Source organism: Leptodactylus fuscus, chromosome 10 (assembly GCF_031893055.1).
Source record: "Leptodactylus fuscus isolate aLepFus1 chromosome 10, aLepFus1.hap2, whole genome shotgun sequence".
Taxonomy (NCBI): domain Eukaryota; kingdom Metazoa; phylum Chordata; class Amphibia; order Anura; family Leptodactylidae; genus Leptodactylus; species Leptodactylus fuscus.
This window is the reverse complement of record NC_134274.1, coordinates 41,334,012-41,458,045: the sequence shown is the minus strand read 5'-3', so window position 1 is coordinate 41,458,045 and position 124,034 is coordinate 41,334,012. Positions and strand designations below refer to the sequence as shown.

The 124,034-nt window shown below is 43.8% G+C and overlaps 3 protein-coding genes across 4 annotated transcripts; all 3 read right to left on the bottom strand.

Annotated features, from left to right (window-relative positions):
* Positions 1–6,162: 6,162 nt before the first annotated feature.
* On the bottom strand, positions 6,163–33,943 carry C10H10orf53 (chromosome 10 C10orf53 homolog). The gene is made up of 3 exons (XM_075257612.1): positions 33,837–33,943; positions 8,016–8,135; positions 6,163–6,238 (listed from the first exon to the last, which is right to left on the bottom strand). Exons 1-3 carry the CDS (start codon positions 33,931–33,933, stop codon positions 6,174–6,176), a joined length of 282 nt encoding a protein of 93 aa, XP_075113713.1. The 5' UTR covers positions 33,934–33,943; the 3' UTR covers positions 6,163–6,173.
* Positions 33,944–45,054: 11,111 nt separating this feature from the next.
* On the bottom strand, positions 45,055–93,992 carry CHAT (choline O-acetyltransferase). Its single transcript, XM_075257842.1, has 15 exons — positions 93,738–93,992; positions 87,112–87,214; positions 77,489–77,680; positions 76,325–76,443; positions 74,858–74,911; positions 70,292–70,472; positions 68,955–69,132; positions 63,280–63,449; positions 58,955–59,055; positions 55,566–55,694; positions 55,181–55,303; positions 53,177–53,318; positions 49,527–49,589; positions 47,458–47,595; positions 45,055–45,418 (listed from the first exon to the last, which is right to left on the bottom strand). Exons 2-15 carry the CDS (start codon positions 87,172–87,174, stop codon positions 45,155–45,157), a joined length of 1,917 nt encoding a protein of 638 aa, XP_075113943.1. The 5' UTR covers positions 87,175–87,214; positions 93,738–93,992; the 3' UTR covers positions 45,055–45,154.
* Positions 93,993–95,034: 1,042 nt separating this feature from the next.
* On the bottom strand, positions 95,035–97,665 carry SLC18A3 (solute carrier family 18 member A3). 2 transcript variants are annotated; one of them, XR_012717544.1, is made up of 3 exons: positions 97,408–97,665; positions 95,235–97,114; positions 95,035–95,201 (listed from the first exon to the last, which is right to left on the bottom strand). XR_012717544.1 is itself a non-coding variant. In XM_075288249.1 (2 exons), exon 2 carries the CDS (start codon positions 96,960–96,962, stop codon positions 95,391–95,393), a length of 1,572 nt encoding a protein of 523 aa, XP_075144350.1. In that variant the 5' UTR covers positions 96,963–97,114; positions 97,408–97,665; the 3' UTR covers positions 95,035–95,390. The 2 variants fall into 2 exon arrangements, 1 of the variants encoding a protein (XP_075144350.1); XM_075288249.1 differs by having other exon boundaries at positions 95,035–97,114.
* Positions 97,666–124,034: the final 26,369 nt, after the last annotated feature.

The following is a 124,034-nucleotide window of genomic DNA, read 5'->3' as shown; positions in this document are numbered from 1 at the left end:
GCAGGAAAGCCAATGAGTTTCACTGCAGATTTAAAGGGGCTTTTCTGGATTCTCCTATTGAATTTCTATCTATAAAATAGATTGATGGGTCAGCTGTTCGAGCTGTATATTTGGGATGAGTGCAGTTTCCTGTTCACTACTGGCTGCATCCATTGTCATGCTTGCTTTAGTTCACACTATATGGTTTCTGACTCTCCCTGCTAACGTGAGGTCCTTTCTGTTGCTGCACTTGGTCCAAGTCTAAGGAGTCCACGTGTGACCTCTCCTCCCCATCTATCTGAGCCTGACCTAGATGAGCGAGTATTTTCGAAACGGCCGTTTCAAATAGCACGCACCCATAGAAATGAATGGAAGCGGCCGGCACGCTGACTTTGCCGGCGGTCGTCCGCTTAACCCCCCTGCATGCAGGCTACGTCCATTCATTCCTATGGGTGCGTGCTATTCAAAACTGGAGTTTCGAATAGTACTCGTTCATCTCTATTACAGATTCTTTGAGTGCTTCATATTACTATATTGCTGTTGCGTTATCATTTATTGACCCTGGTCTGTTTTTATTGACTACACTATTGATCCTGATCCTGTTTTGCTGCTTAACCGTGTATGACCTCTGTCCCTACTGAACCTGAGTTACCCGCCTTGAACCTTTGAATTGTTCACAACTAGAGATGGTCAAACCTCCCAGGATTTGTTTGGTTTGGCTGGTTTGTGTCCAATATTTGTTTTAGGTCGAACAAGTTTGATACGAACCAAACCTTAAATTGGCTTAAAATACAGTGTAGAACAATCTAAAGGCTCCTAGGAACCCATCTGTTCAGTTTCTATTTCTTGAAGACAAATACAGCGAAGTTGGGGCAACGCGCTGGCTCAGTGGTTAGCACTGCAGCTTTGCAGCACTGGAGTCCTGGGTTCGAATCTTGCCAGGAACTAAATCTGCAAGGAGTTTGTATGTTCTCCCCGCGTGGATTTCCTCCCATACTCCAAAGAAGTACATTGTGATCCCTATAAGGGGTTCACAATCTGCATTAAAAAAATAAATAAATACAGCGAACTTATGTCACTCACACTCCGCCTACTCTGATGTCATGCACCCAGGGTTACTGCTGAGTCTTGTGATTGGGCCTCAGCAGTGACATGGGCAGGGTAAGCGTCACGACTTTTTTTTTTTTTTTTTTTTTGTGTCCTATCAGGATGTCTCTGTAGAATGGGACGAAATCCACATAGACACGGGAAGAACATACAAACTCCTTGCAGATGTTGTTCCTGGTGGTTTTCAAACCCAGGACTCCAGCGCTGCAAGGCTGCAGTGCTGACCACTGAGCCACTGTGTTGCACCATAGCGTCATGACATTTGGTGCGCCCATGTGACTGACCAAGTCATAGGCCGCAGCAGTGATTCCAGGCACATGACGTCAATTGGAGACCCCAGAGTATAATGGGTTAGCCATTTTTAGTTTCTTGGAGACGAAACTGCATTTTTCGGATTTGTTACTAAACAAATAATTTGGAATATTCGGGACAAACCCAACTCGGTAAGAGTTGATTCACCCATTTCTATTCACAACCTTGTTTGTCTGCTGCTGCGCCACTGACCTTCTGCCTGTACGCCTTAGTGCCTCGCAACACAGTCTTTCTAGTCCCTGGAGAGCAGCCACCTGTATCGGGACCACTCCAAGCAGTGACAACCTAGTAGTCTTCCAAAGGTGAAGACCAAGTTCCTGCACGGGGGTTAACGGGTGAAGATCAGGGGGACGATTTAGATCACGCCCTTAGAAATGGCCCAATGCCAAACCAGTTGGGTAGCACAGCGGGTCCATGATCTGGTGCCTGGGAAAACAGGCTGACTTTTATTAACATCGGTACTATGACCGTAAGAACAAGTGTAGTATATAGTACATACTACTTTTATGGTGTATTATTTTGAGTCTTCAAAAGCATTATTGCCTGTCTGTATTACACTGAAAGGCAAACTTTTAGACCATGCCTTGTGGGGAAGGGGTAGGATAGGGTGGGAAACCCACCAACGGAATTCCATATTTTAGCTATCTATAGCACATGGCTGTAGTGGGGAAACCCCTTTAGGCACTTTAAGGTAATGTTTTTTTGAAAACCACATTTCTTAAAGAATTAAGGCGTGAAAGTGGTGTATAATGGCGAATAAATCACAATACAGTGCATTATGTGCAGGCAATGAGTTTACAGTCTAATGGAAAGCTTACATTTCTGTACAAAAAAAAACAAAAAAGATTGGCCCTTAATGGTGACTGATCCGTCTGACATCATCACTACGGCTGGTTAGACCTCTTACGTTTTGCATAAAGCAATTATCTGCCGGCTGAAATCGGATTATTAGTTGTAATGTTGATCTAGAGATGTGTAATGGGTCTAATGTACTGGTGCATGGCGGTAATTAGTACAATTGTTTTTGTTTTTCCCTTTCTAATTACATCTGCGTATTAACATTGTCTTAAAATGATGCGTAGCTTTATACTGTGTGTTTATGTGACGCCATTATATTTCAGGTTAAAATTTTAGCTGCTTTTCTCTTTAAAGGGATCCTATCATTCAGATGGAATTTTTTGTGACTAAATGATAGGATCCCTTTAAGGCTATTCCAATGTGTTAAACACTTTTTTTTCTAGCTGACACGTTGGAATAGCCTTAAAGGCTATTCATCTCCTACCTTTATCAGCTGCTTTCGTCACGCCGTTCCGTAGAAATACCGTTTTGTTTTTTTTTACTAGTATACAAATGAGTTTTCGCGGCGCTGGGAGCGGGCCCCAGCACTCAGACAGCATTCCATACTTCTATGGAGAACAGGAGCATACTGCACATGCGCATGTAGCGGCCTCCAAAACAATGGCTGCCGGCCGGCCTGTGCACTCGACTAAGGCTAAGTTCATACAGAGTTTTTTGAGTCATGATTTTGAGGCGGATACGGCCTCAAAATCCTGACAAAAAAACCTCAGTGTGAACTTACCCTCACAGTGTTACCTCTCCTGGACTCTAGCACTGGTCTTTAAGCCTGTTGAGCAAGATCAGAGACCACTGAGGTCTGTAATTGTCATTCAACAGGCCTGGAGGTCTAAAGAGACCCTGGAGTATAATAATAGTTTGTGGGTGGCAACCCCCAAAAATCGCAGTTTTGCAAAATGCGTAACAAACTCCGTAGATGCTACTGTATTTTGTGGAGAGGTCACTGTGGGACATTATACTGTAGGGAGGCCTGCTTTGGCACAATATACTATATAGAGGCCACTATGGGACATTCTACTGTGGGATATTATGTGGACTATAGGACATTATTATTAAAGGGGTTGTCTAGGTATCGGAAAAACTATGTGGGTACCTGGGGAAGATGGCAAACTAAAGTCACCAAAGGGGGAATGTACAGCATGAGTACCAATAAAGGAGCATTATATTGTGTGGAGGGGCAAGGAGGTAGCAAACTGTATTAGGGAGAATAAGGAGGCCATATACAGTGTGAGTGGGTAAAGGGGGCTTTATACTATGAGGGGCCAGAAAAGGGGACACTATATTGTGGGGGGGGGGGCAGTAAATGGGGCATTATACCGTGTGTCTGCCAATAAAGTAACTGTTTTAGCCTTTTGGAGGCCAGTAAAGAGAGCATTTTAGTTGTAGGAGGCTTGTAAAGGGGGTGTTATACCATGTGAGCACCAGGAACGGGGGTGCAGTGCAGGGTCCGACTGGGGAACCAGTGAATCCCCCGACATCGTATGGCTGAGCAGCATGGCTGTTGCTATGTTATTACCTTTAGCTGTCCTGTCTCGGTATCGTTGGTCTGCAGGGGTCCTGATGGTGGGCCCTAGACACCCCAGTCCGACCCTGGTGCAGAGCCATGTAAGGGCAGGGGGCCCAGTCTTTGCTAGCCCCTCATCCAAGTACATTATGCATTAACCTTTTGCTTCTTATGTAGTCTCCTTCTAGATATTCCACCATCAACTGTGAAATAATTTTGTGGAGTGAGGGAATACACTTTACTATACGGCAGACTGGTCGATAAGTCTGGCTTTGGTAAATGCAAGTCGCTAACCAGCAGCAGCGGACCTAGTTCTTTAGACACGGCGTCATCTCGACCTCTTTCTGTAACACCAGTGTTTGTTTTGCTTTGTAAGGAAAAGTTTTTTGTGCAGTTCTTTGCTATGTACTGCTGTTTAATGAATGTGTAATACATGGTAGGAGAAGCCTTGTCACATCAACACGTTTTTATAGGGTAATTACTTTGGGGAGGCTTTAAATAATCACCGGCAAGAAAAATTACATGAAAGTTACATTTTCTTGCTGGGAAAAAAAAGAAATGTGAAGAATATCTTTAATAATACTTTGTGTTACTTGCTGACAAATTGTAAATTACTCTGAAGAAAATGTGCTTTATATTGTGCCGAGCGGCTGAGACAATGTTAATTATGCCCTTACCCCGGAATCAGGACAGCTTGGATTTCAGAAGCAAAAGGCGTAGTAAATCTTGTTGTGTCTTGATACATTTTCTTGTGTGGAGGCAAGATTTACATCATGTGCACTGCTGAACACTGCAATAAGGTGTTATACTCCTACCAAATATTTATATCTACCCTCCAATTTACACCCTTTACACCCACCCTCCAATGAGATTGGACTGAAATATCCTCCTAAATTGTTACAGCACAATGTGTTTATTCTTTTCCATCTGTTCCTCTATGCGAGACCTTTGGACAATCTTGTCTAATGGGGATCCAGGAAGAATAATTGATATACTTTTGTTGGAAATTTAGTAGATTTTTAATTTTAAAGGGTTTGTCTAGTTTTACAAATACATGTTATAGTTTGTATATTAAAGGGATTCTACCATTAAAATCTAATTTAAAGAAAGGCTATTCTTCTTCCTTTTAGATGTCTTCTCCGCACCGCCGTTTGGTATAAATCCTGTTTTTCACCAGTATGCAAATGATTCTCTTGCAGCACTGGAGGTGTCCCCAATGCTGCGAGCGAACTTTCCAGTGCCGCCTCCATCTTCTTCAGGAACGGCCTCTTCATGTGTCTTCTTCCGGCATTGGGGGTCAAACTTCTAGGCTTCGGGACTAGGGCAGAGCGCATGCCCACAGGCCACAAGAAAATGGACACTTACTGTGTGCAGTCTGCTCTGCCTTAGGCCTAGACGTTCGACCACCCGCGCTGGAAGAAGAGGTGTGAAGAGGCCGTTTCTGAAGAAGATGGAGGTGGTGCTGGAGAGTTCTGTCGCAGCATTGGGGACACCTCCAGTGCTGTTTGAGCGCTGGGGCCTGCTCCCAGTGCTGCGAGAGAATTCATTTGCATACCGACGAAAACCGGGATTTATACTGAACGGCGGCGCGGAGAAGACATCTAAAGGTAGGAGAAGAATAGCCTTTCTTACGTGTCAACGAGAAAAAAAAAATTAATTTTAATGGTAGAATCTCTTTTAAAAAGTTATATTTTCCAATACAATTTCTATATTAAATCAGGGTTTTCTAGGTCCTCTTCTTTTATCCATTCTGTTTACTTCTAGTGAATAAAAATCACTTCTCCAACACTCATGCTCATCTTGTGCATCAACCACTAGCTTCCTCCTGACTATATTGCAAGGAAGTCAGCCGCCAAGTAGAAGCAACTTTAAGGGACCCTTCACACGGCATAAGTGCGGCGCTCATTTAGACACATATACACGTGTCCGAGTGCAGCGCTTCAAAACCAAGCCCATTGATTTCAATGGGAAGCGCGCGTATATGCCGATATACGCGCACTTCCCATTGAAATCAATGGGCCGTGTGAAGGGGCCCTTAGACTCCGAACCAGACCCGGACTGTTCCACTGGGACTACATGCCATGTTTGGTCCTGCAGCCAGTCACAACTAATGGTAGTAAAATCAGCCATGGGGAAGTCCATCATCTGCCCCAGGCAAACAATCAAGTGGTTAAAACAGATTATCTGAGTTGGTAAAGCTAATCATATGCAATACATAAATGTCAGCCAAACCTACCGATTTTGTTAGGACTGAACTCCCAACCTTCTCCAGATGGATGAACCAAAGAAAGTAAGGACAGTATGGAACAGCGCCTCACCAAAGATCAATATCCCAAAGACCAACTTTATTTACCAACACTATGCGTTTTGGGGTTCATACCCCTTTATCAAGTGTACAAGTAACAATTAACATTTGTTAATAAGCCTTTAGCACAGCAAGTCTTGCTTCTTCACAAAGTGGGTCCAACTTGCCATCACCTCCTACAAGACAAAAATAACGTTATGGATCAACCATAAAGCTGTTTTTCCATTTCTTTAAGCGTGCTTCTCATTTATTTACACGCAGGCAGGATCACTGATACGTTTTCCAGGTAAATACTATACTCAAGCTTGGGCGGGTACACGCCTGCGCCCGTCTCCGCTTTCAGGTTTCCGTCTTCTGCCCGAGGAACTGGACAGGAGACAGATACCGGCAGTCAGTTTTCAAACTCATTCATTATGAATGGGTTTGCAAAGTATGCACGTGTGAGCGTCTTCTGGTCTCCGTGGCAAAAGGGTTTTTTTGTGTTTTTTTTTTTTTTTTTTAACTGGACACAAAGTCGGACATGCAGGACTTTGTGTCCGGTTAAAAAAAAAAAAAAAAACTTTTGCCGCGGAGACCAGAAGATGCTCACGGGTGGACAATGACTGCCAGGTTTGTCTCCTGTCAGCAGAAGATGGAAACCTACAAAGTGGGGAGCGGGCTCAGATATGAACCCGCCCTTAGATGTTCCTCTTAGGCTCACACGGTGCTGTTCTCAAAACAAATACTTTCATATATTAAAAATGCTGCTTTTTTAAAAAAACCATGTATTTCAGAAACACATGAGTTTTTAATGTAAAAGCATGTTTATGTGGTGAAAACACTTTGTAAATGTACCCTCTCTGACCTGACAACAAATGGTAATTTCTCCAGGGATAGTCTTTACATTACATGAAACTGGTGGCTGGAGATTATCCACTGACTTCTGACAGTTTCTAGACAAATGTTTTGTGACCTCTGCGGAAAGGTCACGTTGCAGGAAGTGGGAGGAGCTGAGCTGCGGTCATGACCCATTGCTAAATGGATGTGATCCTGTGTTATTTATTTCTAGGTGTTACATTTCATTGTAATTCTTTCTGCAGTAATAATATGATGCCTATTGAAAAGTTATCTCTACAGAACAGGAAATGTCAGGCCAGTAGCTAGTTTGAAAATTAGAAGATCTCAGAATTATTTTAAGTATAGTTAATGTTATTGCAAATTAGCAACAATTTTATACCAGTCTAATTTTTATTTTTTTAATAGAACGTGTGATTCTGGACAAAGTAACAATGTATTTAAAGTTGTTTTACTGCCTACAAACTTCTCTAAAGTTACTGCCACTGGGTGTCTTCCTTCTGGCCGCTATGCGGTTCACCACCTGTTACTAGGGAAGGTCTGTCCATACATACTATTAAATAAGCAAAACGCCTTCACAGTCAGTAGAGGAGGGGGAAGGTCTGTTCTCTTTCACACAGTGAATGAAGAAGGGATGAGCTCGTTTTCTTCACAGCCTCCACCTACAGCTTTCACTGTGCACTGGACTGAACATTCTGTACAACTCAAGAAAGGTCTTTCTGTGTCAGGGATCTGTTTAGCTGTCTTGGATTTGCTATCCCCAATCTCTTATATTATATTCTGTTGTTTTTTCTTTTTTTAGCTATACCTGTTTGCAATACTACAGTTACTCCTGGCAGAATTGCACATGAAACCAGTAATGGATATGAGAGGGAGGCAAACTGATCCTTATTGTACACGTCCCCAGCCTGAAGCAAATATGTAAAATGTACTGCCACATTATATTAAATAGTCTTCCATTACTTTTCCTTGTGAAGCATAACCCCAGACGCACACCTTGAGGGGGACTTGTGCCTTGTTTTATTGTTCACCAGTTATGGCGGTGTAAATTATACTTCATGAAAAAACTTTAAAAAAAAATTTGAAAATAATTACTAGGAAATATTCCTCTTTTCTTACCAAAGTCAAGTTCTTTCATGTTACACTGAAATACAGTCTCTCCATTTACAATAAGTTCCACAGTGTCCCTGTCGAGTATTTCTTCGAAGACAACTTTGTGTCCATTGGAACGAAGAACAGCTAGAAGATAGACATTGTGAAAACAAATTAGGTACAAACTACATTGACAAAATGCTTGGCAATCCCATATCTTAAGGCCTTCACAAACAGAAGAGATGTGTATCCGGGGATTGGAGGGAAAAAGCTATGGGTTGAGTGATCATGTAGCAACAGATACTGAAGGTTTATGCTGACCTTTACATTGTATGTGCAACTGGTACAAGATGGCATCCATGTCCAAAGACTGTTACGAAAAATCAAATTCTACTGCACTCTCAAAAAAAGTCTTATTTGCTTATTATTAGTAACAAATGTTAATTTTCGCATGGCAATACAGCACAAGCATCAATTATGTCATAAGCTAGTCGCCCACTCAGACATGTCGGTTACAATCAGACCTTCACTGATCAGCGGTGACAGTAGTAATGGTCGGATGAACTTCACAACTCCGGTCCAAGAGTGGTGGAAGTAGTAAGTGGTGACGGCATGGGATGAGGAGTGGATAAATCTTTGACCAATCACGGAAGAAGGTCTGACTGTAATCGAAATGTCCGGATGAGTGACCAACTTATACACAGTCCAGTCACATTACTGTGACCACCTGTCAAAATCCAGAATAACCACCTTTGGCAGAGCGGACCGCTGCGAGACGTGCAGAAAGAGAGGGGATGTTGTGATGATGATCACTGGGATGTTGAGCCATGCCGACTCCAGTGCCGTGGCCAGCTGCACTAGGTTACGCGGTTGAGCATCCATGCCACGAACAACCCGATAGAGGTGGTCCCACAGATTCTCAATTGGGTTCAAGTCCGGGGAATTCGCTGGCCAAGGGAGTACGGTAAACTCATCCTGGTGCTCCTTGAACCACACATACACTGCGAGCTTTATGACACGTTGCATTGTCCTGCTGGTAGATGCCATAATCCTGAGGAAAAACATACTTGTGTTGATCCATCATGCCTTCCACAATGATGAGTGCACCCAGATGGCTGGTGACACGTACCTTTTGCGATTGGTTATTTAACGTTGACGTCAAAAGTAGGCGGTGGTCACATTAATAGGACTGAACTGTGTAACGTGTAATTGATATTTGTGTTGTATTGCCATCTGATAATCAACGTTTGTTACTAATATTTAATAATCCGGAAATAAGACTTTTTGAGAGCACAAATGATGTAAGTTATTGGTTTTGCGACACCCCCCCCCCCAACCATCTCGACTTGTTAGTTTGTGCGCCTCGCGTATATTTATTTTGGACTGTCACAGTGAACCCCAAATTATCACCTAATGCTCTGATGTATCAATAGTTATAATAATAGCTTCTTTTTTTGGCACTAAGTAAGGATTTTTGGGCTCTGATAAGCGCTGTAAAGCAAATTCTAGAGGACCCGTAACCACTGAATACCGCAGGAGTGTGTACAGGTCCTTCTTTACCATAATAATGTGCTTCTTGTTTCATAACTAGGAAAATTTGTTGAAGTGGAAATAAATCGGCAAATGATATGCAAACAATTTCATCAGTCAATGTGGAAGCCAACATGTAATAAAGATCCTCACTGACTGCATTAGGACACGAACAATTGACAATCCATTTGTTTAAAGTATACTTCGGATACTTCTCAATTTGACACACAGACATTAAAAGCAATCCTTTTAGATCGAACGCGGCTACCTTTTGGCTTATGGTTCACCTACTGTTTAAGGCCGGGGCCCCATGGGCCAGAAACGCCGTGATTTGTCCACGGGAAAAATTGCAGCGCTTTACAGTAACTGCAAAGTGGATGGGATTCTTGCAAATCCACTTTGCGTTAAAAACTGGAGCGCAGACATGCTGTAATTTCCAAAACTGGTGCGGTTTTGGAAATCGCAGCATGTCAATTATATCTATGGAAACACTGGCAACTTGCGAACTTTCTGTTTAAAGTGCTGCCACCGTGGTTTTTCCCACAGCGCTTTATAGCTACGGGTTGTCCCGTGGGGCTGAAGCCTAAAACTAAGTTTGTTGGGGCAACACGGTGGCTCAGTGGTTAGCACTGCAGCCTTGCAGTCCTGGGTTCGAATCCCACCATGAACAACATCTGCAAGGAGTTTGTATGTTCTTCCCGTGTTTGCATGAATTTCCACCCATTCTACAAAGACATACTGATAGGGAAAAAAAATGTACATTGTGATCCCTATATGGGGCCTACAATCTACATTTAAAAAAAAAAAAAAAAAAAACCCTGAGGATACATCAATGAGTTAAAAAGCCTCCCATTGATTTTAATGTGTTATGCGCGTTATACGGAACCCATTGAAGTCAATGGGATTCTGTTTTGCAGCGCTGATTCTTACGCGAGTTTCATGCAAGAATCAGCGCCGCGTTACATCGTGTAAATGGCCCCTATAGCTGTCAAGTGAACTCATTCCGCTGACAGCTTTTCCTTCGGACTCTCTTGCTCACATGCATGCTCCACTTGTTAGGCATGCAGGTATTCTCAGTAGAGAGAGGGGAGTAAGTCAATGGACGACAGTTCTGAGTGCAACTTATTGCCCAGAAAAATAAAGGATTGTGTTGCCAGATCTCTCCTTGCCTTGGCCCCAGTTTTTATGGGACATTTAGGAAGACCCCATACATGTTATACAGTCAGCTGGTCCTGCCATAATTGACAGGTTTGTCTGACTTTTTCCTATTATGTATGAGTGGGGGAAGGGGGGCTATGTTGGATTTAATAGACCGTTCTTTTTCCCAATACCTTGTTTTGTCCCTTCCATGTGAAGCAGAACCCTTCCCCGAGCCACAGTACATGCAGCATAAGCATCTGATAAGACAATTCCATATTATAATGAAGTTCCCAGACTCTGATGATGGACTACCATGCTTTGCTATTGTTACAAGTTGCTGCTTTCACCAATATCACAGCTTGTTAGAATATAACAATCCTCCACACAACTATATACTGCGTCGGTGTAAATAAATCTTAGTAATAACTAGGCCAGTGGTGACAAATGAATAATAAGGAGGAAGGAATAGCGGCGCTGTCTTAGAGTTTTGCCCGACATGTTGGCATGTGTCCACTCCTCGCCGATTAATTAGCTCTTCAAAGTGATCGCAAACTGTGAGATTCTGATTGCAGGATTCTTAGTATCACTTGTGAAGTAAATTGTGCAGGCCGCGTCGCAGCAAGTCTTCTCATTAATGTAATTTTCCATATGTTTCCAGAAAACTTTACCATCATAAGAAAACTTCCCTATTAGATCAAATTCATTACCGTAGACCGAAACGGACTCTGGTTCTGTCCACTTACCATGGTGGCTTATACGACTCTGACAATATCCAAATATGACGTTTTAGATGCTGGTTAAAAGAAGGTAGAAAAGAGAACCCTAACCCCTCTATCTGATGATGCCCCTCACTGACCATAAGTGGCATAACTAGGAATGGTGGGGCTCCGTGGCGAACTTTTGACATGCCCCCCCCCCCCCCCCCCACACGGATGCCGAAGACCTCGACCGACCCCTCCCTGCATTCCTGCACACTCTATTATGCCCCATAGTGGCCCCTGCACACCATATTATGCCCCACTGTGGACACCCATGAACAATTATTATACTCTGGGGTCTTTTCAGACCTCAGAATATAATAATTAGAGATGAGCGAACAGTGTTCTATCGAACTCATGTTCGATCGGATATTAGGCTGTTCGGCATGTTCGAATCGAATCGAACACCGCGTGGTAAAGTGCGCCATTACTCGATTCCCCTCCCACCTTCCCTGGCGCCTTTTTTGCTCCAATAACAGCGCAGGGTAGGTGGGACAGGAACTACGACACCGGTGACGTTGAAAAAAGTAGGCAAAACCCATTGGCTGCCGAAAACATGTGACCTCTAATTTAAAAGAACAGCGCCGCCCAGCTTCGCGTCATTCTGAGCTTGCAATTCACCGGGGACGGAGGTTTCCGTCCAGCTAGCTAGGGCTTAGATTCTGGGTAGGCAGGGACAGGCTAGGATAGGAAGGAGAAGACAACCAACAGCTCTTATAAGAGCTAAATTCCAGGGAGAAGCTTGTCAGTGTAACGTGGCACTGACGGGCTCAATCGCCGCAACCCAGCTTTCCCAGGATCCTGAATGGAATACACTGTCAGTGTATTCCCGTATACCCGATATATACCCCGATACCCGTTCCAACGGTGTGCCCCCCCACCTTCACCCCAGAAATACCCTGCAAGTCCCCTAGCAATAGAATTGGGGCTATATACACCCACAATTTTTACTACTGGTATACAGTGCCATTGTCTGACTGGGAATTCAAAGAATATATTGGGAATACAAATACCCTCATTTCTTGCTACTGCCATATAGTGCCAGTTTCTGACTGGGAATTCAAAGAATATATTGGGGTTACGTGCACCCCCAATTTTTACTACTGGTATACAGTGCCATTGTCTGACTGGGAATTCAAAGAATATATTGGGGTTATAAATACCCTCATTTCTTGCTACTGCCATATAGTGCCAGTTTCTGACTGGTAATTCAAAGAATATATTGGGGTTACGTGCACCCACAATTTTTACTACTGGTATACAGTGCCATTGTCTGACTGGGAATTCAAAGAGTATATTGGGAATACAAATACCCTCATTTCTTGCTACTGCCATATAGTGCCAGTTTCTGACTGGTAATTCAAAGAATATATTGGGGTTACGTGCACCCACAATTTTTACTACTGGTATACAGTGCCATTGTCTGACTGGGAATTCAAAGAGTATATTGGGAATACAAATACCCTCATTTCTTGCTACTGCCATATAGTGCCAGTTTCTGACTGGGAATTCAAAGAATATATTGGGGTTACGTGCACCCACAATTTTTACTACTGGTATACAGTGCCATTGTCTGACTGGGAATTCAAAGAATATATTGGGAATACAAATACCCTCATTTCTTGCTACTGCCATATAGTGCCAGTGTCTGACTGGTAATTCAAAGAATATATTGGGGTTACGTGCACCCACAATTTTTACTACTGGTATACAGTGCCATTGTCTGACTGGGAATTCAAAGAGTATATTGGGAATACAAATACCCTCATTTCTTGCTACTGCCATATAGTGCCAGTGTCTGACTGGTAATTCAAAGAATATATTGGGGTTACGTGCACCCACAATTTTTACTACTGGTATACAGTGCCATTGTCTGACTGGGAATTCAAAGAGTATATTGGGAATACAAATACCCTCATTTCTTGCTACTGCCATATAGTGCCAGTTTCTGACTGGTAATTCAAAGAATATATTGGGGTTACGTGCACCCACAATTTTTACTACTGGTATACAGTGCCATTGTCTGACTGGGAATTCAAAGAGTATATTGGGAATACAAATACCCTCATTTCTTGCTACTGCCATATAGTGCCAGTGTCTGACTGGTAATTCAAAGAATATATTGGGGTTACGTGCACCCACAATTTTTACTACTGGTATACAGTGCCATTGTCTGACTGGGAATTCAAAGAGTATATTGGGAATACAAATACCCTCATTTCTTGCTACTGCCATATAGTGCCAGTTTCTGACTGGTAATTCAAAGAATATATTGGGGTTACGTGCACCCACAATTTTTACTACTGGTATACAGTGCCATTGTCTGACTGGGAATTCAAAGAGTATATTGGGAATACAAATACCCTCATTTCTTGCTACTGCCATATAGTGCCAGTTTCTGACTGGGAATTCAAAGAATATATTGGGGTTACGTGCACCCACAATTTTTACTACTGGTATACAGTGCCATTGTCTGACTGGGAATTCAAAGAATATATTGGGGTTATAAATACCCTCATTTCTTGCTACTGCCATATAGTGCCAGTTTCTGACTGGTAATTCAAAGAATATATTGGGGTTACGTGCACCCACAATTTTTACTACTGGTATACAGTGCCATTGTCTGACTGGGAATTCAAAGAGTATATTGGGAATACAAATACCCTCATTTCTTGCTACTGCCATATAGTGCCAGTTTCTGACTGGGAATTCAAAGAATATATTGGGGTTACGTGCACCCCCAATTTTTACTACTGGTATACAGTGCCATTGTCTGACTGGGAATTCAAAGAATATATTGGGGTTATAAATACCCTCATTTCTTGCTACTGCCATATAGTGCCAGTTTCTGACTGGTAATTCAAAGAATATATTGGGGTTACGTGCACCCACAATTTTTACTACTGGTATACAGTGCCATTGTCTGACTGGGAATTCAAAGAGTATATTGGGAATACAAATACCCTCATTTCTTGCTACTGCCATATAGTGCCAGTTTCTGACTGGGAATTCAAAGAATATATTGGGGTTACGTGCACCCACAATTTTTACTACTGGTATACAGTGCCATTGTCTGACTGGGAATTCAAAGAATATATTGGGGTTATAAATACCCTCATTTCTTGCTACTGCCATATAGTGCCAGTTTCTGACTGGTAATTCAAAGAATATATTGGGGTTACGTGCACCCACAATTTTTACTACTGGTATACAGTGCCATTGTCTGACTGGGAATTCAAAGAATATATTGGGGTTATAAATACCCTCATTTCTTGCTACTGCCATATAGTGCCAGTTTCTGACTGGTAATTCAAAGAATATATTGGGGTTACGTGCACCCACAATTTTTACTACTGGTATACAGTGCCATTGTCTGACTGGGAATTCAAAGAGTATATTGGGAATACAAATACCCTCATTTCTTGCTACTGCCATATAGTGCCAGTTTCTGACTGGGAATTCAAAGAATATATTGGGGTTACGTGCACCCACAATTTTTACTACTGGTATACAGTGCCATTGTCTGACTGGGAATTCAAAGAATATATTGGGAATACAAATACCCTCATTTCTTGCTACTGCCATATAGTGCCAGTGTCTGACTGGTAATTCAAAGAATATATTGGGGTTACGTGCACCCACAATTTTTACTACTGGTATACAGTGCCATTGTCTGACTGGGAATTCAAAGAGTATATTGGGAATACAAATACCCTCATTTCTTGCTACTGCCATATAGTGCCAGTTTCTGACTGGGAATTCAAAGAATATATTGGGGTTACGTGCACCCACAATTTTTACTACTGGTATACAGTGCCAATTTCTAACTAGGAATTCAAAATGCGCAAGGCTCCCGGAAAGGGACGTGGACGAGGCCGTGGGCGAGGTCGGGGGAATGGTTCTGGGGAGCAAGGTAGCAGTGAAGCCACAGGGCGTCCCGTGCCTACTCCTGTGGGGCAGCAAGCATTGCGCCACTCCACAGTGCCAGGGTTGCTTGCCACATTAACTAAACTGCAGGGTACAAACCTTAGTAGGCCCGAGAACCAGGAACAGGTCTTGCAATGGCTGTCAGAGAACGCTTACAGCACATTGTCCAGCAGCCAGTCAGACTCTGCCTCCTCTCCTCCTATTATCCAACAGTCTTGTCTTCCTTCCTCCCAAAATTCCGAAGCTTTACAGAACAATAACCCAAACTGTCCCTGCTCCCCAGAGCTGTTCTCCGCTCCTTTCATTGTCCCTCAACCTGCCTCTCCACGTCACGATTCCACGAACCTAACAGAGGAGCATCTGTGTCCAGATGCTCAAACACTAGAGTCTCCTCCATCTCCGTTCGATTTGGTGGTGGATGACCAGCAACCCACCCTCATCGACGATGATGTGACGCAGTTGCCGTCAGGGCATCCAGTTGACCGGCGCATTGTGCGGGAGGAGGAGATGAGACAGGAGTTGGAAGAGGAAGTGGTGGATGATGAGGACACTGACCCGACCTGGACAGGGGGGATGTCAAGCGGGGAAAGTAGTGTGGATGTTGAGGCAGGTGCAGCACCAAAAAGGGTAGCTAGAGGCAGAGGCAGAGGTCAGCAGCTTAGGCGAAGCCAGGCCACACCCAGAATCTCCCAAGATGTTCCAGTTCGTACCCAGCCCCGAAAAACTCCCACCTCGAGGGCACGTTTCTCGAAGGTGTGGAGTTTTTTCAAGGAATGCGCCGAGGACAGATATAGTGTTGTCTGCACAATTTGCCTCTCGAAATTGATTAGGGGCTCTGAGAAGAGCAACCTGTCCACCACTTCAATGCGCCGTCATTTGGAATCCAAGCACTGGAATCAGTGGCAGGCAGCAACGGCAGGACAAAGGCCGCCTGCCGTTCACGCCACTGCCACTGCCTCTGCCTCTGCCTCTGCCACTGCCACTGCTGACTGTGCTGGCGATGCACTCCAGAGGACGAGCCAGGACACCACTTCATCTGCCTCCGCCACTTTGTTGACTTCTACCTCATCCTCCCCTGGTCCTGTCTTATCTCCTTCTCCTGCACCATCAAAGGCACCATCAGGCGTTTCTTTACAACAACCCACCATCTCTCAGACATTGGAGCGGCGGCAGAAATACACTGCTAACCACCCACACGCGCAAGCCTTGAACGCCAACATCGCTAAACTGCTGGCCCAGGAGATGTTGGCGTTCCGGCTTGTTGAAACTCCCGCCTTCCTGGACCTGATGGCAACTGCGGCACCTCGCTATGCCGTCCCTAGCCGTCACTACTTCTCCCGGTGTGCCGTCCCCGCCTTGCACCAGCACGTGTCACTCAACATCAGGCGGGCCCTTAGTTCCGCGCTTTGCACAAAGGTCCACTTGACCACCGACGCGTGGACAAGTGCATGCGGACAGGGACGCTACATTTCACTGACGGCACACTGGGTGAATGTAGTTGAGGCTGGGACTGCTTCCCAAACTGGCCCGGTGTACCTCGTCTCCCCGCCTAACATTCCTGGCAGGGACACGAGAAGAACACCCCCCTCCTCCTCCTCCTCTACCGCCTCCTCCTCCGCCACCGCCTCCTCCTCCGCCACCGCCTCCTCCTCCGCTGTTAGATTGACCCCAGCTACGAGTTGGAAACGTTGCAGCACTGGCGTTGGTAGACGTCAGCAGGCTGTGCTGAAGCTGATCAGCTTGGGGGACAGACAGCACACTGCCTCCGAGGTGAGGGATGCCCTCCTCGATGAGACGGCAATATGGTTTGAGCCGCTGCACCTGGGCCCAGGCATGGTCGTTTGTGATAACGGCCGGAACCTGGTAGCAGCTCTGGAGCTTGCCGGACTCCAACATGTTCCATGCCTGGCCCACGTCTTCAACCTAGTGGTGCAACGTTTCCTAAAGAGCTACCCCAATGTTCCAGAGCTACTGGTGAAAGTGCGGCGCATGTGCGCCCACTTTCGCAAGTCGACAGTAGCCGCTGCTAGCTTAAAATCTCTCCAGCAACGCCTGCATGTGCCACAACACCGGCTTTTGTGCGACGTCCCCACACGCTGGAACTCAACGTTTCAGATGTTGAATAGAGTGGTTGAGCAGCAGAGACCTTTGATGGAATACCAGCTACAAAACCCTAGGGTGCCACAAAGTCAGCTGCCTCAGTTTCACATCCATGAGTGGCCATGGATGAGAGACCTTTGTGACATCCTACGGGTCTTTGAGGAGTCCACAAGGAGGGTGAGCTCTGAGGATGCGATGGTGAGCCTTACAATCCCGCTCTTGTGTGTTCTGAGAGAATCCCTGATTGACATCAGGGATAACTCAGATCACACAGAGGAGTTAGGGATAGCATCCGATCCGTCACAGCTGGAGAGTAGGTCCACACATCTGTCCGCTTCACTGCGTTTAATGGAGGAGGAGGAGGAGGAGGAGGAGGAGGAAGAAGAGTTGTCCGATGATGTGATGGTGATACAGGAGGCTTCCGGGCAACTTCGAATCGTCCCATTGTTGCAGCGCGGATGGGTAGACATGGAGGATGAGGAGGAAATGGAGATTGAACTTTCCGGTGGGGCCAGAGGAGTCATGCCAACTAACACTGTGGCAGACATGGCTGAGTTCATGTTGGGGTGCTTTACAACCGACAAGCGTATTGTCAAAATCATGGAGGACAACCAGTACTGGATCTTTGCTATCCTTGACCCCCGGTATAAAAACAACATCTCGTCTTTTATTCCGGTAGAGGGGAGGGCCAATCGCATCAATGCTTGCCACAGGCAATTGGTGCAGAATATGATGGAGATGTTTCCAGCATGTGACGTTGGCGGCAGGGAGGGCAGTTCCTCCAGTAGGCAACCAAGTTCTCACCGGTCCACACAAACGAGGGGCACACTGTCTAAGGTCTGGGACACCTTGATGGCACCCCCACGCCAAAGTGCCGCCACGGAGGGTCCTAGTGTCACCAGGCGTGAGAAGTATAGGCGCATGTTGCGGGAATACCTTTCCGACCACAGCCCTGTCCTCTCCGACCCCTCTGCGCCCTACACGTATTGGGTGTCGAAGTTGGACCTGTGGCTTGAACTTGCCCTATATGCCTTGGAGGTGCTGTCCTGTCCTGCCGCCAGCGTCCTATCTGAGAGGGTGTTCAGTGCAGCCGGTGGCATCATCACTGACAAGCGCACCCGTCTGTCAGCTGAGAGTGCCGACCGGCTCACTTTGATAAAAATGAACCACCACTGGATAGAGCCTTCATTTTTGTGCCCACCTGTGTAAAGCACCCCAACATGAAACTCCATGTCTGTACTCAACCTCTCCAATTCCTCCGCATCCTCATACTCATCCACCATAAGCGTTGCACAATTCTGCTAATACTAGGCTCCCTCCAACATGATTTCCCCCAACTCTGCTGGTTAGAGGCTCCCTCCACCCTGATTTCCACCAACTCTGCTGGTTAGAGGCTCCCTCCACCCTGCTTTCCCACAACTCTGCTGGTTAGAGGCTCCTTCCACCATGAATTTGCCCAAACTGGGCTGTTTAGAGGCTCCCTCCACCATGAATTGGTCCAAACTGGGTTTTTTAGAGGCTCCCTCCACCATGAATTGGTCCAAACTGGGCTGGTTAGAGGCTCCCTCCACCATGAATTGGTCCAAACTGGGCTGGTTAGAGGCTCCCTCCACCATGAATTTGCCCAAACTGGGCTGTTTAGAGGCTCCCTCCACCATGAATTTGCCCAAACTGGGCTGGTTAGAGGCTCCCTCCACCATGAATTGGTCCAAACTGGGCTGGTTAGAGGCTCCCTCCACCATGAATTTGCCCAAACTGGGCTGTTTAGAGGCTCCCTCCACCATGAATTTGCCCAAACTGGGCTGGTTAGAGGCTCCCTCCACCATGAATTGGTCCAAACGGGTTTTTAGAGGCTCCCTTCACCATGAATTGGTCCAAACTTGGCTGTTTAGAGGCTCCCTCCACCATGAATTGGTCCAAACTGGGGTGGTTAGAGGCTCCCTCCACCATGAATTTGCCCAAACTGGGCTGTTTAGAGGCTCCCTCCACCATGAATTTGCCCAAACTGGGCTGGTTAGAGGCTCCCTCCACCATGAATTGGTCCAAACTGGGCTGGTTAGAGGCTCCCTCCACCATGAATTTGCCCAAACTGGGCTGTTTAGAGGCTCCCTCCACCATGAATTTGCCCAAACTGGGCTGGTTAGAGGCTCCCTCCACCATGAATTGGTCCAAACGGGTTTTTAGAGGCTCCCTTCACCATGAATTGGTCCAAACTTGGCTGTTTAGAGGCTCCCTCCACCATGAATTGGTCCAAACTGGGGTGGTTAGAGGCTCCCTCCACCATGAATTTGCCCAAACTGGGCTGTTTAGAGGCTCCCTCCACCATGAATTGGTCCAAACTGGGTTTTTTAGAGGCTCCCTCCACCATGAATTGGCCCAAACTGGGCTGGTTAGAGGCTCCCTCCACCATGAATTGGTCCAAACTGGGCTGGTTAGAGGCTCCCTCCACCATGAATTGGTCCAAACTGGGCTGGTTAGAGGCTCCCTCCACCATGAATTGGTCCAAACTGGGCTGGTTAGAGGCTCCCTCCACCATGAATTTCCCAAAACTTGGCTGTTTAGAGGCTCCCTCCACCATTAATTGGTCCAAACTGGGCTGGTTAGAGGCTCCCTCCACCATGAATTTGCCCAAACTGGGCTGTTTAGAGGCTCCCTCCACCATGAATTTGCCCAAACTGGGCTGGTTAGAGGCTCCCTCCACCATGAATTGGTCCAAACTGGGGTTTTTAGAGGCTCCCTCCACCATGAATTGGTCCAAACTTGGCTGTTTAGAGGCTCCCTCCACCATGAATTGGTCCAAACTGGGGTGGTTAGAGGCTCCCTCCACCATTAATTGGTCCAAACTGGGCTGGTTAGAGGCTCCCTCCACCATTAATTGGTCCAAACTGGGCTGGTTAGAGGCTCCCTCCACAATTAATTGGTCCAAACTGGGCTAATTAGAGGCTCCCTCCACCATGAATTGGTCCAAACTGGGTTTTTTAGAGGCTCCCTCCACCATGAATTTGCCCAAACTGGGCTGTTTAGAGGCTCCCTCCACCATGAATTGGTCCAAACTGGGCTGGTTAGAGGCTCCCTCCACCATGAATTTCCCAAAACTTGGCTGTTTAGAGGCTCCCTCCACCATTAATTGGTCCAAACTGGGCTGGTTAGAGGCTCCCTCCACCATTAATTGGTCCAAACTGGGCTGGTTAGAGGCTCCCTCCACCATGAATTTCCCAAAACTTGGCTGTTTAGAGGCTCCCTCCACCATTAATTGGTCCAAACTGGGCTGGTTAGAGGCTCCCTCCACCATGAATTTGCCCAAACTGGGCTGTTTAGAGGCTCCCTCCACCATGAATTGGTCCAAACTGGGCTGGTTAGAGGCTCCCTCCACCATGAATTGGTCCAAACTGGGCTGGTTAGAGGCTCCCTCCACCATGAATTTCCCAAAACTTGGCTGTTTAGAGGCTCCCTCCACCATTAATTGGTCCAAACTGGGCTGGTTAGAGGCTCCCTCCACCATGAATTTGCCCAAACTGGGCTGTTTAGAGGCTCCCTCCACCATGAATTTGCCCAAACTGGGCTGGTTAGAGGCTCCCTCCACCATGAATTGGTCCAAACTGGGGTTTTTAGAGGCTCCCTCCACCATGAATTGGTCCAAACTTGGCTGTTTAGAGGCTCCCTCCACCATGAATTGGTCCAAACTGGGGTGGTTAGAGGCTCCCTCCACCATTAATTGGTCCAAACTGGGCTGGTTAGAGGCTCCCTCCACCATGAATTTCCCAAAACTTGGCTGTTTAGAGGCTCCCTCCACCATTAATTGGTCCAAACTGGGCTGGTTAGAGGCTCCCTCCACCATGAATTTGCCCAAACTGGGCTGTTTAGAGGCTCCCTCCACCATGAATTTGCCCAAACTGGGCTGGTTAGAGGCTCCCTCCACCATGAATTGGTCCAAACTGGGCTGGTTAGAGGCTCCCTCCACCATGAATTTGCCCAAACTGGGCTGTTTAGAGGCTCCCTCCACCATGAATTTGCCCAAACTGGGCTGGTTAGAGGCTCCCTCCACCATGAATTGGTCCAAACGGGTTTTTAGAGGCTCCCTTCACCATGAATTGGTCCAAACTTGGCTGTTTAGAGGCTCCCTCCACCATGAATTGGTCCAAACTGGGGTGGTTAGAGGCTCCCTCCACCATGAATTTGCCCAAACTGGGCTGTTTAGAGGCTCCCTCCACCATGAATTGGTCCAAACTGGGTTTTTTAGAGGCTCCCTCCACCATGAATTGGTCCAAACTGGGCTGGTTAGAGGCTCCCTCTACCATGAATTGGTCCAAACTGGGGTGGTTAGAGGCTCCCTCCACCATTAATTGGTCCAAACTGGGCTGGTTAGAGGCTCCCTCCACCATTAATTGGTCCAAACTGGGCTGGTTAGAGGCTCCCTCCACCATGAATTTGCCCAAACTGGGCTGGTTAGAGGCTCCCTCCACCATGAATTGGTCCAAACTGGGGTTTTTAGAGGCTCCCTCCACCATGAATTGGTCCAAACGGGTTTTTAGAGGCTCCCTTCACCATGAATTGGTCCAAACTTGGCTGTTTAGAGGCTCCCTCCACCATGAATTGGTCCAAACTGGGGTGGTTAGAGGCTCCCTCCACCATTAATTGGTCCAAACTGGGCTGGTTAGAGGCTCCCTCCACAATTAATTGGTCCAAACTGGGCTAATTAGAGGCTCCCTCCACCATGAATTGGTCCAAACTGGGTTTTTTAGAGGCTCCCTCCACCATGAATTTGCCCAAACTGGGCTGTTTAGAGGCTCCCTCCACCATGAATTGGTCCAAACTGGGCTGGTTAGAGGCTCCCTCCACCATGAATTGGTCCAAACTGGGGTTTTTAGAGGCTCCCTCCACCATGAATTGGTCCAAACGGGTTTTTAGAGGCTCCCTTCACCATGAATTGGTCCAAACTTGGCTGTTTAGAGGCTCCCTCCACCATGAATTGGTCCAAACTGGGGTGGTTAGAGGCTCCCTCCACCATGAATTTGCCCAAACTGGGCTGTTTAGAGGCTCCCTCCACCATGAATTGGTCCAAACTGGGTTTTTTAGAGGCTCCCTCCACCATGAATTGGTCCAAACTGGGCTGGTTAGAGGCTCCCTCCACCATGAATTGGTCCAAACTGGGGTGGTTAGAGGCTCCCTCCACCATTAATTGGTCCAAACTGGGCTGGTTAGAGGCTCCCTCCACCATTAATTGGTCCAAACTGGGCTGGTTAGAGGCTCCCTCCACCATGAATTTGCCCAAACTGGGCTGGTTAGAGGCTCCCTCCACCATGAATTGGTCCAAACTGGGGTTTTTAGAGGCTCCCTCCACCATGAATTGGTCCAAACTGGGGTTTTTAGAGTCTCCCTCCACCATGAATTGGTCCAAACTGGGGTTTTTAGAGGCTCCCTCCACCATGAATTTGCCCAAACTCTGCTGGTTAGAGGCTCAATCCACCCTGATTTTCAAAACAAATGTTGGTGCCAACCTCAACTTACTACAAGGGCCAAATTCACTGCTGGTGACAAGCTCTCCTCACTGCAAGTGCCAAATACACATGTTTCAAGGTGTTTTCCTACTGTCAGAGAGGTGGTATTGAGTGTGTAAAGTGTGTAGTTGTTAGGCTGTGATGTTGGGGTAATAGAGGGTCTTTGGTGTGTTAGATGCCCCCAGACATGCTTCCCCTGCTGTCCCAGTGTCATTCCAGAGGTGTTGGCATCATTTCCTGGGGTGTCATAGTGGACTTGGTGACCCTCCAGACACGGATTTGGGTTTCCCCCTTAACGAGTATCTGTTCCCCATAGACTATAATGGGGTTCGAAACCCGTTCGAACACACGAACATTGAGCGGCTGTTCGAATCGAATTTCGAACCTCGAACATTTTAGTGTTCGCTCATCTCTAATAATAATCAGAGACCTAGGAAGAATACAAAAATAAAAAACACTGTCACTTACCCATCCCTGGCTCCTCTGCAATCCTTGGTGGTGTCGGTCGTCTTCAATGACGTTGGAATGTCACATGACCCGGGACGCAGGTCCTGGTCATGTGACGTCAGATACATCACACAACTAGGCCGAAGCCTGTCTGGAGCGCGGAGAGGTAAGTAACACGATTTTTAATGTTCCCTTACCTCTCCTGGGCCTCCGATCATTATATTCGGGGGTCCGAATAATAGTGTTTGTGGAGTAAATGGGGCCCATTACTGGCTGGAGTTACCCTATTAAAAAAAAACAAAAGAAAACGCAGAAGTAGCGGCTGTCGCCGGACCCCTAATACCTGGGCCCTGTGGCAGCCGCTACCCCAGTAGTTACGCACTGCTTAACTTGTGTCTCGCTCATGCCCAAATATTTCATATCACACATAAAACATCGATCAGCTCATGTTATCAGGCGGCCAGTGTTAAACTCATGTCCCGGTGGTATCGTGTCCCCTCAAGATTGCATGCTCTTCTCCCACAGGTGCACCATGTTACACACTTTTTAGTCTTGTAGCGCTTTATTCCCCTTTTGGGACTCGGGTTAAGAGGATTATTTCTCAAGTTACGCTGGGTTCACACCTGCGTTCAATGTGTCCGTACTATGGTTTCCGTCTTCTGCATGGCAGAAGACGGAAACCATAGATCGGGTCCGGTCGTGCGCGGCGGTGAGCGTTTTAGGCTCTCCGCCGCGAAACCGGATTTTTTTATCCGGACACAGAGTACTGCATGTCCGACTCTGTGTCCGGATTATAAAACCCGGTTTCGCGGCAGAGAGCGCAAAACGCTCACTGCCGCGCACGGCCGGACAGCTTTCTCACCCATTCAAATGAATGGGTGAGAAAGTCTCCTGCAGGCTTCCGTCTCCTGCATCTGTTTTATGCAGGAAACGGAAACCTGCAATAAGGAAAGAAGAACGCAGATGTGAACGAGCCCTTACAGAGACTTGTCACGACTTAGGCCCCGCCCTGTTCCTCCTCCATCATTGCGAGTCCCTGGCTCTTATGTATAAGCGCTCCTTGCTTCAATTTTCAATTCACGCGGCTCGGGCATGTACCCCGCAGTTTTGGAAGCGAACTGTACCCCCTCCCCTCTGGATTTAGAGGTTAATGAGCTTGTGTACTGAGAACGTTACCTCTTTGCTGCAAGACATTGTTGACACTTTTAACAAAACCTGGTTTTACTGGATGGAATTCCAACATACCAGTGAATATCTGACGCTTCTCGGGCCTAGGCCTTCCCTAGAGACCTATAGTGGGGTGCTCTGGCTTTCATTTGCATGCTGGCAAAAAACTGAGATTTCTCTCGCAGTATTGGGGACGCCCCCAGTGCTATTTGAACGCTGGGGCCCGCCCCTAGTGCTGTGAGAAAACTCATTTGCATACCGATAAAAACCGGAATTTCTACCGAATGGCGGCACAGAGAAGACATCTAACGGTAGGAGAAGAATAGCCTTTCTTAAGGCTATTCCTACGTGTTAGTCACAAAAAATTGCATTTTAATGATAGGATCCCTTTAAAGAGAATTTTTCACCACCTTCTCCAACTCCAGTCCTTTTCATCCTGTCAGATCAGAATCTTACACCCGTGTCTGCTGTAACCCAAGACCACCCAAAGTATGAACAAGCTGAAGTTGGTGGAAGGTTTTCTTTAAGGCTCCTTATCACATACTGGCTTCAATTATATACTGACCTAAAATACAATAATATATTCAGTCAAGGTTTGCCAGGCATAAATCATGAAAAATTACAGGAGATGAAGGATAGCTGGAAAGATCACGCTGGTATTAAAATCGACCATTTTAATGAAAAGTGCAATAAACGTGCAACTTTTCCAATTACTTTGGTATTACTAAGCCTGCAAAATTTATTCTAATCTAATTTTGCAATTAATTTTATAGTTTAAAGAGACATTAGAAACTTTATTCAAATTCTTACCTGTCCTGAAAATCTCTATTTAAAGGGGTTTTCTCATTTCCGGGTTTCACCTTCTCTCCTGTCTCCTCTCCCCTCCACTTCCTTGTTTCAGGGACAAGCTGGTGGGTGGGCTAAAGGCCCTATTAGACCTGCCAATATTCAAGGCTATTATTGGCAATGTTTGGTCAGATGATCTAATAGTGCTGACAAACTGCTGACCGAGAAGTCAAAGAACACTGGATGGCTGCTCACATCCATTATTTGGAATAAAAGATCCAGATTCGCCGCTGATACTCCATGCAACTCTGGCTATTTCTGGAAGTTCTCTACAAGGGAATGGAGAGACCCATGCTTTCTTGACCCTCTTATTTTACTGCAGCCAAAAATGGGACTTTGTATTGAGATAGATGCAGGACCCTGTGGTCTTGAAGTCAATAAGAGCCATTTTTGCAGGCGGGTTTTGAGGCAAATTCCACGTCAAAATCCACTTGGAAAAATCTCTGTGTGAACATACCCTTAAGACCCCACGTTGAGGATACACTGTTTTTTTTTTTTGATTGTTGCAGATTTTGCTGTGTGCATTTCAGCCAAACCTAGTTGTGGCCACTCCAGGCTTTGGCTCAAAAAACTGCAGTAAAACAAAAAAACAGCTTTTCTGCAACGTGGGGCCTTAACCTAACGTGTTTTGACTCTTTTTAGGCATTGTTACTAGAGATGAGCGAACAGTATTCTATCGAACACATGTTCGATCGGATATCAGGCTGTTCGATGTGTTCGATTCGAATCGAACATCACGTGGCAAACTCCAAAAAAATTCGATTCCCCTCCCACCTTCCCTGGCGATTTTTTTGCACCAATAACAGCGCAGGGGAGGTGGGACAGGAACTACGACACCGGAGGCATTGAAAAAAATCGGAAAAAGTCATTGGCTGCCGAAATCAGGTGACCTCCATTTTAGACGAATAGTGGATTTCAAATCCGGGTCATATGAGAATGTGAATTTTGTGACTAAGAGACAGGGATAGCTGTACAGGCAGGGCTAGCTAGGGATAACCTTTATTTAGGTAGGAATGTTATTAAAAATAACTTTTTGGGGCTCTATCGGGTGTGTAATTGTGATTTTTGTGACAAACTTTTTCCCATAGGTATGCATTGGCCAGCGCTGATTGGCCAGAGTACGGAACTCGACCAATCAGCGCTGGCTCTGCTGGAGGAGGCGGAGTCTAAGATCGCTCCACACCAGTCTCCATTCAGGTCCGACCTTAGACTCCGCCTCCTCCGGCAGAGCCAGCGCTGATTGGCCGAAGGCTGGCCAATGCATTCCTATTGGTAGCAGTGCTGCGCCAGTTCTGCTCAACTACACCGTGTGCCGGTCAGCCCATCTGATATAGCAGAGCCGAGTGTGGATTCCTATATCCACACTCGGCTCTGCTACATCACACACTCGGCTCTGCTATATCAGATGGGCTGACCGGCACATCAGATGTAGCAGAGCCGAGTGTGCACACTCGGCTCTGCTACATCACACACTCGGCTCTGCTATATCACACACTCGGCTCTGCTATATCAGATGGGCTGATTGCATGGAAATCCCTGTCATCCCTGTCATTGCATTGGCCAGCGCTGATTGGCCAGAGTACGGAATTCGACCAATCAGCGCTGGCTCTGCTGGAGGAGGCGGAGTCTAAGATCGCTCCACACCAGTCTCCATTCAGGTCCAACCTTAGACTCCGCCTCCTCCGGCAGAGCCAGCGCTGATTGGTCGAATTCCGTACTCTGGTCAATCAGCGCTGGCCAATGCATTCCTATGGATTCCTATATTCACACTCGGCTCTGCTACATCACACACTCGGCTCTGCTATATCAGATGGGCTGATTGCATGGAAATCCCTGTCATCCCTGTCATTGCATTGGCCAGCGCTGATTGGCCAGAGTACGGAATTCGACCAATCAGCGCTGGCTCTGCTGGAGGAGGCGGAGTCTAAGATCGCTCCACACCAGTCTCCATTCAGGTCCGACCTTTGACTCCGCCTCCTCCGGCAGAGCCAGCGCTGATTGGCCGAAGGCTGGCCAATGCATTCCTATTGGCAGGGTCGGACTGGCCCGTCGGAGCACCGGGGGATCCCCCGGTGGGCCCCCGGGCCCCGACTATACAGCTAATCATTTTAGCATAGGCAGGGGCCCGATCATCAATGGGGTGGATCGGGTGGTTAGGGGCCTGATCGGGCCCCTGACATTTCAATCGGGCCCCTGCCCATGTCAGAGGAGGATTAGGGGAGGCGCTTAGGGCGCCTCCCCTAATCCTAAGAACCAGCGCAAGGAGAGCTACCGATGTCCTTGCGCTTGTTCAGCCATCTACGTATCAGCGTAGGCGACGTCATTACGCCGCCTACGCTGATACACAGACGCCTGAGAGAAGAGCATGCGGCAGCAGCGGGAGAAGCAGCGCGCGGTCGGACGGTAAGTATAATAACTTTTTTTTTGTTTTATAATAGGCCGCTGCCTGCTGGAGTATCTACCAGCAGGCAGCGGCCTATTTACCAACCCGGACCTGATCACTGCCGCCCCCGCTTCCCCTTGTACTTTAGGCCGCGGCGGGCGGTAGTGAATAGGCCCGGGCCAGGCCGCGATCCCACTGCCGCTAATATTATACTCAGGGGTCTTTTCAGACCCCCGAGTATAATAATCGGGGCCCCAGGGGAGGTGAGAGAACATAATAAACACTGTTACTTACCTCTCCGGGATCCGGTGTTACTCCTAGCTGGCTTCGGGGCTATATGGTAATGCCCAGACGTCACGTGGTCTGGAATATTACCATATAGGCCCGAAGCCTGTGCTAGCAGTACTATATAGGCCCGAAGCCTGTGCTAGTAGTAATAGCCTGTTACTGCTAGCACAGGCTTTAGGCCTATATAGTAACAGGCTGTTACTGCTACCACAGGCTTTGGGCCTATATGGTAATATCCCAGACCACGTGACGTCTGACACATTACCGTATAGGCCCAAAGCCTGCTAGGAGTAAAATCGGATCCCGGCGAGGTGAGTAACAGTATTTATTATGTTCCCTCACCTCCCCTGGGGCTCCGATTATTATACTCAGGGTCTGAAAAGACCCCCCCGAGTATAATAATAGTTCATGGGTGTGCAACTGTGGGGCATAATAGAGCTTGAAGGGTCCACTGTGGCCCCTGTAACCTCTATTATGCCCTACAGTGGCCCCCCTGCAACCTCTATTATACCCCACAGTCTATTGTGCCACTGTGGGGCATAATATAGGCTGCAGGGGCTGCTGTGATATATATATATATATATATATATATATATATATATATATATATATATTTATTGGGGTTGGATGTGTGGAGAAGTGAGGAGTCAAAGATGTCTGTGTTTCAAACTTTACAGAGTCAAGTCACAGCTGGAAGAAGTGGTCATGGCGGTCCAAAGGGAAGAGACGGGAAATGTGGGAAGACGTCTCCTGTGAGTATTACTGCACAAAATATTACTGCATTGTATTTATTGTAATGTTGTGATTTATTGTAATGGTACTGCTAGCACCCCCAATCCCCCCGCTGTCTGAAGTGGACAATCGAAAGATGCCCCCAAATCTTTCAATTACTACAACTCCCAGCAGCTCCAAATGCCCTGGAACTGTTGAGAGTTGTAGTCCACCCACCCCATAGATTATGTCCCACTCTATTGTTATTATTATTATTATTTATTGTTATTATATTTATTTATTGTTATTGTTATTGTGCCCTTTTCTAGAGCTCCAGCATAACAATATCCAAGTTTCAGAAACGCTGAGGACTTAGGATATGTTCACACATCAGTATGCCATCCGTCCGTTTGAATTCAGTTTGACACTTCAGAACGGACTGGTACACATACTGATCTCTACTCTGTTTCCAATTGCTACTTTTAATCCCCTTATCTGTCCTCTAGGGGACGGAGAGCGTTTGCCATCAGCATAAAAAGGTGTCAGTATACAATCAGTATGTGCCTCAGTCCGTTTTGAAGTGTCAAACTGAATTCAAACGGACGGATGGCATACTGATGTGTGAACATACCCTTATCTGCCTGACAATGCCTGAAAATGGCTGACACCTGGCGGACTTCATTATGTTAATGAGGTCTTCCACTGTCTGTGTGTAACCGCCATTTTGATAGTCCACCTCTCCGTCATTCTGGTCCCATGGTGGACCTGTATGACGGAGAGCTTGCCGCTGTTGTGAACCTAGCATTAGGCTATGGCTACACTATAACTTCTGTCATACAACCAAAGATGTGTTGCCCTGTGATTCTTTCACTCATGTTAGTGAATGGAGTCACATTGCAACCTGAGGGACCCAATGCGACTCCATTCACTAATGTGAAAGAGTCCCAAAGGGACACTGCGATCTTTGGTTGCATGAAGGAAGTAGTAGTGTAGCCATAGCTGTTTTGCACACTGTATTGTGCGTGAAAATGCACTTTAAACGAGTATAATGGCAAAAACTGGACGGGCGATATTACATATGGCAGTAGGGTGGGCCCCTGGAAAGAATCCCACTGGTGGGCCCTAGGCACCCCAGTCCGACCCTGCCTATTGGTAGCAGTGCTGAGCCAGTTCTGCTCCACTACACCGTGTGCCGGTCAGCCCATCTGATATAGCAGAGCCGAGTGTGCATCAGATGTGTAGTTGAGCAGAACTGGCTCAGCACTGCTAAGTCTCTGCATTCGCATAGGAATGCATTGGCCAGCCTTCGGCCAATCAGCGCTGGCTCTGCCGGAGGAGGCGGAGTCAAAGGTCGGACCTGAATGGAGACTGGTGTGGAGCGATCTTAGACTCCGCCTCCTCCAGCAGAGCCAGCGTTGATTGGTCGAATTCCGTACTCTGGCCAATCTGCGCTGGCCAATGCAATGACAGGGATGACAGGGATTTCCATGCAATCAGCCCATCTGATATAGCAGAGCCGAGTGTGGATATAGGAATCCACACTCGGCTCTGCTATATCAGATGGGCTGACTGGCACACGGTGTAGTTGAGCAGAACTGGCTCAGCACTGCTACCAATAGGAATGCATTGGCCAGCCTTCGGCCAATCAGCGCTGGCTCTGCCGGAGGAGGCGGAGTCTAAGATCGGACCTGAATGGAGACTGGTGTGGAGCGATCTTAGACTCCGCCTCCTCCAGCAGAGCCAGCGCTGATTACGGAATTCGACCAATCAGCGCTGGCTCTGCTGGAGGAGGCTGAGTCTAAGGTCGGACCTGAATGGAGACTGGTGTGGAGCGATCTTAGACTCCGCCTCCTCCAGCAGAGCCAGCGCTGATTGGTCGAATTCCGTACTCTGGCCAATCAGCGCTGGCCAATGCATTTCTATGGGGAAAAGTTAGCTTGCGAAAATCGCAAGCTGACAGGGATTTCCATGAAATAAAGTGACTTTTATGCCCCCAGACATGCTTCCCCTGCTGTCCCAGTGTCATTCCAGGGTGTTGGTATCATTTCCTGTGGTGTCATAGTGGACTTGGTGACCCTCCAGACACGGATTTGGGTTTCCCCCTTAACGAGTATATGTTCCCCATAGACTATAATGGGGTTCGAAACCCGTTCGAACACTCGAACAGTGAGCGGCTGTTCAAATCGAATTTCGAACCTCGAACATTTTAGTGTTCGCTCATCTCTAATTGTTACAACTTACACAAAAAAATTGTGTGGCCTAAGTTGCAACACTGCGCGAAAAATATGCAATATACAACAACAAAAAAAAAAAAAAATAGCAAGGAGCCATTGGAGGTCATTTATACAATTTTATTTTTGTATGTGCTTTTTTTATTTTATTTCTTGGTATTTTGTGCTCCTAATTTACTAAAAAGGCACATTTGCATCATAAATTTTGCGCAAAATTAATAGAACTTGTATCTCCAATGCTGTAAGATGTCTTGTTTTTTTTATGCTACCCATGTAACGGAGTGCATGCTGAGACTTTAAATGATGTTAGCTCTTGCTCAGGAACAGAGTGGATGCCATAGCTACAGTGTCACAAAGCACTGACTCCTAGACTCAACGGCAGTACCTGTGATCAGAGACATATGTGATCACAAGCACTTATTTGGAACACTCCTTTAATGACCTGTATTTAGAATAGGTCATCAATGTCTGATCGGTGGTGGTCTGAAAACTGGCACCCCCACTGATCAGCTGATCTCAGCCGCTGCTGACACCACAACTATGCGGTTTTCTGGTGTAGATGAATAATAATGTGGTGGCATCTTTAACACGTGGCCGTTTTCACATAGAAGACACCAATCTTAATAAATTCCCCCACTGGTTGGAAAAAGCAATTCAGAGTGCATGGCGAAGGATGGCGCTATATGCACAAAGCTCCTGGGTGTACACGGCCTGAGGTTCAGATGCAGCAGTTTTATGATACTCTATTGCACCCAGGGTCGGACTGGCCCGCTGGGAAACCGGTGAATCTCCCGGTGGGCCCAGAGCCCTGACTGTTAAGTCCTCATTGTACTAATGCAGATACATTGGTCATGGGCCCCCAGTCGAGCCCCTGACCAATGCAACTGCATTTGCCTCAACACACATGGGCCCCATTAGCTGATGCTGAAGCTGCACATAGTGTCCTCCCGATATATAGGGAAAGCATATATCGGAGGACATGTGTGCAGCTTCAGCATCAGCTATAATGGCTGCTCGTAATCCTCTCACTGACCTGCTGCAGCTACTGTATAGCTGCTATCCTGTGAGGACCTGCTGTGCTGCCTGGACTTCCTCCCTCCTCCTCTGCTAGTAACAGAAAAAAGAAGCAAACTGCCCTATCTTGGCGCAGATTTCACGGCTGAGTCAGTCTCAGCATCCGTGGCACAAGGCTCTGGCCCATTCATTTAGGCCTAAACTGGAGCAGAATGCCACGGGGGGATGCCTGGCATCTGTGACGGAATAATCACACGTGGAGTTCATGTATCTCCGTGTGACCAGCCCTAAAGGATTTATTCATCTTTCTAATATTGATGGTCTGTCCTTAGGATAAACCACCAATATTACATCTGCAATGGTACAACAGCCAGGACCTCTGCAGATCAGCCTTTGCCAGGACAGCGTGGCTATAGGTAATGGTAACATTTCTAGGAGCCATGCTGTTCACTTTCCATACAGGGTGTAGCAGTGGGTTTAGGTAGTGCACATGGTATAGTGGGTGAGCAGCATGTTATTACCTTTAGCCGTCGTGTACAGCTGATCTGCAGGGTCCTGGCGATGGGCCCCTAGAAACAATTCCACTGGTGGGCCCTAGACACCCCAGTCCGACCCTGATCGCACTTACAGTCTCTCACTGTATTGGACAAAATGTAAAAAAAACTGGAAGACTCCATGTGTGAACTAAGAGGAATATTTTTAAATTCAATTACAAAAAAAAATAGGTACTATTCCGTTATCGGGCCAGCAGCAGCGCAGTTCAGCAGCAGCTTTCGGGACAGCAGTTCAGCAGCGGGAATTACAATGACATCCGAGGACTGCTGGCCCGATGCTTGTGCCCAGTAACCAGTACATCGATGACCCCCCTCCCCCATCCTTCTCCTCCTGCCAGTGCTGCCCCCCAGCTCTCCTTACATCTTCCCCGTACCCTCTCCCCGCCACACGACTAGGCCTCACCTCAGCGCTAGTACCGAGACCGAAAGGAAAGACACCGGGGCTCAATCCAGGCCCTGACAAGAAACACGCCGACTATAGGAACGGTGAGCTACAGCGAGCCGGAGGGACAAACTTTCTGCAGCGTCCGGCGGCTATCTAGTAGCATTCATTGCTCAAGATTTACGGTGAGGCCTATTACAGGGAGAGGGTACGGGGCAGATGTAAGAAGAGCTGGGGGGCAGCACTGGAAGGAAGAGGAGGATGAGGGCATCGATCGATGTACTGCCTACTACACACAAGCACGGCCTCTATCATCGGGCCAGCATCGGCTTAGTCATGTGGCGGGGAGAGGGTACGGGGTAGATGTAAGGAGAGCTGGGGGGCAGCACTGGAAGGAGGAGGAGATGGAGGGGGGGTCATTGATGTACTGGCTACTGGGCACAAGCATCGGGCCAGCAGTCCTCGGATGTCATTGTAATTCCCGCTGCTGAACTGAACTGCTGTCCCGAAAGCTGGTGCTGAAATGCGCTGCTGCTGGCCCGATAACGGAATAGTACCAAAAAATATATATCAAAACCATGAGAAATCCTAAACCAAATACACAATGTAATTTTTCAGGCTTTAGAAAAAATTTAAAAAAATGAGTGTATTTTCCTATATGTTCTTTCTCCGGCTTCAGACTAAAAATATCGCTTCCCATAAGCTGCACTAAAAGCGCTCTGTGTGACCATTGGCATACCGTGTGTGTGTGATGCCAGTCCGGCACAGCTATGGCCGCGCGCTGCATTCTGGACGGCCGGGAGGGGGGGAGAGTGCGGGCTCTAATCCCAAAACACGGCGCGAGTGGGGACCCGGCTTCCCCCTGCACCTACCTCGCAGCCCCTGCAGCCTGGACACGCGGTGCTGCACAAATCCAGAGCCGTTCATGTACGGGCCGAAGCGCACAGTGACCAAGGCTTTCTCCGGCATGTTACCCGCTGCTGCTCCGGTCTCCAGGGCAACCATGGCCGCGCCTCATCACCAGGTGAGCTACATGGCCGCGCCCGCTGACTGCAATGCATTGTGTCCTGTGTCCGGGCGGCTCTGTGCTGCACAAGTATTACTAATGAAAACTCCCAGATATTCCAGGGACAAACTATTCTCTATCAGACCACAAAGTGACACTTGGTAACACTCAGTACTGACACGTGTGGCTGCTGTTATATAGTATCTGAGGGAATGCATGACACATTAAGGCTCTGTGCACACTGCATATGTTTGAAGTGTGGCGCCAAACATATAACAAATCCATTTGCAGATGTGTGCATTCACATTCCCCTTATTATAGTCAATTAATGGACACCAAAGGATCCTCTTCCGTCTCTGTCCATTCCCAATGACACTCCATCTGCATCTGTCTTTTAGGCCAGGCCCACGTTGCGATAACACATCGTATTACAGTACCTGCAAAGTGAATAGGATTCTGGCTAATCCTATCCACAAAAAATCTGGGTTTTCAGGCATATGAATATCAAAAAACACGTTATTCCAATGATAGAGCCCCTTTAAAGATCTACGCCCGGGGTGTATGTATGTACATGTATGTCTAGTGTGTAATATTTCCTTTATCTCTTGATTTGCTACAAATATTTTTTGGGGAAATGAAATGTATCTAACTTGTTTCCCTTATATTGGCTTCCTGTTATTTGTTATGTATCCAGTCCTGAAGTGTTGTATGCAAAACACAGCATTCTTACTATGGGCAATGTCTGGTATTGCAGGTTAGCCCCATTCAAGTGACTGGACACATAGTATACTAAACATGGGCAAAAATTCTTCTAATTTTCTATTGTTATAGAACTCATTTTATGCTAAGGCCCAACGTTGTGGAAATGCAGCTTTTTTATTGCTGATTTTGTGAACCAAAGCCAACAATGACTACAAAATGAGTGGGAACTATATAGGAAATACTTATAGTTCTGTCTTTTGCTCAATCCACCCCTGACTTTGGCTCAAAAAATGCAGCAAAATGATCAAAAGCGCCAGGAGAAACGTCGGATTCCGTGGATCCACTGGGGGCCCCTATGGGTTTTGGGGCGAAGGGCGGCTTCCCGGTTTGCCATCATTACTTTAGGGGGCCTACTTGTTGTGTCCTTGGATGTTTTTACATTGATATATTTAAATAATTTGTCCAGGTTGGTTTTACCTTTTAACCAGATCTGTTGGTTATACTTGTTCCCTGTCGGTATATAGCTGGCTGCATACTACCTAACTAACTCAATATACATTTTAATTAGAGATGAGCAAACACTACTCGGAACAGCCGTTCCGAATAGCATACTCCCATAGAAATGAATGGATGTAGCTGGCACGCAGGGGGTTAAGCGACCAGCCGCCGGCAAAGTCTGCATGCCAGCCGCTTCCATTCATTTCTATGGGTGCGTGCTATTCGGAACGGCTGTTCCAAATAGTGTTCACTCCTCTCTAATTTTAATGACTCCCACTTAACCTCTGTATCATTATTTGGTAACAGCTGCCACCCCAGTCTATATCCTGAAATCCATCCCTTAATCTGGGAAAACCTGGCCTTTTTAAAAGTGAAGGATTTTGCCCTCCCCAATTTTGTTGACTGAGGTTTTCACTAACAGTAACATTTCCAAAAAGTCCCATATTATTTGAGATGATCAAATCCAGCAGAACATTCCTTCTAGTTGGATCTTCTACAAGCTGTACCATAGATTTGTCCTGCAACAAGTTGATGAATTTCCTCCCCTTTACAGACGATGTTGAACCATGAACCAGGTAGTTAAAATCTCCCATCAAGTTCACCATGCCCGCCTGTTCTGTTCACTCAATATCCTTATACAACTGACCCTCTAACGCAGGGGCAGTGAACCTGGGCTCTCCAGCTGCTGTGAAACTACAACTCCCAACATGCTCCATTCACTTCATGGGAGTTCCAAGAACAGCAGAGCAAGTATGCATGCTGGGAGTTGTAGTTTTGCAACTGCTGGAGAGCCAAGGTTCCCTACTCCTGCTCTAACGCCTCGGTTATGTTGAGCGGTCTATAGATTCTGACAATCTTCACCCACATTTGCCTCTTTCGCATTCACTTTCATGTCACTTCTGACTTGCACTTCCCGTTTTTTTTGCAAAAGAAAACCCCAATAACAAGCATCCATCCCAGTTTTACAAGCGTCGATGGAATCTCCTTTTTCCTTAAGTCCAGGAAAATTAGATCGTGCACCCTGCTACGTGGATCTGGTGAGCTTATATCTTTTTTGTTGACTTATCCATCCCAGTTGTGCTCAGCCAAAACTTCATAATGCATCTAATCTGCTCCCCCTGCCTCCCTTAAGACACCCTTGCATATCCCCTTGCATCAGATAGTGTGCACCTGGGCATTTGTGACTTGGTCAGTCTTCCTGACCCACACACATATTGTGTATATTGCCGAAATGATACAATCCAACACTCATAAATAACATATATCTTTATTATTTCACAGACTTATTTCCCTTTACAGACTTTATTCTCTATTTTTTTTTTTCAAAGATCTGACCTTAATATATCTTATTGTGAAACCATATACTATGCTATTGTAAAAAAATAAAATGTTACACTCATTCATTTATGAACTATTCTCTTCTAAGGGGATCTGACTGTATTATCGTTATAATGTCAACTCTATCTATTAAGCACATACTATTAGTCAACAGCAAATATCTTACAATTTAAGACATTACAGTCACATATTGAGTACACAAACGCCTGATGTGCAGAAGAAGTTACAGCTGTTTTACATGCCTTGGGCTTTATTCGCATTGGCACCTTATGGCCGTATGACACAAGCTTGTAGCCGTAGCACCTCCATATAATAATGAGGTTGTCGCTTTATAAATGTAGCCAGCAATATTGTATCTGCTCAGTCTATAAATGCGCAGGGGCTTATCCAGACCACAGGGACCGGGACAGCAAATACTGCAGAGCTATATGCACACAACAGCCTCAGATGTATCGATGCAAGACAGCAGCGAAAAATGGACATTATGTTCCTTGGTCGTGTGACCGTGCCCTTAGTTCTATATTGGCTATAAAGGTAACGTCTAGTTTTGAGCGAATAGTATTCGTCGAATACCTCGCCGGCATAGGAATGCGTGTAATCGGCCGAACACCAAGGGGTTAAACACTTTGAAAATTCGATGCTCAACACTAGTAACATTCATTTGATGACCTCTGGAGTTTAGTTCCATAATAATGTAAAATACAATCAACATTTTATATATTACAGTTCTTTACTTTAGGACTACAAAAATGACACTGTATATACCATATACTAAGTCATCTATATTCATAGGTTATCTGAACTGCATTATAGTTGTGCATAAGTGATACTTAAAGGGATTGTCTGGTGACATTAAAAAGTTGTTCAGATGTTTTTCAAATATTGAATTTAATAAAGATTCCTAATATACATAAAAGTATGAAATCTGCATCTGTCTTTCTCTACTCTGTGTTGGTGAACATGCCCGGAGTGTCTGATGTCTGGTTCACTACCTTAGTTTAGTCAGGAACCTTCTCCATTACAGCTATTGAACTGACCCCTCGTCCACATCTGCATTTAGTAATCCGTTCGAGGAGTGCACATGGGGACCCCGTGAACGGAATACTGAACACATTTGCAAGTGCTGTGCAGTGAAAGCACACGGACCCCATAGACTGTAATGGGGTCTGTGTGCTTGCCGCTCACTGCCTGCACAAATCATGCGGACATGATTAGTTCGCGGAAAGCACACGGGCCCCATTATAGTCTATGGGGTCCATGCGCTTTTACAGCACAGCGTTTGCAATTGCGTTCGGTATTCCGTTTGGGGGGTCCCCATGCGGACTCTCCATGAATGGAATACAAAAGCAGATGTGAACAGGGTATTAGGAGGCCCTCCTTCAAGCATGTCACTAATACAAGGAGGGGAGGAAGCTGTCTGCTTTTCAAAACAAGAACAAAATCTCCACCTTAGACTGTTTTAATGGCCTTGACTCATGATAAGCCATTAACATCTGATCTTGTGGGCCGAAACCGATCAACTGCTCAGGACTGCTGCCAGATCTGGGAGTATACAGAGAGCTCCATACTTTGTACAGTACCTGAACCAAGCTATTACATCTCAGCTCCACTCACTTCAGTAATATTGCATGGCTACCATACAACGGCTGGACTCCTCTGCTCCTGGCTCTGTGCACTGTATACCCAGTCCTAAACATCTGATCAGTGTGAATCGCCAACTTGATAATGTCTATCAAAAACCAAAACATTCAGCACATTACTAAGTACATAACAACTTTTTAGGCCCCTTGACATAACCCTTCAAGCCAGATTGACACAGCCTTATTTTTGGCACAAACGTCAAATATAACATGGTACATATTGTGAGGTCGATAGCTGTATATATAAGGATACATACATAAGGATTGTATTTACACCATGTGAGAAGACGCTGTTGGCAACTGTGAACTCTGAGGCAGAATTTTTTTTTTTTTTTTTTAAAACCAAAAATTGGCGCCAACTCACTCCATGTGCATGGCGTGGAAAGTGGAGCAACAAAAATCCCCCAAATGATAAATCTCCCCCATATTGTTTACGAAGCCCATTCAAGAATTGCAGTACAGCTTTCAATAGCAGCTTAACTTTTGTCAGTCTTAAAAAAAAACAAAAAAAAAAAACTATTTTTTTTAATAGGAATAGTAAAGGTTTTTACGGGCATTCAGAAAAAGCAAAATAAAAATCTGCTGCATGTAGTTACTAATAAGATAGAGCGGGTCATGGGAAACTAATAGCGTTGAGCGAGTAGTATTCGATCGAATACCTCGCTCCCATAGGAATGCGTGTAAGCGGCCGAACACCAAAGAGTTAAGCGCAGTGAATATTTGATGCGCTTAACCCCTTGGTGTTCGGCCGCTTACACGCATTCCTATGGGAGCGAGGTATTCGACAAATACTAGAAACTGAGCCTAATATTCCCCTCTTATTTGATAAATATACGACTGTGTGTGGGTGTAGGAATATTTCTGATTATAAATTAAATTGATGACATTGTATCAGATGGTTTAATATCTGTGCGGGCCAACACAGATTAATTTTCATAGCGGACATTGGCGACTTGTACTACTAGCATGGCATATTGCTATGAATATGTTTTGAGGCTGCAACATAAAAACACCGTTCATAGAGTAAAAAGCGCAACAAATAGAGACCATGCCATGATGTATTTATGTAGTATTTTCCTCCGCACAAACCTTGACTCATTAGATGTTTTCTAATGTAATTTAGTGTAGGAAATGTATTTGAGGTATTGCTTATTACGGCATAATTGCTGCATGCTTCCACTAATGAGAGACCTCAGCAACGCTAATCCAATACTGCGCCATTTACATAATTATACAACATTATCATTTTATACAATATTATCCTCTGCTCTCTAATTCGTTTTAGAGACTATCTAATGGAAAAATAAGCTCAGATGTTCTCATGAATGGACACATATTCTTATTGCCGTCTTGAACTCTTCGGGTACAAAGGTAAGTGTTACCGGTAGAGACCCTGGCGCTAGGCTGGTACATCATCATCCACAAATAGGGGGATCACGTTATTAGGATTTCATTCATAAATGTTACACTTTAATGTATTGAATATATACTTTAAACGGGGACCGAGGTACTTTTTTGTTATGATCCACTGACCTGGGTCTGCCACCAGGAATGGGCCGAAGGTGCACAGTAACTGAATGTGTCCAGTATTCACATGGGTTAAGCAATGCCTCTAATTCTGTCCAGTTCCGCTCATGAATCCATTGACCTCACCAAGTTCCACCCCGTTCCTTTGTCCCCCTATACCAGGAGTGGGGAATTAATTTTCCCATAGGGCCGCATGAGAAATTGAAACTGTTCTAGAGGGCTATGCGCATTGTGGCAAATTTAGCTCCACCCGGAGGTGGCGAAGGTTCAACTTCTATGTTGACTCCGCCTATTCGCAATAATTTTTCCATGTGCCCCCACAAAGTATAATCCTCCTACAGTCACCCTAACATTATACACCCCCACATTGTAATGTTTCCCTCCAAATGTCCCACATTATAAGTGCCTCTCCTGGTGCCCCAGTTTAAAGTAGTAGAAACTAGAGGGGGACATTAAACTGTGGCAGCTGGAGGGGGATATTAAACAGTGGGGGTAGTTGGAGGGAGACATTAAACTGGGGGCAAATAGATGCAGACATGGTTTAATATGCTCCTCCAGCCTTCAGTTTAATTGCCCCCTACATCTGCCCCCAGTTCCCTCCTCTTACACATACTGTCTCTTCTCTCCTTATCTTCCTCCAGTCTCCACTCCCGGCAGCTTGCTCTTTCTGTGTAGCAGCAACCACACTGTCCCGTGTGGCTCCGCCCACTAACGAGTCTTAGCCTATCCTAGTGAGCTAAAGGACCTGTGATGACGTCATCACAGGTCCTTTAGCGGACTTCCCATTCAGCATCTACTTTTATCCCACAAGCAATGCGGGCCAGACAGAACCAGTCAGAGGGCCGGATGTGTCCCGTGGGCTGTACATTGCCCAGGTCTGCCCTATACAATAATAGTGCTCTCCTCTTTGTAACACACACAGTGCTCCAATACTATATCATGTCCCCTTAATTCTTCCACACAGTCTAATGCTCCATTAGTGGCCTCCACATGGTATAATGCCCTATCGTTGCTCCAACACAGTAAAATACCGCCCATAGTGCCCTCACGCCGTATAATGCCACATAGTACAATGCCCCATTGTCCTCCCTCTGCAAACTATGTGCCCACAGGTGAGGTGTAGAGGTTCACAGGAAACTCTCACTGCAGCTTAATGATGGTAGTCTGGAAAAAGAGTGATATCCCGACCGTTGTCCCTCCTCCAGTGAGAGATCACAGGAGTGGTCAGGAATCTGCACTCATCGCTGTTGCTTACACAGGAGTAGCATGGGCAGCATGACGAATGCAAATCTCCGCTCCCGCTACTGTGGCCCATCATTACAAGAGAAAAGACCAGGCATGATATCACTGTTTCTCCTGACCAGTGTCAACATGCTGGAGCATGGATGTGGTACAGTGTTGGCCAAAAGTATTGGCACCCCTGCAATTCTGTCAGATAATACTCATTTTCTTCCAGAAAATGATTGCAATCACAAATTCTTTGGTATTATTATCTTCATTTAATTTGTCTTCAATGGAAAACCACAAAAAGAATTGTCAAAAAGCCAAATTGGATATAATTCCACACCAAACATAAAAAGGGGGTGGACAAAAGTATTGGCACTGTTTGAAAAATCATGTGTAATTAACCGCACCTGTTACTTACCTGGCACCTTACAGGTGGTGGTAATAACTAAATCACACTTGCAGCCAGTTGAAATGGATTAAAGTTGACTCAACCTCTGTCCTGTGTCCTTGTGTGTACCACATTGAGCATGAAGAAAAGAAAGAAGACCAAAGAACTGTCTGAGGACTTGAGAAGCAAAATTGTGAGGAAGTATGAGCAATCTCAAGGCTACAAGTCCATCTCCAAAGACCTGAATGTTCCTGTGTCTACTGTGTGCAGTGTCATCAAGAAGTTTAAAGCCCATGGCACTGTGACTAACCTCCGTAGATGTGGACCAAAAAGAAAAATTGACGAGAGATTTCAACGCAAGATTGTGCGGATGGCGGATAAAGAACCTCGACTAACATCCAAACAAGTTCAAGCTGCCCTGCAGTCTGAGGGTACAACAGTGTCAGCCCGTACTATCCGTCAGCGTCTGAATGAGAAGGGACTGTATGGTCGGAGACCCAGGAAGACCCCACTTCTTACCCAGAGACATAAAAAAGCCAGGCTGGAGTTTGCCAAAACTTACCTGAGAAAGCCAAAAACGTTTTGGAAGAATGTTCTCTGGTCAGATGAGACAAAAGTAGAACTTTTTGGGAAAAGACATCAACATAGAGTTTACAGGAAAAAAAAAAAGAGGCCTTCAAAGAAAAGAACACGGTCCCTACAGTCAAACATGGCGGAGGTTCCCTGATGCTTTGGGGTTGCTTTGCTGTCTCTGGCACTGGACTGCTTGACCGTGTGCATGGCATTATGAAGTCTGAAGATTACCAACAAATTTTGCAGCATAATGTAGGGCCCAGTGTGAGAAAGCTGGGTCTCACTCAGAGGTCATGGGTCTTCCAGCAGGACAATGACCCAAAACACACTTCAAAAAGCACTAGAAAATGGTTTGAGAGAAAGCCCTGGAGACTTCTAAAGTGGCCAGCAATGAGTCCAGACCTGAATCCCATAGAACACCTGTGGAGAGATCTCAAAATGGCAGTTTGGAGAAGGCCCCCTTCACATCTCAGGGACCTGGAGCAGTTTTTATTAATGAAGATATTAATACCAAAGAGTTTGTGCTTGCAATCATTTTCTGGAAGAAAATGAGTATTATCTGACAGAATTGCAGGGGTGCCAATACTTTTGGCCAACATTATACATGTGCAGTGAGTACTGTGCATCTGCCTTTCCTTCCTGGCGTGGAGACTTCAGTTTTGATACCAGCTGACACAGTCCATCAAGGCCAAGGAAGAGGACAAGTTTTACAGGTGAGGCCCTCCGCTGAGATTGGACTGCTCTCACCTATTTTGTATACTGGATAAAATTGATAAATCTATGAGCAACCAAATTGATCTGTCCGCATGCCTGTACCAGAAGCTGCGTGCCGTATGGTAGGCATTAACCATCTGATAAGTAAATGTATATTTTCAATGTTTACCAATACAACATGTGCAGTTTTGCTTACAACTTTTGCTTATAGGGGTTATTAGGGGGTGGTACTAAGAACATGTGACTAAAGTCAAGTGATGCTTGTTATAGGAGTACCTTTTATGTGTATTTTGACCTTTTTACCACTCCTTATATTCTCAGGCTCATACAATAGGTCCCGATCTATCTATGTATATGCACTCAGATGTATTTGCATCATATATAAATTCGGGTATGTGTGTATCTATTTATGTAACTATACACTCACCGGCCACTTTATTAGGTACACCTGTCCAACTGCTCGCTAACACTTAATTTCTAATCAGCCAATCACATGGCGGCAACTCAGTGCATTTAGGCATGTAGACATTGTCAAGACAATCTCCTGCAGTTCAAACCGAGCATCAGTATGGGGAAGAAAGGTGATTTGAGTTCCTTTGAACGTGGCATGGTTGTTGGTGCCAGAAGGGCTGGTCTGAGTATTTCAGAAACTGCTGATCTACTGGGATTTTCACGCACAACCATCTCTAGGGTTTACAGAGAATGGTCCGAAAAAGAAAAAACATCCAGTGAGTGGCAGTTCTGTGGGCGGAAATGCGTTGTTGATGCCAGAGGTCAGAGGAGAATGGCCAGACTGGTTCGAGCTGATAGAAAGGCAACAGTGACTCAAATAGCCACCCGTTACAACCAAGGTAGCCAGAAGAGCATCTCTGAACGCACAGTACGTCGAACTTTGAGGCAGATGGGCTACAGCAGCAGAAGACCACACCGGGTGCCACTCCTTTCAGCTAAGAACAGGAAACTGAGGCTACAATTTGCACAAGCTCATCGAAATTGGACAATTGAAGATCGGAAAAACGTTGCCTGGTCTGATGAGTCTCGATTTCTGCTGCAACATTCAGATGGTAGGGTCAGAATTTGGCGTCAACAACATGAAAGCATGGATCCATCCTGCCTTGTATCAACGGTTCAGGCTGGTGGTGTCATGGTGTGGGGAATATTTTCTTGGCACTCTTTGGGCCCCTTGGTACCAATTGAGCATCGTTGCAACGCCAAAGCCTACCTGAGTATTGTTACTGACCATGTCCATCCCTTTATGACCACAATGTACCCAACATCTGATGGCTACTTTCAGCAGGATAATGCGCCATGTCATAAAGCTGGAATCATCTCAGACTGGATTCTTGAACATGACAATGAGTTCACTGTACTCCAATGGCCTCCACAGTCACCAGATCTCAATCCAATAGAGCATCTTTGGGATGTGGTGGAACGGGAGATTCGCATCATGGATGTGCAGCCGACAAATCTGCGGCAACTGTGTGATGCCATCATGTCAATATGGACCAAAATCTCTGAGGAATGCTTCCAGCACCTTGTTGAATCTATGCCATGAAGAATTGAGGCAGTTCTGAAGGCAAAAGGGGGTCCAACCCGTTACTAGCATGGTGTACCTAATAAAGTGGCCTGTGAGTGTATATGCACATGTCCAAATATTATATATATATTTATTATATATGTGTATAATCTCACACACATATATTCATATATAATCTGTGTGTACGTATACCCGTATATGTACTTACCTACATATATTCAAATGTATGTGCATGTATAGTATATAAGCAAATGCATGTGTATCTGTATATACATTAACTGAGAGTGTCTGCACAGTCACACAATCTGGTACTATGTTACAACACCCCACATGCTTGTGGTCTTTGAAATCAACATATGTGTTTTTAAAGAGAATACTTTACAAAAATGCATGCAGTTTTCCAATTTTTGGAAAAAAAATGGCAGCTTGTGAACACTGCGTGAGCAGGACCCTGCATCATGCGGATGATTTAAGCATTTACATTTATTACACATGTTACAAAACCAAAAAAAACATTCTGTCCTTGGGGCTCTGGAGTCTCCCAGTGCTGCCTGGTCCTTCTGCCTTGGTATGTTCTTCTGGCAGAACTCCTCACCACACATGACCACTCAGGCCAATCTGCGGCCTCAGTGAAGGACACAGGTCATCACTACCTGTGACCTCCCTAGGTCTTCTGGCCACTGATTGGCCTAAGGAAAGGAACCCGGGACGTCACAGTCAGCAAGGACTTCTGCTGTAAGAAAACATTGGATTAGAAAGCACTGGGAGGCACTGGAGCATCGGGGACAGGTATGTACGTATGTTATGGGTTTTTAATAATATAATATATATATAAAAAAAATTATTATCCTGGGCAACCTCTTTAATTTCACAACATTTCTTGTCTATCTGAAAAAAATAAAATAAAATCTCAGTGAACCCCTTTAATGTACTTATTTCTTATACTCTAGTATCCTTTTCCTCAAAATATACAATCAAAAATATGATATATGTATGGAAAATAAATAATATACCATCTATGCTATAGGTTACATAGTCAGCTAGGTTCTGTGTCCGTTTTTTGGTTCAGATTTTCTTTCCTTCACTGGTGTTTGGGTCTTAGTGTTATGTTGTACACACAGGTCCCCCATGGCTGTCAGACTTTCTTCCACGGCTTTGGCAAACATTTCAGATGAAGTTTCTTTGCAGTCACGGAAACTTGAAATGCAGAAGAGGATGCTTTCAGGCTGCGGGTTGTAACAGGAACCGTATCCATTGGGCACTACTGGACCGTAGCAGCAGAACATTTCCATTGTGGTAGGAACCTAAAAAGCCACGAAAAAAAAAAAGTTCATAATAATAAGTTGGAAGTAACTACAAAATGATGGTACGCTAAAGACATTTTAAAGGGGCTCTATCACTGGATTTTCACTATTTTAGATAAACACATGCCTGAATAGCCTTTAAAAAGGCTATTGATGTTCTGCTAATCGTTTGTTTTAAAAGACCCCCCCCCCCCCGTTTTAATGAATTACCTTATAAACGTATATGTAAATGAGCCCTCTCTGCACCGTGGGCATTCCCATGCACCCCTCATGTCATACTCTGTTCACGCCCTCCTCTGTGCTTCTTCTATGTAAGTCCCTCCTCCTGCTTTCGATTCACCAGCTCCAACTGTCTCTTCCCTGCTAGTGGCGTAGGACCTGTGATAACGTCACTATAAGGTCCTTTGTCATCTTTTAAGTAGTGATCTATGCAGAGCAGGGGCTGTAGTTCCCTGTGTCTATCATAGATCTCCATGTGCACAGTAGATCTATTCTATGACAGACACAGGGAGCTGCAGCCCCTGCTCTGTATAAATCACTTCTTAAAGACGACGAAGGACCTTGTAGTGACGTCATCACAGGGACAAGCTAATCACAGAGCAGTAGTGATGTCATCACAGGTCCTTTTCCAGAAGCAGGGAAGAGACAGTTGGAGTCTGTGAATCAAAAGCAGGAGGAGGGACTTCCATAGAAGAACCACAGAGGGGGGCGTGAACAGAGTATGACGTGAGGGGTGCACGGGAACGCCCACGGTGCACGGAGGGCTCATTTACATATATGTTTAAAAGGTAATTCATTAAAACGTGTGTGTGGGGGGGTCTTTTAGCAAACGAATAACAGGACTTGAATAGCCTTTTCAAACACTATTCAGGCATATGTTTATCTAAAATAGCGATAGAGCCCCTTTAATGGAGAGAGACACAAAAAACATGGCTGACTCAGAGCACAAGAAGAATATGGACAAAAAAAAAAAACATCAGTTGTGCTAAAAAAAAATATTCATCTACTTGTATAATATAAACCTTAAAAAAACTGAACCAAAAGAAGAGGAGAAAATTCCTGTAAATGTGAGACTTGTGTTTTAGAAGTTTGTATCTTTTGGTAATCCTGTATGTTATATACAATTTGTACATATTTGTATATAGGTTCATTGACAAGCTGGAAGGCCATACTAGAGCTGTAATATTTCACATTAGTGGCCATCTTAGCATTTTTTCTGTTGCTTTTACATATCTCATCCCCAAAAATACAGTTAGATGAACATCAGTAATGGAATAAAACGGGCTACAAACACTACTTTAGTAACCATTCCTAAACTTTGGCTTAAAAAAATGCAGCAAAAAAATTGCGCTTTCGCAACATAGGGCCTTAGCCTGAAAGGGTTTTCCAGGACGTAAATTAATGACCTATCCTTTAAAAAAACCCAAAACGTTAAGGCTTTAGGTGCTACAGACATGAACATGCCCATTGATCCAACGACAAAAACTCATATCTATACCCTGCTTAAAATATTCCTTATACACAGGCCTAAAATATCTTCCCATGCTGTAAAATGTGTTTGCCTCTTTGTCCTGAACATTGGTAAAACCACAAGTCTGATTCACCAGAGCACTTACACAGTCCCATTAGGGATTAGGATGATGAGTGACTCATTGTTTCAGGAAAGATAAAAACAAAATGTATCTTGTCCTGCCGAGACGAGACGTTCCACATTCGGTGCAGGGTAGATCATTCGCACAGATGTCACAGCCCTACATCTAAATAATCTTACAAAACCCTAATATTCTGATTATTCCTTATCTCACTGGTTCTAGTATGTGGTAAGAATAGGGAGACAATGGTGTGAACACATTTTTATTTCAGTGCAGGGTCCCACTATAACTATCCAAATGGAGGGGCTCCGTCTGCGTCCCTTACTATACCACCATTAATGTCCGTTGCTGTAACAATGGCGGTGTTAACAGACCTTAGATTGGCATTACCAGACAGTTCTAATATATTACAAGACACAGTCACATGATATATTTTGGGACACTTACCTGACTTGTAGAGAGTACAAATCGATTGCTTAACAAGTACATTTCATCTGTAAAAAGTTCTGGCAATTCCTTGCAGTGTTCTCGTGCCAACTCTCTCAGAGCAAGCAGGTGGTTATCAATTGCCTTACCTGTAATGGCCTGAGGAAACATAGAGAGGAAGCTATAATGTATGCACTGGAATTCTGGCTTCGTTTGTGCCCAAAACTGTCCTACCTGCTATACGTAATATTTATTATAGGTTTCAGATGGGGCTTAAAGGGGGTTTCCAGCCCCTAGGTGTTTTTTTATACAGATGTCTTATCCACAGGATGGAAGTAAGGTACCTATCATATGAATTGCTCAGCAAGCCATTTCTGGCGAAACATGCGTTGGGGCGCATTCCAACGTGGTGTATAGTGTAGTTCCCTTTATTTACTATACTAGTCTGGGATATTACCTGGGCTATGTCCAGGGGCGTAACTACCGAGGTAGCAGGGGTAGCAACTGCCAAAGGGCCCGGGACAATAGGGGCCCGGTGACAGCCGCTACCGCTGCATTTTTTTTTCTTAATAGGCCATTACCGGCTGGAGTTACTCCAGCTGGTAACGGTCCCTATTTACTTACCGATCCTGGCAGAGGCCGGGATTGGTAAGTGACGCTGCGGGCCCCACAAACACTTTTCAGACCCCTGTGTATAATGATCGAAGGCCTGGGAGAGGTAAAAGAACATAAAAAATAGTGTTACTTACCTCTCCGGGCAGGCTTCAGGCCTAGTTGTGTGACATCCAAGATGTCACATGAGCGGGACCTGCGTCCCAGGTCATGTGACATCCTGGACGTCATTAAAGATGGCCAACACCACCAAGGAGTGCAGCGGAGCTGGAGATAGGTAAGTGACAGTGTTTTCTATGTTAGTTCCCCCCCCCCCCCCGGGTATCTGATTATTATACTCTGGGGCCTGAAAAGACCCCAGAGTATAATAATTGTTCATGGATGTTCGCAATGGGGCATAATACTGTGTATAGGGGCCACTATGGGGTGTAATAGTGTGTGCAAGGGCCACCATGGTGCATAATAGTATGTGCAGGGGCCACTATGGGGAATAATAGTGTGTGCAGGGCCACTATGGGGCATAATAGTATGTGCAGGGGCCACTATGGGGCATAATAGTATGTGCAGGGGCCACTATGGGGCATAATAGTGTGTGCATGGATTTTGTATGAACTATCTCCCCGTGTATGCAGCGGTTTTCTGCCACATTCCCAAAAATATTTCTAGGTGAATCTTGGATCCACGTTCCAATGGGATTTAAGTTCCAATGGGGACAAGTATAGATGTGAATGACAACAGCCAGCGCTTCAGAATATGTTGGTGCTATAATATTGAATAACATAGAATGGACCAGTATCAGTCAGACTCCTCTAGCTCTGGTTATCCATAGGGAAAGCAGCAATTCTTTATTCCCTTCAATACAAGGATGGACTGCCAGACCGCATATACATTATATTGATTGGAGATTACATCAAAATCAATAACTCCTGCCAAAAAACCATTTCTGATGTCTATGAATTTAGCCATTCTGTCTCATTCATTACACAAGGAGCAGAAGATCTATTTGGAACGATAACCCCCCAAAGTACACTTGTATTCTGGCTCTTTCGCTTCCATTCAGTCTCATTAATGGAAATTGGCTAATAGATGAAATTAAATGTCACGTCGCCTCAGTATTAACATTTTTGAGAACACTGACATTTTGCAACATTTATCAATGTCATGTCATAGGGGATTCTTAAAACAAGTAATATTTTACTGTACGATGCAATGAATTTACTGAAACTATTTGGCATGGAATATCAGGGGGATATATTGGATAACGCGCTCATAAGGCCGAGCAAATAGCACGACATGGGAGAATTTGGTTGGAGACAATATCGTAAAATGCACAATTTTTTTTTAGCTTACATGGAGGAATCCTTTGTGATCATGTAACGTGTCATAATAATGATATATTTACTATTGCATCTGTATATACTCTGCGTCCTACAGAAACATTGGTTAGATTTAGTCGGTGCTTTGAGGTTACCACGTACCAGAATAGTGTAATTTGTCTGAGCCGATATAGCATTTCTAAGATATTCCATTTTCTCGGAATCCTGCGAATGGAAAAAAACAAAACAAGGTGATTATTGAGTATTATAATGTGCTAGCACCGACGATGTCATTTAGCTTAACCCCTTAAGGACCAGGCCATTTTTTGGTTTCGCATTTTCGTTTTTCCCTCCTCACATTTCAAGAGCCATAACTTTTTCATTTTTCAGTTCACAGAGTCACATGATGGCTTATTGTTTGCGGGACAAATTGTACTTTGTAATGGCACCATTCAATATGCTGTGCAATGTACTGTGAAGCTGGAAAAAAATTCAGAATGAGGTGCAATTGGAGAAAAAATGCATTTGCGCCATTTTCTTATGGGTTTAATTTTTACAGCGTTCACTGTTTGGTACAAATGACATGTTACCTGTGTTCTACGTGTCAGTACAAACGCGGTGATACCAAATTTATATAGTATTTGAAATGTTTTGATACTTTTAAAAAATGATAAACTTTGCAAAATAGAAAAAAAAATTTGTGTCATCATGTTCTAACACCTGTAACTTTTTCATATTTCCATGTATGGAGCTGGTTGTGGTGTCTTTTTATGCGGGACAAGATGACGTTTCTATTGATACCATTTGGGGAAAGATCTGATGGTTTGATCACTTTTTATTCAATTTTTTATAGGAGGGAAAGTGTTGAAAAAAACGCTTTTTGGCTGTTTTTATTTTTTTTGCCGCTACGCCGTTCGCAGTACGGGATAAATGTTTTAATATTCTAATAGTTCGGGCATTTTGGAGCGCGGGGATACCTAATATGTTTATGTTTAATGTTCTTTAATTACTTTTATAGCTAATCTAGGGAAAGGGGGGTGATTTGAACTTTTATATTTTTTTTATTTTTTTAATACTTTTAAAAACTTTTTTTTTTCTTCTGTTACATTTATGATCAGACCCCTTAGGTACCTTGAAACCTAGGGGGTCTGATCGCTCATACTATTCACTGCAATACTACAGTATTGCAGTGAATAGGAAAATCGCAGCACTTCTATTAGACGATGCCTCTGGCATCGTCTAATAGATCTAGTGCAGAGACAAGCCTGGAAGCCTTCAATAGGCTTCCGGCTGTCATAGCAACCGATCACCGCCCTCATGTGACGTTCAGGAGGGCGGTGATCGGCGAAACATGGCGGCGCCCATGCCGCCGGCGCCGTTTACACACTGCGGTCACGTTTGACCGCAGTGTGTAAAGGGTTAACAGCAGCGATCGGCTCGGGCACCGACCGCTGCTGTTAGTGGCAGGTCCTGGCTGTATGATCCAGCCGGCATCTGCCGTGTATGGAGCGAGCTCAGCGTGTGAGCTCGCTCCATACATCCCCATGCGACCCATGACGTACAGGGATCGTATCATTCAGAAGTAATGTTTTATCCCTAACACATCGGAATAGAAAGTCTATTTGTCTCCTACCTTTCGTTGTCTTCTCCGCGCCGCTGTTCACCCAACATTCTGTTTTTTGTCAGTATGCAAATGAGTTCTCTTGCAGCACTGGGGGCGGGTCCCAGCGCTCAAACAGCACTGGGGGCGTCCCCAGTGCTGCGAGAGAACTCTCCCGCGCCACCTCCATCTTCTTCAGGAACATCTTCTTCTGGCGCAGGCTTTGAAACTTGTAGGTCTCAGGCAGAGTAAGTAAGTGGCCATTTTCTTGTGGCCTGTGGGCATGCGCACTAGGCTCTGCCCAAAACCTGAGGCCTACAAGTCACAGGAAGAGGACCTTCCTGAAGAAGATGGAGAGTTCTCTGGCAACATTGGGGACGCCCCCAGTGCTGTTTGAGCACTGGGACCCGTCCCCAGTGCTACAAAAGAACTAATTTGCTTACCGGCAAAACCTGGGATTTATACCAAACAGCGGCGCAGAAAAGACATCTAAAGGTAGGAGACGAATAGCCTTTCTTAAGGCTATCCCGACGTGTTGGGGACAAAAATTTGCTTCTGAATGATAGGGTCCCTATAAGACCCCACAAAGGGAAATACATTTCATTGGGTATTCGCAGAGCTTTCCCTCTGTGGACCTTCTGCTTCTATTATACATATACTGAAAACTGCAGCGTTTTCGCGGATATAATCGACGTTCTGCGATTTACACAAATGCGGACGTTGTTGAAAACGCCGTTCTTCTACTGAAGATTTTTTTTCTGCAAAGTGTGAATGGGATTAGCCAGAATCAAAGGGTATTCGTCTCTTACCTATAGATGTGGTCTCCGCCGCGCCGTTCCTTAGAAATACTGTTTTTTACCGGTATGCAAATGAGTTCTCTCGCAGCGTTAGGGGCGGGCCCCAGCACTCGAAATGCGATGGGGGTGTCCCCACTGCTGCTGGAGAACACGATCCTGCAATGCCTCTATCTTCGGCTGGATCCTCCCCTTTTGTCGTCTTTCTTCGGCAACTCCGACGCCTGCGCAGTGAGACACTAGTAGAGCCGACTGTACATGCTGGTCAGAAGCCGTAGTTCCGAGGCCGCAATTGTGTGCATGCGCAGTCGGCTCTACTAGTGTCTCACTGGCAGAGCCAACTGCGCAGGCGTCGGAGGTGCCGAAGAAAGACGACAAAAGAAGGGGAGAATCCAACCGAAGATAGAGGCGTTGAAGGATCGTGTTCTCGAGCAGCAGTGGGGACGCCCCTATCGCATTTCCAGCGCTGGGAGCCACCCCCATCGCCGCGAGAGAACTCATTTGTATACCGGTAAAAAACGGTATTTGTAAGGAACGGCGCGGCGGAAATCACATCTAAAGGTGAGAGACGAATAGCCTTTTTAAAGGCTATTCCGACATCTTATCCACAAAAAAAAGGGTTTTAATGGAAGAATCTCTTTAACACCGGTGTCTGATGAAGACAGCCCCTGCCACTATTCATACGTATGGCCAAAGCAGTATGGGTCACCAGTTCTGGAAGACTCGGTTTGTCCATGTGATGTATATGTCCAGTGGAAAGCAACGGGGGCATAAAAAATGCTGCAAAACAAGATTGCTTTCAGATATAGAGGTCTTAGTTCACTCTTGTAAATTAATAAAATCAAGTGAATGAACCAAAAGTAAATCGAAATGACATCAATATTTAGTGTGTGTGTGTGTGTATATATATATATATATATATATATATATATATATATATATATATATATATATATATTTAGAGAAAATTGCCTCTTTCTCTTCCATTATACTTATTGGGGAACGTTTCCATAGGTATAATTGACATGCTGCAACAGTTTTGGAAATAGCAGCATGTCGGCTCCGCAAATTTTTCTGCAAACTGTGGATGGGTTTTGCTAGAATCTCATCCACTTTACAGGGACTGTAAAATACTGCATTTTTTTCTGCAGCGATTCCACTGCGGCCAAACAACAGCGTTAGCTCCATGTGGGGCATAAAAGTGTTTCCCCAGCTGGACATGGTCTGCTCCTATGGACTAATAATTCACAGGGGGCTCATACAGGAGGTCGTTTACTCAGGACTTCCCCCTTTTAACCAGAATAGAGATCAGAGCGTTCACTATTATTGTAGAAGCTTTAGAAATGAATGATTGTAGCCATTTTATCCAGTGGATTTCATTGATGTAAAAATGGTTATAAAATCAGAAAATATCTTACCGGTGTTGTTGTGTTACCATCCACCATTGCCTTTACAAATGCTAAAGCTTCAGAAGTGGATGATCTTATGTTATCTACTCTCCCCATCCGAAATCTGCGGATGGAAGCGCTTTCGTATGTCGGGACAAGTTTTCTGTGACATCTGTGTGGAGGGGAATAAAATGCCAGGTTAACATGATATTGGATGGCTAGAATATGATATTACCCAGTTCAGAATCTATCCCATATATTTAACCATAATCCTCATATTGAATGTACCTTCTGTTCTGCTCACTTTCAAGGTGCAGGCAGAGTGACGGTCAAGTGATCACCGTGGCTCCCACCCACTGCGCCCGGTGCAAACAGCTAGTTTAGCAAGTGTTAGCCAGTCAGGCATTTCCTTGCCAAGTAAATGAAGTATTACATGGCAATCATTGCAGAAATGGCTGTTTATGGGCAGCTTGAGTTCTCCGGTGTCGTTCTCAACTTTGGGTCATACAGAGGACTTTGTGTGCGGGTCCTGGGAAAATGGACAGGAATTGTCTTTGAGAGACAATCACTGTTCCAAAAAAGGAAATGCCCCAATTTACGCTCCGCTGATCGCATCATGACGACTGGGGTTGAGCCGATCTTGAGATTTCAGGATTGTTTTTAAAATCCGATTTTCAATCATTTTCCAGCCGATCCTGATCCCGATGGCGATCATGAAATTTGCTCGATTGCCGATCGGTATCCGATCTTTCCCAATCCTGATCGCTGAACCCTAAAAGTGACTTTTCCCATAGAGAAGCGTTGAGTAGGGTTGAGCCAATCTTGACATTTCAGGATTGTTTTTAAAATCCGATTTTCGATCATCTTCCAGCCGATCGCAATCGTGAAATTTGCTCGATCGCCAATCGGGATCCGATCCTTCCTGATCACCCAACCCTAATGGCCACATTTCTGCAGGGCCATATACTTTGGAGGACTCCTTCTATTCTATGCCATACACTCTAAGGCAGGGGTGCCCAATCGTCGATCGCAATCTACCGGTCGATCGCAATGGACGTATAGGTCGATCGCTGGATGCAGCCAGGGATCCCAGGTGTCTGCTTGTTCACAGTGCAGGCTGAGAGTTGACTCTCAGCCTGCACTGTGAACAAGCACTCTGGACACTTGCAGGCCGGGCAGCAGCAGCTCCGAGGGATGACGCGCTCCCCGCTCTTAGGGATGGAGGGGGCCGGGGTGCTGCTTGTTCACAGCGCAGGCTGAGAGTCATCTATGGACACTGGCAGGCGGGGCTGCCGCAGCCCCAGCCTTCCAGTGTCCAGAGAAAACTCTCAGCCTGCGCTGTGAACAAGCAGACAACGGGAATCCCTGGGCGGCCACAGAACGCCGCTGTCTCCTGCTCTCACACTCTGCCCGGCCCCGCCCACAGGTCTGCCCTGGCCCCACCCACAAGAAGTGGGTAGTAGATCTTTGGACTTGGTCAAAGTAGCTCACATGCTCACATGCTGGTTATAAAGTAGCTCACATGCTGAAAAAGTGTGGGCACCCCTGCTCTAAGGGAACGTTCACACTTGGGTCTCCATCTTGTCCATATGCCACCTCTCTGCGAGGTAACTTTTTTTTTTTTTGCACAGACACAAAATCCTGCATGTCCAACTTTGTGTCTGTGCAAAACCCTCCCCCCCAAAAAACGGTTTCCCCGCGGAGAGGCTGCATACGGACACCAAAACATTGCTTTAAAAATCCATTCAAATGACTGACCACTGGCAAGCCGTCCCCGGTCCAGTTTCTCCGGGGATTAGGATGGAGACCTGGCGGGCGGACACGAGCGCAAGTGAGAACACCCCCTAAGGAAATGTACTGATGCTGTTAGCAACTGTGTATATAGGTGTTTGTTCAGTTTCATAGTCAATGTTGTTTCCAGTGACAAATATTCAGACTTTTTTTTTTTTTTTCCCCAGGGAAATAATTTTGTAATGTATATTCATAGATAGATAATAAATGATATATCAGTCTCATTATTATAGGTTTACTTACCTATAAAATGCCAGCTGTAGCGATACCTGAATAAAAGCATCTGGACTCATTTTCTGCTGTTTTATAAACTCTTTTCCGTAACCTTTGAATCTGTATACTGTAAAATCAAGATTATTCACTATCCTGCAAAAAGACAGATAAAATACGACTTATACACACAAAGCTGTGAAATACACTTATCGGAAAAGATTTTTATCCATCTACTTTTCAGTTGCAGTCCTATGGCATACAGCCATTATTGAAAGAGCTATACCTTCAATTATTTAGGCACAGCTGCTTGTAATATACAGTATATATACAGCCTTATGTACTTGGTATGTTGACCTTGTTTTAATGAGTGCGCCTTGTTTTTACAGCTATTACATTGCTATAATATAATACACACCTTTGCAGCTTTTCAGCCGATGACGCTAGGTGTCCCTGAATTTCTGGGGAGCATTTCCACCGAAGCCTCCTAGGTGCAGGGAGTTCACTTACAGAATCTGCTCTTACCAGTTTTTTGGGACTATTTTTCCTACAAAAATAGCAGAAAGGAGAGACCAAGTGTTACTTTGTGGATCTAACATGAAAATGATAGAAAGACTGATAGCGGGAAGGTAGGTAGCTTTCCATCCAGAGATATCTATGGCAATGTGAGCTGCTGTTTATGTCATTATCAAAGAGCCTGTTCGCTTTTCGGACCTCTTAAACGATAGTCTTGAAGATAGCACTTTAAAGGCAGTTTTCTTTTTTTTTTGAAGTAGGTCTACTTCTTATTTTATAAAGAAATAATCTTCAAAGACTCCATTCCTACCTACTGGTTCTCCGTGCTCAGTTAATCTCTATGCCGATGTACTGTAGACATTATTATAGTAGCATTCAGTTGTCAAACTGCATCCAAGTACAGTACATGGTGACATCTCCTGATGCCTATGTTCCTATATTCCATATGTACCTAGTAATAGTGTTGTTTGTAGCCCCTTATCATACAGTATGTGCTATTACCCTGATGTGCTTCGGAGCTTGTGCTTTGCTATTCTATATCCAATTGAAGTGATGTCTATCCAGATGTACTCCATGACCTCTTGCTAAGAGCTTAGGTATTTTTATCATTACATTTGGTTGTATAGTCCTTCCATGTCCTTCTCTCTTTCATAAATTTTATTGTGCTTGGGGCAACACGGTGGCTCAGTGGTTAGCACTGCAGCCTTGCAGCGCTGGAGTCCTTGGTTTGAATCCTGCCAAGGACAACATCTGCAAGGAGTTTGTATGTTCTCCCCGTGTTTGCGTGGATTTCCCCCCATACTCCAAAGACCTCAAGGACAGTACACCTCGCGTCACTGCACATGCTCAATGACTTGTGGTGTAATGTCCTCTGTTTCAGTGGTGTAATGCGCATGCGCCCAGGGAAACCGGAGATAAGTCTGAAACTAATCTCAAGGAAATTAAAATTTATTAAACTGAAAAAAAAGAGGGATGGATGAAATGGAGACTGCCAGGTTTGGGACCCTAAATCCTAATAACATAGGGAAAATATATTGATGACTAGCTTCCTTTGATTAAACTCCAGTTAATTTTCATTGATGAACTATTTGCAGATAATCAGTGGGGGTCTAGGGACAACACGGTGGTTCAGTGGTTAGCGCTGCAGCCTTGCAGTGCTGGAGTCCTGGGTTCGAATCCCGCCAGGAACAAAATCTGCAAGGAGTTTGTATGTTCTTCCCGTGTTTGCATGAATTTCCTCTCATTCTACAAAAGACATGCTGATAGGGAAAAAAATGTACATTTGGAAGGGCTGTGGTCTACTGTAAGCATTGTGACCTCTTCACTGTTAACACCACATGTCATTTGTTTCATAGCAATCGTGCAATGAAATTCCATCCTCATCCCATTCACTAATATGGAACAATACCTTAATTACATTGCACAGATCCTATGAAACAGATTACGTACAATGTAAATGGTGCATGCAGGAGCCGGTGGCCCCTTCACCAGGGCTATGGAGTTGGAAGACCAAAACTCCTGCCCCTACTCCTCCTTCATAAATGGCAGAAGCAGTAAAGGTCCTATAATTCATTACATTGAATCCCTATGAAAGTATGCAACACGCGATGCATCTAATTAATTATACAATATTACTAATTCTATAATCTAATTAAAGATAATGAATCATTTTATTTTGAAATTGGAGTCGATAACTTTTTTTTTTTCCTATTTGCAGTCTGACTCATCCCAAAATTGGTCTTAACGCCAACTCCACAGTCTTGCACTTGAAACAGCTGATCAGCAAGGTTCCCAGGTGAGTCATCAATATAAGACAACCTCTCTAGATAATGTATGTGAAGCCAAGCAGTGGGGTCAGTCCTTGCTCGCCTACACCCACTAAACACCCCTTGGAACAACCGTGTTATGTCCCATTTCCTCTCCAGCATTACTCTTGGTTGTACATAGAGTGGATAGAAATGCAGCACACAATTCCCCTCCTGGGAGGGTGTGGTGACCATTTTTTTAGTATACTTTATTAACCTATATAACTTTCTTATAATAGAGAACAGGCTGTAAAGTTGCTCTTATTAAGCATTGCCAGTGAGAGGCTGTCCCGTACACCCATACATAATACAGCATGTAGAGCTGACCCATTAACCAAACGGGGAATGTTCACTTCAAATGGCTTTATCTCCGGTTGTATACCATCTAGAAAAATGGTTCTTTCATATGCTGCCAAGATTGAAGTATTATCTATAAAAGAACTAGAGATATCACTAGTTAAAAAGACAGTTGTAAATGTAATTTTTATATGCAGCAGAGATATCTCAGGTCATTTTATAGTTAAAACTGCAGCATACTAAACTGGAAATTTAGGTAGTATAGAACCGGAGATATAGTCATTTGAAGTTACCATCCCCCTTTGTTAAATGCTTAGAAGTGTGTATGGACCTACCCTAGTAACAGATCAGTTAGAGGGTTTCTAGGAAGAATGTTACAGCCTGTTTTCTATTAAAAAAGAAAGTTATATAGGATAATTAATTTCGACCCAGCTGTCAGTCATGTACAAAGCAGAAACGCAGTCATGTGTACATATATGAGTGTACATACTATATGCATGTATTTCCATAAATATAGATAAATATGGAGGATAACGGGTAAATATATGGTTCCATAAATACTCTGAATCACTCGTGGAATATCTAGAATTTGAGCAGAGTAAATGTGTCTGTCACAGTTGGCTACTATTGTATCTATGGTGTTCTCATTGTTTTGAGCACCATAAGACTCCACTCAGCATTATATTTTTTTCTTCCACCTACAACGATTGCAGATTTCCGAATGTAATACCACTTATTCCGGCAGACATTGCGTGAAGGGTAGCACTACAAGACTGCAATTTACAGTCGGGTGGTAATAAAGTATTCATTTATTATTGTAATTGCTGGGAATGTGACATGGATTTATGAAGACGTTATGGGGGCTTTAGTCAGGGTAGCTTTGTTCATCGTGCAGGGTAAAATGATGCTGTTTAACTACCGAAGAAAGCGATCGAGTGGTTGGGATAGAAGCTGGAGAATATGTAGTCACTTTATACAATAGGTAAAATATTCAAGTATATTGTAAGGAATGTGTAAGACATTAAGGAAAACAAGGAAACACAAGTACATATATATTCTTCCTACCGGGCTAGTGATACAAACCTGTAGGTGCAGGGTAACAGCTACGAAATACATATCTCTAATGTTGCAACAAATATGTTTGTGCTAACACCCCCAACTGCAAAGAAATATAGTATTATGAACTCACATGTATTTCAGCAGGTGTTCTGTACATTGCACAAGGACTATTCCATCGAAAGGTGAATGTTCACATATGGTTCCACAAACTCCATCTCTGCCCACAACAAACTAAAACGTGAGAAAAGAAAATCACATCAAAGTACAAAAATGGATCACTAACTCGGAGTAACATTAAAACTTAAAGGGATCCTATCATTAAAATCAAATTTTTTGTCCCTAACATGTAGGAATAGCCTTAAGAAAGGCTATTCCTCTCCTACCCTTAGATGTCTTCTCCGCGCCGCCGTTCCGTAGAAATCCCGGTTTTCGCCGGTATGGAAATAAGTACTCTCGTAGCACTGGGGGTGGGCCCCAGCACTCAAACAGCACTGGGGGCATCCCCAATGCTGCGAGAGAACTCTCCAGCGCCGCCTCCATCTTCTTCAGGAAAAGGTCTTCTTCCAGTGGTGGCTTCAAACTTCTAGACCTTGGGCAGCTGACTGCGCATGCCTGCTGGCCACAAGAAAATGGCCCCTTACAATACTGTGTAAGCGGCCATTTTCTTGTGACCGGCAGGCATGCGCAGTCGGCTTTGCCCTAGGCCCGAGGCCTAGAAGTTTGAAGCCACCACCGGAAGAAGACCCGTTCCTGAAGAAGATGGAGGCAGCGCTGAAGAGTTCTCTTGCAGTTTGGGGACGCCCCCAGTGCTGTTTGAGCACCGAGGACCGCCCCCAGTGCTGCGAGAGAACTCATTTGCATACCGACGAAAACACAGGATTTCTACGGAACGGTGGCATGTAGAAGACATCTAAAGGTAGGAGACGAATAGCCTTTCTTAAGGCTATTCCTGCATGCTAGGGACAAAAAATTTGATTTTAATGAAAGGATCCTTTTAACTTTTATTTTTTGTAAAAAATCTAAAAGTTGATACATAAAGTGTAATAAATAATAGGGTGAAAAAGCGAGTTGGCTATCACTATCTATATTGAAATATATATTTTCATGTCTGACTGTTGCTGGAAATGGGTCACTAATGTCAAGTGTGTATGGCCGGTTTAGCCGGGTTTCCAGCGATTGTCAAAGAGAATCAGATTAAGTTTTTGTGAAATGCTGAAACGCCAAACGATCTGCTAAATTCTCTGAAGACTTGAACTTTTATACAGGTATTAATTGAATCATTCTTTGCTCGGCATTGTTTGATCCCAATTGCATTTAGCTATATTTCTATTTTTTTTTTTATTTTATTTTAGTTCATGGGTGAATTGTATTTAACAAGTATTGCAAGAAATCTAGCTTATCATTTTTCATGGTGAGCTGCTGAATAAGTCGCGTGGGTGTGTGCGCGCCCCTCTCCTTGAGAATGAAGATTGATGTTCTACAGTAATGGTATTTATGTCTTTTATATTAGACTCATTGTCTGATGATGAAAAAACATAACCTGAATTAGTATTGCCGTGTATCACTGTCTGTTTTCTCGGTGAGGCCCAGTCATTACTATTTTGTACAGAAAGTGCTTCAGAGACTCCTAGATATTTTTTTGCTGCTTGCACATCTGTTTGCTGTCAGATTGAATTTTTTTTTTTTTGGTTTATAGGATAAGACAACACAGTAAGGAATTGCTTTGCACTTTAATATTACTGAATTACATTGTTGCCTGATTATTCTCTCCAGTTATATTGTATATGTTACTGTTACTTTGATAAATGTGTTAGTATGCATAGTAACCAGGTATTCTACATAATAACCAATAACATTGGTGAATGTAATATTATGTACCGTATTCAATTTATTATTTTAACTGGTTATTTTGCATGCAGCTCAAACCCTCTTGGCTTAATGGGATCCTATCTTCTAAACACATTTTTTTCTCCTTAACATGTCGGAATAGCCTTAAGAAAGGCTATTCGTCTTCTACCTTTCCTTGTCTTCTCTGCGCCACCATTCGCCTGCAATCCCGTTTTTTCTCGGTATGTAAATGAGCTCTCTCGCAGCACTGGGGACGGGCCAGGTCTTCATCGCATCTTCTTCCGGTGGTGTCTTCTAACTTCTAGGCCTCGGGCAAAGCCAACTGCGCATGCCCGCTGGCCATGAGAAAATGGCCGCTTACATAGTATTGTAAGCGGCCATTTTCTCGTGGTCAGCGGGCATGCTCAGTCAGCTTGCCCTAGGCTCGAGGCCTAGAAGTTAGAAGATACCACCGGAAGAAGAGACGGTGCTGGAGAATTCTCTCACAGCATTGGGACTGCCCCCAGTGCTGCGAAAGACCTCATTTACATACCAAGAAAAAACGGGATTGCAGCCGAACGACGGCGCGGAAAAGACAAGGAAAGGTAGGAGACGAATAGCCTTTCTTAAGGCTATTCCAACATGTTAGGGAAAAAAAAATGTGTTTAAAAGATAGGATCCCTTTAAGTGATACATTACAATATTTAGGAAATACAGAATTTTCATCAGTGCTTGTGAAATACAGAGTTAACGAAAAACTGTTTCATTCTCACCATTTGTAAACAACCTAATACTTGTTACAACATGGCAAACTGTCATGGCATGTGGAATTACTCAGTAACCCCAGCTTCTTACAGCTATATTTTCCTGAAAGACATATTCCCCCCGCAGCTAAAACCTGGCACACTTACGAAGAGTCACAATTTACATCTGGAACTTCCTCTGGTGAAATGAAATTCTCCTTACAAATGGCAAACTGGTTCCTAGAATACTTTTGAGCCAATTGTCCTTTCTTAGTGCCAATCTCATACATCTTGCCATCAGCATCCACCTGCAGAATGACCCCAAGAATGTTCCCGGAGTCATCTCTACCCCTGTCAACATCAGGATCCCGTATTTTTACAGTCACTCCAATCTTGCTTTTTGGAAACTTTGATTCGGACATTAGCCTCATCTTTTTTTGCCTGGCACTGCAATGCACTTATGGCATTTTCCCTCTTCTTTTTAATAATGTTGATTTCATCTGAAATCATATTTTCCCATGTAATGTCCTCTACAAAACTATCTCTGTCCCCTGTTTGTCCATCTTCCTCTTCACCATTCTCTATTACATCCACATCTTCTTGGTCACCATTCTGTTCGTCCACCTGAAGAAGAGTCGATTAAAGTTTCCAGATCTTTGGATTCCAGGTTTCTGATGACATCAGTAGAAAGTGATTCCATTGTAAGACTGACTTTTGCTGGAACCACAAACATGGCCTCTCATGGGCTGCATTTTTTACTTTCCTGATGGGCTCTATTCTTCATGAATTGAACAACTCTCAGACCGTTACCGTAGCTCTTCAGTGTCAGAAGGGCGTTTCTGACGGTCTGTCAGGAACGCCCCTCCTCATGGTAGCGTTTATTGCGCTGTACTGTGAGAAGGGGCGTTCCTTACTGCCCAGTGATGACGCTGAGTGGTGAGGAACACTTGCCCCATGGACGAGTACTGTCAGGACCTCCTGTTGTGGTGGGGATGGGTCTTCTGCTGGGGTGGTGAATTTTCTTCCAAGCCTTACATGGTTTAGGGGAGCCATCATCTTGAGTGCCTCTGCTTTGTGCCCTCTTTTCTCGGACACAGGGTTACTTTCATTGACTCTATGAGATGACTCTATTGACTGACTCCTTCAAATTATCTTCTAATCTTAAAGGTCCACATACTTTTGGCAATTCACAGATACATGGCAAGTCTAATATTTATGGCTCATTTGGTTCTCATTATCTACTTTTCAGGACTTGTGTGAAAATTTGATGTAGTTTTGTTTCGAATTTATTCAGAAACCTAGAAAATTCCGATAGATTTGCAAACTTTCAAGCACCTCTGTAAGTCATAAAACGTCCAGAAATAGTGTTACTTCTCATGTACATCTTCTCCTCAAAAGTCAATCTCCGCAAGGATAAAAAGTAAAATTGGATGTGTTTTTCACATGTTTAGAATTGGATTTGGAACATGTCTCTCATTTTAATAAGCTTTCTTATTCAGTGGCCAAGACTCTAGAAAAGAAATGGTCTAAGGGGATTACCGGTATATCTGATTACTTTGGTAAGTTTGTAGCTAACAACAGATGGAAGTGGTTCTTCTTCTACTAGAAATCCCATTGGATCATTCGGCTTGTTTGTTCGCACACATCTGCATATTTGCTGCTTTTTTTTTTATTAGACATCTATTTGAGGTCCATCATTAAATGGTTGACAAGATTAAAGATAAATGCACGTTAGACTTAATAATTGTACTACCTTGTATTCTGAAATGGCTTAACATTTCGAGAGTAGACCATAGCTGGAAATGAGCAAGACCAGACAGGTGGGAATACGGCTTTAAGTTTATGCAGCTTTATACATAAGTCATCAAATAAAAATCAAAGTTACCTGCATAGGTTTGTCATACCATCGATTGCCTCCATTTTTATCATAACCTCCGCCATGAAGAAGCTGCAGTGCCCTGTTGGCTTCATTGAGCTCTACTCCCGTTGGTGTATCCAGGCAGACTAGACACATACATCGCTCAATCATATCTAGAGAGTCACGGTTTGTGGAATCTGCAAAATGGATGTTACAAAAGAGTTGTGGGAAGGCGTAAAAGTAACAATAAAACCTGCTTTTATGTGTCCATGTCTGCCCTCATGTTCTCCCAAATCTCAGATTTAGACTACTCAGTTTTTTTTAACCTCTTGTCCATTTCTTTTAGGCCGGGTACACACCTGCGCCCGGTCTTCGCGTTCAGGTTTCCGTCTTCTGCCCGAGAAACTGGACAGGAGATGGAAACTGGCAGTCACTTTTCGAACCCATTCATTTAAATGGATTTGCAAAATGTCCACCCGTGAGCGTTTTGTGGTCTCCGTGGCAAAATCGTTTTTTTTTTTTTTAACCAGACACAAAGTCGGACATGCAGGACCACAAAACGCTCACAGGCGCTCACGGGCGGACACTGTCTGCCGGCAGAAGATGGAAACCAGAAAGCGGAGACCGGGGCGCAGATGTGAACCCGCCCTTATTCAATAACATATTATTTACCGCTGTTCAAGAAACCAGTTTGTTGACCACGCTGTTTGGGGCCTGTACAGTGGAATACAGAGGATGCTGGTACATCTATCAAGGCATTCAAAACAGAGCATATCAACTTAAAGTGAGTGTGTCAGCACCAAAGTTGTTATTAAACCAGCCCTTGTCCCATATAGTGCAGAGAGCCGTGAGCCCAGTGCTATAACTTGTTTTTAAAATGGCCGCTTTTCTTTGCAGTGAGCTAAGAGTTGATCATGGGTGGGTTCTTGGATAGCAATATTGGTGTAATTGGTGCTTTCCCCGCCTTCTCCTGAGCAAAAATGAACTCTTGCTGCGATGCTTAGCTGCCTCTGACCACTCACCCAGTGCACTCTGGACTCATTGGTATAGGAATAATAAGCAACTTTTTGTCAAAATTAATTGGCCATCTACAAACAAATTATAGCAATTTGCTTGCAGCCATGAGCAGCATAAAGTACTGGGGCTGGGCTGATAATGATTTAGGTGCTGACAGACTCCCTTTAATATAAGTGAATGGGAGCTGGGCTGCACTCATGCAGTGTTTCCCCTGACTCCAGACACTGTGCTGAAACCAACTGATCAGTGACGGTTCCGGGAGTCAAACCCCAGCTAATCTGATATTGACATCAATATCAAAACCTTGAGAACCCCTTTTTCTGTTCTCTCATTGTTCCTATTCTCTGTTTATTTTTACTGCAAAATATTGTGAAGAAAAATTTATATATTTTTTTTTAACCTTTTCTGTGTTTTTGATGCGTTTATTTTAAATTAAGAGGCACCTGCAACATTGTGATGGCGCTGGACCACTCTTTGATAGATCAGCAGATTTCAAGTATTTAGAGGACTCTTGGCCAATAAATACTGTTATTGTACATAAGGTATTGCCATTTATAAGTGCTGAAAGACAACCTAGTGTATACAATTCATATAGTGTTAGGGCTTGCAACGCTTGGAACTGTTCAGAAAACGCACTTGGAAAGTGTTTTGCCTTCCTTTGGAAAGATCATGAGCCTCAAGTAAAGTACCACCTACAGCCTGGCAGTTTCGATCGAAATCTCGCGCATGCGCAGTAGCGCTCTCTCCGGAGTGCTACTGTGCACTCTTCAGCGCTATTTTCCTGTAGAGAACATTGGTGAGCATACTGCGCATGCACAGCATGCTCGCGTAGTTCTCAGGGGAACTGAGCCGATCTCTACACAAAAATGGTGCATTAGCGTTCCTGCGCATGCACGAGATTTCGATCGAAACCACCGGGCTGGAGGTGGTGAATCGCAAGCAGGAGGACGTCAAACAAGAGAGGAGGCGTGAACTAGCTATGACGCAGGGGGTGCACGGAACGCCCACCATGCACAGTAGGACTAAATCACATATACGTTTTAACAGTAATTCAGAAAAACGGGGGGGGGGGGGGGGTCTCAAAAACAATCAGTAGTACCTGAATATCCTTTAAAGGCTATTCAGCATATGTTTATCTAAAAACCAGAAAATCTAATGATAGAGCCCCTTTAAACAAATGGGATTTTACTGTACATTACCAGCTGGGATTTTCTCAAGCGTGTATGTGAGATCCGTATACCCTGTATTACAGGGAGACCAGTAGGTCACTGCAGGCTGAAGCTCTACTATTGATCAGCTGGTAAATGTAGTAAATAAATACATTATTGATCATTTAATAATTCGATGTCCTTAGTTCACTTATGCTCTGCTTTTTCATCCTTCACAAAGCTTATTTTTATTTCATTTGCTGTGGCTTGTCATGTTAACAGATGAGTTCTAGGATCCTTAGAAGTCTCAGAGAGCAATTTCATTATTGTAAAGAAAATGTTGAATTTCATGCTATTATTCAATTTTGGCTGGATTAACTCTTTGTAACCTGCAGTATAAGATTCCCAACTGTTCTCCTTTTTTTCTGGAAAAATCCTATTTTCATGGGTGGGATTTTTTTTTTTGCTAGATAACTTGGTTTTGCCTTGCACGTGTTTAGAATTTTTGTGGATTTTTTGGAGAAATATATTGAATTTATATATTGTATTTTCGGGTATAATATTTTTCTATGGATGTAATGGGTACCCATGAAGAAATAAAGCGTGCCCAATAGAAACTACCATCCAATGATTTTGTTTCGAAGAGGTTTTCTGGTGGGTTAAAATGGGAGCAGAACAGGTCAAGACTTCCAAATTGCTCTTTTTGCGTGCAACCCACAAATTTCCCTTTCCCGCCTCCATTCCTAGATAAAAATGGCCTACTATCAGATGACAAGATCCGTACTAGAAAAATGAAAGCCCTTCCTCCTAATCTTCTCACCTCTATGGTATCTTAGTCGTGGAAAGTCATCACTCTCAAATACTTGGGAGTCAATCTTGCCTCCTTCTACAGCATGCTATATAAATTTAACGTCCTGTGGTTCCTTCAAGTCATTACCTTATTTTCAATATGAAATGCCATCCCCCGGTTTTTGATAAGGCTCAGTCCAGTTCTTAGTGCTAGTTCACATGAGGTACTGCGTGAACGCATTCCGTTGCGGCTGCCGCGATGGGATGCCGGTGCAGTGCATTGGCATCCTGCAGCAGCTTTCTGCTCTGGATTAGGCCCAAATGAATGGGCCTAGTCCAGAGGGTGGTGTCGCAAGGCGGACGCCATGACTGAATCAGCCACGGAATCCGCCTGAAGAAAGGGCAGCAATGACTGGCTCCCATTGATTTCAATGAGAGGCAGCAGGATTTTGACACGGATTCCATGTCAATATCCTGACCGTGTTGACCCGTGTGAACTAGCCCTTATATTTCTTGGGAACTCTATCCATGGATATCCCACAGGCCATGCTGCAGATGTTTCAGCTCTTCATTGTAAACTTAATTTGAGCTAATGGTTATCACAAAATCAAAACTTTGTTCTGTTCTCTAGCATTACCTAGGATGGACTTTCAGTCCCTGATGTATTTTGCTGTTATTTGGCAGTTCACTTACAATACAGTCCCTCCTGGATTTTAGTACGACTACAATCAATGAGTGGGATTGAAAAACTTTGGACTAACAAAATGTAAAGCTATTGTCCTCTGGTTGAGCTGTCTTGCCAACACCTCTTCTCATGTCCCCCATAAGAGCCTTATGGTAAATTGCCAGTATGCACTTTGTTCTCTCTGAAGTTACCTATGACAGCTGAATATGACCAAGCCTTGGTTTGATTTTTACCTCTTCCAATATGCAGACATTGTTGATCCAATCTCTAGGGTCATTCTCTCCTTCCGTGCAGTCCTATTCAGGTTCAGTGTTGCTGCCATGGCTTACATTGCATACATACAGTATGTGCAACTTAACAAGGCCCTCCATGCTTACACTAACTTTGAGCACTCATGCCTTTCTAAATTAGAGGCATACCTTGGCAGAGAACTCTCCCATAACCCCCCCCCCCCTTCCAAGTAGCAAATTATCTGATAGAAGGTGGTACAATCTACTCTTTTGTATCTTATAGGGAGTAACTTATGTTTTGGTATCATAACCCAATCCTTTTCATTTAATTTACTGTCAATTTTTGGCTTACGCTATTGGGAGATGGGGATTTTGCCTCATCTTCTGGACTTGACGGGCAAGTGCTCATCCAAGGGGTACTGGGGCATTACATGCCTCTAGATGCCTTGACATACTTACTCTTATGTTTCGTCAGGCACTGCAGAAGCTCTTTGCCAGGCTGCTCCCTCACACGCTCATGGCAGCCAAATGCCTCTGAATAGCCCGTGGAAGAGGCAGGAACCTTTTTCTACTATCAACCTGAGCTCTAGGGTTGGAGACATCTGGTGAATGGTAAACCTCACTGCCTAAATGAATAACCAATTGAGCTGTTTGTCTCATGTCTTAGGACTTGTTCCTCACTGACCTCTTGCCTTAACCAGTCACTCGATCTGTAGAACATCTTGTGGGCAACCATAGAGGGCAATATTGACCTCACACATAGTGCTGCCTCACATCTGATTACGTCCTCAGTTTTGTCTATGTGTTGTCTAGCCTTTTTTCTTGGTGTACACACTGTCCTTAAAGGGATGCTATCATTACAATCCCTTTTTTTTCTAACATGTAGCAATAGTCTTAAGAAAGGCTATTCTTCTCCTACCTTAAGATGTCTTCTCCGCACCGTCGTTCGGTAGATATTCCGTTTTCCGTCTTTATGCAAATGATTTTCTCGCAGCATTGGGGGCAGGCCCCAGCGCTCAAACAGCACAGGTGTCCCCAGCGCCGTCTCCATCTTCTTCAGGAACCGGCATCTATGCGTCATCTTCCGGCCTGGCTTTCAATCTTCTGCGCATGCGCAGTCGGCTCTGCCAGCGGGCTTCAGGCAGAGCCAACTGCACCTGCGCGCGGCCATTTATTTATGGCTGCTTAGTACAGGAGATCGCTTAAACGGCCACAAAAAAATGGCTGTACACTGGTGCAGTCGGCTCTGCCCAAGGCCTGCTGGCAGAGCCAACTGCGCATGCGTAGAAGATTGAAAGCCAGGGTGGAAGACGACGCGTAGAAACTGGTCCCTGAAGAAGATGGAGGTGGCTCTGGAGAGTTCTCTCACCGCATAGGGGACACCCCCAGTGCTGTTTGAGCGCTGGGACCCGCCTCCAGTGCTGTGAGAGAACTAATTTGCATAAAGACAGAAAACGGAATATCTACCAAATGGCGGCGCGGAAAAGACATCTAAAGGTAGGAGAAGAATAGCCTTTCTTAAGGCTATTCCTACGTGTTAGTTAGAAAAAAAGGGATTCTAATGATATGATCTCTTTAATTTTAAGCTTATTCTATAGTGACCGTCCACTGTTGTACATGATGCTGTAGATGAAGCTTGGGGTAACAGGCAGAGCAGAGGAATACTCCTTCTAGATGATTGGTTTAATATACAAGATATGTTTTCTCTCCTTACATTCTTAACCATCATTGTGAACGCTTCTTCCACAATCCAGAGAGGCCGTACTCTGTGCGCTGTGTAGATGTTTCCCCCCTATTATGGCGGTCATACTGGTACAACTCTCAGTAGCTTACCTTTCATTAATTCCTCCCTAGCGTGTGCCCATTCCGTTCTTCCATCTGATGTTAATAATCCAATGGCAGGAAGGCGCTCATCTTCATTTTCTGCCATTCTGACTATTTTCTTAAGCTGAGTGAACAGGTCACCTTCGCTGAGACGACGGAAGTTAATAACAACATCCAACACAAAAAACTGTAGGAAAAAAATGAGGTAATCTATTAAAATCCGAATACACATACCATGAAATATTTTTCTCTGTGTATTTTCAACCACAGATTTACAGATGTAGTAGAGTTAACCCAAATTTTGCAATTGGCTAGATTCCTGCAGTATGATATCTTATCATCATAGAAGACAACCAAAAACCAATGAAAAATTATTGAAAAATGTTTTGCAATCGGTTTTTGTTGTCTTTTGTGATATCATGCTGCCACAATTTAAAGGGATCCTATCCTTGAATACCCTTTTTTTCTGACTAACACATGGGAATAGCCTTAAGAAAGACTTTTCTTCTCCTACCTTTTAGAAGTCTTCTCCACGCCGTCGTTTGGTAGAAGTCTGGGTTTTCTTCAATATGCAAATAAGTTCTTTTGTAGCACTGGGGGCGTCCCCAATGCTGCGAAAGAACTCTCCAGCGAAGCCTTTATCTTCTTCTGGAACGGGCTCTCCCTGTATCTTCTTCTGTCCTGGCTTTCAATCTTCTAGGCCTCAGGCAGAGCCGACTGTGCATGCCCGCGGCCACAAGAAAAATGGCCGCTTACTCAGTAAGCCATTTTCTTGTGGCCACTGGCATGCGCAGTCGACTCTGCCCGAGGCCTAGAAGAGTGAAACCAAGGACGGAAGAAGACGCGAAGAGAGGCCGTTCCAGAAGAAGATGGAGGCAGTGCTGGAGAGTTCTCTCGCAGCATTGGGGACACCCCCAGTGCTGTGAGAGAACTCATTTGCATACCGAAGAAAATCCAGATTTCTACCGAACGGCGGTGCGGAGAAGACATCCAAAGGTAGGAGAAGAAAAGCCTTTCGCCTTTCTTAAGGCTATTCCTACGTGTTAGTCAGAAAAAAAGGGTATCTGATGATCGGATCCCTTTAACTACTTGCAGAATTTTGGTTGTAATGATGAGACTTAGTACAGTATCAATAGCAATGCTATTATATTGTTCATTGGATGATAATCCTTGTGTGGGCGGCCAGTAAAACTCAATAGTATTTCAGGTAAAAAATTGTGCGGGTTCAAAAATTTGTGTACTGTATTCTTTGTTCTAGCATAATTTAATAGTTCACGACCAAATTCCTGCTGAACTTCTGGCATACTGGTTGTTATTGGTCTTGGTTTCTCCATGAACGAACTCACCTGGTTGTTGCATGCTACAATGATGTGCTCCGGTTCTGGCATAATACTGCTTTCCTGGGCCACAAGTGTATCCTTTGTTGCTCCTGGAAGTCGGTAAGTAGAGAATAGCCCGTAGTACTGCTTCATGCACATAGGCTGTCCAGACAGTTGACCTCGAGCATAGTCTACAGGCAGAGCATGCCTACAACATTCAATAAAAATGTGGTTATGCCACCCCAAAAATGACCATGCCATCCCAAAAAATAGGATTTGATTATCACTGCTCAAAAAAATAAAGGGAAGACTCAAATAACATATCCTAGATCTGAATGAATGAAATCTTCTCATTGAATACTTTGTTCTGTACAAAGTTGAATGTGATGCCAACAAAATCACACAAAAATCACCAATGGAAATCAAATTTATTAACCAATAGAGGTCTGGATTTGGAGTCACCCCCCAAGATTAAAGTGGATAAACACACTACAGGCTGATCTAACATTGATGTAATATTGTTCTTAAAACATGTGACAATGAGGCTCAGTAGTGTGTGCGGCCTCCATGTGCCTGTATGACCTCCCTACAACTCCTGGGCATGCTCCTGATGAGGTTGCAGATGGTCTCCTGAGGAATCTCCTCCCAGACCTGGACTAAAGCATCTGCCAACTCCTGGACAGTCTGTGGTGCAACGTGACACACTGGAGGCGCTACCAGGGGACAGGCCAGTATACCAGGGGGCCATAGGAGGACAATAGCCCAGCAGCAGGACCGCCACCTCTGCCTTTGTGCAAGGAGGAGATGGAAAAACCCCTTTAAGGCTAGGTGTCGCACACTGTAAGTAGAGTCCCTGACTTTCACTTTTGCCCAGAATCGTACAGGACATACAAAGAGAAGTACTGAATTTACTGATCTGAATACCTCTCTCGGTCACTGCTCAGTCCTCCCCCTCCCCTCTCCATAAACTGCTATAGACATTGGCAATCTGAGTTATGCGACCTGCAGTCCGTTCTTAGTTGGACATAACAAAGATTTCAGGGTGAAAGTCAGTTTACAGGGGAAGGGAAGGCAGGGACACATTCTGAGATGAGTAGGGTTTTATTCTGATAATATATATATATATATATATATATATATATATATATATATATATACATAAAATATTGTTTTTATTTTTCAGGCCACTGAAATTGGAATTGTGCCCACTTTATAGAGCTTAACTCATGTCAGCATAACAAGAGAACATTGCTGAAAATAAATGTTCATTCTGGTGTGAATACACATCTACATTCCATTGCAAATTAAAGATTTTTAACAGGCTAAAATCACTCTGGAGAAAACTATTAGAAATATAATATTGATGCAAATAGCACAGCCCATGAAGACTCATGTGTCTGCATGATTGGGAATGTCACGTTGTGTTCTCCCCATGCTGTTATCACATAAATTACAATAGCCCTTCATCCATCAGCTGTTGTCTTCCCATGGGGAACTATTCATCTGTCACATAGGCACATCAGGAGTGCTGCTACACCAGACTGCTATGCCTTTGCACTGTAAAATTAGGGTTACTACTAATATTTACAGCCTGACATAGGAATACATTTACATTAATTGTGCAACTATTTCTGTACTTTGCACTTTGGGGCTAGATTGTTTTCTTATCAATAAAGGGTTACTCCTTAGTACATAGTAGTAACTTGTTTTCTCTCCTGGAGCTTGTATGAAATCCCAAAACTGGTTGAATTAACACTGGTGCATATGGTTTATACAATACTGTACATAATTTCTCTCAGGAACTCTTCCAATTGGTGGCATAACAAGCACAGACTGGGCCTCCCAATGACATTGCGTTCTCTTTCCTGGCCCCCACACACTATGATGTCTCAAAGTGGCCTCCAGACAGTGTAATGTCCCATAGTGGCTCCTGCACACAGTATTATCCCCCATAGTGGCCCCTGCACACAGTATTATGCCCCATAGTGGCCCCTGCCCACAGTATTATGCCCCATAGTGGCCCCTGCCCACAGTATTATGTCCCATAGTGGCCCCTGCACACCATATTATGCCCCATATTGGCCCCTGCACACCGTATTATGCCCCATAGTGGACCACCCATGAACATTTACTATACTCTGGGGGCTTTTCAATAAATTAAATGAGACATTAAACTGGGGGCAACTAGATGGGGACATTAAACTCGAGCAGCTAGAAGCAGACATTAAACCGTAGGGGTAGCTGGAGGGTGACATTAAACTGGAGGCAACTAGAGGCAGACAGGTCCCCTCTTGCTCCCTCCATGGTTTAATGCCCCTCCAGTTGTCCCCAATTTAATATTCCCCCCAGTTTAGGTGCACCCCTTCATCTACCCCAGTTTCATGTCCCCCCTCCATTATGCCCCAAGTTTCATATCCCCCTTTTATCTGCCCCATTTCATGTCCCCCCTCCATCTGCCCCCAGTTTCATGTTCCCCCTCCATCTCTGCCCCAGTATAACATTTCCCTTTCATCTCTTCCCCTAAGTTACTGAGACACACACACACACTCCCCACCCTGCATCTCACATTCCTCTCCCCTCTCAGTACCTCAGGGCACACACCACACATGACTCTATCTTCTTGCACTGTCCTGCTGGCACTAAGACACACCTCCCTAGATACGCCTCCCTAGTCAAGCTATGCGGGCCGGACTGACTCAGTCAGAGGGCCGGATAAGGGTCGTACATTGCCCAGGTCTGATTTAGATGAATGGAACTTCTTTTGCTTTACAGAAATTTTACAACAAATCTTTCATGTCTAAATACAGTCCTATGAAAAAGTTTGGGCACCCCTATTAATCTTAATCATTTTTAGTTCTAAATATTTTGGTATTTGCAACAGCCATTTCAGTTTGATATATCTAATAACTGATGGACACAGTAATATTTCAGGATTGAAATGAGGTTTATTGTACTAACAGAAAATGCGCAATATGCATTAAACCAAAATTTGACCGGTGCAAAAGTATGGGCACCTCAACAGAAAAGTGACATTAATATTTAGTACATCCTCCTTTTGCAAAGATAACAGCCTCTAGTCGCTTCCTGTAGCTTTTAATCAGTTCCTGGATCCTGGATGAAGGTATTTTGGACAAACAATTCAAGTTCAGTTAAGTTAGATGGTCGCCGAGCATGGACAGCCCGCTTCAAATCATCCCACAGATGTTCAATGATATTCAGGTCTGGGGACTGGGATGGCCATTCCAGAACATTGTAATTGTTCCTCTGCATGAATGCCTGAGGATTTGGAGCGGTGTTTTGGATCATTGTCTTGCTGAAATATCCATCCCCGGCGTAACTTCAACTTCGTCACTGATTCTTGAACATTATTCTCAAGAATCTGCTGATACTGAGTGGAATCCATGCGACCCTCAACTTTAACAAGATTCCCGATGCCGGCATTGGCCACACAGCCCCAAAGCATGATGGAACCTCCACCAAATTTTACAGTGGGTAGCATGTGTTTTTCTTGGAATGCTGTTTCTATTTGGACGCCATGCATAACGCCTTTTTTTATAACCAAACAACTCAATTTTTGTTTCCAAAATGAAGCTGCCTTGTCCAAATGTGCTTTTTCATACCTCAGGCAACTCTATTTGTGGCGTACGTGCAGAAACGGCTTCTTTCTCATCACTCTCCCATACAGCTTCTATTTGTGCAAAGTGCGCTGTATAGTTGACCGATGCACAGTGACACCATCTGCAGCAAGATGATGCTGCAGCTCTTTGGAGGTGGTCTGTGGATTGTCCTTGACTGTTCTCACCATTCTTCTTCTCTGCCTTTCTGATATTTTTCTTGGCCTGCCACTTCTGGGCTTAACAAGAACTGTCCCTGTGGTCTTCCATTTCCTTACTATGTTCCTCACAGTGGAAACTGACAGGTTAAATCTCTGAGACAACGTTTTGTATCCTTCCCCTGAACAACTATGTTGAACAATCTTTGTTTTCAGATCATTTGAGAGCGGGCTGTCCATGTTCGGCGACCATCAAACTGAACTGAACTTGAATTGTTTTGTAGAAAGAAATGGTCCAAAATACCTTTATCCAGGATCCAGGAACTGATTAAAAGCTACAGGAAGCGACTAGAGGCTGTTATCTTTGCAAAAGGAGGATGTACTAAATATTAATGTCACTTTTCTGTTGAGGTGCCCATATTTTTGCACCGGTCAAATTTTGGTTTAATGCATATTGCGCATTTTCTGTTAGTACAATAAACCTCATTTCAATCCTGAAATATTACTGTGTCCATCAGTTATTAGATATATCAAACTGACATGGCTGTTGCAAACACCAAAATATTTAGAACTAAAAATGATTAAGATTAATAGGGGTGCCCAAACTTTTTCATAGGACTGTACATTGTGGAAAAGCTGCTTTTTTTGTTGTAGATTGTGCTACAGTTTTTTGAGCCAAAGCAACACATGCAAACTAATAACCCAATAAATGTAACTGCAAGCATTGGATGACGTTGATCCTCAATGATGTTACTATAGCTTAGTTGCTACAAGTGACATTTTTATTGGCAGGTTATAAATGATCAGAAGGTGTAACTTACATGTCCAGTAAAGTTTTGTAGTCGAGTACTCCAGAGATGAGGTTAGCGGTAAACCTAGAAGGACCCAGATTGTACAATGTTACTACCCAAACCATAGGAAACTTTACTATATGAAGACCTAAATGACAGGTTGTAATGTAATGATAACATCTTGCCTTATATCTGCTTCATCAGTTCAAGACCTTACATAACTAAAGCTTTGCCTGGTAAGTAATGTGACATAGACTGAATGTATTATTATTGAGGATATTCTGTATTTAGCACATGCTGTTTAGTGTCAGAAGTGATAACCTATTACATGGATACCTATATGAGTGAAAATGGAGTCATTGTATTGTTTGGAATTCAATGGTGACTAGTGTTGAGCGAGTAGTATTTGATCGAATACCTCACCGGCATAGGAATGCGTGTAATCGGCCGAACACCAAGAGGTTAAATGCCTTGAATATTCGAAGCGTTTAACCTCGTGGTGTTCGGTCGATTACACATTCCTATGCCAGTGAGGTATTCGATCGAATACTACTCGCTCAACACTAATGGTGGCCAATGTATATATTTCATGATGGTTAGGAACATGGGAAGAATATGCAAATCTGTCTTCCATGATGTAATTAGGAAGTCAGTGCCTCAGTCATGCAGCCCAATAGAGGGCGCTCCCTGAAGATTTACAAATCTGTCTTCCATGATGTAAGGGAGCACCTTCTATTGGGCTGCATGACTGAGGGTCTGTCTTCCTAATTACATAATGGAAGACAGATTTGCAAATCCTCAGGGAGCGCCCTCTATTGGGCTGCATGACTGAGGCACTGACTTCCTAATTACGTCATGGAAGACAGATTTGCATATTCTTCCCATGTCCCCTTGCACAGTGGAGCGCTAATGGCTTAATAAGACTCCACACACCTAAATGGTGGTCTCTCCCTATGGAGTGACGATATCCCCCTAACCATGATAGTTAGGAGTCAGTATAACGCAGAAGCAGCCTGAATTGAATTTAGAGCCATTTTTAGAAAAAACAAATAGTCCAATGGGATTTGCTTTCCTATAAATAGAAGTCCAATCTATGTATTTTACTGAATATTACTGATCTGGCATATATTACCACTAGGAACAGTAGGAAGCCATGGTTTTCATTGCTTCTCACTTCATCTAGATAGACCTTTTGTATTCTGCTTTATTACTTTGTACTACACCATATAACCATTTGCATGCCATTGGTATGGTATTACATGTAGAAATTCTATTCTGGTCTTAACACAAATAAGCTTTGACGGGTTCAGTTTGTGTAAGTATTATAGAGAGGACGGTCCCATTGTTCTGTGTAGACATAGCCATTTATTGTTCCCGTTTATGTGAAGGATTTTACTATCCAACAGACGTCTACAGTTCTTGGAGTCATTTGCCTTTTTACAGTTGTAAGCTTGCTTTGTGTATATGACACCATTAGAGCTTAGTCTATGACAGTACCTCAATTGATCGTTGGCATCCTGGAAGTTGTGGTGTGCAAATATTACTGCTGGACTGGAGTTAACTGGGAGCGGCAGCCGGTTATTTAAGTACATGTCATCGAGCCAGTAGTGGTGTATCTAAAAGAGAAGGGTATTGGCAATCTCGTGCAGAAAGGCACAATATCATTACATAGGAATCTTCTCTATCTACTGTTGGAAAACCATTACAAAGTCATGCTAAAATTTGCTACAACTCTATATGTTTAACCTAGGAAAGGCAATGTCATCAATGAAGGGAAGAGCAAATGATACAGAGACATTTTGCATATTATGCTTTAGGTAATATAAACCTAGTGAAGATACAGGACAGTGAATTGCTGGAAGAAAGTTTCTGCAGAGTGGTACCTTCCTGTATTGTGATACGCTATTGCATTCACCTAAATCCAACAGGAGTCAATTAATGACGTGGGAACAGGGTCACCAGCATGGCCTCAACCCACCAGATAATGGTAGGATTGAGTACCCTGGAAGAGGTCAGTGATTTTTTCTTTTATTTTCCATGATAATTTTTTTAAAAATCCTAAAATTTTGCAGTTTCCACACAGTAAACACAAAACAAGTCTTATCATGAGCTGATACTTCCTGTTCTGTAGAGATCATTATCATCGCAGATACCTGTACAGTAACAGCATTGTCACTGCTCACCTCTTCCCCTGTCTGCACAGTGACCTCACCCAGGTCATAGATCATGCCCACAACACTCTACCATACAAGTCAATGAACGTTTCCAAACTATTGTACGGTGACAGCTGTAAGACATATCTCTGCATACAATAAAGAAGATGGCAACCAAGTTATCATATGTATGAAATGAAATAGAATAAAAAATCTGCAACCAAAAATCAATCTGAAACTGATTTAACAAATTTAGCCATAATGTTATCTCTGAGGTTGTATGGAACTTTTTGGCATCTTGTGTATTTGGAGCTGAACTGTATGTCTGTGATTCGCAGCCCTGCAATACTGCCTTGATGACTATAGCTATGCTATTATCCTATACTGTAGACAAAAAAAAAAGTAGCCTAAAGATTTAACCAAGAGCATGGCTGTAATATAAAATCCCTAAGTTTGTTGCCAGGTTTCCTTTACTGCTCAGACATGCTTTGGTATAGGCAGACGTTACCCAGTTTTCAGTTTTCTCCCGCCGCTCCAGCAGTTTTTGTTGCAGCATTTCCCCCACACCACCAGGCGCCATAAATCTCTCCACAACTGCTTTGCTTTTTTTATATTGTTCTTTTGAGACCAAGTGCTTCATACATTGCAGATACATATCCATGGTTTGCTGCAGAGGTGGCACAGGCAGCTTGGGTAACTCCTACAAAAATAAGAAGCATGAATCTTTGAATATTTTTCATATTCCATTAGCAACGCTGCAGTCATATCATAGTCTATACAATATATTTATATGGCGCTATGGTGACTCAGTGTCCCATATCTATAGTTTGTGTCTCGTGGTCAAAAATGACTGTGCAAACAGTAAGGACTTCTGTGTATAGTCATATCATATAGAAATGTGTATATATAATGAAATGACACAGAAAATCTGAAGTAATTGCAATAGGCTAGCCCACACAATGGTGCGCCCTCTTCTATATAATGAAGCCATTTAGTATTGTCCACAGTGACATAGCTATTAGGGTCATAGCTGTGACACTAATGTTGACTGGGTTGCTATGCTATCAGAGTTGTGGTCCGGCCACAGCTGGTAGCGTACAACCCTTCCCAATAAGGTTGTCCCAGCATTTCCTGCTATCCACTTCAATTATCCTCCATAGCAAGTTGCTATCTGGGACAATTACTGTAATTTTAATTGATGGAAATTTATCGTCTCTCTATATGTTTTCTCTACATATGCAATATGATGGCATGGTTTAATCCCATGTGAGTACACACAAATTCCCAAAGAAATTCCCAGTGATGGCGAACCTTTTAGAGACCAAGTGCCCAAACTGCAACCAAAAACCCACTAATTTATCACAAAGTGGCAACACGGCAATTTAACCTCAATAATGTGTAGATCCACAATTGCACACAATTACAGACCTGCAAAATATGGTCACACGAATGGGGCTTTATAGAGCTTTTTGCTCCACTGTGATCACCACAGTCCAATCTGCTTCACAGTGACCCTCCACACAGTACAATCTGCTCCACAGTGACCCCTACACAATATAATCTGTTCCACAGTGGCTCTTATACAGTACAATCAGCTCCACAGTGTCCCCCACACAGTATAATCTGCTTCACAGTGACCCCTACACAATATAATCTGTTCCACAGTGGCTCTTATACAGTACAATCAGCTCCACAGTGGCCCCCCCCACAGGATAATCTGCTGCACAGTGACCTCCACACAGTATAATCTGCTCCACAGCGGCCCCCACACAGTACAATCAGCTCCACTATGATCCCCCACACAGTATAATCTGCTGCACAGTGGTCCCCACACAGTACAATTTGCTCCACGGTGGCCCGCACACAATATAATCTTTTCCACGGATGGGTGCCCAAAGAGAGGGCTCTGAGTGCCACCACTGGCACCCATGCCATAGGTTCGCCATCACGGTCCTAGATGATCCACTGGGTTAAATAACAATTGAACCCAAAATAAATTGTCATGAAGATGCTCAAAGTGATCTTTGGCATCTGGGCGCATCAGTCTTCAGCATGTCCATCACCTTTATAGCTCACAGAACTTACCCCCCGTTGCAGCATTAGCATCTCCTCCACTTCTACTACTTGACTCTAGTTCAGCTCTAGGGTTACTGATATACGGACATTCATGGCTGGCTAATAGACTAGCCATGTCTTATGAAGAATCAGAGGGTCTAGTGGTTTGCATACTGGTTTTTCCTTGAATTTTGCATGTCTAAATCGTTCTCAGATTGAGAAATGATGAGGGAATAGGGGTGTATAAGAAAGTGCCCACTTGTATCTGGGCCCCATATCGGTAGCATGAGCTGGCATGGTAGCAGTCCTGCCTCTGCATGTATTGTTTATAGTAAAAACGTGTTAGGTGATATTAACATGAAACGTGTGGAACTTGTACTTTGGTTTCAGATGTACTGACTGACGTCAGCAAATTTATGGCTGAGAACACAGAAGAAATGTTGGACAATGAGACAGTGTTTTAAGTGATAAATACTACCGCAATAATCAAGTCTATCCATTTATCATTCTGCATAGTGTCTGTGGATGATCACACCCAGTAAAAAGGACAATGTATTTCGGCCTTTTCAATGTGCATTTACTCAAAAGTACCGATTCTATTATTGGATCTGGTGATCACACTAATAGTGCTTGTTCACATGGGGCAAGAGGAGGCGGATTTTGACGCTGAATCCTCCTCAAAATACACCCCCTCACAATAGAGGTCTATGCAGACTGCTAGCGTTCTTTTTTCTGCAAGCTGTTTGTTCCTGCTAGTGGAAAAAAGAAGCGAGCTGCCCTTTCTTCAGGCGGATTCCGTGGCTGATTCAGCTGCGGCATCCGCCTTGTGGCAGCACCCTCCAGACTGGACCCATTCATTTGGGCCTACTCCGGAGCAGGAAGCCGCAACTGTTGGAAGTCGCGGCAGGCGCATTTTGGTCCTATTCTGGCGCGACTTCCCGGCTCTTAGTACCATTTAAATGCTGCTCCATTGATTCCAGCACAGTTGGAATTTTTCCCCAGCCACCGCTATTCCCAAGCCGTGCTGTGTAGCTCTGGTACTTCATATGCTATTTATTCTCTACTGTCAGGTGGGCGGTGTCAGGCAGGAGTAGGCAAGGAACTCTGACACTGCCCACCTGACAGCACCAGGCACCAAAATTAACTGCATTTATTGCTTAGGAATGGTGGGAGAAAAATTTCCAACTGTGCTGGAATTGGTGAAGTGGTGACTAGTAACAGATGCCAAGAACTGGGGTTGGTGGAGGGGATGAAAGGCCCACATTAAAGAGGACCTTTCACCGATTTGGGCACAAGCAGTTCTATATACTGCTGGAAAGCTGACAGTGCGCTGAATTCAGCGCACTATCGGCTTTCCCGATCTGTGCCCCGGGTAAAGCGCTATTGGTCCCGGTACGGTAGCGCTCTACAGTCAGAAGGGCGTTTCTGACAGTTAGCCAGGGACACCCTTCTCCACAGCAGCGCCTATCGCACTGTACTGTGTGAGCGGGGAGGAACGGCCCCTCCCCTCCTGATAATCGTCTATGGACGAGCTGTGTGAGCAGAGGGAGGAGGCATTCCTCCCCGCTCACACAGTACAGCGCGATAGGCGCTGCTGTGAACAAGGGCGTTGTGATGTTGTTATAAATATGTTCTGTATGTTCTGTTCTGCTTACTTATTCTGCTTTGTCTGCCTAGCAACAGTGAGGTAGTAATGGAGGAGGAGCTGAGCTTAGGGGGAGGAGTTGTTAGACAGGGAGCCATGATGGAATCATGGAATAAAGTGTTCTGATCTACAAGAGTAACCATCTCACTGTGGACTTATTCCAGAAGACCGGCATCCTCACTACAACACTACAATTGGCGACGAGGATTAAGAATAATCAGCTAAAGGTATTTCACTGCTACAGAAAACTGTTTACAAGACTGCAATCCCAGCACCAGCCATGGCCTGCTTACCCTCCTTTGCTGTATTTGATGTGCACCAGCCCCAAGCAAACTTAGCAGCATGCTGGAATAAATGGCTGAAACGCTTTGAGATATTCCTGCAAGCAATGAACATTACTGACAATACAAGAAAGAAAGCCATGTTATTACACTATGCAGGGGAGCAAGTCTATGATATCTTCACAACTCTGCCCAATACAGGGGACGACAGTGACTATGAGCTAAGCAAAGCAGCACTAACTAAGCATTTCTCTCCATACATAAATGCAGCTTTTGAAATTTTCAAGTTTAGACAGTCAAAACAGTCAGCAACAGAAACCATTGATGAATATCATGTCCGCTTAAGACAGCTTGCAGCTTACTGTGAATTTGCTGATATAGACAAGGAAATTCTGATGCAAATCATACAAGGATGTGTGTCATCTAAGTTAAGGAGACAAGCACTCAGAGATCCCACCATGACTTTAGCAAAGCTACTGGACATTGCACGTATTCATGATGCAGCAGAGAATCAAGCTAAACTTATAGAGAACACAGACTGTATACCAGAGCAGCCATCTTCTGTAGCAAAGCTCACTCAGAAGCCACATGTGCCTCACACACAGGCTGCAGCCTGCTACAACTGTGGAGGTCCTTATCCTCATCAGAAACCATGCCCAGCAAAGGGAGTAACTTGTCATAACTGTGGGAAACAAAATCACTTTGCAAAAGTCTGCAGATCAAAATCACAATCTTCTCTCTCTGCTAAACAAGCCATGCCACAGAAAGTTCAGGCAGTGCAGTCAGTGTCCCCTGCAGATGAGCCCAGCAGCACCTGCTTATTCTCAGTGACTGAGGGGTCTCACAATGTGCATGCAATGTCTAATCCCAGACAAGTCATCTTAATATATGGCAATCCGGTGGAGACCCTGGTAGATACAGGGGCGTCTGTCAATGTTATTAGTCATGCTACTTATAGCCAGCTAAAGAACAAACCTGCTTTGCAATGTACTAACCTGAAGATATTTCCTTATGGTTCAGCTACTGCATTACCCCTATGTGGCAAATTTCAGGCATTGCTAACGGCTGAAGGGAAATCCATCACGGACACTTTCTATGTAGTGGAGTGTTCTGCAGACACTCTTCTCAGCTGCAATAGTGCGGTATCTCTGGGCCTAGTGAAACTGGCAAACAGCGTAACACACTCTTCTGTCCAAACTATTATGCAGAAATATCCTCAACTCTTTCAAGGCATAGGAAAGCTGAAAGACTTTCAAGTGAAATTACACATTGACCAGTCAGTCCAGCCGTCAGTTCAACCTCACAGGCGCATCCCATTCCATGTCCGCAAGCTAGTGGAGAAAGAGCTACAAGACCTTGAGACAGATGATGTTATTGAACGTGTGGAGGGCCCAACTCCCTGGGTCTCACCAATTGTTGTTGCGCCTAAACCTAAGCAGCCTGGTAAAATCAGGTTATGTGTGGATATGCGACATGCCAATCGAGCCATTCAAAGAGAAAGGCACATTACGCCAACCATTGATGACATTCTCACAGATCTAAATGGTGCAAAAGTATTCTCAAAAATTGATCTAAAATCTCGTTATCATCAGCTTGAATTGCATCCAGACTCCAGATATATCACAACTTTTAGCACTCATGTCGGTCTAAGAAGGTTCAAGAGGCTGAATTTTGGCATTTCATCGGCTGCAGAAATCTTTCAGAATGTTATCAGGCAGGTTCTTTCAGGAATACCTGGAGTCCTCAATGTTAGTGATGACATCCTTATCTTTGGCACAACCCAAGAGGAACATGACAATCACCTAGAACAAGTCTTTCAGAGACTGCAAACCTGCAATTTAACTGTTAATCCATCAAAATGCGAGTTCAATAAGACGTCATTGAACTTTTTTGGCTACATTTTTTCTGAAAATGGTGTTTCTGCAGACCCTGAGAAAGTAGCAGCCATAACCTCTGCTAGCCAGCCACAAAATGTCTCAGATGTTCGAAGTTTTCTTGGTCTGGTCACATACTGTGGACGATTCATACCTGATCTGGCTACTGTTTCTGAACCCCTACGACAACTCACTAAAAAGGATACTCCTTGGTCATGGACAGTTGAACATCAATCAGCATTTGATACACTAAAGTCCAGTCTTTCTAGTGACACGGTCATGGCCTATTTTGACCCACTAAAGTCTACTGAGCTCATTGTGGATGCCAGTCCTGTAGGCCTTGGAGCAATTTTAACTCAGGTGTCCAAAACTGGCAGTATCTCCACAGTCTCCTATGCGAGCAAGGCTTTAACAGAAACGGAACAGCGCTATTCTCAAACTCAGAGGGAAGCTCTCGCAGTTGTATGGGGAGGCCTTCATTTTCATCTTTGCCTCTTTGGTCGTCCATTCACAGTGGTCAGTGATCATAAACCACTCATTCCAATCTTCAATAAACATTCATCAAAGCCACCCCCACGACTTGAACGCTGGCTACTCCGCCTGCAGAACTATCGCTTTCACTTGAGATATGAGGCAGGAGCTGGGGACCCTGCAGACTATTTTTCAAGACACCCTTCACCACAGTCTACCAAAGATGACTTGCCTGCCACTGTCTTAGCTGAGGAGCATGTAAATTTCATTGTTACACACTCTGTGCCAAGAGCAATGACCCTCGAAGAAATTAAACATGCGGTGGATTCTGATCCCCAACTTCAGTTGGTAATTGACACTGTTCGGTCTAAGAACTGGAACTCTTTTCTAGCTGAGACTCGTCTTCAACCGCAGGGCCAAACAGCATATTTACAGGCCTTCTTTAATGCAAGACACTCTCTTTCTGTATCTGACTCAAACATACTACTACGTGACAACCGCCTGGTCATTCCTCAGAAACTTCAGAGTAGAGTGATCGATCTGGCCCATGAGGCCCATCAAGGTATAGTTAAAACAAAGCAATTACTTAGTGAGAAAGTATGGTTTCCTGGACTAGATAAACAAGTGGAAGCACTTATTGCCACATGTATACCTTGCCAAGCAACTACGGTGGACCATAGCCGAGCACCAGTACAAATGTCACCTCTGCCAGACAATCCATGGACTGCTGTGAGTGTTGATTTCTGCACTTTGCCAGATCATTCCTATTTACTGGTTGTCATAGATGATTTTTCTAGGTTTCCAGTCATTGAACCCGTTTCCACCACCTCAGCAAGAGCTGTCATACCAAAACTGGACAAAATCTTTTCTGCATATGGCATACCTGAAACAGTGAAGACTGACAATGGGCCACCTTTCAATAGTGCAGATTTTCAGTCTTTTGCAACTTATCTTGGTTTTAACCACAGGAAAATAACTCCTTACTGGCCTCAAGCCAATGGTGAAGTGGAGCGCTTCATGCAATCAATCAACAAAGCTCTTCGGATTGCTACCATGGAACACAAGGATTTGCAGCAAGAATTGTACAGATTCCTTAGACAGTACAGAGCCACCCCACACTCTACTACAGGAACTCCGCCAGCGACTGCGCTTTTCGGCAGGCCTTTGCGCATTAAGCTTCCAAACATCCCAGTAGTTCACGTCCAGACTCCATTGGTCCTCAATGATTCCCTTGCCAAAGGCAGGATGAAAAGATATGCAGATAAGAGAAGTTGTCGCTTCAAACTGCTGGATGTGGGAGACTGGGTCCTTGTTAAAAGGCTGAGACCCAGTGACAAGTTATCATCCCCTTATCATCCAGAACCCTTTCAAGTCACACACGTCAAAGGTACCATGGTTACTGCTCAACGCCAGGGTCATCAAGTGACACGAAATGTCTCCCATTTTAAAAAGCTTCGTGATTACAACCCAGGAGCAAGTGCAGAGGAGACAGATGATGAGGAAATTTCACCAGGTACAACTGGTTCAGCAACACCAACAAGAGATACCTCCGAAAATTCACAGACTGTTTCTGATAACGAGATGTCTCAACGCTACCCGACAAGGATGAGTCGAAGGCCACCAACGCACCTCAGGGACTATGTTCTGCAGTAAAATTTTCTTTTCAGTTCGGACCTTTTATTTATTGTTCATTTATAATGTTTGCATTTTATTTTATTTTTTTATAAGAAGGGGAGAGATGTGATGTTGTTATAAATATGTTCTGTATGTTCTGTTCTGCTTACTTATTCTGCTTTGTCTGCCTAGCAACAGTGAGGTAGTAATGGAGGAGGAGCTGAGCTTAGGGGGAGGAGTTGTTAGACAGGGAGCCATGATGGAATCATGGAATAAAGTGTTCTGATCTACAAGAGTAACCATCTCACTGTGGACTTATTCCAGAAGACCGGCATCCTCACTACAACACTACAGGCGTCCCTGGCTAACTGTCAGAAACGCCCTTCTGACTGTAAAGCGCTACGGTACCGGGACCGATAGCTCTTTACCCGGGACACAGATTGGGAAAGCCGATAGTGCGCTGAATTCAGCGCACTGTCAGCTTTCCAGCAGTATATAGAACTGCCTGTGCCCAATCTGATGAAAGGTCCTCTTTAAATTAGCGATTGGTCAGATGTAACTTGCCCTTGCTAGGATACCCCTTGAAACACAAACTATGGAGTTAAATTGAGTTCTTACCACTTTGCTTTACTGTTTAAGAACTTCAGTAAGGCGCATGCTGGAATATAATAATATCTATGGTATGTGAGCAGGATCCTATTGTGGAGACTATATCAATCATACAGAGAGTTGGCATTCAGTCCATTACAGCAGTGATTTCTCCTCCAGAAGGCACCTCTGTACATTATGCTATTAGCTGTAGACTGTGGTATGTAAGTAGTAGTGTTAGGATGGATTATCGTGCTGATGATGCTGTTACTTTGTTTATTGGCTATATATAGGTACATTAAATTGCATATTAGTCTTCTCGGTGTAGTAGGAGTAATAGCATTATGTTGAGTCAGTTTACCAAGCACAACAAGAAGCTGCAGATGGGATAGAAATATATAGAGGCCTTATGTAGGCTGTCTCTTACAGGACTGTTCTCTTTCATTGTGTTTATGCCTCTTGTGTCTTCAGGATGTCACGAGGCGAAACGGCCTGAAGAATGAGCATGTCGCTTCTTTTTCCGGGAGCCGGAACAAACGGCTCCCAGAAAAAATAACTGACCGGCTCCGATTGAAATCTGCCTCAAAACCCTGACCAAAAAACCCTGCGTAAACTTACCCTTAGGGTGCATGCACACTACGTAACGCCGGGCGTGTATGAGAGCCGTACACGCCGGCATTACAGCAGACTGCCGAACACTTCCCATTCACTTCAATGGGAGCGCTCGTAACAGCGGCATTTACGAGCGCTCCCATTGAAGTGAATGGGAAGTGTTCGGCAGCCCTGCTGTAACGCCGGCGTGTACGGCTCTCATACACGCCCGGCGTTACGTAGTGTGCATGCACCCTTAGGCTGTATTCACACAGAGTAACGCGAGGCGTTTTTTGTGTGCTTTTTGCACATAGCCCCGCGTTAACGCCGCACTATTTTGCGGTGGCGTATACGTGGCGTCAACGCGGCGCTACGCGGCGTTAACGCGGCGCTATGTGCAAAAAACACACAAAAAACGCCTGGCGTTACTCTGTGTGAATACAGCCTTACTCTCAACAAATCTGCTGTATGTGGATATACCCTGAAACTTAGCTCACAACCCTAGGCTATATGCATGTATCGATATCACTCTGACCCATTCTTTTATTATGGCCCCATACACATGACCCTATATTATGACCGGGTCCATGAGCCCAGGGACAAAACCCACGACGGGTCCGCTTCCAAGTCCAATGTATGAGTCCATGGCGACAGCACACGGATATCATCCATATGTGCCATTGTCTTAGACACCCAATGACACTTGTATACATTTGTATTATATTCTGTAGTGCCTTGCAGTAGCCATAGACAACTACTTTGTATAGTACAAACTATGACTAGAAAGATATAGTAAGGAATAGACTATATTTGAGGGGGTTTATGTTATTTTTATTGCCTCTCTTTGTAATACTGCTGTTTCTTTAGAGTTGATATACACATCAATATTCCATGGGAAAAAAATCATTTCATTTGACAGATGACACTGGAAAACCAATACAACAAAACATGCATAATAACATGAGATTCTTCTCTCTAGTACTCAGGCATGCAAAACACATGGACGTCATACCTCGGCCTCCTCGCTGCCTTTGCTTGCGGACTTTTCAAGTGTGGCTTTCTTTAATACAGGCATTTTGTGGCAAAAATAATGCTGCTCTCCAAGGTAGTACAATCTAGTAAAATGATATCGAACAAAGTAAATGACAAATGTATTCATTCCATTCCATGCATATATTCACTGTACAGATAAGCTATGGCCGCCTCTATAGCTACACCATTGTAGGGAGCCCTGTTGTGTTCATTGTCGGAGGGATCCCAGACTTTGCTGTCGGAGTGCTTAATATTAATACTTGCCATGGCTGCCGTTACTGTCAGAGCATGAGAGATTACTGTTAGGAGGACATTTCATTACCGATTTGGGGAGAAATCCTGCAATTACTGGAAGATGAGGGGAGAGCGGAGAAGGAGTCATCTGAATTACAGTCCATTTAGCTGAAAACAGGGGGAAAGTGCCCATAGGCCACCATGTAGTACTATGAAAACTTGGGCAGTCAGCAAATTCTGTAGATTCTGCAGTCTGGATAATAAATCTGACTGTCTAATATAATCTTTGCAAACATAAAAAGCTTACCGAGAAATGATCTTGTCCAATCTACTGTAACACTTGCTGAAGTTAAGTGGTTTTCTGGCCTTACTAAGTGATGATCTATCTCTTAAGATAGGTTATCCACTGCAGATCAACAGGTGTGCGACATTCAGGACTCCTGCAGATCAGCTAACTTCATGAGAACCACATGTCATCATGTTCATCGGTCACATGGATAGATCAGCAATTGATAAGCCCAGAAAACCCTCCAACTATCAGTAGGTCAAATTGCACCACAGTACGAAACCAAACAGAGCAGGAGGAATAGAGTTGGGAATTCCAGAAAGTGAATGGATAATGTCTTCTTAATGAGGCGTCTGACTTTTCTCAGCTTGAAAACTCTAGCTCTCAAAGATGCATGGAAGTGCTGTTGTCCATTAGATGCAGCTAAGATACAGCTTATGCATCATTGTCTGTGTCTGTCGGGGGACCCGAACAATGGAGAGCTGGACTGCTACAGTAGCAGTTACCCACGGACACCGGTGGACCCCATTGACTATAGGCAGGACTTTTTCTCCACCAATTTTTTTGTGGTTTCTGCAATAGAGTCTCCAGTGGCCTCAGGGATGCAAAACTGTGTCTCAGTTGCATCATGGGAAGAATATGCAAATATATCTTCCATGATGTAATTAGGAAGACAGTGCCTCAGTCATGCAGCCCAATAGAGGGTGCTCCCTGTCTGGTGGTCTCTCCCTAAGGAGTGACGATATCCCCTTAACCCTGTCTAGAAGCCTCTCACCTCTGCCAAGTCAGTCTTCTCTGCGCCGGGCTGAAGAGATCCAATCGAAACAGCTGTCCTCGGCTGAGAGACTGTACTTGGTAACATCATTGCAGCAAAGGCCTCTGGGAAGGTCAGGCATGATGTTAAAGAAACCAAATGTATCTAACAGATCATGATTCCTTCAGCTTCTTGACTGAATCCTGATCTTAACCTCTCTTCTCCATACATATAAATGTTAGAACGTTAAGCGAGAATCATGTGTAGTACATAATATTTGGTTTACTTCTGATACTAAGGACACATCATCAGTATCAAAATTTGCAATGGGACTAGTAACCCTCTTCAATGGAGACCTCATGAAATTTGTGCAGCTCATTAAATACAATTTCAATAAAGAACAGGTCCTCAATATCAAATTGTGGTGATTCGACACCCAGCACCTCCACCGATCAGTTGTTCAGAGTACAATGTATGAAACTGGAAACAAATGGCTTTGTAGTGGCCATGATGTGGTATTGCAGCTCAGCTCCCAATCACTTGCTGATCAGTATGGGTGCTGGGAACCATCAGTATACAGTCTTTGAGAAACATATATATATATATATATATATATATATATATATATATATAACACATTCCTGCAAATTTGAATCATAGGGGAACAAACGGAACCTATAACTTGTGTTACAGAATCATCTGGACATCCTTCCACTTGGTTGGTTACGCACCTTTGATGAAATTAAAAAAATATCCTCATAACAGGCAGTTCCCAGTCTCTGTTTTTGGTTTTGGAATAGCGTTTTGCGTCTTTTGTGCAGAATACTACACTATAAGAAGTATTCCTCAGCTGTCTTGCCTGTGCAGCGTATTTGACATCTACTGTGATAATTTCAGTGAGATTTAAATATGAGGACTGTGAAGGTCATTCCAATGTCTTACTCCTTAGTAGGTGAAGGTTGGCTTTGAAGCGTGTTGTGGATCAGCGTCTTGCTACAAGCAACACTGCGCAGTGAACAGATGCGTCGCTACTACCATGTCAGTCAAATATTCTTGCACTCTGTTGTCAGGTTTTTTGCTTGCATACCTGACCAATTTTTGCATGTCTTTATGAGGCCTTGTCTTGAATTCTACAATTATCTTAAATTCCATTTCAGAATGTTTTTTAGGGCACTGACTATTTTCTGCTTTGTAGTTCTGATCATCTTTATTTTCAGATACTCAGTTCACATGTTATTTACATGTTGCAGTTTGTAAAAAAAAAAGGAAAAAAAAAAAAAAATTGCATTTACAAATCACGCGCAATGCACATGTGCGGACATGTTTAACCCTGTAACAATTGTGTAGCCAAAAACAAAACATTAAAGTAACAGTTCAATACCGTACTGTTATGACATAATACTGGGGCCATATAGCTGACCCTGCTGCAATGGATGAGATCGGTGAGAACACCCGGTATGTTTACATTGAGTTTTTTAGAGCCAGATTTGGAGGCGGACTCTCTCTCAAAAATTGCCTGACTCTTCCTCCCATTTATTTTAAACAGAAGAAACGGCTCCCGGAAAAAAGACCTGAGCGGCTCCCATTGATTTAAATGGGAGCCGTTTTTTTGGTCAGGGATTTGAGACTGATACGGCCTCCAAATCCTGACCAAAAATCCCCGTGTGAACTTACCCTTAACCTGTCTGATTCTGAGAGAGCCAGTAATAGGTTAACAAGTAGAATTGACATATATGAAAGAATTGCCGTGTTTAATACCAGCAAGCCCCCTAGTGTTCAACATGGTGAAATCACTTGTTTCTGACTTGAAAAAGAATTATTAAATTAAATTAATTAATTTAAAATGTAATCAATAAGCTATATCTGTGCTATTAGAAATGACATATTACCCTACAAAAAACAAGCCCTCATATTGCTACATCACAACAAATGATTTAAAAAAAACAAACAAAAAATGCTGTGTCCTTAAAGGAGTTTTAAGGTAAGTTCACACGGCGATTTCTGGTATGGAACCTGAGGTGGAGGCCGCCTTGGTTGGCCGACTTGGCTATTATTCCCAGATTATGACCTTAGGTTTCTTAAAAACCAAGGATCAATCTATAGAGAGCTACCTTCCAACAGGTGACGCTAGGAGCAAAATCCTCTTTTTCACCATTGAGGTCTTAATTAGAAAAATTGGCAAAAAACGCCTCCCCATAGAGTTCTATGGGTTCCACTCGCTTTATTTTTCTGCTTGCAGAATTTTTCCGCTAGCGGGAAAAAAAGCTTCCTTCAGGCGGATTCCGCCTGCAAAAACCAATGTGGTCAATGGGAGGCGGAAAATCCATGTCGCAGATTTGGGCGCTGAATTGGGAAAAACCAAACAAACAAATCATGTGACTGCTAGGCCAGAAGGGGAGCCTTGTGTATACAGTGATCAGGAAAGCGGGAAGGTAATAAAAAAAACAACAACCCTGCCTTCTCTCCGCAATGGTAACCGCTGTTTCTTATTCTGTAGCTGCCAGATCGTGTGCAGCTGCTCATCTCTGCAGATAGAGTCCGATCACAAAGATGTAGATAGTCAATGGGCAGTTGGCATCTGGTTAAGTGACCATAAGCTGTGGTGGGTACTATTATCTGTAACAATTTAAGGGCATGGTTTGCATGAGTAACCCTGGACACTACGGTTGGGAGCACAGGTTTATTTTGAGGTTGTCAGTAGGGGCAAATAAGGTTGGGACGTACATGTGAATAGGAACATTGTACTGTTTGTTTCTAAGAGCCTAGATACAATATGGCTTCCACAAGTCTGTTGGTTAGCCACCCTGATTACAATCGTAGTACTAAGCCCTAGCCTTAAACTTGGCCACCTTGTCTGGCAATCTTAAGTACTGTAAATTCTCTCCCTCCGAACCCCTTACACTCCCTGGAGATTACGTATAGAGTCAAAAAAGAAGAAAAATTTAGTTGAAAAAGTTACAGTTTTCTGCTTTCCAGTTGTTCAAGTGGATTCTGTAGGCAGAGGTAAGCATGATATTGTTGCAAATTTTTTATTTTTTTAAACTTATGTAATCTTCCAATACGATAACTTAAAAATATTGAGAAAAACTATTTTTTCCCCCACTGCCCTTTCCTATTTTATGGACAGGATACAATTCTGACTTTTGTAATGGAGTTCATTGATTTCTATGTATGTCTCTGCCCTCTCTCTACCAAAAAACATTGAATAATCCCCCCCCCCAAAAAAAACAAAAACTCATGTTGCATCCATTAAAAAAACCTACTACCTGCCTGAAACAAAATCTAGGTGTGAAAGTTGCCTATATGACATAAGGCTCTAATTCTCCATATGAATAGCCACTCAAATACTACACTTCCTCTGCAGCTGCCATTCGGGGTAAATGCCCATCTGGCCACTACTTGCCCTAGCACATTGAGCTCAGGCCTGCACCCAACATCTACACAGCCCTTATGTGAAAGGAGTGGTCTCTGATGCAACAACCCCTTTAACCATTGCATCTTTGTGTCCTCTTTGGTGGTTGGCCGTGCCCCGAACACAGATTGACATTGTCGGAAAGTATTTGTATCTTTTGTATTGTGAAGGTCTATTTGGAAACAGAACTCCAGGAAAGAAGGTGAACAGTGTCAGTAGACTTCATGCACACTATATAAGATCATTTGCCATTTTAATATAAACCTTGAAGCTAAATATACACTCCACAAGGTTTCCTACTATAGAACCCTCCGAGGAATCATTGTACAGCTCCATATGAGACAATGGTCTGACCAATGGTCCTACAGTACTTGTCATCGTAAGGTATGATCAGATTAAGCTGAGTGATACGTGTCTGGTCTAGGAATATATATTCTAATTAAATTACATGTCTACTGTAGGATTATATCATGTGACCAGATATAGCTGGATCTCTCTGTTGTATAACCATATGCTCCTTTAACCCTTATAGCCGGGGGTCAACAATTGTATCTGATGGTCAATTAATAATAATTATTCATTTCAGTTTTGCTATAATTGACGTCACACCCGAGATACCCCCCCTAATACCATCATTGTGTTTTATGTCTCCAACTCACCGCCACAAAATGCAAAACTTATATATCACGTCTTCCTCCCAGCGCAATAACTCCGCCGAGCCAAAAACAAATGATGACTCCAAATGTAAATTTTTTTGTTCTCCAAATGAACTATGCAGCCATAAATTACGCTTCACAAAGTCAAGCCAGTGAGTGCGGGATATCTGTGACTACTTTATAGGATGCAAATAAATATCAGGTACTGAGAACCCCCCAAAATAATAAACTGGGACTCGATTGTCGCAAGTGATTTACGGCACATAAAATAGCTTTAGGTACAATGGGCTGTAAGAAATATCATCCGAGAATGGTCTGACTAGACCAGAGAAGTAATAAGCAGTATCTTCATCCACTCCGATATTCTAAATTTTCATATTTATTGCAGCCTGTAAAGAGTCTCCATCACTACAGTAAAACATTGGTACATTTTAATCATTTCCATAGAATTTTAGGGTTGTCTACAAGTCCATTTCCAATTGAACCGGTGGATTAAATAGACTTCTATCTAGGTTGCATTTAATGTTAGATTAAATGTGAATTGTTAGAAAGCTGGCATGATGCTGAAGAGATGTGCACTGGGGTAATGAACGATACGACGTTGCAACATTGCAACAATGTAATTCACTTACTGACATAATTTCATTATGACCATTTGTAGCTTGTGTTCCTGATCACTTCGGACGTATAGATTTTTGCTTTAGTTGTTTTCTAAGGTTGCTACTACTGTATGTAAATGTGAGTAATGCAGGGAACTAAATAGCAATGATTAGCAGATAAGGTTGCTGATGAGATCTCACCGGCTTCATTAATAATGTAAGCAACCACAGAAAACATCAATTGGATACTTAGTGTCCAGACCCAATCTGCAGATTAAACTGTTAGGGAAATTCTTTTAACTCTTCGAACTTTACTACTTTGTATCATTTACTTAGATTTCTCTATAGGACCTAGTGCACTGCCTATCTGTTTGCTGTATTCCTTTGACACGACCATCACTTGATAGACCTAACAGGACCTGGAACGGTAAGCACTCAAGTAAAGCTCGACATTAATATTTATTTGTCTCGAGTTTATTGAAAGCTAAATGTATTGGAATTCTTCAGCCCCTGAAACATTGTATCGCTTCTTCCAGGTGCCAGTTGTTATCTCGCATCCCTTTCATTTCATTTTAAAGAATATGAAGGCGGCAGGGCTCCAGACAGCTAAAACTTTAAAAGCCTTACCATATAAAATGTTACAATAAAGTAATGCGAGCGCTTACCTCCTTCACACAATTGATCCGTCTCAGAAAGTCTTCACGGAAGAAGCACAAAGTAGCTGTGGACTGTAGTTGCTGAGTGGCTGATGGTGACGCCTGTGCTGCTGTCCATGGTACTTGTCATTTCCCCACCTGCTAGGAGATGGTGCTGTCCAGGGTACTAGTGCTGTCCCCACCACCATCTGATGGGACCACCGTCCATGGCACTAGCCCTAACCCCACCGCTAGAAGACAGTGTCACTATTCAGTTGCAGTACTTGATCTGGACCAAGGCACTAGTGTTAGGGAAGATCTGCCCCCAGCCACCTCTTCCTGCCCACCTTTGGTGTTCTTGCTCTATAACTCCTCCCTTCATTTTCCTATTCGTACACATTTAAATTGTTGGAGACAAAACCTGCTCGAAGCACCTGCCTTCCCCCAGAGTGCAACTTCATCCAACCCAGCAAATTTTCTTAGTCACTTTCTAAGACGTTGGTGAGGACTACTGTAATAATAGTTATTAGCCCCATGACTAGTGGTGTTGAGCTACAACCAACCATGGACAACATATAAAACCCTTGTAGAAACCTTCCACAATCATGTTTTTATGTATTTGCAGGATTGATATTGTCTGGTTTAACCCTGTAGGATCAGGTTTTAAAGAAGAAACCAAGCTGTCTTTAATGCAAAATGATCTGCTATATATGTATATTTTTTGTGCTTTCTTACACTCCTCAGTCGCCCGTAACTCAGATTAGAGGATCAGATTTGCAAAACTGATGAAGTGAAGTTTGTTGCAAGAACTCGGAGGCAATATAGAGCTTTACAGATATGTAAATGAATATGAAAAAGTGTCCCCGCAACGTTTAGTATAGAATTTGTGCCATGACTAATGTATAAGATGAGTCTACTCTTTATGTTACTGAATGAAACACATTTCAGTGCTCGGGCTCTCACGACTAGAAGTGGTGTGTGATCTATTGGATGGTGAGAAGTGTATGGGAAAGTGATTAATGGGCTTCCTCTAGACTTCTTGAGAGCCGTCATCTTCTCAGACGTTTGATGGACACTTTGTATTATGTATTTATTGATAGAAAAACCCGATTTACTAAAGTAATCAGGAATTGGGAAGCAGGTCCATCAATCGGAAGACTAATGATGCCCCGAGCAAGGAATAGAGAAGGAGCAGTATAGCCTGCCATGATCTAAGGACTAGTATATATACTACTTTATATGTATTTGAAATGATTCATTTTTCACTTTCACGTCATAAGATTGTAATAAATGCACAAAGTAGAGAAATTTACAATATTTAGCAACTTTATTTCCCTGAATATGCCACAGTATTATTTCATATAGTTTTATCTTTTTTGTACAGATATACAGTATTTCACACAGAGTTGGCTTTAAAAATAGACAGTTAAACATTTCCACAATACTGCACCTAGTTTTCTTTTGGAGGGGTGTAACATTACTACCTATTATGACCTTTAGAGGTGATGGCGGTTTTTAACGTTTTACGTAAAAAAAAAAAAAAATAACATAAAAGAAAAGGCTTTACATAAAGCATATTGACATTGTGAAAATGAAAAGTACATGGATGAGTTACATGTTGGTGCATAAACCTATGGCTGATTCTTGTGTGTCTTCTCCATGACTATTTGCATAAAACTCTGTCTAGCTATACTCATACTCGGAGGATTCTTCGTCCGACTTGTATTTACCTGTTTGGTCTACGTTGTAATTGTCCATAGTATTGTCCTGTATATGTTCACCTTTATGTAATCCCTTGTTGGATTTAGCCTTACGCTCCTCCATCTTAATTGTATCATACAAGCCCTTGGGTTCCTCATCGAGTAAGATGTTTCTCTCGGAGCGCGATGGCTTCATTTGGCACACGTTTCGGAGGAACAACAGCGCAGGAGCATAGAGCACATTGACGAGGCCCATACCGAGGTTAAGCTGGGTGAAACCCATAGTATGAACAATCTGGCTGGCAACTATAGGCCCGAGAGCATAAGCCACAGAGTAGGATATATCTGCGATAGCATAGACACTTCCGTACACAGAGACATGGCGGAGATCTACAAGTAAGGCAAGAGTGGGCAATAGTGCAGTATCTACCAAGGCAATACCAAAGCATAAACCACACAAGGGGATAATAAGCTGCTCAAAACTTTTACAGGCTGGTACTGTGCATGAGCTGGCACCGATGATGACCAGCCCTATAGCACCATAGAACCACTGATATTGAGGGTATTTGGCTGCAAGCTTTACTGTAATATAAACACCTAGAACATGAGGGAAGAAAGCTGGCAGCCAAGTCAGACCCATTTGCCACTCAGATGCTCCCATAGTTGTTTTCATCCAAGTGGCTATGGTGGGCTCCAAGAATGCCAAAGGAATGTTACAGGTGGTCAGTGCCCCAGCTACAACTGCAATATAGGGGTCAATCATGAGTCTGTGAATAGGTGTGCCCACCGGCATGTTCTCTCGAGTCCGATTAGCAAAGGGTTTTATGATTGCTAACAAGAGTACACCGTCAATGAGGGAAATGCAAGCTAGAATAAGGAACGGCACTCTTTTACCCGCAAACTGGTATAATATACCTCCAAAAGGGGGTGCAACCAAACTCCCGAATGAAATAAATGCTAAGGCTATGCCCAAGGCTGTGCTCCTCTCTGCTTCCTCTGTGTACTTGTCTGCGATCATAGCGATCCCAGAAGTGTCTGCAAAGGCAGATCCCAAACCTTGTAGGCTTCTTGCCACAAAGAGCGTGGCATAATTCTCTGCAAAAGCAAATATAACAGTAGAAAAGAACATAACAATGAGTCCAATGAGTAGAGGGATGTCATAGCCAACCCTGTCTATAAAAGTGCCGCTCAAAGGGTTGACCAGCAGCTGGAGGATAGCTTTGGAAGCAAACAAGACTCCTATTTTGATGTCTTCATTCTCTGTTGGGTACGGGGGTCTGATGATCGATTTATTGGAGTAAGACGCACTAGAATTTAGTTCTCTGAAGTGTTTTTCACTATCCAGCCTCATACTTTGTATATAGTCTGGGATGATTGGTACTATCACCATGTAAAGCATATTATCGAGAAAAAGGGCCACACAGACAATGAACAGGATGAGTCTCCTCTGGTGGTGGGCTTCTTTCATGGCTGAGCCAATTTTTTTAGTTCTTTCACCCATGGCAATGGATAGTTTCTCCACTGCGGATTTGACTGGTGAATTCTCTGAAGCCATGTTTTTAACTCTTACTGCTAAAGCTTGAACAACAGAAAATCCAGGCAGTCCTTTCTGACTCAGAACAAACAAGTCTCAGGAGAGCAGCTTGGATCCTAGAGGGAGCATTCAGAAGATCAGATGGTCCATGAACAGGGCGTCACTCTAGTGTGCTGTAAAAAAAAAAAAAAAATCAAAAATAAGGGCACAAAGACCTTTAGGTGTTTCTAATGTATATGTACATCACTTATTGGGATAAGAAGAGTTGCAACGCGGTTTCTTGCTAAAAGTAAGTTAAATCTACGTAGGACATTCTAACACATTTCTAGCTACTTGCCATTGACTGTTCGGTATTAAAATCACTCCTATCCTCTATGTAATTCCTTTCAATCTGTCACCCCATAGCTGCTGATCTCGACCCCTGCGTGTTCAGATGTGTGCTGGGAAATAGGAAGAAAACACTTACTTTGTGGTTAGCTTGTAAATCAATTGCAGTCCACGAGATGCATCCTCACAGCAGATTGTGAATGCTGAGCAAGTGAGCAGATGAGCGCAGCCTCATCCATACAGGAGAAGATCTTAATTAGTGCTGGCTGCTGCTTCTTGATTTCAGCCTCATATCTCGCTGTGATTGAACCATTGGAGAAGTATCCACTTCACCCAAGCAGCATCCATCCTTCCTTTTGTGATGCCATTGGCACAGATTGAGTTGCATGCTTCTTGATTCCTATACTTTCTTTCAACTGAAGGCTGTGACGCACAGTTAGCTTTGGCCCCCAAGTGGCTACTTTGGGAGCGGCGTCTCCTTATGCTAATTTAACACATGGAAGAACCTTAACCAATTACTACCAGTTGACCCTCCCCTTATCCTGGTTTCTGAAGCATCATACATACGAGAGGTAATCCCTTGCTCCAGACACTTGTTTTCTGTGTTGGTAGAATTCTTTCTTTAACCTTTTCTTTTCTCCACTGCTCTGCCCCTACGCCTCTGGGTATATAACATTTCTAACCATTGCCTCTTATCATAGTGCAAATCTACGGTTTCTAGATAATTTATTATACATATATTAGTTTATGGTAATCTTTCATTGGAAAGAGAGATAAATTATTTTTATTATTAAGGTTATTTTAATTTGCAAGTATCAATTTTTCATGCAATTAACTGATAACTATGTTTTTTTGTGAAGCAGTCCATGTAAGTGAGCAAAGCTGTAAAGAGTTATGTAACCTTAAGCAATAAAAAATGGGAACAAAACATTCATATATCACATTTCCCCTATAGATCTGCCTGTAAGAATCCCAGCACGCTGCAGGAGCAGGCAGCGAACAGGGAGCCTTCCTCCCAGAGTGACTGACATAGCAGGGCGCACCAGCATGACATCGAGAAGGAAGGAGAGAAGGAAGGGGTTCCCTGTATAATGCCGAGGACCTACAACTTGCAAGGCAATAATTCTTCCTGGGATAGGTGAGTTTTAGTTTTTTTCAGCATTCTGTGTCAAATATTTTTCTGACATTGTTTTTTAAATACATCAAAAACCTGCAGCTAAAATGCTAAGAAAATACCACATGTGAATATCCTTACACTGTGCATGTTACTCAGCTTTCCCAGGTTCCTGAAAGGCAAATCTTTGTTTAGGTAGATTTGGGATTCAGCAGATTTCGATTAAATCTCTACATGGTTTCTTATTTAAGTTTTCCAGGGCGCTGAAAGGCAAATCTGCCTAACTGTAGCACCGTTTGGGAATTTAGAGGTAAATTTTCAAGCTAGATTTCTATTACACCTCTACATGGTTTGCTACCTAGCTTTCCTGGGAACATGAAAGGCAAATTTATGTAGCTATGGCACAGAGTGATTTGAATAGGTTTACTGTTCAGTAATTTCTATTACAGCTGTACATTCACAATGCAAAAACAGCAAGACCTTTCTCTCTATACACATTCAACCTGATCGCAGCCGGAATGAATACTAGTGTGACTGGTGGTGGATGGCGCTCCCATTATATCCAATCTGAATATCAGAACTAGCCAAGTGCTGTACTTCAGCTATCTCTGATGCTCCCCTTGATGTGATGCCTCCACCACCAGTCACATCCACATTCAGAAAGATCCTCCTGTTCTTGCTTTGTTGGATAACTCCTTTAGTCTAAGGCTCCAAGTAGTGAGGAAGGCCAAAAAACTTTGCGGAAATGCGTCACGTTCTCTTTCACAGCGTTGTTGATAGAAATTCAGCAGAGTTTCCCCCCGCTGACTTTCTGCTTGTATTAAACCCATAGGGAAAAATCCAGCACTTCTCTAGGTATCATAGGTATCTCTCCAGAAAGACCATCGAGGGTAAGTATAATGGGGTGGTGGGGGTGGGATTAGTAGTGATTATCTATTTCTGGAACTGTGGAAATATGTCACTGGATAATCAGAAAATGTGGGTAAATATACATTTTTGTTTAATTATGCTATTTAGAAAGTAGGAGGAGGAGGGTGTTTAGATTAGTGGAGGGATTTCCAGTTATCCTGGACAATCCCTTTAAACAGAATGACCGCAAGCAGACAGCAAAACAGTGGGGAGTTGATACAGAAAGTATATTGGAACATTGTAGAACTTTACATTATACAAACTATAACATATGGCTGATATGCATTTGTGTGACGTCTGGTTTTCACTTCATTCTGAGAGCTCAGTAAAAGTGAATCAGGTTTGGACATGGTCTAATTTTTTAGGATCAGACACATGACCACTTAAAGAAAAAAACAACTGTGCCTATAGTTCCATTGACTTCAGTGGTGCAGGGGCAAGTGCTGTCTGTTAAACAAGGGATGGCACATGGCTGTTGAACATTGTTGCGTGAATAAGCCTTAGTGTTAGTTCACACGGGGAGCGGAAGGGCGGATTTTGGCACCGAGATTGATGCAGGGAGCCGCATCACTCTCAGGCCAAAATCCGCCTGCCATGACTGTCGCAGTTTCCAACAGTTGTGGCTTCTCCCTCCGGAGTAGGCTCAAATGAATGGGCCGACTCCCGAGGTTGCTACCGCGAGGCAGACGCCGCGGCTCAACGAGCCGTGGAATCCGCTAGAAGAAAAGGGCAACTTGATTCTTTTTTCCGCTAGCGGCAACATGCCGCTAGCGGAAAACAGAACACTAGCGGTCTCCATAGACCACCATTGTGAGGGAGCAGATTATGACGTGGATTCTGCACCATAATCCGCCCCCTCTGTGCCCGTGTAATCCTTAAGTGGTTAAACATGGCAATTACTTTTCCAGTCCGTTTCTAAACTATTTAGTCCTGAGGCAGTCACAAGAGTACGAAGCGTAGATCGAAAAACGTATGAATTTTAACTAAATACACATTAACTTGCTCAACAACAACTAAGCAAGCGCTCTTTGCTTATTCCATTTGGATAGTGCTACACCAAGTACTCAACTTTCTGAGGAACAGAACAGTGGCAAGCTAATAACACTTTGCTAGTCTGTCTTCCGGTCTCTACATCATAACTGACAGACTCAAAGGGGATTCTGGAGGGGATCGGGTAGTAACTGAGTACAGAGTTGTGGCAACTTCAGCACAACTAAATAAGGTGAGCAAACTATTCGCTTCTATGCTAATATTTATCCTTAAATATTAAATTATGTAATTTTTTGCATAATAGGAGGTAGATCTGCTTACCTTTTCTCCGGTGCAGGGACATCGGGCTGGCTCAATATAAAAAGTTCATAGTATGTATCCAGCGCGTGGCATAAAATCTACATCTTTAATTCAGCAAAATACACATGTAAACATCTTAAGGATTGGCTTAAGGGTAACTCCTGATGTCAGTCCTGTTTACATTTGTCTTCTGCAGAGTTAAAGATACGGAATTTGCTTGATAGAGATTTTTCTTTTCTGTTCTTTTTCGACCTATAGACTGTATGTGAGCGAATGGATAAGCGTCATCTCCGTTGCTCTATAGGAGAATGTCAGGAACAATGAGCCAAGAAGACTTTGTGGAACTAGATTAACATCACCCCCCTCCTTTCAATAATAGACTTACCTGATAATAACTTATTAAGATGGCATGATATAATGTTAAGATCTTCATAAAGAGTCCCAGTGGTACCTGGCTAATTTCATCTTCCTAGCCTATGGATCCATTTTGGATGAGTTTTTTAAATCTTTACAGGGGCCCTCGTAAATAGAGCTTATAGGATTCCCAATAAGAACGAGCTGGCACCACCATGGACAGAAAAAGGGCAGTGTACAACGTACCTGAAACAAAGACTTTAACAATAATATGGTATGTAATACAACTGTACACCGAGGTTAAAGAGGTATCTCAAAGATCCTATCTATATGACTGGTTGATGCAAATTGAAGAGTTTTGCAAAATACATTGCTTTAGGAATGTTGTTTCTTTTACCTGCTATGTAAGACTAGCCTCTGCCCGTGATTTTGTCTGTGGGTTTTTGGCGTCTATGATCTGCATATATTGAGCAAATTGCTGCCATTGATGGTTTGCCTGCTCCGGCGTTTTGGTAGGTCTTAAGCTGTCCTGCTGCTGAACTTGTTCTTCACAGCATGCCTGTGATTGTTCGGGCATCTCAGCAGCTCGCTGGGAAGCCATATAATAAATGTGTTGTTGGCATTGATGATACGCATTGTTAGTGGTTGTTCCACAATGGGGCATAACATTGTGTGCAAGGGCCCCTAAGGGGCATCATATTGTGTGCAGGAGCCACTATGGGGCATAATAGTGCATGTAGGAATGCAGGGGGGTCGATTGGTTGGGGTCTTCAAAGGGGGAGCCATGTCAAAAGTTCACCACAGGTCCCCACTGTTCCCATTTACGCCACTGTTCTCAGGATTTTGACTGCTTTCTGATCTGTTATCAGCTGCTCTGCCTTCTGGGCAATCAGGTCAGCTAATTGTCTTTTGCTGATAAAGGCTTGGACTGCGTTACTGTAACTATTAGGGAAGGTTCAGAAGATGGAAAATGAAAAGGTGTTGGAGATCAACATCCACCCCAGATTCCTAATGACTAATCAGTGGGGATTCTCCAGTTGCGGACTCTGTAGATAATATCTGCCTTCTGATCTTTGACTCAATACAACAAGAGGCAGAATAAGGGTGGCAACTGCTGTTGATTTTTCGGCCAAATCGGCCTCAAAATCAACAACATATTCCGCCATGTAAATGGAGGGGCCTTTACAAGGGAAATTTGTAATGTTATAGTGACTGTTTCTGCTGTTACAGCTGTGTTTGGTTGAGTTAGACCCAGAAGAAGCTTCCTCATACCAACATTCTGGAAAACACGGGATCAATTTTGTCACCACCAGGACTAATAGAGCTCTTTTGTCTTCTCTCCAAGGTGGACAGTGTCAGAGTTTAGAATCGCATACCCCTTGTCTACTCTCATTCAAGATCATTTATTAGCATATCAGGCACCAAAGTTAACTGTGCAGATTACTTGGGAACGGTGGAGGGCCAGAGAAAATCAATGAATCAGATTCAGTCATATCACTTCCCATCCCTCAGTTGAACTCAGCCCCTTCTCCATTTGCCATGGATGAGAGGACCTGGTGGATATTTTGGAGCTAGGCGCAGGTTCTAGATGTGGAACCTGAATCCATAGAATATCTTGTGGATGAGAATACTTAACGCTCTTCAGTAACGGTATGTTCTTCTTGCAATATTTTAATATCCTATTACCAACCCACCATGAATTCCAACAAAGATGAACTTTTAAGTAATGGAGAAGATGGGGAAAGAAACTTGGATCTTTTTTTCTTGCCAGTGTTTCCATTACACCTTCCATCTTATGCCACCTTTACTCTTCATGTATTGAATATAAAAGGCACATTGATGAAGTCAAGTACAATCCCTAATTATAAAATACAGAAGCATTGCCCGTCCTGCCTATGCAATGAGCCTGACCCTGCAGTGACGCAGATGTTCAGCATAAGCCGATCAATTTCTTGATTTATTGAAGCACCTAAATTAATTTAGCAATATTTTACAAGCATAATTCAGCACAGCTTTAACTGTAACAAATGACATCTGGCTCCCCAGAGACAAGAACAAGAAAAACTACTCCAGCAATTTCCAGACATGACCCAGCCCAGTTCCATTTAAGAAAGAGGAAATTGCCATATCTCTGATTAAAAGAGATATTTTAATCAGATAAAGTGCTTTATAAAGTTACAGCCAAGATACCAATGCACTTACTCAGCTATTCTATTGTATACCATTAATCCCCAGTCACGGAAGATATGGCAGCGTTATAGGATAAGATATTAATGTTAAATAAACTACATTTATACTACACGGCCACATCCAAGGCTTAGGAATAAATCTTCTATACTAAGAATATTATCCTCATAGCTTAAATCCACCTGCAGTTTTGCTTCTCATGTCTCACGTTGCGTATACGGCTATAGTGTACAGAGTCTCTTTAGGTCTGTCCTACAGATTTTCTGCAATGAACAGGGTCTACAAAGTTGAAACTGCCCCCTTAGGTCTCTCTTATCTCAAGACACATTTTTTTAAATAATAATTTTAATAATATTTTGCATTAATGTAGCACCGACATATTCCGCAGCACTTTACAAATCGTAGCGTACCTGTATAAACAAAAACCGACATTACGGAGGAACGTTAATCAATAGAGATGAGCGAGTGGTATTCGATCGAATACCTCGCTCCCATAGGAATGCGTTTAAGCGGCCGAACACCAAGGGGTTAAACGCATTGAATATTCACTGCGGTTAAACCCTTAGTGTTCGCCCACTTACACGCATTCCTATGGGAGCGAGGTATTCGATCGAATACTACTCGCTCATCTCTATTAATCAACCTATCAAACAATAGTAGTGAGGGCCCTGCTCAGAAGAGCGTACAATCTATAAGGAAATAGACATGACAGAAGAGAATTGTTTGACAGTATAAGGTGGTGCGATTGCACACCATGATCAGAGTGTGACTTGCTTAGGACTGGTGCGGCAAGAGTTAAAGCGTCACAAACTTTTCAGACAACTTTAATAGAACATGTGAGTCTGGACCCCAATGTAATGCACTATAATTAAAATGGTTGCTGCACAAAATCCTCTCTAAAGTTCCTACCACTAGGTGTCTCCCTTCTAGTTAATTTTCAGGTCACTCCCTGTTACTAGGGTAGTGCTGTCCATAAATACCATTTAAAAGCAAGATGGTGGACACCGCGGGCCTCACAAACATCACTATTATACTCACGGGTCTTTTCAGACCTCCCCGAGTATAATGATTGGAGGCCCAGGAGAGGTAAGAGAACATAAAAACCAGTGTTACTTACCTCTTCGGGCTCCAGACAGGCTTCGGGCCTACTCGTGTCACGTCCCTGACATCACATGTCCGGGGTCTGTGTCCCGGGTCATGTGATGTCAGGGACGTGACACGAGTAGGCCCGAAGCCTGTCTGGAGCCCGAAGAGGTAAGTAACAGTGTTTTCTATGTTTGTATCCCCCCTCGCTCTCCGATTATTATACTTACTTCAGAGTCGGTCGGTCTCAAAAGTTCGCCATGGGACCCTGCCATTTTTTAGTTACGCCACTGTCTAGGACTATGCAGATAACATATTAATTTCTTCCGAATTGCTTTGGCGAACGTTGAATTTTGTCTCGCTCCGTCAGCACTAAAAATGGAATCTTTCAGATATTTTTGCTGTACATACCCATTTCTTGATAATTCAGTAGTATACGGGTGTCCTTTTTCAACTCCCTTTTAATGGTGTCCTTTGAAGACGGTTCATAGTCTGACTATTAGACCTACTTTCTGGTTTTCTCATTCTCCAATCTAAAAGGAATAAATTGATTTAGATTCTACAGATTTTAACATTTCTGACAATAAGGTTGTGTAAAGAGACAGACTTTAATTTGGTAAAAATTGCCTCTGGCTCCCGCATTATGAAACGCAGCGCTATGTGAAGACATTGTCAGGGCTGAATGAGGGACCCTCGCCGGAGAGGTGTTTTAAGCAGTGCAAACATCTTGATTGGGTTTAATGCACCACTTCTCTAAAGGCTTTCATAGAAATCTCCATTTTTTTTAATAATGCCAAAGAGCCCTCCAAAGCTTTTAGGACTTCTTTCACTTTGGGATGAGTGCACACACGTGCAAATGAAAAGAGGTGTTTAACCGAGGGCTACAAAATGACTAATTTGATGAAAATATAGGCTCACCTTTATATTTTACGCTAAAGAATGCTAATTGCAGTTCCGGCGAATATGCGCTTTCTCAAGTACACACCTGGAATATCAGGTCTCTGATAAATGACATTTATAGCTTTCTTTCATTCCAGCAGGTTTCATTCTATGGAATTTGTGGCGTAAGGATATTAACTAATTGTTGTCACATCGTAGACTTTTATATTATATCATTGCTACAAGTCCAAAAGTCAAGGCCTTCCCAATTGCTGATTTCCAATGAGTAAGAACGACACATAAGCACAGCAAACTCTGTACTGAAACCAGCTGGGATTTACAGAAAGCTGTATGGGAAAGCGTTCATTGTGCACTCTCCAGCAGGCCTGTCCATGTAGTTGCTGGAGCCCTTTAAGTGGCACCTTGGTATAATGCAATCAGTAGAATAGTGTTTTCTGACCTAGATTGTCTGGGACCAGAGCCTTGAAGGGGTTATCCATTGTAATCCTATTGTATATGGGTGGAAAAAGTAGTCTATAATAGTAAACCAACTGTAGGCAGAGACCAGATTATCACTTTTTGTCTTTTTGCTGTGAAAGTGTCATATTTGGTGCAAAACCACAGACCTGGCATATTTTAAGGGTTTCCAGGATAGACACAGTCCAGTCATATTAATGTGACCACCGCCTACTTTTGACGTCAACGTTAAATAACCAATCGCAGAAGGCACGTGTCATCAGCTATCTGGGTGCACTCATCATTGTGGAAGGCACGATGGATCAGCACAAGTATCTATCCTTGTGGACCATGTTCACCCCTACATGTGAATTGTTTTTCCTCAGGATGATGGCATCTACCAGCAGGACAATGCAACATGTCATAAAGCTCGCAGTGTACGTGCGTGGTTCGAGGAGCACCAGGGTGAGTTTACCGTACTCCCTTGGCCAGCAAATTCCCCAGACTTGAACCCAATCGAGGATCTGTGGGACTACTTCGATCGGGTTGTTCACGCTATGGATGCTTAACCGCATAACCTAGCGCAGCTGGTCACGGCACTGGAGTCGGCATGGCTCAACATCCCAGTGACATCATCACAACATCCCCTCTCTTCCTGCACATCTCGCAGCTTTGGTCCGCTCTGCCAAAGGGGGTTATTCTGGACTTTGACAGGTGGTCACATTAATGTGACTGGACTGTGTATATATGTGTGTGTGTATATATATATATATATATATATATATATATATATAAATATAATACAAGACAACAATGACAATATAAAATGATACCCCACCTAGACTGGAGGTTCAATTCAATTAAATAGGGTTAAAGCTCCCAGTTGTCGTCTGTCCCGTTTTACCACCAGCACTTCAGTACTAGTCACCCACATGGGACTTCTGCTGTATGCTCCATTAAGCAGTAATCCATTACTTCCAATTACCAGGGTATTTTATATAAATGTAAATGATTAACCCTACTCAACAGAATTAAAGACGTTTCGATGTGTCATGTCATTGGAAAAGAGCATAAAAACTTCAACAAAGTCCATACGAATTAACAAAAAGGAAAGATCAATACTGGCGAAAAACAAGGGGGACATAATGCTAATGAATGAGGCATATCGACTGAGCAAATCGGATAATAGCATTAAATCTTCCCATAAACCTAGCTTACAGTTTAATATGCACATGGGTGTCACATTTCATCCCCTTCCCCTTAACATCTGAGCCCCCCATCATGCCTCACTGGCCGGCCACATTCTCTGGGGCCCCATGCACTTTTCATCTATGCACAAATTTTTCACTATGGAGTCCTACACAAGTGTACACATGACATGAGTCGAGTCTCAGCTTGGTCTGGTATATAGAATGTGACTACCAAGACTATGTTCATGGGTTCAGCCCTTAACCCATTGGGTGTCCACACCTCACTGGTTGCTATCTGGGTAATTGTGCGCACGTTCTCATTACCTAATAACTAAGAGTAAGCGACCAACTAGGACTGATCCTCCATGGGCTCAATTGCAGCAGTATGGACAGCCTTTATGGTATATACTCCTTTGTTCCTGGTCATTCTAGCTCTTTGGTGATCAGTTCTGCCAACAGATCTATATTATTTGTATCACTAATTAGAGCTTTGCCTCTAATCCATATACGGACTGTGTTGAGAAGTCCCAAAAATCTGTTTTTCTCTTTGCATCCTATTAATATTATAAATGTGAAAGTTTGTGAGTTTGTGGGTTTGTGGGTTTGTGTGTTTGGATGTTTGCATGTTCGGATGTTTGTTCCTCAATCACGGAAAAACCGCTCAACCGATTTGGCTGAAATTTTCCACAAACATAGCTAATACACCCGATTAAACAATAGGCTACTTTTCGTCACAATAGCGGACATACGTTTGTGCCAGGACCCCCACAAAACCCAAACTCACACCACCATCTCTGCAATCTCACACACTTTGGACCATAGCAAACCACAAAATTCCTATTGCCCTCTACAGCCTCGCCCCTAACCCCACACAATCACATATACATAGACTTTACCACTTTGCCCCTCACCTTAACGATACTCCAGGAGGCGCTCTATAACGCTCCGGAGCAGCCATGTTTGCCGACCCCCACCGCTCTGACAATCCGCGACACCGCCCACCCATGTCAATACCCCTAGGCGGTCTAATAAATGCAAAAAAAAAAGTTTACAAAAAGTAAAAAAAATATAAAAAAATAAATAAAAAGGATTAAAAATTCAAATCACCCCCCTTTCCCTAGAACACATATAAAAGTAGTTAAAAACTGTGAAACACATACATGTTAGGTATCCCCACGTCCGAAATCGCCCGCTCTACAAAGCTATACAAATATTTTTCCTGTTCGGTAAACGCCGTAGCGGGAAAAATGGTCAAAAGTGCCAAACCGCCATTTTTTCACTGTTTTGATTCTGCTAAAAATTTGAATAAAAAGTGATCAAAGCAATAACATTTCCTGAAAATGGTAGAAATACAAAGTACACCCGGTCCCGCAAAAAAGGATGCCCTATACATCCCCGTACACGCATGTATAAAAAAGTTACGGCTGTCGGAATATGGCGACTTTTCAAAAAATAATTTTTTAATACAGTTTTGGATTTTTTTAAGGGGTCAAAATGTAAATAAAACCATATAAATTTGGTATCCCCGGAATCGTAACGAAACACAGAATACAGGGGACATGTAATTTTGGTTGCACAGTGAACGCCGTAAAACCAAAGCCCGTAAGAAAGTCGCAGAAATGCATTTTTTTCTTCAAATCCAACCCATTCTGAATTTTTTCCCTGTTTCCCAGTACATTATATAGAATAAATAATGGTGGCATCATGAAGAAAAATTTGTCCCAGGAAAAATTAAGACCTCATATGGGTCTGGGAGCGGAGAAATAAAAAAGTTATGGGGTTTAGAAGGAGGGGAGTCAAAAACGAAAATCAAAAAATGCCATCGGCGGGAAAGGGTTAACTTCAAATACTTCTGTCCCAAAAGTCACTATGTAAAGTTTCTCACAACACCGTATAGCAGCTCATATACAAGTTACCTTCAACACAAAAGTCTCACGTATTCTCTGAATTACAGAAAAAACAAGATACAAACTTACATTTCATATCCCATCCCTTATACACAGTACGAAAACCTTACCCGCGCCTGTATATACCCACTGCTACAATCACCGCAGACGAAGTCGCGGGTACCAGCTAGTATTATATATTTTCAGCAATTTAACGATACAAACCAAATAGGTAAAAATAGTAGGTTTATTCTACTCAAAACAGTTCCAGGGTAAAATTTGCAAACTAGAACTTCTGCTTCACCAGCGCTCCATGTCCCGTGAGACAAATTTATGATCTCCATTTGTCCCATTTCTTAGAACCACTTAACTTGGATTTGTTGCTCTCCAGTCAATTGATAATCAGTGGAAGGTGGGTGGGGGGCGATATAACCCCCGCCCTCCCCCCTTTATGTCAATACCCTGTCATGTTTGGATTGATGATGGAATGAATGATTGGCTGAACTCCACTTCCTTAGAGTCAGACGATATTTCTGTCCTTTTAGCAGTTTCTTCCTCCTAACTGGCTTACCTTCTCTGAGATGGGAGTGTAGACTTAGCTGCCTTATTCTGATCACAGTAAGTACAGGAGACACCGCTCTATAACTGTCTTTCTCAGCCGCAGGACTATGCAGGGCATATGTAGAGAAGTACTGACCTGTACTAATGTGAATAAAATACTTTATTCAAGAAGGGTTTTTATGAAGCTAAGGCTCCATTCAGACCACATTGTGGCAGATCAAATTAATGGATACAAAAAACGGACACAAAAAAACTCAGATGGCCATCCATTTACATAGAGATCGATGTTTTTAATAAATAAATAAATCCTTTTCAATTTTCTTTCTTAAGAACAGACACAAAAGTGGGGTATACTATGTTTTTGTGTCTGTCCAAAAAATGGGCACAAATTGATCCGTTGTTCTTAACATTGATCTCTATGTAAACAGATGGCCATGCGTTTGCATTAGAGATGAGCGAGTAGTATTCGATCGAATGCCTCGCTGCCATAGGAATGCGTGTAAGCGGCCGATCACCAAGGGGTTAAGCGCATCAAATATTCAATGCACTTAACCCCTTGGTGATGGCCCGCATACACGCATTCCTATGGCAGCGAGGTATTTAATCTAATACTACTTGCTCATCTCTAGTTTGCATCTGTTTGTGCCAGTTTTTTGTAGATCTTATCTCTTGCATCCCCTGTTCATAGCTCTCTTTCCCTTTGTATAGATGAGTCATGTTACCTGCAGTCCATCTCGAGATGGATAAAGCAGAGATTTGCAGAGTAAATTATTTTAGCAGAGTAACTCAGTGTACAGTACAGGATCATGTGGCGATCAGTTTTTTCACTGACTCATGCATCTCAATGGGTGAATCTGGTCCATGAAAACTATCCCGATAGTCTGATCCATGGGGTGATAGAACATGATCCCTGATGCTTACACGGACAATGTACTTGGTCGTGTTAATAGGCGCAGAAGAGGGTCAGGCAAACAGCCAGATAAGAGCAGAAAAACGTAAGATACAATTAGTGTAAGTGCTTTTCTGGTTGTGTACACACGCTTGTGTCTTCTGTGGGATTCCATTGGCAAAAATCTAAGACCTGAGTTTTTATGAGTGGGGATAGGTTGCCACCATCTGTTCACTATGTGTAACTACATGGCCACCTTATGGAAAAGAAGGTTTATGTTTAGACTTACATTTAACTTTTCAGTCTTTTTTCTATATATCGGTTATTCTGTAAATTCGGTAAACGAAACAGAAGGTTTGTGTTTATAAAGAAAAATGACATGTAAGTCTACACCCAAAATATTTACAGCTAGGGTTGAGCGATTGGAATCGGAAAAGATTTTGATCCGATCGGGAATTTCCAACCCGATCTTTTCCAGCGGGATCGAGGTCGGAGATTTTTTCAAGATCGGCTCAACCCTGAAGTGACTTTTCCCATAGAAAAGCATTGACTAGGGTTGAGGATCGGGATTCGGAAAAAATCTGATCCCGATCGGTGATTGAGCAAATCGGGATCGGCTGGAAAATGATCAGCACAGGTAGTTTTGGTGGCTGATTTACTATTCAAGCTCTGTAATGTCAGAAGGGCAGTGTCAGGCAGGGGGCGTGACTCAGAGCTCCAATTAGAAGCAGCCAGTGTCAGAGCTCAGAATCACAACCCCTTGTCTGGTCCTGCCTGACACCACCCCCCTGACAGTACACAGCCTAAATAGCATGTCATGAACTAAAACTAACAGCATTGATTTCTTAGGAACATTGGGGGCTAGAGAAAAAATTCCAAATGTGTCAGAATCAGTTGAGCAGTGCCTATCAAATGATGTAAACTTGTTGGAGGTGGTGAAAGGTCCTCTTGTAGGCTACAGAGCTTGTGTTTTTTGCATTTGGTAAGTTCGGTGGTACCAATGTAGAGCAAAGCAAATTTATTTTTTACGAAGTTCACCTTGCATGTGTTTTATAGTACAGGCGGTTACAAATGTGTCAGTACTGAATATTCATAGTTTTTTAATTTTTTTTATGTGACTTATTTGCTTTTATTTATTTATTTTTTTGGGCACTTGAAATCTCTGGTATAATAGACTGCAATATGTTATTGAATAGCATCATACAGTCTGACCTGCCTTTGTCATGATCTAACAGGTTAATTCAGTTGCCATGGAGGCTTTCAATAGCCATGACAAGAATTTTTCAGTCCCATAAATACAAGCCCAGCTGCCACTAGTCTTTCCAGAAGCAAAGAAGCAGCTAATGCGGCGTTATCGGAACCCAAGTGGTTCCAGTCTCAGATTGTCAGGAGATGTCCAAATTAATTAATAATTATGTGCTCGGAAAAAAATCACCAGGACACAACGTGTGTTCTCTATGATGATTCTCTCAAGTTTATTGAGGCTGCCCATGGGGTTATAAGAGGAAATAATGGCTTCATGCCAATTTACTCATCACACAATAAATCATATAGAAATGCATGTTATAATTGGTTAAAGAATAAAATGGGCGTTTACACATGACGAGCACGTAGACAACACATTAGTTAACACATGAATATCCGTGTCTGCCATCTTGTGCACCTGCCAACACTGGCTCATTATTGTCAGTAGACCTTGGAATGTTTCACAGTAAGGCCTAGCTCTTGTATCTTGTTTCCCACATGAAGGGAATATGGGAGTGAGGCGGACACCGGACCATCTTATCAGGAGACCTTGATAATAAGCTGTGAGAAGAACTTGCAGAACAATAAGGCATTCTAATGAATCAGCTTCTTATAATATACTGAATATATTCTCTTAAAGCCATAGACACAATTAACATTGATTATTGATCTGCAAGCCATTTTCTAATATTTTTCCACCACAGCAGGCAGTGTATGCCTACTCCTGCCATAGGCACTCCTATGAACTTGCATTCAGCCAATAGTCAGCTTTGAAAATTTCGGCCTCATAAGGGATCCACAATCTTCATACAACCCATAGACCTTAGTAGTCTTAATTAGAGATGAGTGAATAGTATTCGATCGAATACCTCGCTGCCATAGGAATGTGTATAAGCGGCTGAACACCAAGGGGTTAAGCGCAACGAATATACACTGCGCTTAACCCCTTGGTGTTCGGCCGCTTACACGCAGTCCTATGGCAGCGAGGTATTTGATCGAATACTACTCACTCATCTCTAGTCTTAATCTATCCCTATATGCCTTACATATCCCAGCATGCCCTGCACTTCTCTGCATGCACAAAGATTGTAACTGCTTTATATACTGTATTTGGGGAAAACCAGTTTTAAGTAATACCTCAGCTAAGCCACTAGAGGGTACCAAAACCTTTGAAGCTTTATTGCTGAGGGAATAGGTTTAGGTTAGAAATCTATCAATCTGGTCTCAAAGAGTTATGACTTAGAAAAGTAACATGTGTTGCTGACTCAGCCGCAGTCTGCATTGCTGCATATACAGTGCCTTGCAAAAGCTTTCATACCCCTTCAACTTTTTCACATTTAAGCACAAACTTAAATGTATTTTTATTGAGATTTTGTGATAGACCAACACAAAGTAGCCGATTAATTGTCAAGTGGAACAAACATGATACAAGGATTTGAACAGCGCTCCTTGGGATGCTCAAAGATTGGGATATCCTCACTTGGGTGGAGCAGTGGAGGTATTATATCCCCTACCACACTCCAGATGAGGGGGCGCTAACCTTTTGGATTACGCTGGTGAGGACTGCAGACCTTCCTAGTATTCTTACTCCTACAGTGAAGCAAACTGTTGGAGTTGCATTTGGGATGTTACTAATGTATTCATAGTAATCTGCCAATGCATCGCAAATGGGATGCACGCACAGATGCAATGGGATTTTAATAGCTTATTTTACTACAACATAATAAGAGTTAAATAATAGGCTTGAAACCCATGCGATACAGATTTCAAGAAGGAAAATGCTCTAGATTCAAGGCCAAAAAGAGAAGTATAAGCGTACCCTGCCGGTGACTAAATCCTCCACGTGTTTCGGTCAGAAACCTTTTGTTGAAATTGATTTTGCATTTAATCAAACAGAACTTTCACCAAATCAGCTTAAGTGCGATGTAATCCTGTTCTCTGTATATTGATATAATCGGATGTGACCTATTCAGGCATAGCCTAAGATTTCCCTATTTCCAGGTAGAAATGCATTTTACACAACAGTTTCTTGGTTCTAGGGAGGAATGTGATGAAACTCTTTAGTATTTCCTATGGCTGACTACCCAAGGGGTGCAGAGTAGGGGCAGTCAGTCACTTTACTTACCTCTTTGTCAGGGCCGCCATCAGGAATTTTGGGGCCCCATACAGCCTACGTGTCTGGGCCCCCCGCCCCACACGCGACAAATTTAGCCCCACCCACTTTTCTGTTGACTCCACCCATTCATTTTTCATGTGCTCCCACACAGTATAATCCTCCTACAGTCACCTGTAAATTATATACCCCCCTCCATCTCTCCCCCAGTTTCATATACACCCTTCCTCTGCCCCCCAGTTTCATGTCCCCCCTCCATCTCTGTCCCCAGTTTCATGCTGTTCTCCCCCTTTCAACTGCCCAGTTTCATGTCCCCCCGTCTCTGCCCCATTGTCATGCCGTTCCCCCCTCATCTGCCCCAGTGTCATGCCATTCTCCCCCAGTGTCATGCCGTTCTCTCCCCACCCCCTTCATCTGCACCAGTGTTATGCCATTCTCCCCCCTTCATCTGCCCCAGTGTCATGCCATTCTCTCCCCACCCCCTTCATCTGCCCCAGTGTCATGCCATTCTCTCCCCACCCCCTTCATCTGCCCCAGTATCATGCCATTCTCCCCCCCTTCATATGCCCCAGTATCATGCCATGCTCTCCCCACCCCCTTCATCTTCCACAGTGCCGTGCCATGCCGTTCCCCTCCCCTCCCCTCCCCTTCATTTGCCCCCCTGTTTCATGGGCCCCTTCACTTACCTCTTCCATCGCTTCGTGTCACCCACCGCTCCGCTCTCTGCTCTCACGCCACTGAAATAATTTAGGCATGATGTGATGACATCATCACATCGCGCCTACAGACGCCGAAGCCGGACAGCGGCGTTTAAACCAGGAGCTGAGCTGTCACAGCTCCTGCTTTAATCGCGTAAGTATTCAGCTCCGACGGACGCCGATCAGCTGAAATCGGGACCGGCAAGTGCTGGGGCGGGCAAGTGCCGGGGGCCCCAAGAGGCTCTGTGGGCCCCGGCACTTGCCCGACTATGCCCTGCGCTGACGCTGGCCCTGAATGACTGGTGCAGGCACCAGGGGGCCGGCACACGGTGGCGGGCCAAAACCGGGCCCCCACCAGTTTTCAATTTGGCCGGGCCCCTGACGCCAGTACCAGTAATACTGGCCTATCGGCGGCCCTGCTCTTTGTACATATAAAGTAATGGTGCAGGACGGGTTCCCAGAGTCTGGAGCAGGGGCGGGGGGCGGATATGTCTATCAGGAGTGAGGGGCAATTTAGGCTCACTGACAAAGCCTTCTTAGATATTATGGGGGCACTACCACCACATCAGCCTGATAAGGAGCAGGAATCCATCTAATTCACAAAGCTAAGTTCATGCTGCATCTGCTGGCGATGGAGAACTCTGATACCTTGCAATTTAACCCTTAACATGCCATGGTCAATAGCGATCATACCTCCCAACCGTTCCGATTTCCGCGGGACCGTCACGATTGACGGTGACGTGTCCCGCGGTCCCGGTTGGAGGGAGGAATGTCCTGATTTCAACTCAAATCTGCGTCTGTAGGACGCAGATCTGAGTTGAATACATACGCGACTAAAGCAAGGAGCTGTCACAGCTCAGCTCCTTGCTTTGCCGCTGCACTCCGGCTAGCGTCTGTGTAGACGCGATGTGACGACGTCACGTCGCACCTACAACTGTGTTAGCGAGACTGCGGAGAGAGTGGCGAGGGAGCGAGGAAAAGGTGAGTCTACGTGGTTTTTGTGTGTACACATTGAGGTGGAACATGAAACTGGGGGCAGATGAAGGAGAGGACGTTATGACACTGGGGGCAGAGATGGGGGGGGACATGATTCTGGGGGCAGAGATGTGGGACATGAATCTGGGGGCAGAGATGGAGGGACATGAATCTGGGGGCAGAGATGGAGTGGACATGAAACTGGGGGCAGAGATGGAGGGACATGAAACTGGGGCAGAGATGGGGAGCATGAATCTGGGGGCAGAGATGGGGGGACATGAAACTGGGGCAGAGATGGGGGCATGAATCTGTGGGTAGAGATGGGGGACATGAAACTGTGGGCAGAGATGGGGGACATGATTCTGGGACAGAGATGGGGGACATGAAACTGGGGACAGAGATGCAGGGGGGACATGAAACTGGGGGCAGATCAAGGGTGTATATGAAACTGGGGAGAGATAGAGGGGGGACATATAATTTACGGGTGACTGTAGGAGGATTATACTGTGTGGGGGCACATGGAAAATGAATGAGAATGGGCGGAGTCAACATAAAGTGGGTGGAGCTAAATTTTCTGCAATGCGCTTCAAAAGTTGGGAGGTATGAGTCATTGCAGCATCTAAGCAGAAATGGTTTGCTCTGCAGCCCCTTAACTGCTCAATGCAACCTCAAAGGGTGCTAGGGGGTAGCAATGGCAGCTGAAGGGTTGACAGTGGCCTCTGAGTCTAATAGACTGGTTATTCCAAAGAAACGTTTATGTTTTTGTTGTGATTTTATGGTTATCAGAAGGGGAGCGGCACCATGATATAAAGCAGGAGGCCATTGGACTTGAGCAGTGGAAATGTGATCTCTGGATTGATAATTCACGAGGTTTAATCTTTGACATCACATTGTTTTTAGATAGTAGAGAAAATTTGCTTCTGCTTTAACATTGACCTGTTATGTTGCTGCTTTCACCCATGTATAAGTGCAGGCATGTGATGCAGATTTACTGAAATACAAGCCATGCTTTGTGAGAGGGTCAAGGCTTGTTGCTGTATTAGCTGGCAAAGATCTGGCTTTTGTTGGATTTGAGCTGGCAGACATGTAATACGAGCAGCAATGTTTATGTGAACGTTTTCCCAATTTTAGGAACGTCAATATGGTATCACAGACATTATACTTACTAGAGCCATAGTGACTATACTTACTGATGCGACAACACACCATTGCGTTCACTTGTCTCCATGTAGCTGTTGAAATGGGAGCTAAAGTTTCTGACTGCAAATGGCCCCTGTGTAAAACGTTTGGCCCCCCCTTCCCTTCAACAAAGGTAACAACATTTATTATACTAGATTGAGGATACATAATGCATACATGACACTGACATGTTAGAAACATGATCCATACGCAGCACTCGCACATAAGTCACATCCCGCATACGGGTCACTCACGCATTTCAACGCATTATACCCACTGTTAGGGGAATGAACTAGAGGAAATCCACTTTTGAAAACTGGTGTAGAAGTGGGACATCTTTGGCACACGTCCTGGCTGGCATCAACTTTGTCCCTATCTGCCCTGCTTGGCACTTTAGGCACAGTGGGGTGAGAATGAAGGTGCACTAAGGACAAGGACACCTCGTGCCATCAGATTTCCTATAGATCACGTCAGAACACGGTCATGAGTTAAAATATATACAGGTGCCGCTATGCCTGGATCATTATACTGTGTGAAGGGGCCACTATGGGACATTATACTGTGTGGAGGGGCCGCTATGGGACATTATACTGTGCAGGGGCTACTATGGGACATTATACTGTGTGGAGGGGCCACTATGAGACATTATACTGTGTGGAGGGGCCACTATGGGACATTATACTGTGTGGAGGGGCCGCTATGGGAAATTATACTGTGTGGAGGGGCCGCTATGGGACATTATACTGTGTGCAGGGGCTACTATGGGACATTATACTGTGTGGAGGGGCCACTATGAGACATTATACTGTGTGGAGGGGCCACTATGAGACATTATACTGTGTGGAGGGGCCACTATGGGACATTATACTGTGTGCAGGGGCTACTATGGGACATTATACTGTGTGGAGGGGCTACTATGGGACATTATACTGTGTGGAGGGGCCACTATGAGACATTATACTGTGTGGAGGGGCTACTATGGGACATTATACTGTGTGGAGGGGCCGCTATGGGACATTATACTGTGTGCAGGGGCCACTATGGGACATTATACTGTGTGGAGGGGCCACTATGGGACATTATACTGTGTGGAGGGGCCACTATGGGACATTATACTGTGTGGAGGGGCCGCTATGGGACATTATACTGTGTGCAGGGGCTACTATGGGACATTATACTGTGTGGAGGGGCCACTATGGGACATTATACTGTGTGGAGGGGCCACTATTGGACATTATACTGTGTGGAGGGGCCACTATGGGACATTATACTGTGTGGAGGGGCCACTATGGGACATTATACTGTGTGGAGGGGCCACTATGGGACATTATACTGTGTGGAGGGGCCACTATGGGACATTATACTGTGTGGAGGGGCCACTATGGGACATTATACTGTGTGATGGAGTGGTTATAGGACATTATACTGTGTGACGGAGTGGCTATAGGACATTATACTGTGTGGAGGGGCCACTATGGGACATTATACTGTGTGAAGGAGCGGCTATAGGAAATTATACTTCTTGGAGGTGCCACTGTGGGTCATTATACCACATTAACCACCTTGGATGATTAAAAAATGGACAAAAGGGTATAGAGGTGTGGAAGCCCCATGTTAACTGGCCCCAACCTGTTTAAACCTTCATTGACCATATCCTGTTATTACACGACTCCCCCATAAGGCATAGTCACATGACTGAATTACAGCTGATGCTACTCTATAGAATATCCTATATAGCTGGAACAATCTATTCATTATTAGGGAACATGGTGTATAATTTCCAGTAACACATAAAAATATGGGTTCAATCATGTGGACTAAAGATGGGCTAATCCCTAAAGATTTGTTTTGTCCTGTGTTCGGACAAAGTGAATGTCTGGTTTGGTCCAAACTTGTTTAGATAGAGCCAGAAAGAAAATAATTATACTCTGGGATGTCTTCAGATGTCGGAGTGTAATAGCTGGAAGCCCAAAGGAGGTGAGAGAAATGAAAAAAAAAAAACATTTATACTCGCCTTCCGTGAACTCTTTTGGGCCTACCCGTTTGTGGTGCTGAGTCTTCCTCCAGGACGGTTGCCACTCTTCCTCTGACGTCATGTGGCTATGGCCTTTGATTGGGCCTCAGTAGTGACATGGGCACACAAAACATCACGACCTCAGGCACTTCAGAATATAATGATTTACTGGCTATGGCTATTTTAGTTTGTCTGTGACTAATTCTAAATTTTTGGATTTTGTTAAAAACTAAACCTTATGGAAAATTTGGGTCGAAACCCAACTCAGTATGAGTCAATTTGCTATTCTTTAATTCAGGACATTGCATCTGAGGAAGACTAAACTGGCAGTGTTAAGGGGGTAAGTTCTACGTTTTCAAGTCACCGTCTGAAGGCAAGGAGAGAAAGCCAATACTTAGGGGCCACACGGTGGCTCAGTGGTTAGCACTGCAGCCTTGCAGAGCTGGAGTCCTGGTGTTCAAATCCCGCCATGGGCAAAAAAAAAAACATCTGCAAGGAGTTTGTATGTTCTCCCTGTGTTTGCATGGATTTCCATCCCATATTCCAAAAAAAAAGACATACTGATAGGGAAAAATGTACATTGTGAGCTCTATGTGGGGCTCACAATCTACATTTAAAAAAAAAAAAAAAAAAAGCCAATGCTTCTGGGCCTGATTATGAACCCCGAGGGGGTTGTTCCCGGGGAGGCTGTGATCGGTTGACAGGTGAATTCTGTGCACTTGAAAAAGAGCATTGTTGCTCGAAACGCGTCGTGCTGTGCTAATAAAATTTTGTTGGTTCTTGGGCGAGCGTGGTCTTCTTTCCTTGAATGAAGGACGGTCCATAATTGTGATTATGAACCTTGAGACTTTTGCCTGCCTCTATAGGTATATGAATCACAACAACTAAAGCCTGACCATTCATATCATGACAATACAGTAAGAAAGGTTTTGCATAATTGGGCCAGAGCTAAGAGATTAGTAATGGACTCTTCTCTCTCCTCAACCTATAAATTGCTCTGCATATGAGTCTGGGAAGTCTCTAACTGCATGTCTTTTGCCCTGCAGACAATGTGACAATTGAATTTGCAGAGAAGATCTGTTCCCAAATAATTACACGGATCGTTATCAGTAATTACAGTCACTAAGGAGAAACATTGTCTTTTGCTTAAAGAGGCCTTCTCATGTCCGCCAAGACAGGGCTTGTTATATATCATTACAAAGCTGTTGGTATCATCACTAGGTTGTTCCTCACCACCATTCTAAGGCTGGCCCCTTTAACAGTACAGTGATTCTGGTAGCCAAAACTAACTGCACTGGTATCTCTGCAATGGAGGAAGATACCAACACAGTTGAATACACTGAATTTAGTGCACTGACAACTTTGTAATCTGATATAACACTAGCCTCTGCCCGCGACTTCGTCTGCGCAGTGTTGGCATCGATGATCCGCCTATATTCAGCAAATTGCTGCCGTCGATGGTTTGCCTGCTCTGGCGTTTCAGGAGCTCTTAAGCTGTCCTGCTGCTGAACGTGTTCCTCATGCCGTGCCCGTGATTGTTACGGCATCTCAGCAGCTCACTGGGATGCCATATAATTAGCGTGTTGTTGGCGCTGATGATCCCCCTCAGCTCCACTTTAGGAGAACTCTGTTGACTTCTGGCTTCCTTCATAGCTCTCGTTGTTTTAGAATTTTGTAACAAATTAGAGTTTCTTTTTCCTGGCATGTTTAAAAGTAGCAATCTGACAATTTAGGTTAAAGGTGTTTTCCCATCCAGTGTGTCAGCACTGCCTGGAGCTGATCAGATAATATACAAATGCATGTACACAATAAACTGAGGGTTAGCTGAGTGTTTATACAGAGAGATAACAGACCTGGCTTTATTAGAACCTGAGATAAGCTGCTGCCATGAGCAGTGTAATATAGTATGTGAACATAAATTCACAACAGTCGTGAAGCCATGTCATTTACCAGGATAAAAAGCAGCCTATGTGTTAATTGAGGTTACAAACTATGTGCCGAATTTCATTCAAATCCATTTAGCTGTTTTTGCGTGATTGAGGAACAAACATCCAAACTTTCACATTTATAATATTAGTAGGGGGATAGGAGTAGTAGGATAGGATAGGCTAGGAGGAAGGATAGGATAGGATAGGATGAGGAACAAACATCCAAACTTTCACATTTATAATATTAGTAGGATGCCCCGTCTTAGTGGAGTTCAAGGCCCCACGTTACGAAAATACAGCGTTTTAGTCACAGAGGAAACACCATGGCAAAAAAAAAAAAAAATGCTTTGTTTCACATTACTAACAAAGTAGATGGGATTTGAAAATGTGTTTTTATAAATCGCAGTATGGAACATACGTATATATTTCACACTACGGAAATGTTAGCGTTTTCCATACAGTTATAATAGGGGCAGTGAAAAAGACTGCAGAAAAAAACATGACGCGTTTCTGCCGCATTGTATTCAGATATTAGGCATAAGATGTTTTTTTTAAACCTTTTTTGTCAGTTTTACAATTTTCTTCCTAAAACTTCCTTTAAGGCGTGATCATAAGATTCATATCTTGGCATCATCTTTGGTGACGATCGGTATTAGTAGGCGTCAAGTATCTTGTGTATTATATTTTGAAACCATCTTTGCAGTTGTTAAAATTAGTTTGGTGCTTGGGATATGTGTGAACGTTTTTGGCACGCTATGGCGCATCTCCGCTTATGCTGAGAAAAATAACATGCATTATATCACAAATCTGTGACCAGGCACACCAACCTATATGTGGCAAATTTACGAAGAGGCCAGAGCCTCTAAGTATTTCTAGTGAATCATTTCCCTTGACGGAAATGTATTAGAACTGATGTAAGAGTCACCAGTCTTAATAAATCCCCTAATATGTGCCTAGTCTACAAATTGAATTCTGAGCTACACGAAATGATACATTTCTATAGATTCCATCAGTAATGTAACCTCATATCCTCCTCTTCTCCTGTGAGAACTCTGGGATCTCCGCTCTGAACTCTTCCTAAGGACAGTATTGTAGCAAAACTGGGAAATCCAATAGAAACAATTGACTATAGGGATTATCCGCCGCTATTAATAGCAGACACTTCCTGGATTAGTGCCATCAACTGTGAATGAAATGGAGAAAACAATGTGGTCGTTTCCCCAGCACTGGATGGGTTAAGGAATCTTCTCTCTGATCCGGTGACGCATTTGCCTCTGCATCGTCTTTTGTTTTTACCCACACTTAATCACATTACGTTCAGTGGCTTTTACGTCCCTTATGCTTTGGGTAATAAGAAAAACAGTAACTCGGAGTACACAGGCGGCCATGTATTGTAGCAACAGTGGGAAGGTTTTATTGGTGGTTTCTTCAGTCTTTAGCCATTTGGTGCAATATCTGGGTTTGATATAGGCTGCTGTAGAAATGTATGGTATACATAGGGTCATGGTGGCAATAATAAAAGTTACCAGGTCATCAATAATGACTTATTTAGTAGTATTATAGTAAGCTGTTGGCGCTATGATATTGATTATTTGACGAATTTGCATAGATATTAGTCCCCGTAACATTAATTTTCAGGGTCAATAAAAATTTCAGATTCCTGTTCTGATCCTGAAGACCCATGAGACAAAGTACCGTATATACCCGAGTATAAGCCAAATTTTTCAGCACAGTATTTGTGGTGAAAAAGTCCCCCTTGGCTTATACTCGAGTCAGCAAAAAAAAAAAAAAAAAATTATTATTTTTTTTTAGGAAGGGGGGGGGGGGGTGTCTATGACCAGCCGCAATATCAATGCATAGAATCTCCCATAAAATAGTGGGAAAAAAAAGTTATAAATCACTCCTTTCCCTAGAATAAATACAAAAATAGAAAATTACTATGAAACACATACATATTAGATCTTCCTGTGTCTGAAAGTGCCCGGTCTACTGAATATAGGGTACCTGCAGGTAGTTGCAGTGCTCCTGTTCCGTCAGGAAGGGGTTAGTAGGAGCACTGCAGATACCCTATATTCAGCCAGGCTGAATTCCACGTGGGGGAAAAAACTCAGTCCTCAAGCTCAGGGAAGGGGCAGACAGACAAGCAAAACACCCCCTCCCCTTCCCCAGCACCCAGCAACTACTGCACCCAAAAACTCCGACCATTTTAATTTTTGAAATTTTCCAGTAGCTGCTGCATTTCCCCCTCTCGGCTTATACTCGAGTCAATAAGTTTTCCCAGTTTTTTGTGGTAAAATTAGCGGCCTCGGCTTATATTCGGGTCGGCTTATACTCGAGTATATACAGTAGTTGTCTGTCTTATAGGCTATATTGTTGGATATTCTCTCATTGACATGTAAAAGAAGTAGGAATTTGCTATATATAAATTTGTATATACATATCTTATACCATAACCTTTCACTTGTTACCGTTTCCTCTTCAGGTATTTTCATGGCCACTTTTTATTCCTTCATTATGTAATTTTTTGAATTTTATTTTCACATTTGAAAATCTGTCATCTAAATTAAAATATGATAACTCTGTTTATAGTAAATGAAAGTTACATTTGACCTTCTGGCCAAATATTTTCTGAAATTAGACACATGAATAATTGTCAAAATGTCACTCAATACTAGGGTTGAGCGATCGGAATCGGGAAAGATCAGATCCCATTCATCAATCGAGCAAATTTCACGATCGTGATCGGCTGGAAAATGATCGAAAATCAGATTTTAAAAACGATCCTGAAATCTCAAGATCAATACCTTCAGTCAATTTTGTTACAAAGTGTAATTAAAAATAAAAAAATAAAAAAACAGAATGTATATTAGTTGCTATAAAAGTGTTACCCAAGCAGAAAGTTATAGGCACCACACCTCCCCAAAATAAAAGCTCGCAGAGTGTTCATAGAAAATCATTAGAACTTGGACCAAGAATCTGTTTATAAGCTGGAAATTGTAAAACAGTAACAATTAGTAAGATGATGGAATTACAGGGACGTCACACAACTAGGCCGAAGCCTGAATGGAGCGTGGAGAGGTAAGTAACTGTGTTCTTTATGTTCCCTTACCTCTCCCGGGCCTCTGATCATTATACTTCGGGGGGGGGGGGGGGGTGTCTGAAAAGACCCCCGAGTATAATAATAGTGTTTGTGTGGGCCGTGGTGTCAATTACTGATCCCGGCCCCTGCCAGGATTGGTAAGTAAATAGGGCCCATTACCGGCAGGAGTAACTCCAACCAGTAACGGACTATTAAGAAAAGGAAACTGCAGTGGCCCCTGCTACCCCGGTAGTTACACCCCTGCTCACAATCTCTGATGGAGATCCTCCAAACTTGTAATTTTTGGAAAATTTGTTATGAGAACTGGCTATGTATGTGATATTTTTTGTGTAGAGCGGCTACTGTGGGACATTATTCCATATGAGGTGGCCGCTGTGGAACATGATACATTCGATATAAAGTGCCATGTTTTGGGAACTTGTCCCTTCATTGGTTCAGAGTAGAAATGAGCAAGTAGTACGGTTGAGCGATCGGGATTGGAAAAGATTGGATTCCGATCGGCAATCGTAGTAAATTTCACGATCGCGATTGGAATTCCGACCCGATCTTTTCCAGCTGGATCGAGATCGGAGGTTATCTCAAGATCGGCTCAACCCTAAAAGTGACTTTTCCCATACAGAAGCATTGACTAGGGTTAAGGATGGGGATCGGAAAAGATTGGATTCCAATAGACAATCGAGCAAATTTCACGATCGGGATCGAGATCGGCTGGAAAA

Excerpts from the sequence above, each read along its gene's own strand:
- C10H10orf53 (XM_075257612.1), bottom strand. The coding sequence starts at position 33,933 with ATGCCGGAGAAAGCCTTGGTCACTGTGCGCTTCGGCCCGTACATGAAC. Across the intron at positions 8,136-33,836 it reads CAGGCTGCAGGGGCTGCGAG|CTGTTCTTCGTTCCAATGGA; the intron begins GTAGGTGCAGGG and ends TCTATCTTCTAG. Across the intron at positions 6,239-8,015 it reads CATGAAAGAACTTGACTTTG|GAGGTGATGGCAAGTTGGAC; the intron begins GTAAGAAAAGAG and ends TTTGTCTTGTAG.
- CHAT (XM_075257842.1), bottom strand. The coding sequence starts at position 87,174 with ATGCCTGTATTAAAGAAAGCCACACTTGAAAAGTCCGCAAGCAAAGGC. Across the intron at positions 70,473-74,857 it reads TACAAAACTTTACTGGACAT|GCATGCTCTGCCTGTAGACT; the intron begins GTAAGTTACACC and ends TGAATGTTGTAG. Across the intron at positions 45,419-47,457 it reads TTGTACTCTCTACAAGTCAG|GTTCCTACCACAATGGAAAT; the intron begins GTAAGTGTCCCA and ends GTGGCTTTTTAG.
- SLC18A3 (XM_075288249.1), bottom strand. The coding sequence starts at position 96,962 with ATGGCTTCAGAGAATTCACCAGTCAAATCCGCAGTGGAGAAACTATCC.